Source organism: Lepidochelys olivacea (genome assembly GCF_965140295.1).
Source record: "Lepidochelys olivacea isolate rLepOli2 genome assembly, chromosome: 22".
Taxonomy (NCBI): Eukaryota; Metazoa; Chordata; order Testudines; family Cheloniidae; genus Lepidochelys; species Lepidochelys olivacea.
The window spans coordinates 9,075,683-9,219,861 of NC_140432.1; the positions used below are offsets into that span (position 1 = coordinate 9,075,683).

At 43.3% G+C, this 144,179-nt stretch overlaps 2 protein-coding genes across 10 annotated transcripts in view; one reads left to right on the plus strand and one right to left on the minus strand.

Moving 5' to 3' along the window:
• Positions 1-8,039: 8,039 nt before the first annotated feature.
• On the minus strand, positions 8,040-80,972 carry APLP2 (amyloid beta precursor like protein 2). Of its 4 annotated transcripts, XM_084611951.1 has the most exons (18): positions 80,820-80,972; positions 36,085-36,258; positions 34,695-34,824; positions 31,929-32,041; positions 28,741-28,919; positions 27,854-28,065; positions 25,877-26,044; positions 23,658-23,788; positions 23,141-23,215; positions 21,684-21,842; positions 21,117-21,245; positions 18,587-18,686; positions 15,750-15,923; positions 15,055-15,090; positions 12,229-12,311; positions 11,209-11,283; positions 10,336-10,491; positions 8,040-9,568 (listed from the first exon to the last, which is right to left on the minus strand). In XM_084611951.1, the coding sequence occupies exons 1-18, from the start codon at positions 80,901-80,903 to the stop codon at positions 9,467-9,469; spliced, it is 2,280 nt and encodes a 759-aa protein (XP_084468077.1). In that variant the 5' UTR covers positions 80,904-80,972; the 3' UTR covers positions 8,040-9,466. The 4 variants fall into 4 exon arrangements, with proteins under 4 accessions (XP_084468077.1, XP_084468079.1, XP_084468078.1 ...); XM_084611953.1 differs by lacking the exon at positions 25,877-26,044; XM_084611952.1 differs by lacking the exon at positions 15,055-15,090.
• A 28,510-nt stretch (positions 80,973-109,482) lies between these two features.
• The window catches only part of PRDM10 (PR/SET domain 10), a 75,235-nt gene continuing 40,538 nt past the window's right edge, over positions 109,483-144,179 (plus strand). The window contains exons 1-11 of one of the 6 annotated variants that reach the window (XM_084611894.1): positions 109,483-109,832; positions 126,128-126,317; positions 128,700-128,864; positions 130,750-130,809; positions 134,352-134,471; positions 135,989-136,208; positions 136,796-137,037; positions 137,983-138,186; positions 140,733-140,805; positions 141,729-141,846; positions 142,971-143,100. In XM_084611894.1, the coding sequence (XP_084468020.1) occupies positions 126,225-126,317; positions 128,700-128,864; positions 130,750-130,809; positions 134,352-134,471; positions 135,989-136,208; positions 136,796-137,037; positions 137,983-138,186; positions 140,733-140,805; positions 141,729-141,846; positions 142,971-143,100 (1,425 nt within the window). In that variant the 5' untranslated portion in view covers positions 109,483-109,832; positions 126,128-126,224. Of the gene's footprint in view, positions 109,833-109,897; positions 110,170-110,766; positions 110,788-126,127; positions 126,318-128,699; positions 128,865-130,749; positions 130,810-134,351; positions 134,472-135,988; positions 136,209-136,795; positions 137,038-137,982; positions 138,187-140,732; positions 140,806-141,728; positions 141,847-142,970; positions 143,101-144,179 lie in introns of those variants that run through there. The other 5 variants (XM_084611892.1, XM_084611897.1, XM_084611893.1 and 2 more) reach the window with 5 other exon arrangements.

A 144,179-nucleotide genomic window follows, 5' to 3' on the forward strand; every position in this document is an offset into this window, starting at 1 on the left:
ATCATCCTGGTTGTGACCCTGTTGAGCACTCTGGGGGGAGATGGAGGACATGACCGGATAAAAGTATATAAAATAATTAATGTTAGATGAATCCCCCCCTTGTCAGTCAGTCTTCACAATGGGTATTCCCCATGGCAACAAGAGGCAGGCTCGTCTTAGGAAGAACGCTCCCTGTATTCTCTGCCTCCAGGTCAGACCAGGCCAGAATCAGTGATGTGAAACCAGTGGTTGATCAGACCCCTCCCAGACATTAGCTTCCCTATTCCCACAACTTGCAGAGCTAGGGCCAAAAGTGGGGGAGGCAGTCCCGTGTCCCCACCCTCCAGTACATTATTTATTAGCTTCCAAGGGTTGGGGTTAGTGAGATTTGTACACTTCCCAATATAGGATTTCCACATTTAACTCCACTTACCCTTCACATCCTCTTTGTAACTATTTACGACTAGGTTTGACAGTTGTTGTGTGTTGCAAACAAGGGCTTCTCTCCCCATCCAGCTGCTTCCAGCATTTGATCTGCACAGTGAAATCCTAAAGCTGAATTTGTGCCAACAAAATAACGGTCATGGGTGAGATGCTGATGCCAAACACACAGGTGTGATTGCTTTGCAGACCAAAACCCAGATGCTCATTCGTTGAAACCAATGGAAGTTAGGAGCCTAAATACCTGTGAGGCTAGGTTAGGTTCTTTTCTCCAGAAAATAACATACCACTTTATTTTAACAGATTTTATTTGTGCTCTACCCACCATGGGAATGGCCGGACGGGGACCAGACGGATGATGGAAACATCATGCTCAGCACCAGGTGCGTCTGCTGGCACTATGTGGCTACTCTCCTCATTGTTAAAAGCAAAGGAGGACTTGTGGCACCTTAGAGACTAACCAATTTATTTGAGCATAAGCTTTCGTGAAAAAGCTTATGCTCAAATAAATTGGTTAGTCTCTAAGATGCCACAAGTACTCCTTTTCTTTTTGCGAATACAGACTAACACGGCTGTTACTCTGAAACTCCTCATTGTTGTCTTCAATGACGCCATTGTTTTCTGGCATGAGCTGGGCAGTGGGGGCAAAGTGGGAGAATAATGTGGTGTGTACGGATTATACTAACTAGCCATGGTGCTACTCAGTGACCCACAATACACACACACACACACACACACACACACACACACACACCTAGACAGTGGGCTGGATTCACAAAAGGACTTAGGCCCTGCTGGGATTCACCAAACCTTGCTCACCTGCTCCCACGCCCTGCAGGTGCCCTTGTTTCTGAGCAAGCACCTTGCAGCCCCTCAGCAAGGATGGAGAAAGAGAGATTGCTCCTCTGACTCTTCCCTGTGGGGACTGTGCTGGTAAGCACATTCAGACCTCGTCTGCTGGATTGGGCCCCTATCGGTGAGATGACCCAAAACAGAGGAGGAATTGCTACCTCATAACTTGTAGCCCAGGTGTTTGGGTACTCATGAGGGGTGTGTGAGACACCCCCCCCCCCACCCGGCTCAAGTTCCCCTACCACCTGCAGGGCAGCAGGGATTTGAACTGGGATCTGCCACCTCTCAGGTCCGGGCTCTAACCAATGTGCTCCTCAACCAAGGCTCCGGGTGGGGTCTGCCAAGCTTGGCTGGCATTAGACTCGCTAGGCCCCAGGGCAGAAAGCCAAAGCCCTGCCACATGGAACTGTAGCCTGGGGCCCCGAGTCTCACCACCCAGGGCTGAAGCTGAAGCCTGAGCACCTTAGCTTTGCAGTTCCCCCTTTAGTTTGGGGCCCCAGGCAATTCCCCTCCTTGCTACCCTCTAACACTGGCCCTGGCGTTTATATGCAGAAAAACGGTTGTGGCACAACTGGGCTGTGGAATTTTTAAGAGCATGTTGGAGGGAGAGGGGCGGAGCTCAGAAAGGAAAAGAGTGAGAGCCCCTGGGCTATGGGGCAGTCTGAGCTGCTGAAGCTGTTCTGCTGGATCCTGGGTCTCCCATCTCCCGCATACATGCTCTAAGCAGCAGGCTAAAGCATCACTCATGGTTTTGTGCTCAGTTTCAGTTATTTCATTATTGCTCAACAGGGGAACAGCTTTGACAGGAGACTGAGGGAGACCCCTGCCTGCCCCAGGGAACTCACCAGGGATATGGCAGATCCCAGGACAAATCCCTTTTCTCCAGCAGGAAAGGGGGAAGCTTGAAGCAGGATGTCCCACATCCCAGGTAAGTACCCTGACCGTTGCACCCAGTTACAAGGAAGGTCTCCTTCCCCCTTAAGCTTCTTGCTAAAACTGCATACGTGCCGGATGCCAAGAGAGGGTTTGCAAAAAGAAAAGGAGTATGTGTGGCACGTTAGAGACTAACCAATTTATTTGAGCATGAGCTTTCGTGAGCTACAGCTCACTTCATCGGATGCATACCGTGGAAACTGCAGCAGACTTTATAGACACACAGAGATCATAAAACAATACCTCCTCCCACCCCACTGTCCTGCTGGTAATAGCTTATCTAAAGTGATCATCAAGTTGGGCCATTTCCAGCACAAATCCAGGTTTTCTCACCCTCCACCCCCCCCCCCCCACCACACACAAACTCACTCTCCTGCTGGTAATAGCCCATCCAAAGTGACAACTCTCTACACAATGTGCATGATAATCAAAGTGGGCCATTTCCTGCACAAATCCAGGTTTTCTCACCCCCCCCCACTCCCATACACACACAAACTCACTCTCCTGCTGGCAATAGCTCATCCAAACTGACCACTCTCCAAGTTTAAATCCAAGTTTAACCAGAATGTCTGGGGGTGGGGGTAGGAAAAAACAAGGGGAAATAGGCTACCTTGCATAATGACTTAGCCACTCCCAGTCTCTATTTAAGCCTAAATTAATAGTATCCAATTTGCAGTTTCCATGGTATGCATCCGATGAAGTGAGCTGTAGCTCACGAAAGCTCATGCTCAAATAAATTGGTTAGTCTCTAAGGTGCCACAAGTACTCCTTTTCTTTTTGCGAATACAGACTAACACGGCTGTTACTCTGAAACCTGTCAATTTGCAAATGAATTCCAATTCAGCAGTTTCTCGCTGGAGTCTGGATTTGAAGTTTTTTTGTTTTAAGATAGCGACCTTCATGTCTGTGATTGCGTGACCAGAGAGATTGAAGTGTTTTCCAACTGGTTTATGAATGTTATAATTCTTGACATCTGATTTGTGTCCATTTACTCTTTTATGTAGAGACTGTCCAGTTTGACCAATGTAAATGGCACAGGGGCATTGCTGGCACATGATGGCATATATCACCTTGGTGGATATACAGGTGAATGAGCCTCTGATAGTGTGGCTGATATTAGGCCCTGTGATGGTGTCCCCTGAATAGATATGTGGGCACAGTTGGCAACGGGCTTTGTGTGTGTGTTTTTTGGAGGGGGGTGAGAGAACCTGGATTTGTGCAGGAAATGGCCCACCTTGATTATCATGCACATTGTGTAGAGAGTTGTCACTTTGGATGGGCTATTACCAGCAGGAGAGTGAGTTTGTGTGTGGGGGGGGGTAGAGGGTGAGAAAACCTGGATTTGTGCTGGAAATGGCCCAACTTGATGATCACTTTAGATAAGCTATTACCAGCAGGACAGTGGGGTGGGAGGAGGTATTGTTTTATGATGTGTGTGTCTATAAAGTCTGCTGCAGTTTCCACGGTATGCATCCGATGAAGTGAGCTGTAGCTCACGAAAGCTTATGCTCAAATAAATTGGTTAGTCTCTAAGGTGCCACAAGTCCTCCTTTGCTTTTTGCGAATACAGACTAACACGGCTGTTACTCTGAAAAGAGAGGGTTTGCAGCCTAGAATAGCAAAGGGCTTGCCTTGCAGCAGCCCAATTTCAGATAGGGGTGGGGCTTAGTGCACACCCTTAGCTGGCACCTGCCATTGGCTAGCTTAGGTGAGGTACAATCTGGTGTGCTGGCTTTTGTGAATCCCTACCTGAGGTGCCGTCTTCCCATTCAGTGGGCAGGGACCTTAAGCACTGAACTCAGGCTTTGTGCATCCCAGTCATTTAACATCATGGTACTGAAGTTGGTTTGTGAATCTAGCCCGGAGGGGTCTAGCCTTGCTTTGCTACATGCCCATTGGTTTCAGGCACTGTTACACACCTGTGTCCAAAGAGGAATAAAACCTTAAAGCAGGTGCTTTAGATGCTTAATGCAAAGAGGAAGACGTACACGAATGGATCAAATGCTTCCTATTGGTTGATGTTCTAGGAGTGCAGAAAACCTTTAAATAAGAGTGGAGAACAGCCCTGACTCGCTTAACACTACCAGCAATATATAAATGCATCCCAGTTGCAAAACCACCAGTTAAACCAATCAAGTGGCAGGGGAGCACCATGCCAGCCCAAATCCACTGGAAAGGTTAATCTAGTTTGGGAGGTATTGTGCAGTGACATACCTTTCCAGCTCATGCATCAGGACAGAATATTACATTTTCCTGTACAAATGTGGTAAGATTCCAAGACATGTGTGAATGTGTGGGAGGGAATGTCCCTTGTTCACCTAGTACACAAGCTGTACTAATTGTGCCTTAATATTAATTTTACAGCTGTATTGAGTGGACACATGTTCCTATGCATCCCTCCTCCACAGATCAGAGGAGCGTATGAACAAGAAGCTCAGCTGGTTCCTCTTCTGAAAGACTAAACAGGGATTTGCTGCAGTTCTGCTCTGCAATACGACTATAAAAAGCATGCTAGGGCTCTGTCATCTCTTGAATTTCCACACCAACTATGCTCACTTCACAGGTAAGTTAGATCTAGCTGGCAGCTGTTCATTTTTAGGCTGAGACTATTATAAATAATTCTCTGTAGCTAAGGGCCCTCAGTCATTTTAGGCACTGTTCACACATGCAATAAGACAGTGCCCATCCCAAAGAATTTACAACATAGCAGAAACCAGAAGTGGAGTTAGGAGCAGAATAAAGCAAAGTGGTCTGGCAGGGCAGTAACTACACCTATGGCTAGTTTCTCCCCCACCCCAAAATCCACAAGTAACATGCAAAAGGGTGAAGAGAAATCAGTCTGGGTAGGTATTTAATATGCTTGTTATATTAAAGCATGCTGAGGTCTTCCCTTAAGCATCACCAGGGAGAAAGATACTGCAGCTCCTGTTCTGCCTGCATTGGCCCCTGTGCAACTCTGGTTATCTGAGTGGAACTTTAATGATTCTGTTGAAGGTGCATGAGAAGGGCTAGATTCCAGCCCCCTCTTCCATACCCTTGTTAGGTTAAGGGGAAGTATAAGGCAGCACATTTATTAGTCACTAAAGTGAGCAGATTGGCCTCTGGCATGTACAGGGAGCAGTTCATTTAACTACATAAAAACTAGAGCTAGTCAGAACATTGGTTTTTTCACCCAGAAAAAACCAAACCATGTTGTAGGAAAGGGTTGAGATGAATTTTTCAACTAGAGCTGTAAATCGTGAAAAATTTGGTTCAAAATGACTTTGAAATTTAAAGTTTCAGCTAATTATAGCAAAAAATTAAAATGGTCAAAGTTAAACAATTTTTTGACCTGAAGTGAATTTGGGGGATTTTCGGTTGGCAAAAATTTGAATTTTCATCCTAATTTGGGTCAAGAAAATGGATATGAAAGTCACAGGATTGGAAAACCCTTTCCTACCCAACTCAAGTGTAAAAAAAACAAAACTCTTCAACTTCATACATTGCAGAGAACCACATTTTGAGTGCTCAGAGACCATGCTGAATATGGTATAAATGCCAAGGTAAAGTACTTTGATACTCCCAAGGGAAAGCTCCTTCAATTGTCCTATTAGATGTAGTCTTACAAAAAAAAGTTACTTCTAAATACCAAATTCTTGATTGTGCTGTGATAGGTGGCTCTGGGATATGTTCTGATTCTGCTATATTTGATTAGCACAGCAAGGTCAGGATGGATGCCATCTTCTACTTTGCTGTGTCTCATGGTGTTGGCTAGGAGCGAGCACATAACACCCAAGACCGGTGTTAGGACAAAAGTTCTCTTCCAGCTGTAGTCCTTGCTCCTACAGTCAAGAGTGCAAAGTTGTTGTTCTGTCTTTTGTGCAGTCTAGTTCAAGATGGAGCTTTCACAACTGCACTTGGGAGATAAGGAAATTTAAGCCATAGCCTAAACAGAAATCAGTTAGGATAATTTATGCTTGGGTCAGTTGTAGATGGCTTACCAATGATCTTAATAAAAAAAGTTTAAATACAGTATTAGCTTTGACAGTGCACTGAAACTAAATCATAAGCAATTCATTTTGAGTATGGGACAGACATAAGACCTGGATTCAAGTCTGATGCATAATATTTTATGACTTGGAGGTGAAGCCTAAGCCCTAACTCTAGATCCAGATGTCAACACCCATCATTTGGGGGTGTTTCAGACCATTATAGTGAAGGTCCAGCTGTCAAACAAGGTTTGGATGAGGAGCTACAATGTTATTTAAGTGAAACTCACCATTTAAATGAGTTGTGACAAGCCAAGAGGAGGAGTTTTAGGACAGCAGCTGCTCTTTCCTATAGACTGAATAATTCATTCACAACATGGCACTTCTGAGTGACTAGCCTCTCTGTCATATTAGCCCCTGTATTTTAACCTTTGCATCATCTCTTCTCCCTCACCCTGACCCCCACTGAAACCTATTGGACTCAGAGCACACCAGCTTCAAGAAAGATTAACTCTTAAAATCCTACCTTGGAACCAGATGTGGGAATGGCAATGACTCCACAAGCTATTTTAGCATGATGCAGGAGAGGTAGAGTTCATGCATGGAGGTCACAATTCAGAGAGGGAAGGGTGAGAGCAGCAACATACAAAACTCAAGGAAAGCTGAGAGCCCTGTAGGCCATTCATTTAAACACATTTTGGAAGGGAGAGGCATGCAGAAAATGCCTGTCACATTCTTAAAACAGAGGGTGGCTGCTATATAGATTTAAAGGCACTTTTACTTAGCACCTTTTAAATGTCTTCAGAATGCCACAAACAATGCAAAGTCAAAGGTTTGACACCAAGACAGGAGGTTTAATGGCTTGTCAGTCTTTGTATCCCAGAATGAATTCAGAGAGTGGAGGCTCCAGCTCCCTTCACTTCCACGCCATAGCCTTCCTACAATAGCTCTTGTATGCAATATAACCTGCTGGCATGCATTTAAACCAAACATTAGAACTAAGCTCTCCTGGGGCAGAGGTTAGAGCTAGATCATTGTACTATAAAAATCCCTGATTGTATCTGTCATTGCCAGTTAGAGGGGTGGGTGGAGAGCTGGCAGCCAGAATGGCTTGGCCAGCTTGCTTTAGAAGACTTATCTTTTCCATAACTGCTGTTTGAGATATGGAATAGACATGAGCAACACATTAGTGAGCATACTTGCCCCATGCACCGCTGCTGGAAGTTTTTCCCCTTAGCAGTGTCTCTAGGGGACCAGCTCCGGCACCCTCTGGAGTGGTGCCATTGGTTCCCCCCTACCCCTGTTACTTCTTGCTGGAAACTGACAGTGGGGAAGGAGGCTGAACCCCCATGGATTCCAGGTGCACACACCCCTAATATGGAATGGACATAAGCAAGCCCTCCAAGAACACCACTAGTCCTGACACTTCTAAGGGAGCATACCAGCATCAACCTGTACCCAGGGAATAAATTTGGCATCAGAACTAGCTAACTTGGAATGCATTTTGGAAACAATCTGAACATGAACAGAAGCCATGGCTCAGACATTGGAGTACCTGGTTTGTTTGACAGCTGCAGCCTGAAGAGAGACAGCTATAAAGTAGTCCTCACGGTTGGTTTACATCACTATTGTCCCCTTCTCTTCACAAAGGTTAGCAGAGCTGAGTGCACTATGAATGTTCCTTGTGCTGGTGCAGGGAGAATACTTCCCCCTCAGTAACAGTGAGCAGCAGTCCTTTCATTCAAGGACTAACTATGAACTGGAGTTGTAGGTGTGCAAAAAAGGGAAAAACTCCCCTGGGCTTTGACAAGGGCAAGGAGGGAAGACAAGATCCCGAACACCCATGAAGAAAGAAAGAAATCGATCTGGAAGTTAAAGTGTTTATTGATGTGTTTAAACTTTGTACATTCCCCACAGACCACATTAAGGAGTTTGCAGGTTAAGTTAAATCTGTGCATAGTGGGAAGAGACACGGAAGGGGGGGGAGGGGAAACAAAGTCACAGGAAAATAGAAAAAATACACCACAGGTTACCAGAACCTCCAGATTTAAAAAAGCCATGAGCATGAACATCAACTATACAAGCATTACAAAGACATGATGGTAAATGGAACACCGTGCCCCCCCCGGCCCCTGCTCTCCTCAGGGTCTGTGCATCCAGTTTTCTGTAAAATAGGCAGTATCCATTTCCTATCTCTCTCCCACATCCCCAACTTGAAGTAAAATCCCATGTTATTCAGTTCCCCAAATGCTTGATTATTGCAAGGCTTGGGCATTCTGACCATGCACACAACTCCAGAACAGCCCAGCCTCATTAGAAAGAGATGCAGAGCTCCAAAACCTCCATTTGGAGACTACTTACCATGTGGTAGGGGGAGGGTGGACTGGAGAAAGTTACAAAGTAGTAGCAACAGGGCACAGCTAATGCCAGATGGGCACTGAAGGAGGCTGGTTAGAGGATCAGAAGGCGGGATTTAAATTCAATATCAAAGACTTCCAACTGTAGAGCAAGACTGAATTGAGAAGATCAGGGGAATGTGCAGACTCCAGAACAACCATGTTCTAACATTCCACTAGAATGGCTATAAACAAAGATGCTAGAAGCCTTTTAACTCCTTGCCTCCAGGGAGTCTAGATTCCTAGAAACCACACCACTATGCTGCAGAAGTGCACAGATCACTGGCAGGCAGCAGGGGATTTTTATAAAGCTGTTCGTTAATCTTTTTGAATTGCACCCTTAGTTATGTTCTCTCAGCTCCTAACCCTATTTAATCTCTTTGCAACTTCTGGCAAAATTCACTTAAAAAAAGAATACTGCTTTATATATAAAAGCCAAAATGACCAAAGAGCCACAAGTGTCTTCTTTATACAATGTGGCTGGTACAAATGACCTTCAATATACAAGTGGTCTATCAGAAATAAAAATCAACATTTCCCATTTATATATATAGCGCTTGTATCAGACGACAACACAACAGAACTGGGATTTTCAGATTAATTTTTTAAAAAAGAAAAACTACATCTCAGTCAAATATCTGCAATAGATCCATTTGTCCCATTTAAGAAGATTTATATATCATATATTGTTATATTATCATTTCTTCACCCATTTAAAAGAATGGAAATTGCATCTCTACAGTAGTAATTATAGTCTTAATGATCCAGGAGTTCTGAATGTAAGATGAAGTCCCCTTGAAGCAACTGTTGGTCAGGAGTCTATCCAAAACACTGGACCATTTTGGCCCTCCCTGCCCTGCCCCTTTGCCGGTCAGGGCTGCTGCATTTTCAGATCCTTTAAATCTGCATCTGCTCCAGGTATTTGTAAGTTGGGTTCTCATAGCCATGGTTCTGCATCTTGTTCAGATGCCGCTCCTCTGGGGTAAGCATTGGGTCAACCTTAAAAAGAGACCAGACAGTTACCAAACTCAATGGAGTCCCCACAGCAATTTGCAGGTCTAACTTCTTCACAACTATGGTTGTTGGGAAGGCGCTAGACCTACAGGTGGCAAGATACAACAAATACCATCAGCCACTGGAGGCAGCTGCTTGTTTATTCCCTGGCAAGTGGTGAAAAATTCAGAAGCTGTCTGGCTCCGAAGGCCTTCTCTTGCCTGCCCTCTGCCCCACATAGACGGAGCAGTGGATAGAGAAGAATGTTTCTTTAGGACACTTAAACAGCATGGTACAAATATGAATGTGAAACAGATCATGTCTCTTTACATGCTGGAGGAAGAGGTAAAGCAGCCCAGCTGCACTAAGTCACCATTACAGCTAGGATAAAGATCAAGTTGCTGCTGCCTCCCAGCTCCATGCACTTTAATAGCTGCTACATTATGTGGAGGGTGAATTACTATCCATCAGACCTGCTTATTCCCTTGCTCAAGATTTAGGCTTGAAAGCTCATTTAATGCCAAATCCCATCTTCAGACAGACACGGATGCCTAACTCAATTCTTTGTGATTAGTGAAGACCACTGTTAAGTGGTAGATCCCAGCATGAGACACTAATGAAAAAATACCTGCATGCTAATACATAAGCCAGAACCCTGTAGGAGCTGAGATGCTTAAATCTGAGGATACTGCACAAAGGGGTGTCAGCATCATAAACTAACTCAATGCTAACAATTACCCTGCTCAGTTAGTATAGCAGAAGCTGTGTCTCACCTCCACAATCCCATGGCTGATGGTCCCATACTGCCTCTTCCTTAGCATCACCAAGCTGATTACTATAACTGTGGCTATGGCAACTGCAATCACCAAGAGACCGATGAGGGCACTGCTGCTCAAACTGAAGTCCTCACGAAGGGAGCTATCATTATCCTGCAGAGAAGGGGGGGAGGGGGTGAGAAGGAGATACTTAAATGCAACCCTAGGAGGTAGCCACCAATAAGGTCTTAAACCATCTGTGATATGAAGACATGAGCGATTATGCTTGGCACCCTGAATATTTAAGGAGTACTTGTGGCACCTTAGAGACTAATCAATTTGAGCATAAGTTTTCATGAGCTACAGCTCACTTCATCGGATGCATGCTGTTGAAACTCACTTCATCGGATGTGTACTGTGGAAACAATTTCCACAGTATGCATCCGATGAAGTGAGCTGTAGCTCACGAAAGCTCACGCTCAAATAAATTGGTTAGTCTCTAAGGTGCCACAAGTACTCCTTTTCTTTTTGCGAATACAGACTAACCCGGCTGTTACTCTGAAACCTGAATATTTAACATCTCCCTGCCTTGCAAAAAGGGAATCTAACAAATGGTTTCCCACAAGATGCTGACCCATGCTGCTTATGGGTCCCACAAGGCATTTTTAAGCAAGTCAGTGTCATTCTCTTTATTGGTAGCTACGTAGAACTGTAGTTCTAGGGAAGAAATCAGAGCAATGCCACTCCCTGCAAGGTATCAGCAGGGTTCCGCCATTCCCAAAACTTTAGAGACATCTCAGAGTAAGTGGACACACAGAAACACCAGACGCTGAAATTGATTTTAGGATTCACTAACTGCTAAGTCCCTTTTTTGGGTGGCCACATACATACCGGCTCATCCACCAGTCCACCGACTCGCTCTGCATTGAAAATCATTTCCTTCACATCAAGGGTTTCATCAATTACCTGAAAACAGTCACGAAGGCATTTTATACAAGGAGCCAGGAACAACAGGCACAGGATCTCATGGCTGGAGAAGAGACCTTTCCTGCACAATGCAGCAGAGTGCTTTGGCTGGGTCAACAGCCACTCAACTCTGCTAGATGCCCACCACCTTCTCACCCTCTCATAAGAAGGGGATAGCCATCAGCCATTTACAGCCACTGTGCCAGCATCACAACATGCAGGAATAATTAAACTGAGGCCAAGCTGAGACTATCTCAAGGACCTTGGTTCAACTGCAGACATTTGCTTTGGGCACTTCAGCTGTGTTACATAAATCGATCCTCTTGGCTTTAAAATGAATTTAGAAGTCAAACCCCAGTGTTGATTTTACCCAAGAAGGAGGGCAAGGAGGCAGCAACTAGAATTCAACTCATTCATGCCACTGAAGATCGAACCAATACCAACAGTAAACAGTGTATGCACCGTGTCACTGGCTTTCAGTTTCAGTGGCCAGCAAAGCTTGTTAAACCACTGAAAAACATCGCCAAAACCATCAGCTGCTTAGTAGATGTGGTCTTATTGTAGAGGTGGAGCAGAACAGCACTCAGTACATTTGATGTGATCTGAAGACAGGCAGCTGCCTAACAAAGGTGGGTTTTCAGCAGGTTTCATTGTCTATCAAAGAGCTCTGCTTTCTATCTAGGGAAGCCATTTCTAAACCAGACACTTCAACAAGTCATTCTACAACTGGGGGCTCTGGATCTCCCCCTTCCCTTGTCCTCCCACACTTGCAGCACTAAACAGTATTAGGAAATTATGTTAGTCAGAAAACCAACTCCCCTGCACCATATGGATAATGAAAACACTGACATTCCATGAGCAGGAAAAAGGCATGGAAATAAGCCACCAATGTTCATTAGTCTCCAAGTCAGGCTGTGCTTTAGAAAATACAGGCAGAGGGCTTACCACATTCTCATCCACTTTGTTCTTGCTGTTAATCACTTTCTCTTCAGCCCCAATCAGTCCATCCAGATCAGCCATGCCAGAACCTACACCAAAAAGGTTAAGTGTTACATTAGATGTAGGCAGACACCATTCATCATACCTTAGCAGCAACTAGGAAAGATTGCCTACTCTCCGGAGTGCTGTCACTGCGAGTGAGATTCAGAGTGCAGGCTGCCAATTACTAGCCCCTCTTCATGCTATGCTTCAGGAGGGGGAGCTGGTGCTAAGCTACAGTGAAACGATTTGGGGGTTTCCTGGTGGATGAAGACAAATGCAGTGGGTATGACTGGAGAGGAGAGGATACACAAAAAGGTGTTGAGTGTAAATCCACAACTATTCTGCTACAAAAACCCTGTTATGGCAACAAATAAAGGGAGCGGAGAAGAACACTGCTGGATCACCATGACTCCAGGAAGGTAGAACATACCCTCCTCTCCCTTAACAGTGCACAGGGAGCACTTTACACAACAGCACGGTCAGCACCATCTCTGTCAGGATCAAGCACATCAGCAAGTGCCTCAGGAACAGGAGTTGCAAGGTCACCCAGCACAGCTCTGTAATGAGCTGTTGTCCCATCACTGGCACAGGCCCAAAAGCAATCAATCCCAGAGAAAGGTGGGAGAAAATAAGCTAGTCCTTGAATCAGAGTATCACTCATCCATGACTAGGCTGAAATCTAGTGTGGGCTGCAAAGGAGAACATCAACTAACAACAGGCTGCTCTGCATAAACAGTTTGATCTGGAGCTTTTATAAATAGATCAGAACAGAAAAGGCTGATGCAACACAACTTAGGTCTACAGCTAACAACTTGGGAGATGGCGAGCATCAAATATCAGGGTATGCAAAACAAGTGTCCTTCACAACACCTATGACAAAGCAAAGGGGACAATGGGGCTGCAATCCAAACTCAGCTGAGCCTCCAGCTTCAGAGTGGGGCATTTGGGGAAAATATTACATACAGCACTTAATACAGTACTTCTAAATGATTGAACACACCTCTGGGCACTTGCTGAGCTTGCAGCCTGGCTAATGCATTATATTAGCTGCTGATGGAGTTGTTGCAAGTTCTCTGATGAGGGGGAGGAAAGGAGAGTTGGCTCCAGGGCAAGCCTTCACCATGACAGCTTTTATTGCCTGAAAATGCCAAGGAAACGAATGTCTCACTCCAGCTCCGCCAGGAAGGAGCTGCTGGGGTTTTATTGCATCCCCTTCCCCATATGCTTCTTTGGAGACATTCAGTTTCTAGGCACAACCACAGCTGCCTGTCACTTTCCAGGGCTGCACAGGTGGGTCACTTTACTGTGAAAGTGAATAGTTCAGAGTTTCTGGAGATATTAACCGAAAGTGTTTCTAGAGAACCATCTTGTCAACCCTGGCCTGAGGCTGTTTGCCCAGTTCTAAGGAGCCAACATAGCTGTCTCTAAGCTGGGAATTCAGCTGCTGTGACAAGTATTGCCATTTGGTATAGTGCTGTGCACTGTTCAATACCCCAAGCTTCTTGGAGCTCAGAGATACAGCTGATTAGATTATATACATCCCTGGAAAACAGCAGCTTTTTATGGAATATCCTGAAAGAGGGAGAATGTAGGGCCTGATCCTCTGCCCCTGAAGTCAGTGGGAGCTTTGCTATTTACTTAAACGGGAAAAGATCAGCCTGTTCCTCACTTCTTGAATTCAATGTGAAAGTACAGTGTCCACATTCAGTCAGCTGCCAATTGTTCCAGACCACAAATGGAGCTCACTTCAGTTGCAGTTAAACAAATATTCAAAAGTGAAACGAGTTGCAGGCTATCCAACCTCTGGACTACAACAGTGACTTGTGTCGTTATTAAACGGTTATAAAAAAAAGTTCACCTTGGGAAATTTTGGAGCAAATTTAGAATCAAAAGCAGGTTGAAGCAAATGGGATCCCTTCCAGCATGCTACATGAGCACGACTAAATAGCAAGGGTCTTCATACACAAACGTTACTACAAGACTTGCCTTCTCCTAGAGAAGGCACACTCAGACTAGTAGACAAGCTAGGTCTGATTCTACAGTATTTAACAAAGGATTTGACAAATTAAAGCAATTTGTTTACTGTCAGTTCTCCACCTCCCAGTCAATCCCCCTTCAGCCAGAGTCCTTTGCTGCATGAATTAAGCAAGAGCTAGCAATGTTGGTATACCTAAAAGCAGAAATAGATGAACACTGAGAACTAGTACAGTACAAAGACATTCTAGATGTTAAAAAGGGAAGATGCAAAGGATACTATAAAGCAGAGTGAATGAATGAATGAATCATTTGCCTGCATGATACTAGGTCCCACTAGATACATGCCCTGTTGGGTACTGTCTGAGTGCCAGAGCGAATCCTCACCCTCTCTCCAGAGTTGCTCACTCCTGTGTTAGTGCGGTCACCAGAACAGACACTACAGTACATGAAACTGTATTTGGAGTTACCTTCCATGCTGTCAAATTTCTTTGAACCAGTGCTAAACATCTCTCAAAATAAGATGGTGAGAACTGCTACACAATTCCCAAGGGGACTGCTGAACCTAAATTGCTTTTGGGGGCAAACTAATTATGCATTCCTAGAATTCCTGTGATAGACTGGAAAAAGGTCACTGATGCAATCAAACTAACCTGTTTCTTTAGCAAAACAGGGCATGGCTAAGTCAGCCCTGGTCATCTACACAGAGCAGGAAGGTGAAAAGAAGGTGAGATTGAGAAACTAAAAATGAAGCTACCAAACACTGTAAAGGTAGGGGAGTGATGGGAGACACTGAGGGAGCAGCTTAGAACCAACCTTTCTTCATTGGATGGTACAAATCCGGCTGAGGATCTAGCAGGAGGGAAAACAAAAACAAAAATAGCAGAAAAAGGAGATTAAGAGAGAAAGGGAAAAAGGCTTCTGCGTGATTTCTGACTGACCCTGCATAAAGCTTTTATTTTACAGCTTTGTTATAGCTTAGTCTGTTCAGGCATTTTAAAAAATATATTAAAAAGCCACACAAATGCCAGCTGTCAACACCCTTTGATTAAAAAGACTCCCCCACAGCAGTTTTTGGTAACAAAGTTCAATGTTACACTGGAGCATTTTGGTTAGACAAAGAATTCCAGAATCAAGCAGCACCAAAAAAAAAAAAAAAAAAAAAAAAAATTAGCATACCCTGCAAAGGGAAATTAATAAAATTCCGGAAATGGCCAACAGCATCAAAATCAAGGACAAACTAAGATGGCTATTAGGGACTGCAGATTACTAGCTGCACTGGCTCTGTCCCAAACCAGTAGAGCATCTTCTGATGAGATGGACAGCTTAGGTTTTATATCATACAGGCAGCTTTGACAGTAGTGCTCTCATGGGAAATTCTGCAGCAAATGCTTCAGCCCTGAAAGTCCACAGAGGGATAGAGCACACTGTATTGCATGGGCTTTGATGTCCATTTCAGCTGAATGTGTTCAGGTTCCCTAAAACAAATGCACACTTTTGGCTCTACGTACCTTCGTTTCCAGGCAAGGCTGGGAAGGTCTTCACCTGGAATGGACGGAAGGGTTTGCCCTCCTGGAGGGGTATCTCTTCACTTTCCTCAGAGCTCACTCGGACATCTACCTGGGACTCTGAGATGGAAGATGTGAACTGGTCCATGTCAGTACGCTGCTCCTGAAGCAGTTCATCTGTAACAGTGAACAAGCAGCCAGGGAGAAGAGTAAGAGGAGGAAGAAATTGTTCCCTATACTGAATGCAGTTGCTAGAACTCCTCATTGCTTCAAGAACAACAATTTTTGCTCCTCAGAATGCAGTTGTGCCATCTGGTTGTCTTTTATAGGGACAGGGACACACAGAGACACTAGTTTGAAGAGGCTGCAACATGAACGTCTGCAGGGGGAAACGAATGCTTTGTAGCCTCTCTCAAAGAATGTTCAAATCATCATCTTCTGTATGGTCAGGGTTTTAGAAAGGCAATAACTTACTCCTTGCCCTATAGAAAACTCCTGCTATTTTGGTAATGTGCTGTGTAACAGCAGCATGCAGCTGGTCCTTGAAGCTACAATACACCAGAACTAGGATTATAGCTCAGCCAGCTAATGATTTGTTCTTTAGACCATGCCAATTTGTGTCCCTTTGTTTCAACACCTTGCACTGTTTAAGGATTAGAATTTTCCTACAATGTCTATCTAAATTCTCATATTGGTACCCATCAGTATAGTAGCCGAGTGCTTACGGAAGAGTGGTAGACTTTGAATAAAAGGGATCAAATATAGACAGACTGAGTCGGCTGGGGGAGAAAGTGGGGTGCATGATCCTTTAAATGTAGTTGGTGTGGGGCAGCGGGGGAAGCTGGTCTTCCTGTGGGTTGCCAGACTTAAGACCTGTGTTAAGTCTGAAGGAGGATCTCCATCCTGGGCCGTCAATAAAGACACTGGCTAGAGGAGGTGGTACAATCTGAACCAAGAGACATTTGTGACAAGGGGTGTATGGTGGGGGTGAATGAGACAGTGACATTCCAATTATAGGGCAGGGATCTGCTTGTACTCACTGATCTCCTTTTTACCCCAGGGCAGGGAAGAAAGGAGGCTTGAGAGTTACTGTGAAATTGTTGTAGCCTTTTATAGCTTCACAGTTTAAAGCCAAAAGGGACCTTTACAAGAGCTAGTCTCCTATATAGCACAGGCCAGAGAATTTTTACCATTCAATGCTGGCATCAGCCAAATCATTTGTAGTTGAACTAGAGCCTAGAATCGGAACTGGAAGGGACCTCGAGAGCTCATCTAGTCCAGACCCCTGCACTCTTGGCAGGACTAAGTATTATCTAGACCATCCCTGACAGGTGTTTGTTCAACCTGCTCTTAAAAATCCCCAGTGATGGAGATTCCACCACCACCTCCCTAGACAATTTATTCCAGTGCTTAATCACCCTGACAGGAAGTTTTTCCTAATGCCCAATCTAAACCACCCTTGCTGCCATTTAAGTCCATTGCTTCTTGTCCTAGCCTCAGAGGTTAACAATAATTTTTCTCTGTCCTCCTTGTAACAACCTTTTATGTACTTGAAAAAGGTATGTCCCCTCTCAGTCTTCTTCAGACTAAAAACAAACCCAGTTTTTTCAATCTTCCCTCATAGGTCATGTCTTCTAGACCTTTCATCATTTTTGTTGCTCTTCTCCGGACTTTCTCCAATTTGTCCACATCTTTCCTGGAATGTGGTGCCCAGCACCGGACACAATACTCCAGTTGAGGCCTAATCAGTGCAGAGTAGGGCAGAAGAATTACTTGTAGTGTCTTGCTTACAATACTCCTGCTAATGCATCCCAGAACGATGTTTGCTTTTTTTGCAACAGCATTACACTGTTGACTCATTTAGCTTGTGATCCACTCTGACACCCAGATCCCCTTTCTGCAGTACTCCTTCCTAGGCGGTCATTTCCCACTTTGTATGTGTGCAACTGATTGTTCCTTCCCAAGTAGAGTACTTCGCATTTGTCCTTATTCAATTGCATCCTATTTACTTCAGACTATTTCTCCAGATCATTTTGAATTTTAATCCTACCCTCCAAAGCACTTGCAACCCCTCCATCTTGGTATCGTCTGCAAACTTTAAGTGTACTCTCTATGCCATTATCTAAATCATTGAAGATATTGAACAGAACAGGACCCAGAACTGATCCCTGCGGGACCCTACTTGTTATGCCCTTCCAACATGACTGAACCACTGATAGCTATTCTCTCTCTGGGAACGATTTTCCAACCAGTTATGTACCCACCTTGTAGTAGCTCTAGATTCTATTTCCGAGTTTGCTTATGAGGAGGTCATGTGAGACCGTAAGAAAAGCCTTACTGAAGTCAAGATATACCACATCTACCGCTTCCCCCCAATACGTCCACAAAGCTTTTTACCCTGTCAAAGAAAGCTATCAGGTTGGTTTGACAGGATTTGTTTTTGACAAATCCATGCTGACTGTTACTTATCACCTTATCACCTAGGTGTTTGCAAATTGATTGCTTAATTATTTGCTCCATTATCTTTCTGGGTACAGAAGGTAAGCTGACTGGTCTGTAATTCCCCGGGTTGTCCTTATTTCCCTTTGTATAGGTGGGCACTATATTTACCCTTTTCCAGTCTTCTGGAATGTCTCCCATCTTCCATGACTTTTCAAAGATAATTGCTAATGGCTCAGATATGTCCTCAGTCAGCTCCTTGAGTATTCTAGGATGCATTTCATCAGGCCCTGGTGATTTGAATCTCAGACAATCTCACTTTGCCCTGAGAAATGTGGCCTTGGTGGGGTTTTTTTTGGAGCTGTCCTAGTTTATCAGCACCAGCATAGAGAAGTACTAACCGATCTCATCCTGGATTTCTTCAGCCACGTATGGTACCTTGTAGAGCAGAGATAGGCTTTGATTCATCCTCTCCTCAATCACATGGAGATGTGTCATCACCTGACAACACAAAAGGGCCAATTTAAGAACCACAGAAGGTAATGCATCTGTAGTATCATCATCTTTCAGAAACAGGACCACAGAGTTTGCCCTAGGATCAGACAGTTCACTGGTACATCAAGTCAGATATCCCAACTGTGGCACTGGCTTATATCATGCTCCACAGGAAGGCAGCCTCCACATAAAGCAACAAGCCATTTGCACATTGCAGCAGGGGCCAGGGAGGAATCCTACTTCCTACAGCAATCAGTTTTTTCTCAGAAGCATACAAATTGATGCTGACAGACATTAACTATGGTCAATATTAAATACTGTTTCATGTAACTGCAGACAAGTAGTAAACTGAAAATCCTGCCTCCCTTTGGCAGTGGAGACCTCCAAGTGTGCCAAGGTGTACAGGGCAGGGCCCCTGGTCTAACAGACTGCACGTGAGTGAAGACCCAAAGGATGGCAAGAATGTTTACAAGCCAAACAAAAAGCATGGTTTTGGCAATACAATGCTGAGTCTACACAGAACTTCTGGGCAAAACAGGGTCTTAGTCATGCTGCTGCTTTACAAGCCACAAAACTACCATGGTGTATACTTTGTTCTAGTGGAATTCTGGGCTCCCCCCATCACCCACATAATAGATCTATTAGTAAGTGTAAGTTCGGAGACAGCACATGTTGCTCAGTAAGCCCAATTTTCAAACAAGGACATCTAAACTAGGACACAGGGCATTTTATGCACTTCTCAACCCAATACACCACATGCCTATATGCAGCAGTTCGCTGCCCTCATTTGAAAATTGGGTCACATTGTACATAGCCTCAATTCACCCATTAGGCTCATGTTAAATTTAACATTAACTCCACACTTCACCCACAGAGGGTGCTACATGATCAGGGATCACGTGGACTAGAGAGACCATTAATATGGATGGCCAAATGTTGAAGAAAATTAATGAGTTGAATGGACCTGCTTTTATAGTCAGAAGTGACTCTGACCTTTAAAAGCTGGGATGAAAGCAATTTAATTTTACATGTGGCCACCTGTCAATCAAGCAAATCGACTGAGAAGCTGAAAGTGCATTGAAAAGTAAAGCGAATTCAAATTGAATTGTACTACCACATTCCTCACATGTCAATTTGTTGACACTGAAGCTTCAGAATGAATTAAGGGCTGTTTAGGTCTTAGCTTAAGCTTACAGTTCACATACCCCACTGTGGGGTTTTGGCAGCACAAGAACAAAGGAGTCGGGGGAGAGGGGGGTGTATTTGATATACGGGCTGTCTCCGACGAGAGTATTGGATATTCTTCATTAGGAGACAGCTCCCAGTCACTGAGCGTTGTATTTACTACAGAACCCTGTCTAATGTGTGTAAACCAATGGACAGGGAACAGTTTGACGCAGAAAGTTCTAAAGACAAAAGTTCAGAGTCCATCACCAGCACCTCAAGTCAACCTGAAGTTTGTGAAACCAGATACCTAAAGAACTCCTGCAAATGGAAACAGGATACTTCGATTAACTTCTGAATACTAACAGTAGTGCTGTGCACTGCAGTGGGGGAGATCTAGGGATAAGCCCCTGTCCTAGTCTCACTCCCAAAGCCCACAATTCTCTCTGAAATTTTGCCTTGCATTATTACAAGTAAAGCCTCAGGTTACTATTAGAGACACTAATGAAAGATACTGGTTTCTTTATTTTGTGCCTTTGAGAGCATACTGCATCACCAGTATCACCATCTCCCCAATGCAGCCTGTTCCCTTTCATTTGTGTGGGCGTTTCACACAGCATCGGGGGAAAGAAGCCTTTTTTAGCAAGAGGAACAGCAGCCTGGTCCAGTGGCTAGGGCACAGGACTGGGGCTCACGAAGCCTGGATTCCATTTTCAGTTCTATCGCTGACCTTTGGCAAGTCAGTTTCTCTCTGTGCTCGTTTCCCCCTCCCACACGTGTCTCATCTAAGCTTGTGTAAGCCTTTTGGAGCAGGGACAGTCTTACTTTATGCACTTACAGGATCTAGCACAATAGGGTTCTGATCTTGGTTGGGCCTTCAGTGTTACTCTAAGAAATTTTAGAATGTAAAACCACAGAAGTTAACTAAGGGCTTAAGGGCAGATATTGCATCTGAAACTACTTAATGATTGAACTGGCCAGATATTATGCATAATGCATGGCTAAACTGTAGACTATTCCAGGGTACTATCTGAACAGTAAGTATTTAACATTCGGGTAGGTGCTAAGGAGAGCGTCTTTAGCAACAACCAGCATGCATTCAAAATGGGAAATGAGAGTTCCTCTTCAGTGCACAAAGATGTCAAGCTCCTAAGGTACTCCGCCATTTAGCACGGAGGTGGGATAGATTCCGTGAAAGGCTTTTCTAGAGACTGTCTCCATGAACCACTCCTGGAGTAACAATGTTCCCTTGACAGAAACATTCTTTTGTACCTGAGATTTCATCTGTGCAGCCTTTTCTGGGTCAACTGCCAGGACATGCTGATAATGGCGGACAGTGTGCAGACGGTCCTTGTTCTCAGCACGGACATAACGCTTCAAGGCTTGGAGGATACGGTGGGGCTGCAGAATTTAAGAAGAGTTAAAATTCAATTGGTGGCACAAAGTACAGGATCCCATTCAACAATTACACTGATAGATATATATATATATATATATATATATATATCTATATCTAAAATTGTCTACTCCGTTTTAGTACTGACAGAACATCTAATCTCCTTTTACAGTACATGTATTGGATACAAACAGCTATGCCTGAAGTATGAAGGTAGAGAGAACTAAGTACAGTTTTCTAGACAATAAGCAGAGCACTTAATGAGTTCAGATGCTCTGCCGATAGGTCTTTGGTACCACTTACCATGATTTGACACAGCTTTCTAAGAGTCTGCTTTCACAGCATGCTAACCCATGCCCCCACAAGGCTCATTCCAGTCTTCCCCCACCTCAGCCCATGTGGTCACCGTTCATGCCACTCTCAAATGCTCCAACACAACTCACTCGTGGTGGGTCAGCTTGTAGGGCAGCCAAGTAGTTCTCCAAGGCAATCCGACGGCGGTCATTCAACATAGCTTCCACTCGAGCCAGGTGAGTCTCCACAAGCTGCTGCTTCTCACTGGCTGCCTCTTTCTCTAGAGATTTAACCATTGCCTGGAAGTGCTGGAAAGGAGAGAAACAGAACTTATGTAAGTTTGCTATAGCACTGGAGCAACAGAGGGGAATGAACCTAGCTAGAACACCTACTCTTGCTAATCTAATTCCTTAGAGTGTACCGAGATGGTCGCATCCCACACTCCCTGCCCAAGGCATCCAACAGTAAGGAAAGAAGGACACAGAAGACGGATTTTGACTTCAAATGTGCCGTTTAAAATGATAGTCCAATATGCCTTTCAAATGTACTTCACAACAATTTAAACTGTTTGTGGAGAAGGCAGGGTCTTGCAGCTAGAGCAACTGGTTTGGAATCAGATGATCCAGATCATATTTCAGCTCTAGTACGGACTCGATTTAAGAATCCACCTATCGCTCATTTGTATAAAATGGGGATAATACCATCTCCTTCCCTCGCAGGGCTATTAATTTAGTTTTATGAAAGGCACTAGATCTAGCATCTGTTCACCTATAGGTACTCAAAGTATTAGAGAGTGAGCTCCCTGGCAGTAGTAAACCATTGTCAACGCTGTGTATATTACCACCACGATGGACCAGAGTAGAAACACCATGTTAAGTTTCGGTATGTGCCATTAAAAACCAAGAAAAACTATTTCCCAAACTAGGAATAAAATTGGTAGAGAGAAGATATAGGCTTCAGAGAGGATTTACAAAACCATGTGAACAGACCACACTAGAGAAAGAGGCCTTAGCCTACTGTAAGAGAAAATGTAACAGCTGTCCTTAGCCTAGTGTGAGTTTACAACAGTCAACTGTCAGAAGATTCTATACCCATCACAAACCCTAGGTCTCCACTGAGATTTCATTCCTGCAAAGCAGGAGTTCAGCAGTTTGCAAGGAAGCCATTTATTTTCAGCCTCATGGGTTTTCACTAGATCTGCACAAATAGGAAGCCTGTGTCCACAGAGAACATCAGAGCCAGACTGAATAGGGCTGTGGGTTCATTTGCAAGCACAGCTGAGCAAAACAAATGCAGGAGGTTTAGAGTTCCCTTTTGGCAGGGCTGCTGACATGCCTGATGGTCCTGCTACTTTCCTGCTAGGAGAGGGGGGGGGGAACTGGTAGTACGTAGCACCATTTCCAGTTTTCAGACCAAAAGATGCAATTGAGTCAAGTCTCCCTCTACTAGGCGTTCATCCAAGTAAGGGACGGACTGCTTTTCACTCACAGTGCTTTGGCTTTGAACACTGACAAGCTATCTAGCTTACTCAGGCGAGGATAGATGTCAAGCACTGAACCTCTGGGAACAGAATCAGCTCCCCCTTTTAAGGTGTCTCAACTCTTACCTGAATGAGAGTTTGCCTCTCTGCCTTAGGAAGATTCTTGGCTTGATATTCTGCTTCCTCCCATTCCTTTTTCACCTAAGCAGGCAGAGAGGAGCACAGTTCAGCAAGGCACAGAAACTTATTTCATGTACGTATTTCTGGACTAGCTCATTTTTACATGCACACATGGTGAGATTAATACCTAGCAATGCTGTACTAGAATCAGAGGCCTAACTAGACAGCTGTATCAGAACACCCATAATCACCGACAGCTGTTTCTAACCAACCCAGGGTCTAATCTTAGCATTTAACCCCAAAAGGGCAGCCAGTTTGTTACTCCTGCTGACTTCTGTCCCAACACCTAGGAGGGATACTAAAAACAAAACAAAACCCGCAAACCACAAAGCTGCATGGTCATGTTACAAAAGCAACACAGAAGGTAATTGTAAAGGGAAGTGTGGCTAGCCACTGATCTGTATAGTAGAAGACAGGCAGCAATCGTGCAGCTCAGATGAATGAGAGGTTGTGAGACACTCACCCGGTCCATGCGGTTGTGGTGTCGCACTTCCAGCTGCTCCTTTGCTTTCTGGAAGCGGGCATGCTCGTTATCATCAGCTGGGGTTTCAAAGTACACATCCACATCATCAGTGGGTACAGGAGGAGGGGGAACTGGAAAGAGAAAGTGAGTGGCTCAGACAATTTCTACAGTCCTGGGTTAGCCTATTGTGATAATGGTTGCAAGGAGTGGGGAAGGAGAGGCACCTTCACATCTGCAGAGTTCACCCTCTGTCAAACTGTGTTGAACCACTACCTACCAGGACTTCATTTTGGTATAATTAAATTGCCAATTTGCTGCACAACAACATCAGTAAGTTACAACATTCTGAACACACACAGTAATGCACTGGGGCCACCAGCATCTGTCCAGCTTTCACATTAATTCTGAGGCAAGTGTTACGCAGCAACGGAGCTACGGTAGGACTGCAGAACACAGAACTTTCTCTTCCTTGCCATGCCAGTTTGTCTCTGCCTGAATAGGACATTTTCTGCATTAGCTGCTCACTGACAAACAGGCTCAACACAGCATCAGCAAACTCCATGATCACAACAGGGAATCCCCCACAGAATATTAAAGGAGCAACCCATTCCCATGGAGCAAGGGCTTTTACACCTCAATCCTACTTGCCCTATCAGATGCACCAAGCAGGACTAACAGGCAATGGAATGAGACAAGACAGCAACAGGAGGAGGTTCAGCAAGACGACCTCAACTTGTCCAATCAATTGGAAAGCAAGGAAGTCTCCCATCTTCTTGAAGCATTCAAATTTGGCAAGAGGAGCAATTACATGGAGAATCCGGATATGAAGTCGTACACCACAAAGCCCTTTCCAAAAGGACCATACCAAGCATGGCAGCTACTGCATATTCAGTCACACTCAACCTTGGATATTAGATCTTGCAGGGTGAAATGGGGGTGTGGAGGGGGGGGAATGACAAGAATACTGGGTTAGCCCTTATTTTTAAATGGGACCAAATATCTCAAATCAAACTAGCCTGCCTTAAAATACAGGCAGGCAGGACCTCTGCTTAACATCAAATGTGAGACTGCAAACCTCGAACAGCACAGGCCTCATTTCATCCTGCACTTGAGCATCAGCATTGGATAGGTGATTTAGTCCCAGTGTGCACCTGAACACAGAATCTCCCAGTCCAATAGGGAAAATTATTAGGTGAAACATTGGCAAGACTGTAAAACAGGCATTATTTCTGCATGTAAGTGTCATGGCCAGATACATGTTGTATCCTGGGCCTGCTCATAGCATCTCGAAATGAAGACCTCAATTTCCATTCCCAAATCCCTCTGGGACAGGACAAACTTTTGTACAAAAAAGCTCCTGACAGCCGCAGCTTTTATGTCACCACTTCAGTCAGATCAGCCCAATCTAATGCACTTGCATGAAGCTCATTTTGTAAACAGGATTATGGCTGTATAGACGGACTGCCAAGCCCCAGATAAAACAAAAAGCCTTTCAAAGGGCTTTTACAGCAGCTGAAGTGGAAGTGCTGGAGGAGTTCAACAATAAGATTAATAAGGAGGTTAAAATGTTTTTGGTAGTTTTATCATCTGCCATAAAAGCCAGCAGAAACTGATGCCAACAACCTCAAGCTATCAAATGCAAAGGATTAAATCATGTTTCATTTTTCTAGTGGAGCAGAAGGTGGGAACCAGAATTCTGCATTACTTTAGTGAGGATTTTCCAAAGTGCACCAGTAAGAAAAACTTCCTACCAGAAGAATTTTGACTAAGTTCACATTGCCAGAGTGATTGGTTGAACAGATACACGATACTCTGACTAGGGAAGGCAGCTGGGTGAATGAACAAATGAAGTAATTTTATAACAAGAATAGAGATTAAAAACGTTTCCCAGTCCCTGCTACAAATCTAGAAGAGGATAATTGAGCCCTGTGTTCATTAAGTTTGCAGGCCAAGTGTGGGCTTAGGTTGGAGAGATACTTTGCATGTTGAGAAGCCAGTTTTCCCTAGCTGTAGGAAGGAACTTAAACCTAAAAAGCTAGAGAAGCACAGAGACAAGAGGAGATTGCTGCTAAAGGACAGACAGAACTGCTGCAAACACCAGAACCAACAGGACGGGCTACACATGTATCCTCACTTGACCTAGACAAGGAGGAGGAAACACCAAATGCCAGACAGGACAGTGGCTTGCTGCAAAAGGGCCAGTGGCAGGCAGGACTTACTCATCTTTTTACACACAGCCATACAATATTCCTCTGACTCAAAATTGTTCCTGTTGCCTCCGCAGCCTCCATATATAAAGCGAATGCATTTTCTCTTGTATAGGTCGAAGTACCAACGAGGCATCACAGCCCGGCAGGGACCTGTCATCGCCTCCTGGGAGCAGACAGCTGTGTGGAGACGGGTTAGAACATCAGCTAGTGAGGAGTACAGGCTTTGCTAAGCGATTTACAAGTCACTGCTGGCTTGAGGTGAGAAATCCTGCTGCGGCATTGCTCCTCGCCTCACTCCACAACATGCTCGTTAGGGGCACTTTTGAAAGTGCCCCTCAGAGCAGGCTACCGGACCAGTGCTGCAACTGCTTTAGAGCACGAGCAATGCACAGTCTGGAACACTGGAGCAGTTGGCCCAACATGGAGCCTTCATCTGCAAGAGCTATTCTCTTTCAACCAAATAGGTGGAGCAGAGCACTGAATTGGGATACAGATAAATTTCAGAGGTTGTGGGGCTACACCCCATGTGCCCTAAGGACAGAGCTGCCACTGTTTAAAATGCTTAAGATACGACGGAAAGAAAGCCTTTCAGTGCTGCGTGAGGTATTTGACAAGGAAGACATATTCCATTGCAGTTTATTTGGATAGAAGCTTGAATTCAGAGCTGCACAGGTATAAAAACAAGTGGAAAATGCAGGCTATGCACATGGAACATGTCACTGGAGGCTAGCAGCAGCTGGATTTTAGAGTTTTAAAAAGCCTGGAGACTAAAGCAGGAGAATTCAAGACAACTATTACAGCTACAGCATTTTATACAGAAATGGACATCTCTGCAGTAAGCAGTCAGCACAAGTGGCTCTGTTTAGCTGCAGGATTGCAGCTCTGCTGTATAGGTGAGGAACAATTTAACCATTCTGAAGAGAACTGGACTACCATTATAGCAGGCAACCTTGTTTCTTAGAAGCACTGTAGAGGGAAATAAATTGGGCATCCCTGGAAGAGACACCTTTCAGAAGCTAGCCAGCTACACAGCTCACCCTGTTCCAAGCCTATTTTAACATCAGCAGATCTCCGATAATCCCACATATACAATCAGAGTACTGTTTCAGTGAAATCATCTGCAGCACACTGGCACACTACCAGCAAGAGTTTTACCCACAAGACACGAACTGGTAGCAGGGACTCAGTCATCAGTAGTTAATTGAATTTCACTCTTGCCCCCTCCCTCTGCAGATAGACACTCAAAATATAAGAATTTACAGCATGGAATCAACAGTTGGCAGATGCTCTGCTGCAATAGCACCTGCTCCTGACAAGAGCTACAGCAAATATTTAGATAAAGAGGTGTGCTTGGTTGGACTGGGTTGTTTCTCAAGGAAGAGAAGGATTTCATGCAGCGGCTGGGTTGCTTAAAATAGAGCAGGAAAGGAAGCATCTACTGGAAACATCTTGTTTCAGGTACAAGGGGCCAGATTCTGAGCTAGTGTAAATCAGTGTAGCTCCATTATACTCAAAGTTTACACCAGGTGAGAACCTGGCCCAACAGTCTGAGTTTTCTGGAATCCATGTTAGAGAAAAGACAAATCAGAGTTGGCTACTCAAACCTAGGGAGATATTCCAGTCAGCCAAGTGCCCCAAGTTGGTCTATAGCCTCTCCTAAAATTAGGCTATGCAAGTACTGTTTCCTGACTCAACACTGCACCTGGGTGGAGGTACTTGTTTATGTGCCAGCCACCGGGCTTTCTGCCAACAAGACTACTAACAACTGGCAACGTATGTGCCATGCTCTGGAGAGTTAGAGTCACCTTCAACATATCAAAGAAAAGCTGATGCTTGTGTTTCATCATAGATTTGGCAATTAAGGCCTCCGCAGTGGAATCTGTTGGATGGATCGAAAGCACCATCACCGATGCAGTGGTTACAAGATCACCTGGACAGCCAGCCTGAGGGAGCCAGGAGTCAGGTACACTGTGGAGTATGACTTACCTTTCATATCACTGATTATTTCCTTTTCAGACAGAGACCTGTCATTGCTGGACTCAGTAGGGGTCTCTTCATTGTAATCATCTACTTTATAGTTATCATAATAGTAATCCCGGTCTTTCACCACTTCCTCTTCTTCCTCATCCTCTTCCTCCTCATCCTCTTCCACAGCTGTTCCTGTGAAGTCTTCCACATCTGGCTCTGTCGGGAACTCACTAGAGGGATATAATTAAAAGGGAAAGTTTATGCTAATCACTTTGCAGCCAGCCTTTGATGTATAAGAATAAGGATTCTCTTTTCATCTTAGAAGCACAAGAGACAGGAGTATAAACATACTGACTGGTGATCACCCAATCAGCAGCAGGTACAGAAGTTCTCTCATTACAGCTACACTGAGTACAGCCATAGCTTCTTTAAGCCTCTAGCTCAAAGGGGTTTTAAAAAAACGTTATCCCCAATTACCCTTACTTACCTAAACTAAAGGCTACAGCATTTGGAGCCAAGCATCTGGTAGAGCAGCCAGCCATTTTTGAGTGGCTATGGATGGAGGTGCTCCACTCATTTCAGAGAAGTGCTGTGAATTCGTTTTTCCGCCTGTGCACTGCAAGACCTCTCCACTTCCATCATACTTCTCTTCCTCTGAATCCAGGAGCAGAACAAGTATTCTTTGCCATCCCCACCCATGAGGGAATCGCCACTGGTAACAACGAGGCAGTGGCCTCATCATTACTTGCATTACTGTAGCACCTAGTGGCCCTAGTCACAGACCGGAACCCATTGTGCTAGGCGCTGTACAAACAGAAAAAAGGTTTGTCCCTGCCCCAAGGGACTTACAATCTACATAAGAAAAGACATTAACCCAGACTCTACGGAGTGATCAGAAGCTCTACCTTTTATAAAGGTCGTAGTCATCTTCATCCTCATCATCGTCCTCTTCCTCTTTGGAAAGAGCTTCATCCACAATTTTTGTCTGAGGGCAGCATACATACTCTGTGCCATGGAACTGGTCCACCCCACAGGGAAGCAGCATGCCATAACTGTGCAGGATCATCCCCTCTGTCAAACAAGCCTGAGAGGGAAGCCAGGGGTGAAGTTAAAGTCGTATCTTAAAGCAGCACATTAAATTGCTCCCCCCTCATGCTGCAGGTTTAAATAGCCTTTGCCACTCAGGCAGTGCCAGTGGTAATTCCAATGGCGTAAGCTGTATTGGAGACAGGTCACGGGCATTTTTATTTTTTTTGCATCTAATATTCCTTGCTGTTGATAATCCAAAGCACTTATAATAATTGGGCCTACAAATTTACCCTAATTGTAAGCTCAGTTGTGGAAACAGTGAGTACAAACATTTGTGAAGTGTTCTAATCACTTAAATGCTGATGGGGAAAAGGTGCAAAGGAGGACAAAGACCTACATAAAGGCTTCCTGATACAATTCAAGGACTGTTTATCAGGCATGATCTTAACAAGAGAAGTGTGGGACCAGAAATCAATGAATCAAAATTCAGTATGTTGGAAGTTAGGCAGCATTGTTGGACAATACAATGAAGCGATAGGTTACTAAGCCCTTTTGGGGGTCCTCAGAAAGACTGGGGGGGAAGAACACTGGCTACCACAACACTGCTGACTGGAGAAAAGGAAGGAGCAAGTTTCACCATCATGGCTGCCACCCCTAGTGTCTCCTGGGACCCCAGGATCCAGCATGACCCCTTTGTACCTTCATCATTCTGAGCCACAGAGATGTCCCAACTAGACCAGGCCAGAAAGAGACCTCACCGCCACCACCTCCACAATCCCAAATACCATCTGGGAAGTCAGACACTGTTCCCCCCTTGGCTCAACCTTGTGTCCTTTTCCTTCCCCACTTCATTTCTTCGCTTTCCTCTCCCCGCTTTTGTTTTCTGTCTAATAAGAGCCTGGTTTAGCTGGCCAATACTGTATATTACTGCTCTAAGTCTGACCAGAGATGTAACTAAAAGCAGTCCCCTAAGCAGCCTGATGCTGGTTCAAGTTTGCCAGGTCTCAGAGTGGCTAATAAGACCAGCCAATGCCTGTTTATTTCTGACAATAAGGTGTTCAATTATAGGTAATTAACCAGGCTCTAGGGTAAACGAGACAGACTCGCTGTTGTGGCTTTTTTGTTTTGCAGAGTCCAGGTCAACTAACTCAGGCTTGTGCTATGGGCTAGAAACAGCAGAGCAAATGTTCCCACTTGGACTGGACCCCAGGCTCAGACCCACCTCTCACTGGGTTTCAGAGACCAGGCTCCAGCTTAAGCAGGGACATCTACACTATTTTTAGCTCCATGGTGCAAGCTCAAGTCAGTTGACCTGGGCCCTGAGGCTTGCTGCCGTGTTCGTTTTTGTAGTTTAGATGTACCCTTAGTGGCAAAGAACAGAAAGTTTCACGTCAGGAAGGCAACACTTCAGAGCTACAGCTGCATTTTCCCCTCCTTTTTTGCTGACTATTTCATTACTCATTCTAAAAAGAAGTTAAAGGCATAAAAATTGACTACTGTATATACATGTTCATAAGCCAAATATTTTTGGTAAGAAAGTGATGCATCAAAGAGCAGGGTCGGCTTATAAATGGGTCTACACCAAAATTTGATGATTTTAAAACTATGAAATCACTGAATTGAATACTTAACACACTGTTTTGTTTATCTGGAGCATCTGCAGGCATGGAGCCAGTCACTTTTGGCAGCTCCCATTGGCTGGGAATGGCAAACCACAGCCACTGGGAGCTGAGGGGCCATGCCTGCAAACACTCCAGGTAAACAAAATGTCCCGACCTGCCAGCGGCTTACCCGACAGGCCAGGAGCAGAAGTTTGCCAATTCCTGAAATATAGGGTCGGCTTATGAAAGGGTCATACAGTTTTTACTATTTTTACCTATCCATCTGGGGGAGTTGGCTTATAAATGAATAGGCTAATGAACGAGTATATACGGTAATTTATTTTAACATGCTCTGGCTGGAAATTGGACAATTCAGTACAAAGCTAAATATGAACAGCACGCAGATGCTTTAATTGCACGTTTATTTGAAAATGCGTATGCATATGGTTTTATGGCCTGACCAATGAGTGAAATAACAAAAAGCTTTATTGGGTACATTGGAGCTCTTTTGTATTTCCCTTTGCTTTCCAGAGTATAGAAAAAAAAGAACGACCCAAGCTTGTAAACTGGATGATGCTGTCAACTCCATGTTGAAGGCAAATGACTGAACTCGCTGGAAACAACCACTTAGAAGTTGGCACGATGGCCCTTAATTAATAGGTGGTCTACTGGTAGAGATTTCTTAAAATAGCTTTGCTTCCTGAAAGCTTTGAAAAAAAGGGAATAATCTTTACTGCTCCAAAGCTGATACATTTCAATCTTCACTAAAACCAAGTGGTTTAGTCTCATACAAGTACATGCTCTATATTGTAAATCTAGATATTTCCATCCAATCACCACCAGCTGAGCGTGCATGGAATTTACGTAATTCTTGCCAAATCAAATCAGCCAAAGAGAAAGATGGGGCTCTATTCATTCTGGCAAAGTGGGACATGCTTGTAAAATGGAGACTCATACAGGAGCTAGTCTGTCTCTCACTACTCCAAAATGGGCACTCAATTCCATGCTCCAACCACCATAATGTAAAATCTGACCTTCCATTTAGGGAAATGGAGTGCTACATCTATGAAATAATGTCTCACCGTCACTCTGATCCTCATCCCTGGGAGGAAGGATAGTTCAGTAGTTAGGGTGCTAAACTGGGAGACCAGAGTTCAATTCCCAGCTCTGTCACAGACTAGGATTGTGAACTTGGGCAAGTGACTTAGGGTAAAAACCTTCAAGTGACTTGGCTTTCAATGAGACGTAGGCTCCTACATGTCAAGGAGACTTAAGAGTCTCGAGTTCTGAAATATTTAACGGAGTGCCTACGTTCCAGATCCATACAGTGAGGATAATAGCACTTTCCTACTTCCCAGGAGCTGCTGAGAGGAGAACACTGATTGTTCAGATGTAACAATAAAGGAGACCCTGTAAGTACATCTCGTATCTGGATCCAATGACAGTCATGTTAATCCCATTACCTCTTTGGCCACAGTGTGCCAGTGCTGATGACTTTCACACACATCCATCCGTTCCTTGTGGAAGAATCTGCACTTCTCTGGAACCAGCAGGACATCACTTACAAACTCACCCACTGGAAAACAAGATGTTTCTATCAAACAACAGTTCTTGTCCCGTCAGATACATGTTTGACCTTCAAACTCAAGAGATGACTAGCACTAAAATCTTCAACAGTGAACTTCATTATTGACCCCATTAAGAATCTATGTTGCTATACAAATCTTAATGACCCAGTTCAGACTAACAGCTAAGAGACCTGCTCTAATACAAAGCTTCTAGTTCTATTCTTGGCACTCAGAACAAAAAGTAGGAGAAGCTGAACAATGAAATACGCAAGCCAAAACCTGCAGGTTACGCTGAATGCACGTTTATAAAGCATGTCAATGAACAGCTGCTCATGGAATCTGCGGAGTAGACTGAACAAGTTTCTCACAAAGAAAGGATTGCATATATTTAAACCATTTTAATCAACCAATTCCTAAACTGGCTAGTGTCACATGGAAGAAGCTATTCCTGGTTGCCAAAAGCTTCAGAAGCCTGGCTATTTGCAGCCAGGAGCATTTTCCATGATTACAGGGTTCCCTAGCCATTTTCTGCTTATGCCAGAGGAGATGACAGTGAACTCACTGCACTGTGTCAGCTCTGTTGAGGCAGTTTCAGAGTTTAGATTAAAATCTATGTGCTCGGTACCAAGCATTTGAAACTAGGTTCAGGGCAACTCAGCCACAGCTATAACGATTTTCCGATTTGGATATTCCAGCCAAAATGCTAAGAGCAGGAAAATAAAAGCCGTGAAGTCCACACAACCCGGTAAAGCTCAGGGCAAACTGATTATGTTGTGTTCTGATGTACACCTAACCACCAACTCTGTATTGGTGTTTTTGGCAAAAACCTTAGCTACAGACTTCCAACTTGGAACAGTTTGCCCTGTGGTATTTTTTGTAACTTCTGCATTAGCAAGGATTATAGAAAGTTAAACCTAAACCACCACTACAGTTTGAGTTAATCATCATATGCCAGACTAGATCCAGCATAACCACTTCCTAGATCATTAGGCAGAAAGTTCACCTTGGCAGACCTTATGACTGGGAAGGTTTAACATTCTAGGCTCCAGGTGAGATTCTAGTCAAACAAATTTAGATGCATCTTCCAGTAATTTTACCCAAACATGCCCAAATCTCCTAGTCTGCTTAGAAAAAAAACCCTTAAAACCCAGGTGTTTGGGAGCAAACCCATGAGAAATAAAATGAACACCCACACATGAGACTTACAGTCTAACAAAAATGGCTGCATTAGCTCATGTCGGACATTTACATGATGGTCAAAAACTTAACAGTATGCTCTGATTAGTTTAAAAACTGAACTCAAGTCCACCAGTTCCAAGGGGAAGAGTCTTTCAACTTGATCTAGACAGTTGAAATATTTAGCCAAGTAACCTTGAACGTGTCCTTTGCAAAAGGAATCTCGATGGCTGGGTATGCACAAATTTGCAGCAATCCCATACCACTCATCAGCACCAACTTTCTAATGGGGGTAGTGGGGTATTTCCTCCTGATTTTGCCCCAGGCCTCACCCCTACTCCACCCCTTACAAGGCCCCACCCCTGCCCTGGCCCTTTCCACCTCTGCTCCCCATTCCTCCTGCATACCACAAAAGAGCTCATCACAGAGGGTGGGAGCTAAGCACCCACCATTTTTTCCCTGTAGGTGCTCCAGGGGAGTACCCATGGAGTCAGTACCTATGCTACCTCATGATACCAACAACTTCAGAACCCTAAGAAACATTTCTTCCGCACAGGGATGTGTGCAAGTCAAAACACTCAATCTGAAAACAGGTGCCAAGTAATGAAGGCCACATCCATTCTTCAGTTTCTCAAACAACTAGAGAGTTGCTGGTCTCCATCTCCTGCCAGTTCTCCCCTCTACTGAAGGATGGGCACAGTTTAAGAACAGAACATATCCAGTCTACATTATGGAATATTTGCCCCAGTGCTTGTAAATCTCTCCTCTTTCATGGTACATCTCCACTAGATTAAGTCCTGCAGCATGATCATGGATAGCCTGGGTCAGCTGGCTTAGGCTCACGGGGCTCAGGCTGCAGGGTTAAAAATTGCTGGGCAGACATTAGGGCCTGAGCTGGAGTCCAGGCTCCGAGATCCTCTCCCCTCATGGGGTTCCAGAGACCAGGCTCCAGCCTGAGCTCAAATATCTACACAGCAATTCTAGATAAAGAGGAACCATTTGAAACCGCTAGATATAAATAGCCTAAAAAAAATAAAGATGTCTTGCCAAGACCAAAGCAGGGAATATGAACACACCTGAGTGTTTGAGTCTCCAAGGAAACAAAATATTAAAAGCTTCACAGAAATAGTATCAGAATATAAGCGCCCAGCATTTGTGATACTCTAATACAATAGCCTTTGGGTTTATGCCCATGGCAGAGACAAGGGAGGGGAGGGGGATTTCTTTTCCATGCCAGGCACTATTATCACAACACAGGAGTCATCCAGTTGTTGATCTGGTGAAAAGCGTGTAGAATTTCATCTTATAAAAAATAATTTTTAGAGAAACCTCAACACAAAAGTAGGGATCTGATGCGAAAGGTCAGTTTAGAAGGCTGGTTTCCTCTCTGAGCAAATCAGGTCAGTGACCTCTGATCCCTAAGGGAAAAAATGTTTGAACAAGTTACTTCCCTCATTAGAGGCCTGCTCCACATTAAGTACTTACCCAGACACTTGTAGGGCACAACAATGTGGGTGTGGCCCTTGCACTGCTTCTTGCCTTTCTTACACCAGTTGTCAATGCTGACTGGTTGGTTGGCTTCTACCACATTTGTAATCTGAAGCTCTGGATAGATCTGTTCAAAAAACCCATATGCTAAAAACAGACCAAGATACATACATGCTAAAACACTGGCAAAAACACAAAGGGGCATAATAAAAGGACTCTTTATAAGGAATCCGGGGGGGAGAAGAGACATGAAGCAAACTGGTTCTCTAAGCTAAAACAAGCTCACTCAGTTTAATTGGGTTAAGGAAACCAAAGGTGTAGAACGTATTAATATGACTGCTATGTCTTGTTGAAGTTCTCCACAAGTCTAGACACTTAGCTTATATATTTAGTTAGTGCTATGTAAATGAGATGCAGTACTAGTTGCATCAGGTTTGTTAAATAGTCATGAAAGTTCGCCAGCCCAGCCACAGTCTGTTCTACTCCCTGCATCATGCTTCCCAAAAGAAATAAAGTAAAATTTAAAAAAATTATGAGTTATTTGCTGGTCACTTAATCTCAGATGAAGTGGATAAATAGATTTTGCAAGGCTGAGTTTCTAGAGCATACTGGAGAGGGAATGGGAGTCTGTAAAAAAGAATAAAAAGCTTTCAAACACTAACAACGTTTTCATAAAGACTTTTCCTGATATTTAGCAGCTTTGTGTCAGCTTGAATGTAATGCCAAGGATAACAAGACTGAACTTCAAATATTTAGAGTCGATATGAAACGCTGTCTTGGAATCGTGAGAGTGGTGACACTATTTTGCACATATTATTCCAATTCAAGTGTACATATTGTTTTTTGGTCATAAAGCTTAAGGCAAGAATGGTCAAAGGAGCCCAGTGGAATTAGGCACCCAAGTCCCATTGAATTTTAATGAGACTTAACTACCTAGCTCACTTCAGCTCCTTTGGAAATCCCAGCCGGGAGGGATAGCTCAGTGGTTTGAGCATTGGCCTGCTAAACCCAGGGTTGTGAGTTCAATCCTTGAGGGAGCCATTCGGGGATCTGGGGCAAAAATTGGGGATCGGTCCTGCTTTGAGGAGAGGGTTGGACTAGATGACCTGCTGAGGTCCCTTCCAGCCCTGATATTCTATGATTCGAACACGTGGCTAATACCCGGATAGTCTCTGAGGAAAGGATCTCAGAATTTTTTTTTGGTCTTCAACTATACACTGAAGTTCAAATTATGGAAACAGAGTGCCATGCAGTGGTACAATAAGTCTTCTGTTTGAGCTTTCACCCAGCAAACATACTAGGTGGGGAATTCAAGTGACTGTTTACCAGAAGAAATGTGTAATCTGGAAAGCAGTTAAAGCTCCGCTCCAGAGCGGACTCTCCTCACCTCCTCACAGTATTGTAGGATTTCTTCCTTTCTTCCAAAGCAGCTCTTGGTCCCAGAAGTATCAGGCTCCCATTTCCCAGTCTGGATATTCACATGCATATTTAGCTTCCCACAGAACATTGCAATCTGAGGCTCAGCCACAGCAAACCCTGTTCCAGCATTTGCTGCAAGTGCCTGTGAAGAGAGAGATGAAGATACATTTATTCATATGAAGCAGTCAGTTTCATGTGCTTCAGAGAACTAGAATTGTTTTAGTCATCTTTAAAAGGGGTAAAAGTTTTCTTCTCTAAAGCCTAGCCACCCTTCCTCTATCATTTCACAGCATTAGATAGTTTACTAAAGACCAGTACAGTACAAGTCATTTGTAGATTCCAGAACAAACTTTGGGGCACAGGACTTGTGGGGAGATTCAGGAGCTCACCTCCAAACACCAACACATAGGAAAAGTGACATTAACAGTTAACATGGGAAAGTCCTCAGAAGTACCCAACAAGAGTCCTTGAAACCCACCCAACAGCAACACCATTCCTGTGTATCCCAACAGAAAGACCACCCACTGGCTCAGGCCTGCTCTGAGTTTTAAACAATGTTTCTCAAGATGGATGTTGCTGAGAAATGGAATGGGCGTTGGGGGTGGGGGGAGGGGGGAGGAGTTGAGACTCTGAATCAGTGTTTTTTTTGAAGCTGAAGAGAGTCAGCCCCCATAAGTACATGGTACAAGAGCCAAGTAGCTGCTAAATTGAACTCTGCAAAGCCTGCCATCCCCGCCCTCCTTTAGTGCATTCCTATGGATATTTGTATTGGCACAACCTTGATGCCAATTGTCCACTCCATCCACCACCAATTGAGATTGGAGTCATACGATACGAAACTTGCAGCACATATCAGTACAAACCCATCTTCTGGGCACACAGCAAGTGTATCAATGAAATGGAAGCTCAGGCTGCTGCTTCTGAAATCTTGCTCGCTGCCCAAGAGGAGGGGATTAGGCAGACTCATCATGCAACTGAGTTTTGATCAGGCCAGAGTTATACTGGAAATTCAACATCCTGCGTATTTTTTTAATAGTCCTTGTAAAGCGATGAAGCTAAAGCAGGTGGACCACAAAATCCACTCCCAATTCTCAAGCAATTCAAGCATTGAACATGGAGATTTGTAAGCGTTTCAGTCAAGGGGACTAGCAGCAATTAGAGAAGCAGCATTATTGCCTCAGGGCTCCTTTTCCGTAGCCGACACTGTGGCTTTAGGCCACTAACCTTCCCTGCATGTTTAACCTTCCAAGCATACACATACACACTGTACTGTTCACATTCCATTGCCTGCAGGTCCCCATTAACCTGTGTCAACAAGAGTAAATTTAAAGCAGGCAATTGAACGATCAAGTGAAGAATTCAACTGGACGATGCTGCAGGCACCCACCAATTGCTATATATGAAATTGGAGAAACTAGCCTGCATGACTAGTCTCCCTCACACACACCGCCCTTCTGAATCACTACCAGAGAAGATATTGCAACACACCTTGAGGCAAGAATTGTATAGCACCAAGCATACTGTTGGCATTTAGGAGATAAGGTCAACTCAATATTTACACATTTCTTGAGAGTTCGGCTGCTCTCAAGTAGACAGATAAGGGACTGGCTGCTATTTACTCAAATCGCTTAGCCCACTGGGGTATATCTTCACTGCAGTTAGTTAACCCAGACTTTTTTTTTCCCCAACTAACCACAACCCCACATCCATGCAAATAACCCTGACTTGGTTTGGAGGTGCTTTAAGCCCACACTAGCTTATACAGCTGGGATTCAGGTTAAAACTGGGGCTCTGATTTAACTGTCTGGAACCTGACCACTTACCAGCTAGGATGCAAGCCAGAGGAAGAAAACATTTGAGTGCTGATAGTCCTATGTTCTTCCTATAATCCCCCCCAGAAGACAGTCAAATTATTCCACAACTGATAGGGAAAGAACCCTGGAGCGTCTCCAGGCACGTCTACACTGTAAACTATTGCCAACACAAGGTACATTACTATAAAAAACTGCCACAGGTACCATATTGCTTGTGCACGTGCATACGTCGCTCCTTGCGTCAGTGCTGTGTGTATTCAGTAGGAGTGAATCTTTTGATGGACAGTGCAGTGCACCCTGGGTACCATGCAACTCCCCAGCATCCAATGCATAGTCTTTTGGGAAGTTCTGGCAATGCATGATAGGGAAGAAATGAATCATGCAGGCGTGACTGAGACTGCGGGGTCAAGTTCCCATCATGCCATTTTCTCCAGCCCATAACACCATCTCTAACCCATAATTTTCCACACATTTTCAAAATCCCACAAACCCACTCAGAACCGGTCACTGTCCCCCATCTCTGACAGAAGCAGGGAGCCTGCAGAGCTCTGCACCATTGTCATGAGTGTGACATGTCTGACCCTCCGGTACTCGCAGATGCACAAGAAAAGCTGCAAGGAACATGGTTTCCTGGAGGTCAGATTGCTGTGGGACATAGCAAGGAACAGTTCAGGATTGTTGGTGGCGTTCATGGAGCAGCTGCAAACGGTGGAGCACTGCTTCTGGGTGGGAGAAGCCAGCAGTGAGTGGTGGGAGTTGCACTGTAATGGAGGCTTGAGATGAGGAGCAGTGGCTGCCAAACTTTCGGGTGTGCCAGGCCACATCCCTTGATCTGTATGCTGAGCTCATCCCAGCGCTCCAGCACATGGACATCAGAATAAGAGCTGCACTGACAGCAGAGAAACGATCGCATTGTGGAAACTTGCAACACTATTGCTACCGGCCAGACAGAAGTCATTTTGGAGTTGAAAAATCCACTGTGGTGCGCTACTGTCATGAAAGTGTGCAGGGCCATTCATCAGTGCCTGCTCTGCAGGACTGTCTCGGCAATGGGCAAGGTGTTAGGAATGGATTTGCAGCAATGGGTTCCCAAACGGCAGCGGGGAGAGACTGTTGGCATGCACATCCCTATTTTGACACCACGCCACTTTACCAGAGTACATCAACAGAAAAGGCTATTTTAGTATGGTTATTCAAGCGATGGGGGGGATCACTGGGGATGCTTCAGCATCAATGTTGGCTGGTCAGGGAAGGTGGGTGACGCTCACAACTTTAAGAGCATAGGACTGTTCATAAAGCTACAAACAAATATTCTTTCTGACTGGCAGATTACCACTGGCGATGTTGAAATGCCAGCAGTGATCCTGGGGGAGCCAGCCTACCTCTTGCTCATAAGCAGTACTGTACACCATTCACCTCAACAGCAGCAAGGAAAGATTTAGCTACCGGTTCAGCAGGTGCAGAAGGACAGTTGAATGTGCTTTTGGTAGACTGAAGGGGCACTGCTGTTTACTCACAAGACTGGATCTCAGTGAAAAAATATCACAATGGCTATAGCTGCCTGCTGTGCCCTGCACAGTATCTGTGATGCACGGGGGGAGAAAAGTCAATGGGATAGAAGGAGGTGGAGGAGCAGCTGTCTGCTGAGTTGTAACCATCAGATACAAGTGCTATCAGAAGAGCTCAGTGTGGAGCTACACAGCTCAGAAGCTTTGAAAGAGCACTTTATCAGCGAGCCACAGTAATGCCTTGTGGTATGCTGTGCTCCTGCAATTTGGGGGCCTGATACAAATTGTGTGGTGCTTGGTGAACATCTATGAATGTAACACTAACAAGGCACCTATTAATTTTGTTGTGCCTGCCACACATTTATGTTCATTACACTGTGTCACTGATCTTACGAGTTTATCAAAGCGTATAATCAAGCAAGCGGGTGCTTTCAATATCACTAACCATGCTGCAGCACTGGATCAACTGTTGGCCTCCCTGGCCTTCTGGTATGTCTGCCACAGTTCCTTTACTTTCACACGGCACTGCAGCTGATCCCTGTTGTACCCCCTCTCCTGCATCCCCCTTGCCATCTGCTCATAGATGACCATGTTTCTACAGCTGGTCTATAGTTGGACTTGCACAGCCTCTTCTCCTCACAGGCCCAGGAGATCTAATATCTGTGTACTCCAAGCCAGAGCGTGCCTGGATTGTGTAGCTAGGATGATTGGCTGGGCAGTTGTGCACAACAATAGAGAGCTACTAGGCGTGCTCCCCAAGCTGGACAATCAGAAAAAGGCATTAAAAGACTTTGCAAGGCTTTAAGAAGGAGGGAGCCTTCTGGTCCCCATTACCCCCAGGCAGCAGAGTTCCTAATCGCAACCAGAGCAGTCAGTGTCAAGCATTGTGGGACAACTGCTGGAGGACTGTTAGGGTCAACATAGTTAATAGCTTCCACATTCACGCTGTGTCAACTTCAAGAGATCAATCATGGCTCAACACTCTTGGGAAGGCGGTGGTGTTGTGTCAGCATAATGGAGAGCTTACATCAGTGAATACAAGTTTAAGTGTAGACACATGCACAGCTAGGTCAATGCAAGGCAGCTTATTCAACCTAACTTTGTAGTGTAGACCTATGGGATATACCCCCAAACAGACAGGTGAATGCAGAAACACTGAAGACACAGTAACTGAGGTAGGCCTTTGCAGTGGGGCTGCTCGCACCTGAGCTAGGCTAAATTGGGTGCCAATCACTCAGATTAATTTAGCAGCATAGCACAGACAAGGGTCTGGGGGACTCATGTCTGTGGACTCCATGTTTCCAAGTCCGTGCTTCAGCAACTACACAACAGGCTAACATGGAAGCCAAGTTTTGGCTAAGATCTTTTCAGAAGACCAGATGACTGGCGATGGGAGGGAAGACCGCACCAGGTTCCACTCCATACAAACCCTGTTAATATCCATATTCCAGGAACAGAACACTGCTAACACAAAAACATTTCAGATCTTGCTATAGCTCAACATTAGCCCTGTTCAACAATCTCTAAAAACTGTTTTAATTTACATACTGGCAACAGATAAGCATCCATTCTATCAACAAATCAAGCTGGCACAAATGAACTGCTATTCAGAGCAGATCTTATTTTCCGTCTCACAAGAGAGACCACACATCCAAAATTTAACTAAATATGTAGAAGGGAAAGAGCTCAAAATTATAGCTTAGCCACTGTCTCAAAAGAAAGCAGAAGGTTTAAATGACTTGGTTGTGTTTCTTTCATGGAAGGCAGAGATGGAGCAAGGCCCCAAGAATGACCCCTCCCGGGACCATCCTGTACACTTAGGGTATGTCTACACTGCAATAAAACACTCACAGCTGGCCTGTGTCAGGCAACTCAGGCTCTCTGGGATCAGGCTGTGGGCTATAAAACTGTAGGGTAGATGTCTGTGCCTGTTAGTTACCTTATGGGCCTGTGCTGTGGCAGATGGCAAATAAGATCTGCTCTATATAATTCATTGGTTTGTTCCAGCTTCTTTTGTTGCCAGAACAGATGCTTGTCAGTTTCCTGAGACTGGATGTCCAAATTGCAATTTTAAAACCCCAAAGCCCAAGCCCTGTATGCTTGAGTCAGCTGACATGGTCAGCCATAGGTGTTTTATTGCAGCGTTGATACCCTTAGAGGTGTAAGGGAAGGCAGTAGTTGAGAAGCTTCAATTGCTATTCTATTCTGGGGTCACAATTCCAGAGCACTAAGTAACCACCCTAGAAAATGCAACCTCCTCCAGAGGGACAGGGGCCTAGCAATACCTGCCAAGCACTCCACAGGGCAGTTACACCGATTGGTTGACAGGGCCAGTAGCCGGGGCGGATTAGCCAATTGGGGCCCCCAGAAAAATGGGTGCTTCACCCCCAGCACACAAGCACTAGGTGGGGTGGGGCACACAGCAGCACCTGGACCCTGGCTGTGACCTTGGACTGGGGGAGCTGTCTGGCTCCCTGCCACAGCCTCAGGGCTGGAGGAGCTCTCACTCCCCACTGCAGCCCTGGGGGACTGAGCTTCTCTGGTCTTGAAAGCTCAGTGGTGGTGGTGGGGGGGGGGGGCGGCGCAGAGCCTCACAAAACTTGGCTCCGCCTCTGGCCAGTAGCATATATGCTATTAGGTACTGAACAGCAGATTTTTCCTCACATCCCAATGGGGAGTAGGTAGGTAAGAACCACAAGCCTAGGAGTTATGACTTCGCCAAATGACACATAGACAGGACAGAAGTTGGCCCAGGAAAGTCAGCCTTCTCAGGGAGCAAAGCTCCAGTCTAGCTCGCTTATCAGGTTACTGCTAAATGATGCATGACCACAAGAGCTCTGCTTTTCTACTGCACTCGTCGCTGCAATGCCTGAGCATCTGTCTTTCCAGGAAAACGCACAGCACTTAGCCTTCAATTGGTTGCACCCAAGATCAACTCCTCTTCCATGTTTCAGAGTGGCAGTCTGTATCAGCAAAAACAACGAGGAGCCCTCGTGGCACCTTAGAGACTAAGGAATTTATTTGGGCATAAGCTTTCATGGGCTAAAACCCACTTCATCAGATGCATGGAGTAGAAAATACAGTAGAGAGGTATAAATACACAGCATATGAAAAGATGGGAGTTGCCTTACCAAGTGGGGGGGGGGTCAGTGCTAACGAGCCAATTAAATTAAGGTGGAAGTGAGCTATTCTCAACAGTTGACAAGAAGGGAGAGGAAAAAATCCAGTTGTAGTGCTAATGAGTTCAGTGTAATCTAGGTTATCCCAGAAGGGACCCCCACTGTGGGTACCAGAGTGGATGTTTCATCTGATCATATGGAGCATTTGAACACAATGGCCAAAATACCATACATCACTCAAAAAACGGAATATCAGAGTGCTGAGTCCAAAGACCAGCATGGGAATTTCTGCTACTACTAAGCAAACTCTGGAAAGTCCTGGCCTTCCTTACTGTGGTAGGATCCTCTTCCATTTAAACCAGGGCACTTCTACACTTTGATTTAGCCTTTCCTCTGGGCTCCTTTATTGTACAAAATACATGATCAGACAAAACAAAGCCATGAACTGATCCTCCCTCCCATCTACCTCACAGGTATGATCTCTGTTTTAGAGAGGTGACGGCTGGCATTTTCAAGACAAGCATAAAGGGACTTAGGTACCCAAATCCCATTGAACTGACAAAAACCACAGCTGTAAATGACTTACTACATCCCAACTACATATCCAGGAAAACACTCAGGAACACCAAGATGAACAAACGATCGCAAAAGGAGGGAATGGCTTATTATCCTATGGGAATACACCAATTAGGTTCCCCTGCTGACAAGACCATTGTTGACCAGTGAAGGAGGAATTCAATAATGAGATATAAAGTGAAGAGAGAGTGTCCCTTATCCATATAAAGAGAGAAGTTTGATACAAGCTCTAAGCTTCTTTTGGGCTGAAAAGGGAGATGTGGCAGAAGTCCAAGGCAGCTGTATGACTGTTCCTATACCTCTCTCTTCTCCCACTCTCTATCACTACTGTTGCTATGCATTTGTATGAACCGAGAGGCTTGGATACAGAATTCTGTAAGTGTGAATCCCCTATCTGCTCATGGGGCTAGCCTGTCAGACCCCATCAGTTCCACAGTGGCGTACTGTAGGATAAACCAATTAGCAGGGGAAAATACTATTTAGTCAACTTACGACATGACTGGTTCCTCTCGCACACAGTTCTGGCAAAGTACAAAAACCTAAAATAAAACCAGCAAATCTACTCCATGCCCCTGACGTATCATGTTTACCACAAGCAACCAATGATTTATTGGACCCCACTTACAGTTAAGACTCACAGCTTATGTCTGAGACACCATACTATGCAACAAGATGCACTGCCTTCTGGTTTATAAGCGCATGACACGACCCCACCTGCTCCCATCCTGGCTCGAATGCTTTCTTTAGTGCACAAGACTTACTGTGTTGCAGGAACTGAAACTTATGTTTGGCTTTCCATAGGTGCCTAATTAAAGCTCGTTATTTGGTGACCATGCTAGCCAATGGATCCAACAATTCACAAAAAGATGAACAATAGCATATATAGCCAACAGAAATTAGAGATGGGGTGTGTCTGGAATTTTAACCATAGTGCTAACACCATAGCACCAGAATAGAATGTAGTATTTAAGTTGTGCATGGACTAGATACATTTGACGGAACTGGAAGTCACATGGATCAGTACCAGGATACTGTATTTGAAAGAGGTTTCCTCAGAACAAGTATAGCAAATGCGAGTAGGCACCTGTATGTGAGGGGATGCCCTGATACCACCTTGATAGGCAGAAAGATGTAGGAGACTATATCCATCCACACTAATTTCTGTATGCAAATACACCTTGTTCAAATACAGATATCTACAAATCAAGACCACCCTGTCTTCGAACCCTGATGCTATGCATTTATATTTGCTATCTTTCCAGATTACCACCTTGGTACTATGGCAAAGATCTTTCCTCCTCAGATTGTTTAAATAGCTTGCTTATCAGTGGAGTGCTGTTACCATAGTTACTTGGAATATTTAAACCTTAATTCACAGCCAAATACACTAGTCACTTGCTCAAGATGCTGATTGCATCACTTTTAACTACATGGAAGGTTTTCATGGATTGCACAGTTGCTCCAACAAGTTAATGAACTTGTATGGTACACAAGAAGTTGTCTTCAACAGTCTTCAATCCCAGGCAGAATCTCTGTGGATAAGATTTAGAGATGAGAGTCAACCAACCAACCACCCTCCACTCCCAGCAATCACAGAAGTTTAACTAATTTTCACATTTGTATCTTGTCCTACTTCTGAGAGAACACAGTATGTACTGAAGTAGAGGCCACACATTTGAAAGCACTCTGTTGACAAAACTGAGCAAAAATTAAAAAAAAAAAACCAAACACACACACAAAAGAACCATCTCCACACTGTTATTTGGCCTCAGGTAGTTTTATAACAATCCACTAGAGCCTGCCAGCACTGAGCTCTCCATTTCATGGAAAGTTTTGAAGATAGTCTGAAGGGAGTTCAACTAGGTTATAAGGCCAGGTAGCTTCTGTAGCCCATAGGATTATTTTGTTAGCTATTATATCCTACTAATCCAGCCAGCTATATCAAATCATGTTTCTCTTTCTGAATTAATCCATTTCGTACAAGATTCTTATATTTTATCAGTATTAATTCCTATAAAATTAGGATGTGTTGAAGCATAGGATACATATGTGCTTCCTAATAATTATACATAGAGTAAGTTTTGCTGAAATGCAAGAAGCCTACTGGCCTGTATCCAGTAAGATCCGCTGAATAGCTAAACGTATAATCAGTTAAGAGTAAACCAGCATAAAAGCTGGCAACCTTTGGCACAGATAGGAATGGTCCCTGAACTTTGGGCAACCAAAGGGAGGAACTACACACAACACTGAATAGGGTTATCTGGCGTCTGCAACCGGTTTGGGTGTAGTAAGTTGGGCCTGAATTCCACAGCATCAGAATCCGATAAAATACCTTGTAAAGATATCTGAGGGAGCTTTAGAGTTTTTTTTTTGTTCTCCTATTTTCTGTCATGCTATCAGCTCAGCTTGTGTAGTATAGTACAACTACTCACCATTCCTAGCTATTGGGGAAGCAAGAACCATCGTGTTATCGGGCAAGCCAGGAGTAAGGCTGGTCCTTCACCTCTTATTACCAGGTCCTCAAGAAAGGCTGTGAGTATGTCAGGTTAAGGTACTTATAATATGAATGTTACCACCAGGAGTTTTAGAATTTTTACTGTTTTGCAGTCATAAGTTTCATAGCATTTATTTGTCTTTTGTTAATCTCAATGAAGCTTTTATCAATTTGGTATTGTCTTCTGTGTGTTTCTGCCAAGCACCCCAAGAGTCCTCGCCCAATACAGAAAGCTTGAGTTCTCAGACCCTGCAGTCTGAAAATGGACAAGAATCTATAAAACTTAGGTATGCGATCAGTGGTGAGCCATACAACTAACCCATAAAATTCAGGTCAACACTTCCTGGGATCTATTTTAGAAAAAAGAAGAGCTTGTGAGAGGGAGTGAGCTGAGGGGAGTAACTTCTTCCCTAGCCATACGCTTTGGCACTTGTGTAGGAGAATTACCAGTTCCACGTTGCATAGTGGACAGCAAGTTGAAGGCATGCATTTTTCTCATAGGTTTTGTTCTCCTCTGTTAAACAGCAACATCCGTTTTTATTAGTGGTGGTCCCGACTGGGTAGACCTTTTAGGTGCATTTGAGTTGACTCTGGGACAGGGAAGTAGTACAGATATTCAGCTGTGGGACTGCAGCCACAGAGAGGATCATTACAAAGTAGGCGGCCAACCTTCAAAATGAAGAAGCAACCAGGCACACTGGAGATGGGCCAGTCTTGCACATCCATTGTAAAAAAAGCCATTAAATGCTATTCTCCCATTCGGAAGATAGGATAAACATCCATAACAGGATTCTTAACCCCAGGTTATTTGGGGGTGTTTGTGTAGTAGCTATGAAGGCATCCTCAGCTTGCTCTCTAGGTTACTAGATGACTTTGATTTCCCTCCCTCCTCCCCGTTTTGTGTAATTTTGTAACCTAGTTTTAGAAAGGTTTCAAGCGCACTTTCCAAGGTTGTGTTTAATACATAAACTTATTTTTTCCCTCTAAAAACACATCTCCGGTCAGAGGATTTGGGTTCAATTAGCTAACTAAGTTCCTTGACCTGCCTATGAGTTAAGCTTGGGAAACCGGTAGAGCAATCGTGTATAGGAGTGCCCAACCAACCTCCAGGTGGAATGGTCTTAATTGTTATAGGCATAGAAAAGCTTCTGAGAGTAGAGCCATCTGTTGTTCTTTGGGCCCTTTCCATTTCTGCCAACACTTGTGATGTACTGGCCAGAAATTAACAAGGCATTCACAGTCTCACTCACAGGGACAAGCAATTTAAATACCTATATTGCTTTTTAGTGAAAAACTCATCTTCATTACCGTTGAGCTGCTTTCTGTCATGCTGCTGTACAACGGTCAAACTTGCTTAGGTTCCAGAAACCTGAAGGCCTACTTTCCAACAGCTTCTGTTTTAGCCCTAAAATGGAAGGACCTTGGAATTGTACTTTGGATTCAGAGCGGTATTAGAACTCCCCCTTACCTAGTAAAGCATACATAGATAGGTGGGATGGAGCAGACATCAACTCAGGTGATGCGAGCTCTTCCGAAGGATTGGAGCAAGACCCTTGAACTTGATCTTTTCAAAATAATTGTTGACATTCTCCACGTCATTTCCAAGCCTTATCAATTACTAAATGTGTCAGCAGACGCCACTTCCTCTTCCTCGGCTATACAGTACTGTAGCAAGACTGACCAGGTAGTTGTTACTGCATATGCAGCATGGCTCTAAGTAGAGCTTTTTGGTGTTCAGCTTCAAAAGAGTCTGTCATACACTTCCCTCTGAGCATCCTGTTCTTTAAAGAGACAATTATAATCAATCTTCAAATAGCATTATTTAATAAAATTAAATTGAGGCTTATAATATACCACTGAGACCTAAATGGTGATTTCAAGCTGGCGTGGCCAGATTTCACCGTTAATATTCACAGGCAGCATGCCGGCAGGAAGGGAAAGATTTTACAGATTGAAGTTAGCCTTGCCAACAGTGCTTAGCTACAGGAAGTAATTTTGATTGACAGAGCCAGAAAATGGTGGGAGAAGCAACTGCTTAGGGAGAGAACTCCAGGTGGGCCTGATGCCCATTTCAGTGAGCTCTAACTTGTGGATTTTTTTTTTTTTAAATACCCTCACTGGATCAATTCCAGCCTCTAACAGCAAATGCAACACCAGAGCTCCAATATGCACCACTCCACCTGGTGCAGACAACTACCAAGTCCTTTCTCCAACTGTACCACGTGCAAAATGGGGCATGAAGTTCCAATTCCAGACACCACTCAAGGACTGAAATATCTAGTAATGTGTTGCACTGCAGAGTCTAGCAGACCTGACAGGACTCCCCCTGAAAGCTTTTCCTTTACTCATTTCAGCCTATTCTGTACGTAGTGTCTCCATTGGTTTGAAGTCACTTGCCGAGGTAGTAGTAATTCAACATCAGACTGGACTGATCCTACTAGCTAAATAATGCCGTAGGGTGCCATTTGCACTAGCATTTGCACAGATATCATGTGCATTTAAGGGAAGTAAACAGGAAGTGCACACATTTATTTTGGTACAGAATCTATTTTCCTGGCACTTGGTAGATATTGAGTTTCATGGCAATAAAGCAGAGTTGGTTAGCTGTCCAACCTGGGACTAGCGAGATTCTAAACTCATCATGGATATCACTTCTCTGGTAACACTGCCTCTGTTGGTAGCATGCAACAGGCCCCAAAGCATGTTCTTTAAAGGGCTATTACATAATGCTATTATGGTCAACCCTTTAGCGTACTAGTAAAAGTCAATTTATATACACATACTTAGGCCACTGAAATCCTTCATTCTCCAGACACCTCCAGATTTCTGAGAAAGTGAGGGGTGGACAGAGTCCAAGTGTAATTAGAATAATACACTCTTTTTGATAAAGCTGGTAAAATCCTACACCTGCAAAATTGCAGTTTGGATCCCAAACAAGGGGACTCAGCATGTGGAATGCAAACCTCTGTTCTTGCCAGTTCTGAAGGAGCTCTCAGCCATTTCAGAAACTACGGTCTGGTCTACACTTAATTTAGGCTGACACAGCTCTGTCCATCAGGGGTGTAAAAAAAATCCATACCTGGGATTGACACAGCTATGCCAACCTAGTCTCCAGCGTAACAGCAGCTATTGTCATTTGGGGAGATGGCGTTCAGACGGAAAACCCCTTTTGTCAGTGTGGTTTAGGCAGCATGTAAAACAGGATTATGCTGACATAGCTATAGCAACATAGCTATGCTGGTATCGTTTCTGTAGTGTGAACATACCCTCAATTCAGATAATTGTGTCAGTGGGAACTACAAACCGGTTTCTGTCTCAATTCTTCAGCAGGCTTCAACTTTTTGTTTTGAGAAAGTGGGGAAAGCAGAGGAATTATCTTCTACTTTGCAAACGTAGAAACCTATGGGCGGTCCAGGGGATTTTTTTAATCAAAGTAGAAGTGTGGCTGAGTTTCCCCTTTGTGAAAGGAAAGTCATTATGCCTTGTTTGTTGAAATAGGAACTGCGAGTTCCTCTACCAGCAGCAAGATTTCTGCAGAAAATCAAATTCAACTCCATTCTGACTTTTCAAAGATTAATGTTACAGGTGGTTGTCCAATCATCCTCATCTGATAGATTAGTCAGCACGTCCCAGACTACAGTCCCACAAAACCAGAGCAAAAAGGAGCTCTTGGATTTTTTTGACTTGAACAAGATCTATTGATGCAGCATACTGCTTTCAAAGAGTTTATCTGGAGCATTTGTTCTTGAAAACTGTTGGCTCTTGATTACACTTTTCAAACAGCACTTGGATTCAAATTCAGCATCAAGGTACTAAAGTTACATCAAGTGTTACATTCTGTATTTGCAGTGTGCCCCAACTGGAAGTCAGACCCATTGTCAGGTCTATTATATAGTGGACAAGATTTGCATGCACAGGTTCTCATTCGGGTAAATTAAGTTACTACTTGAACCAGTAAGTTGGAAAATGGTTTAATTTCTAATTAATTTTTAATGTAACAGTAAGTTGCCGTACTTTCAGACGGTTTAGCATTTGAATGAATAAGGTGACAAATTTAGTTTTATGAAGATTTTAGTACCAAGAAAAACTGATTTCACAATAGAAACCTCCAATTTGGATACCAGAGTAGTCCACTGCTCCATCCAGCCCAATATTAGGCCTTTAGGTGGCCAATAACCAACAGTTCAAAAGGGAAGAAACACCTCCACACAGCTGATTTTGCAGTTCTGTACATGGAGGAAAGATTCTTTCCTCGTTGACAGATGATCAGCTGACACCCCGAGGCAAAAGATCCCGTTACTTCATATCTTAGAACTGAACTACACTATTGTTCAAATTTATCCACCCCTTTTAAACGTACAGCGAGTAGGAAAACTAAAGTACAGCTTTGTTTCAAGTTTACCTATTAACTGAGCAACACCCTCTCTCATTAGATGAACACAGATTTTGCCATATTGGATCAGACCAGTGGAGATTTTTCTAGTCGAAGGAAGTTGCTCTAAAAACTCCAGCCTCTAACATTTGTATACTACTAAGGAAAGCCCTGGTCATAAATTAGGACTAGGGCCATACCAAATTCAAAGCCATGAAAAACGTGTCACAGACCATGAAACCCAGTCTCTCTCCTCCCCTTGTGAAATCTGGTCTTTTGTGTGCTTTTACCCTATACTATACAGATTTCACAGGGGAGACAAGCATTTCTCAAACTGTGTATTCTAACCCAAAAGGGAGTTGGGCGGGGGGGGGAAAAAGGGTTGCAAAGTTATTTTAGGGAGTCACAGTATTGCCACCCTTACTTCTGTACTGCCTTCAGAGCTGGGCGGACGGAGAGCGGTGGCTGCTGGCCAGGTGCCCAGCTCTGAAGACAGTGACTCGCTAGCAGCAGCATAGAAGCGTGGCAATACCATACCATGCCATGCCATCCTTACTTCTGCGTTGCTGCCTTCAGAACTGGATGGTCAGAGAGTAGCGGTTGCTGACTGGGGGCCCAGTTCTGCAGGCAGCAGCACAGAAGTAAGGGTGCATTGCTGGCCACAGCCGTGCAGAAGTAAGGGTAGCAATACTGCACGCCCACCCCACACCCCCTCCCTTTTTGGGTCAGGATCCCTACAACTACACCACCATGAAATTTCAGATTTAAATAGCTAAAATCATAAAGTTTACAATTTTAAACAATCTTATGATCGTGAAACTGACCAAAATGGACCAAAAATTGGTAGGGCCCTAATAATGAGGGCTTGAGTAGCCACAGATCATATACAGACTAACAGCTACTGAGGGTACTCAGCACCTCAGAGGGAAGTGTATAGCCCTGGCTTGTATGGTCAACAGACTGGGTTTCCTATAGGGAATGGCAGCATTGAGGCACCAGAACCAATTACTGTTACGGTGATACAAAACAGCATCAGATATTAAGAGTCTGGAAATTTCAGGTTGCGTGTGATACATCTTCATTTAGCTTCAGGGTATTGGAATCCATCACTGTAGTTTCTCTTTAATTAAGCTAGAGCATAACCCAAAGGCAGTAACACTGCTGATAAGTCAGAGTGTACACGCAATGGAGCTTGACTCATACTTCAGAGTATGCAGCACAATGTGGTAACTTCTCCAGCACGTTGCTGCATAGACCTGGTGTAATAATTGGGCCTACAAATTGTTTTACAGGTAAGCACACAAGGTAAAAGTAAGTGAAAGTTTATAAAGTGTCACAATAAACTACAAGGTAAGTGTTAACAGAAAAACTGCAAAAGGGAGACAGTGAATTAGTACAAACAAAAACTACTACAGATATAAGCCAAGGACTATATCAATAACTAATTTCATGCCTGGTAAACAGGACAGTGAGAGAAGACAGACTGTCAGAAACTAGGCCTAATTGGTGGACAAAATAGTGAGAGAACGAGCTATTCCACCCATCACTCCCTTAGAGAAAGGCTGGGGAGAAAAAATTAGCTACTGGAGCAAGCTTCAGTATCATGACTGCGACCTCCATCATTCCCCTGGGACCTTCTTCATCCTTATCATGAAAAGTGTCCTGATCAGACCAGACCAGAGAGAGGAAGCCGGAGGACATCACCCACCTCTGCTGACTCCAGCTAAATCCCAACCACCACCTGGGACGTGAGATTGTCTAGCCTCTATGTATTCTTTTCCTTCCCCATTTTATTTCTTCTTTCCTCTCTCCCATTTTTTCCTTCTAAGAGTTTGGCTCGGCCAGACAAGACTACTTATTATGCAACACTGCTGTCAGCCTGTTACTTGAGAAGCAGTTAAAAGCAATGCCTTAAAACAGCTAGAGGCTTGTACAAGTTTGCCAGGTCTCAGAGTGACTGATTAGTCTGTGTTGGGCCTGTGTTTCCCCAGCAATGATGTTGCAAGTGAAAGTCAGCATCAGAGAAGTGGCATTTTCTATCTTTACTGTTTTTTTCTTCCTTGTGTTTGTCTGATGTTTTAGAAGGAAAAATTTTCTTGTTGGACATTCTTTTGGATGGTATCAGACATGGTGATAACTGTCCTTTCTAGGGAAAAGAGAAGTTAATTGAGAGGGGCTGGAGCTGTTTCATCTTTTAGAAAACTTTTCTCCAGCCAAAGGAAAGTGAACAAGGACTGCTGTTAAAGTGAAAGCCTCATAGAATACTTAACATTTAAAATGCTTTGTTTTTACTTCTTTTCTGCATCTTTAATAAGAGATCAGGATTTGTAGTGGTGTTTGCGCCATGGTACTCAACAGGCTGAGCTCTGTTTACCACTGTGATGCTCTCTACCCTGGTGCCAGCTCAGGACAGGGCTGCAGGTTAATTCACTCATATGCCAATAGAGATCAAAAGGAATGTCAAAAGGTATTGTAGCATAATCAGACCAGTTCATTAGTGCGTTAGTTTCGTTCAAAGGAAATGTCAGTGGCATTGTCTTCACTTATCTATAACCTGTTGATTGCTATTGCATTACCTTATGTATATCCCTGTAATTAGTTAAGCCTAGATCAAAAGGGTGTGTTAGTGTTAAGATGAGAACATACTTGATGTGTGAGCTTCATGAAAACTAAGGAAGGGTGGTTGTTTGCTACTATATTGTCTTTTATATTGTGTATATCCCTGTAGTTAAATTGCCCAAACGCAATTGGAGGCTTGGAAAAGTAAAAAAAGAAGAGCGCTAACTTCAAAGCAAGGGCCATTGTGTTTGACAATGGAAATTCACTGGCCCATGTGGGTGAAGTCTGTTCAGACTGTTGTCTGGAGAAGCAACTAAAGTAGTGATTCAAAGGAAGATCCTTTATCTGATTGTTTGGACTCTTACAAGGAAGGTACCAAATGTAAAGTGGAGATCACCAGAAACATCTGGGCTCCTGGAAAGACTTTTGGGAAAACAGACTACTACATCTCTGCTATAATTTTGGACCTACAAACTGACTCACCTGTTAATCTTTACCTGCTTTAACCCCTCAATAACTCGTTTATTTTTCTTAGCTAACAGTTCTCTAGTAAACTAACTGAAGGTTTGTCAGCATTGTCTTTGGTGTGAGATCCAAAGTACCAACTGATCTGGATAAGTGACTGATCCTTTGGGATTGAAGAAACCTGATGTGGTGTGAATTTTGGTTTTAATATCCTTTTATTTATCACAAAGCTCAGTTTGTCTGGGTGGCAAGATAGGCTGGAGGGTCTAAAGGGCAGTCTGTGACTCCATGGTAAGACTGGTATAGTGATCCAGGAGTTAACATTTGTTACTCGCTTGGTGAAATCTAATAAAAGAATATGCCACCAGTTTGGGGTGCCTGCCCTTGTTCTTTGACAGTCTGCCTTGAGATTGGCTCACAATCTTTCCCCAGCAGCATGACAACACCCCAAACCTTGTTTAAAATGAACACTGATAGTGACTGGGTTATGTTAACATCTTTGACTGTTGGGGCCTATTTATTCAATCAAAATACAACAGACCTTATATTAAGTAAGCCACAAATCCCACATTTATAGTAGTTTTTTTAAATTGTATTTCCTATTCTAGTCTAGAGTCTAACAAGGGAGTTGTCACAACTGCAGCCCTTCCTATGGTGATGTAATATCCATTAATTGGGAGGATACAAGATGAACTCACTTAAATGCACTGGGGAATTCCAGCAATTCCTTTGAAGCAAAGATGAAATTCACTGCTCAGCAGAATTGAAAACATTGCTTTCTTAACAAAAAAATTTAAGGCTCACGTATTCATCTCTTTTTATACCAAATATTTTACCCCCTTCCTTTGTAGCACCAATATATCAACTGTTTGTACATGGATTCATCTGGTTTTTGGCACAGTTACAACTGGCATGTTTCTGCCACCCATATGGCTGGAGTGCATGTGATTGATTCCCTGCTCTCCAGGAGGATGGTCCTTGATAAGATTATGAACAAAACTGGACAGATGCCTCTATTGGGTACAGCTTCAACTGTTTCAGTCCGATTTGAGGCTTTAATCTGAAGCTTTTAGAAAAAAACAGAACACCAGGGTTGATGATTAGGATTGAACCCTTCCAGAGCACAATGTATACAGCAGGGTCCAAAAGAGCCCTGGAGCATTCAACATGGCTGCAAAATGCAATTGCATTTAATGTCACCTGTGAAATGATTGTTTAGGGCAGGCTAGCATTCAGTAAGCCAACTTTGTAATGGGAAATCTGGAGAAAGCAGAGGGCTTTTATACTTGACTGTGTGAATATAATACTTGAATTTCACCAATTTTAGTGGGATTTATAACTTCTTGTTAACAGAGAACTTGTTCTGTGCTTCCAATTGTGTTTCGTGCTTTGTTTTTCCTAGTTGTTCTTCCTGCCTTTATTTAGCAGGCTTCGTGGCTGGAACCAAGGAAGACCAATGCCTGAAGCAGCAGGCAGTAAATCTACCAGCTAGCAGCTCATCCTAGCTTTATTGCTTTATTTTTTTTGAATTGCTGATAATTATAATAATGCACATGGGCAGGGGTCCAAGACAGGAAGAATTACTGTCTGCAGGCAGATCTGGTGTGAGCTGATAATACTGGCCTGTGTTTGCTTGTGAATTTAGATGGTAGCAAAGTAATCTTTGGCTTACTTTAACTTGCTGGAAGAGGTGGAGATTTTCATCTGCTTGTCCCTTTATTGACTTTTGTGATGGGGAATACAGTACAAACAGCTAATTGGAGCTGAATGCAGGAGCTGCAGTTGAAACTAAAATTCCCTCTCAGCTTTATCATCAATATACAGGCTTGATACGGTGTTTGAAGACACTAACTCGCTTTATATTTTCATATGCTGCAGTTATAGTGCATAATATATGAGGAGTACTCAGGACTTGCTACATTATTTGCTGCTTCTGCATCCTGCTTTGCCTTTCTAGAGAGGCAGAGATTTGTCAGCCTGTGACCTTTCACTCTAGTTTAGAAGGGTAATTGGGGGCTTTGGAAAACTATTTCCCCACCTACTCGATTTATTGAGCATAATAAACTAAAGCATTTATGAGTCATTGGGCAGATGAACTGCAAAGTGCAGATAAGCAAACTGGTACTGTAAGTGGCCGAGTAAGTTGGTCTCAGCCAGTGGCGACTGAGCCACACCCATGGTTGAGCATAGCCTTCGCTGCATGCTGAAGGCTGCACAACAAAGTTCCTTCAGCATCCTCGACAATTCCCCTAGAGAGGCAGAGTCCAGATTCCCGGAACAAATATTGCCCAACTCAGAACTGCTGTCTGTAACTCGATTCAGTGGCAAAAATTGCAGGCTTTCAGAGCTGAAGAGTAACCAGGAGGACAGTGAAGATTACATCAGATCTACCCTAAAGGACACAGTGTGAAGTGTGCTGTGTGGAGAGGTGGCAAACGCTACTCCAACCCTGGGAGATCCTATACAACTTACTGATAAGGCCACCATCTTCCTCACACTCACAACTGCAGAAGTTTTCTTCATATTGTACTGCCACAATACAAGCAAGCAGTGAACCATCTCCCTTTTTAAATAACCTTACTGGCTTGTGCTGCTGAAGTGCTTTTTACCTACAAGAAAAAAAAGTCATATGCAGCACGTACATAAAGAGGACCTATTTTACTGCTGAACTACAGTAAAAATTCAAGTGACCTGCCCAAGGTCACAACCAATGGCTCAGCCTGGATTAGTCCCCAGCCCCTCATCTCACCAATCTGTGTAATTAGTCTATTATTGCTTTCCCACAGGAATTATCTGTTAGAGAGAAGCCAACCATGTGGTCTTATTCTGACCGGTGCACTTGGAGAGAATAGGTTACATTTGTTTTATAAACCAAAGCCCTATTAAAGCAGAAATCAGAGACTACTCCAAGGAAAGGGGGTGTGTGTGTGTGTGTTCAAGCCTTTTAGCAGTATCCCTTTTCACAGAATCACAGAATATCAGGGTTGGAAGGGACCTCAGGAGGTCATCTAGCCCAACCCCTTGCTCAAAGCAGGACCAATCCCCAATTTTTGCCCCAGATCCCTAAATGGCCCCCTCAAGGATTGAACTCACAACCCTGGGTTTAGCAGGCCAATGCTCAAACCACTGAGCTATCCCTCCTCCTCTCCCAACACTGCAGAAGGAGATGGAGATTGCAGAATTATCATCATCACTTTATGTATAATTTTATCTTGAAAAGGAAAGTGATCTAGAGCAGTTTTAGATCTTTGGACATCCATCTTACTCAGTGACTACAGATGCCCCACAAAATCTAGAAGGTCCCTGGCGCACAACTGACTTAATGCCATCTTATTACATTTAGCAAGTGTGTTCTGGGGTAAAGCAGCTTCTGAAAGGTGAAGCCATTTGCTTTTCCATTACTAACCAAGCTGAAAGTTAAGATGACTTACTATTTCCTTAGGGTACAGGCTTCACTGATAGCAGCACAAATCTGGGAATAGCATTAATGGCTGCTAAACCACCTGCTGAAGCTCTCTTTGGGATTAACTGATGATTCACTAGCTTAAAATGTCTCTGCTAGATAAGGCTGCATTGAATGTCTTCACTGGTGCATAACTTACCCTCCCTGTTCTAAAATGAGAGCTCTCTACCACCTCAGGAACAGATATAAAATAAACCATAATGTATAAATCTTATTCCAAAGCAAAAAACTACTCCCCAAAACCACACACCAATACAAACCTCAAAAGATAATTTGTGGGAAAGTCTTCACACCTTTTACCAGTAAATGTAAATACCCAAATCTAAAATACCCAAATCTAAAGCATCAGAATGTGGAGGTATCAAACAGGCAGCAATAGGTTTTTAAAGCATCAGCTTTTCATACTATGCTAATGACATTCTCCTGATGTAGAAAGGCCCACTGCTTAAGAACAGGGATACTTTATTCTTTGCTCTCAGCCCTTAGGCTCTGCCAAGTGTATGCTTGATCCAGACTAAAATTAAACATGTTACCCCCCCCCCCCAAAAAGAGACTGAAAAAGCAAGGCTGTCTTCTAGTCTCCAAACTGCTGCTGTCTTTATACTGCAATCTTGAAAATGCTATTAAAAGCATAGGTTAATTGTATAAATTACAGGCCTATGAAAATAGCCAGCAGCTGGTAGATGTCACTGAGAGGGATAGTCTTTTATAGTGCTTATTCTCTACCGAGTTTGGAGATGGTGCTAATTAGAATTAAATCTAAATGCAGAACCCCACCCCTGCTATTTATTCCAGCCAGTGTCTAATCTTGATGTAAACTGTCATTTTAGACAGCACCTCATGTTGTTTACACAGAAAACCCTTTGACTTCAGGCACCTTGAGTAGATGCTATCATGATAAGAGCTTTAGAAATGCATGCATCTGCTATTTCTAGGTTGCCATAATAAAGGATTCAGTGTGATTCATGCCTGAATTTATTAAGCCACAGCAAGTAACGATTTTTATTTCTCATTGTGAAACAGGGCTTGGGGGAAAACCCACTTGACCTATTCCAGTGACAAATCAGGAGAGAGAGAGACTTTCCTCTTGTAAGTGAGGATCGGGGGGGGGGGGGCCAGCAGCTTCATTCAAAGCTACTGTTTCAATAAAAAAGGTTCCTAGCACTTTGGTTGCTATGGTGACATTACAAATATGACCCCACTCAGTGCAGCCTTCCTAAATCCTCAGACAACTCCAGTGCCTTCGTTGCTGCTCAAAGTTTTAGCAATCTGCAACAGAGTAAAAACAGCTATTTTCAACACACTAGGCTGCAGTGAAGCAGGCACGTAATTTCCCTCCACCGTCATTCAGAAGACCTATGAGCAAGAGGAAGGATTCAAGGGTGAAGATGGTCTTATAGGGCTGGGGAGTAACAATTTTATTCTCCTACCAAGCAGGAACCACAGGCTGAGGAGCGGAAAGACTAACACTCCTTATTTAAGTATTCAGAAAGTATGGTGTGGGAGAATTGGGACAATGTTTGTCATCCTTTCCAGTAAACACAGTGGTGCAATGTTTGACATTTCAGATGTCTAGAAGACAGAATTTAGCGTGAAAGAAAGAATCGTCAGCAGAGTCGAAGTACAGCACCGGAAATGGAATCCAAGCACTTCCTCCCTTCCCTCAGATAGGTTCTAACCAGCGCCTTTCTGCTTGCCAGGGTGCCCTTTCCCATCCATCTTTTGGATCAGCCTCTAGGTGTCTGGTAAGATTTTCAAGCCCAGATTTAAACCAGTTTCTGAAATGCTTCTGCATGCTCGGAGACCCCTAAAGGTGCCCTAGGAATGTCAATTCCGCCATCGTCACAGACAACTGGACATGTTCCTCTTAATCAGATAAGCATTAGCATTGCAATAGGAGGCACTCTGGTATCTCAGGCACTGGAGACAAACATGATGCTTCCACCACATGTAATGAATGGCTAGAGGAGTGAGACCAACAGGTTCACACAGATGTGAAGCACTACCACTAGAGCTGTTTCAGGTGTGCTTAGAAATGTATAAATCACAAGACTATTTGCTTTTCCCCCTGAATGGAGACAGCTACTAAATCTCATCTTGGTGCAAAAATTCCCCGCTCCAGTTTGACTTGCACAGCTCAGGAGAGGCAGACGAACGCTGAACTAAGGCTTGCTTTCTAATTGAACACTGAGTGGTGATCTGCGATTATGTTGTCAACACTCAGTAAGAATGACATCTTGTACTTGGCCAGTGCTATGTCAATATGAAAGGGGCACATACCTTTTGTGCAAGTGTGCAAGACCCACTGTCTGTTGAGCCACCTGGGAGACAGTCCAGTGTTTGTTGCCAATATTGCCTCCGCATCACTGGAGAACTGAATTCCTAAAGAACTGTAATTGCCTTGGGCTTTAAAAGTTATTTAGCACAGCAACACTATTTATTGGTGTGCCAGTTATTAAACTAAGATCAGCGGGCGGTGATCCATTAATTTTTTTAGTGAGTAAATAGCTCCAAGTCAGATTATTCCCTATCAGGGTGAGTGTGTGTATACACACACGAAAGTTACTTATATTTCCATCTAATTTGGATGTGTTCATTAACATTTTTCCAGAGTTGTGAAATCTAATTGGCTGCCTTTCATTTGCCAGTCCTACTGCACAATAATGTGCTTCTTATGGCAAATAAGTGTGTGCACGGAGCATGGGAGGAGAGAAAAGCGACAGTAAGGCTTCTTTTGACACAGGTTAGCATTATTCTGTAAAGATTAAATATAGAATCAGTAATGTAGGGCTGGAAGGAACCTCAGGAGGTCAACTGGTCCAGCCCCTCACACTGAGGCAGGACCACCTATACCTGTACCATTGCAAACAGTTGCTTGTCTAACTTGTTCTTAGAAGTCTCCAATTACAGGGAAATTCCACAACCTCCCCTAGTAATCTATCCTAGTATTTAACTATCCAGTTTAGTATGTTGACTGGAACTTGCTAGTGAAAAATAGCTATGTTCAGACCTAGTTAAACTAGTCTTAAAACCATTACCTTCTCAGACTGTAAGCTCTCTGAGGCAAGGATTTCATCTTTGCATGTGTACGTACAATGTCTAGTTTGGAGCTTCTGGCCTTGCTGTAATATAAAACACTAAGTGATCTACGAATTGAAGGGAGAACTAAATCATAAAGACCTACTAGTTAGTCGCTAAATGTAAACAGATAAGACAAGATTATGTAGCCAAACACCACAATAACTGAAGTCTCTCCCACCCTCTCCATTTTCGTTGAGGGAAAAAAACAAACAAACAAACCCACAAAAACTTACAATTTAGGTAGCTCAAACTTTCACTAAGCAACGGGGACTAATTTAGCAACAGCTTACTTCTGAAACACTAATTTGTCTGTATTTTTGTTCAGTTATTAAATTGCCATGTTGTGGTTAGACCAGCATTCTGAAATTTGTTGATTGCTGTGAATAGTTTCTCTAAAAGGAGCTGCAGATCTCTATTTAGAACAGTTTAATGCTATTAGAAAATTAAGTAATTTATAGCATTTAAGTAAAGGGGATTGGATCCTAGCCAGTTTAACTGGTTTTACTACGTCCAAAAAGCCAAATTACCTGAACTGACTTTAGCAAGTGCTCTCGTAATTATTGCAGCACTACTGAAGTGTAAATCTGATCTAAGTAAATTATTCAACTTTTGCATTTTGTAAATACACATCTGCTTTTTAAATGCACCGGGGTTTAATAGCTCAAGTGTATTGAACTAGGTTGGACTGTGGTGTTGCCAAGTGAAATCAAAAACTAAATGACAGGTTTCAGAGTAACACCCGTGTTAGTCTGTATTTGCAAAAAGAAAAGGAGTACCTGTGGCACCTTAGAGACTAACCAATTTGAGCATAAGCTTTTGTGAGCTACAGCTCACTTCATGCATCCGATGAAGTGAGCTGTAGCTCACGAAAGCTTATGCTCAAATAAATTGGTTAGTCTCTAAGGTGCCACAAGTACTCCTTTTCTTTTTGCAAAAACTAAATGGGAGAATTGCCTTTAATCTTTGTCAATGAGCTTTCTAGCAGTTTTCAACTCTTGCATTCAACTTCTTGTTTCAAGAGGAAGGAAACCAATATATGTACAGATACACAATAGCCTTGAGGTTCCTTTGAAGGATTTCCCCCCAGGTTCTAACTCAGTCTTTACTACTAGGTTAGTGGTTAGTTACTTCAGCTCCTTATGGCTGGTAGTCCAAGTCTTTGGTAAAGGGATTCTAATAAACACGAAGCTTTGTAAAGCCCTTAAAGCTTTAGAGTTGGACTATTATTGGTCTGAAGTTTTACTATAAAGCAGGAAGTCAGCTAGTTTTTGCAAAAAGTGGTTGAAGTAATGCAAGCATGAACACTTTCCAAGACTGTATGCAACTAGCTTGTTTCAGGCTAATCCAGAGTGACCTCTAGAACTCGGTCCAAAGTATCTAAACCCCAAAGAACTTTTATCCCTAGACAGAACTTCCTTTTGAAGTTGCTTAGCTGATTTTAAACCCAAGGCTCAGGTACCAGCAAGCCACAGAAACACAAGTCTCAACATGAAGATACTGGTGGAGTTTATTCACTCTTTTGAATGAGAGGATTGTGGGTAACTGCCTCCAGTAGTTTTGTGGAATCAATCCTAAAAAAGGCCAACATAGGGTTTCGTTTTCCTGTGTAGATTTTTCTGGGTGCTCAGATGCTTCTTGCTAGAGGTAATGTGGGTATGAGGTTGCTGAGAAAACAATTGGGGCACTTCTTGTAAGAAGTGTGCACTTGAATGAGCTTGCCTTGATCAAGAAGCGGTAAAACAAGCTGGGTCCTGGACAACTGAACAAGCTTGAACTTCCTTGCATTTAAAAAAAACTCAGACCCCAGAAGTGCTGACTTAACACACAAATCCCATCAATACCGTGCCGATTTGAGGATTGATTGATTCTAGTATTGATTCAATAGGTCATTTCAACCTGTGGGTAGGAAACCGGTGAGCAATATCAGAGATTTTTTTCCTAAGTCAAAGTACGGAAACATTGCACAAGTCAATTTCTAATCATGGCTCCAGGGGAGGCTTTTTTGATTAGCTGCCTCTAGACATGGTCCACTGAGGCCTTTTATGTTTCAGACACATTTATGAATATGTCTGTGTCTCAGCCATAGAGATTAATCTCACTGAAATCAAGTGCAATACTGCAGTGGATTAGCCCCATGAAACATAATATGCTTTTCACAGGCAACCAATCTGCCACTCAAGATGATTCCACACAAATTACAGCAGCCCACAAGATAGAAATCACCACACTGGTGCCCTGCATGCTTCAATAACCTTCTATTTAAGCAGGCAAAAGCAAGGTCCTATGCCCAACATTTAAGGCCCTTAGCAGACCATAATTCAGCTACTTTTGAGTAGCTCCATTCATGGCCCCAACCTGATATGCTCAATAGGAACACAGATTTACCTTTGACTGAACTATATGGGATTGGAGGCAGGGAATGTTCAGAGGGCCCAAGATTATAGAAATCCATAACATGTTAGACTGAGTCCATACCAAACTATCTTAAGATCACCATGTAAACATGCTGACCTCCCCACACAAAGGAGACTCAAATTACAAAGTAGCCTCAAATTACAAAGTAGCATGGAGATGGAGAGGAAAGTAAACTAATCAAGTAACAGCTGCTGAATAGGCAGAAGAGAACAGGGTCCTTCAGAGGTTAACCTACACTGCAATTCTAGACAGGATCTCAAGTCTAGATACCAGTGTTGCACTCAACAGAAGTATCTGTACACATAAGTTTTCTATAAATCAGCTACCTTCATGTAGGAGTTGCTTAAAAAACACCCAAAAACACAAATAAAACCCATGAGACAATTCTGACCCAGATCTCCTACATACTGAATTGCTGACAGTTTTGAGGTTACACAGCCCCCTATCCATCCCCACCTCCACAACTTGTGTTGAGGCGGGAAGCTCCTTCAAGTAGTCAGAATAAGATCTCTAGTCAATGGGAATAGTCAAGCAGCCTGAAGATCAATACCTATTGTCTGGAACCACAAGTCCAAATCACGGCAAGATCAATTCAGCCCTTCATCTTTCCCTCCTTTTTCCTTTGTACAGGTGTTTTGGAGGTGACCTTAGTGTACATACATAGCACATAATCCTCCACTTCAAAGTATCTGCTTAGAGTAGGAGTTGGTCCCAATGGACCCTGAACAAGAGCTTTTCCTCCCACAATTGTTGTGTGGTGTGCTCTGCATCATTTGATCATATTTCAGTGGTGTTTGAAGTCATTTAGGATTCTTTAGGATGAAAGATGCTGTGTCCATGCACTTGTTTTCCTATAACTGAAGTTTTCCAGTAGACTGAATGTACTGTAGTCGTCCAGTCTCTATGTTCTGTGATTTGCCTCTTAAAGAGAGAGTCTTAATAAATGCTATTTTTATCCTCTGCCTCACATATGAGGATGTATTCCGCAATGAGAGAAGTACATTATTGGAGGGATGCCAGTCTAACCTTATTAATGACAAATATTTTCCCAAAGCACAGAAATCCTCATCTCATTCCAAAGCAACTATCACAAGGCAAACCTCTGAAAAAGCCTGAAATACTCCAATACAGTAAAAGCACGAAGTGCTTAGAACACTGAGCTACCAGCCCACTAGAGAAGTTTTCAACACTCACCAAAAGCGAAGGGCCCAAATTCAGGAGTTTGGGGGGCGGGGGAGAGGAAGGCAGTGTTCAGGAGTATCATCAGCCCATAGGCAAATCAATACCTACAAGTTCAAGTTGTAGCTATGAATGTTATTAAACAAGGCCTGCCTAAGTGCATACAGTCCATGGGTGTTCAAACTTTAGCTATAAACAGCTGCATGCATTAAACTTGTCTCAGTTAAATATACAGTTAGCTCCAGCTGGCAGCTATGTCCTCACTGTTATGCGATCAAGCAAGATTTAATAATCACAAGTCTACCATTACACCCAATAGCAGAAAAGCATGAATAAAATAAGCCACTTTTTTTAAAAATGGAGTTAAACTCCAAGAGATTCCTCAAAATTAGTTACAGGCAAGGTGAAAAATCCAGCTGCAGTCAGGACACCAGGCCTACTAAACAGTAAAAGCCACTAAGTAGCTTTGTATCAACTGGTCTTCCGCTACCGCTGTTTACTGAAATAGATGCAATCCAAGGACCAAAGATTTAGGGGTTGTTTTCACAACGTCTCTCTAAAGGAAGTGATTTAGTTGCTGTTTGCATTCTCTCTGCTAACCAAAATCATGTTCTCCAAATCTGTATTCCAGTGCCCTTGAGGTCAATTATACTAACACTGCAAGCAATATACATGAACAATTTGTGCTGTGTGGACATGCATTACTGTCCTGTACTCCTTATTTGAAATGAACAAGTGAATTAACAGGATGCAACTGCCATATGGAAGGTATGGGGTGGAGGTTTGAGCTGCTTGGGGCCTATTCTGTTTCTCTTAACCTGAGAAAATGTTCTGAGGCAAGACAGATGTTTAAGGGAACTTTGTCAAGATATAAAGAATCTAAAGTTAATGCACACAAGGAAATAGCACTAATGAAACCAAGCATTGCAGATAGCGGCTGCTCAGAAGAATCCAAGTGTGAAGTTATTACTTACTGCCTGGAGTATATTCTGAACTATGGAGTACAATTGGCTATGTATAATGGAAAAGCTAGATAAATGCTAGGCGAGAGCATGTAGCCAAAGGCTGGAGATCTTAAGCAAACTAGGCTGAGATTTAGAAAGCTAGAACTCTGTAAGGTCAGATATGGGTCTCTGAGCTAGAGCGATGCAGGATGCAATACTGCATCAGGGCTATGCTCCAGCACCACATCCACCTTCTGCCTTGGCTATTTGTAGATTGCATGCGTGAAGGTGGCTGTCACCCTAAGCAGAAGAGTCGCTTACTGACCAGCTTTGGTACTGAGCAAGGACTAATGCCATTTGAACAAAGCAACAGGGATCAAGGGGGAGGGAAGAGAGGACATCAAGTCACACTAGCAGCAGCTAAAAGGTTAGAGTAACTTACCTCTAGGTACAGATCAGCAGTAGGAGAGGGTCATTCATCCACATAGCCACTAAGGTACAAACACAAAGCCCGTAACTTTCAGGGCTTGAAAAGCTGAACACCTAAGACAGAGGTTAACACAAAAGGTGGGGCTCTGGTAAGAAGCTCTACTGCTAATTCCAAGCAGGGTGCTGTTGCTGGATCACACTCAGGACACCCATCTGTCATATGCTATGGCAAGGAGATGATATACATGCAAAGGACTCCTCCAAACCTCCTTCATTGCTGGAAAAGAGAAGCAGTCATATACACATCCCATTCATTGCTTCTTGTTACTACCACTTGCCTCTTACTTCCATTGTAACAGCTGAGTTTGATACTCTATGCCCTTCCCCTCAAATCCATCCTGAAGCATCTGCACCCTCCACCCCCAAGTGAAATGGATGAGGTTTTGGCCAGCTTTGCCGGTGCCTGTGGGGTTCAGATTTGAAATAATGAAATGGACCAGAGTCTTAGTCCCTCTTGCTACCCTATCCATCTAGAGGGTTGCACATTTTGTTCTGAAGGCAGCAAGGATCTTGGTCACATTGGTCTCTTCCAGGAGCAGGTTCCACAGTGCTGGGTCATCTTTGAGAAAACAGCCTCCATGACTTGCTAGTGGTTGACAGTTCCATTACTGGAGGATAGAACTCCATTTGCAGACTTGGAAAGACAGCATTGGGAATACATGTGCGAGATCATCTTCACAATGAGGGCTAGGAACTCATTACTTTTAAAATAAAAGCTTAAGCCATCAGTTTCCCAGAACTGAAGTCCCTCTAATCTCAAGGGAATGTTTTCTACTCACCACTATTGACACAAAATGCAGCTTGTTAGCAGCCTGTTCAGACTAAGATGGCCCTTAATTATTCCAGTTATTTACATTGGGGGGGGGGGGGAGGAGAAGAGGGTGTCCATTCCAGAGCCAATTCTTTATGAATCATACCCTTAATGCAGCACTAGTAACCAGCTAGCCATCAACCTCCAGTTATAGTCAGTTAAATTAATCTGCACAAATTAATGTGCCAAAAAAGTACTCCTAAAGTGATCTTTTCCCATTCACATTGGTGCTACTAAGTCCAGATAAAAAGCTTATTCTTTAATTCAGATCTGGCAACAAAGCATGCCGAGTCCAAAACCAAAACAGAATTTGGTGATTAAGGGCTTTTCTAGTTGCTGCCATACATCAAAGCAGAGACTAGCTTCTGTTGCGAAATATACAGTTCAAATCCGCTTGAAATCTCTGATGAATGCATAATGTTTATTGTAAGAGATAGTATCGTTAAGGTTTCTCTTTTTGCTGCTGTCACTGTATAGCGTGACGTGACAATTAGTGGGATTCATCCACTAGAGCACTGAAACAGAAATGGGACAAAGCTTTGACAGGGAGCTGGATCTAAACAATAATGCAAGAGAATATAAGGAAGAGCCTAAAGACTATTTTAAAAGGCACAAATTTGGCTTCTTTGATTTAGGCATCAAGGTTCTGAATTTAATGTAGGACAGATCTTAAAATGTTTTACATCTAACTCACTTCAATGTAAGAGTAGGTATTTTCTGAATGGTGTAGCAAAAATTGTTACAGAACATAGTTTTATAGGTTTCATGCTCTAGCTATACTCATGAGCAAGTAACAAGTTAAATACCAGCAATGGGAGTAGCTATCTAGGTATTAGTGTGCTCAGTAAGCAACTTCTTGAATATCAGATCTTGCTCTATTGTACAATACGGTAACTGAAGGAAAAAGTAGGCCCAATCATAAGTCAGAAACAGAAGTCGTCACTTTTTTTGGTGGGAGGGAAAGAGGGGGAAGAGAGTTTGACTTAATCAGAGGTTTTGTATAAAAACTTCCTTGTTCGGTTGCCCCTTTTCACCTATCCTGCCTAAGCTACAGGCCAGTGACCTTACTGTACTGGACAAGATGGCCAGTTGCTTCCAAATAAAGACTCCTACAATTGCCATGGTGGAAATCAGCCGCAGTGGAAATCAACTGCTTCAAGAATAAAGAAGATGAACTATGACTCCAGCCTTGTCAGAAAGTGTAACCAAGGCAGCAGAGTCACAAAATGTTGCCCCCTCAAAGTTGGTAGCATGGGAGGGACTTACATGTGTTGCTGTAACTGAGCCAATGCCTAGGGCAAACCAACACTGAAGACTGGTTGGGTCCCATCCACACTATACATTTTAACTGTACCGTAAGTGTGTTAGGCCTTGTCGACACCATCAGGTTTCTGCGCAGTAAAGCAGCTTTCTGCGTTGTAACTCCCGAGGTGTACGCACTAAGCCAAGCCACTTAGCGTGCAGAAACTGCACAGTCGCGGTGCGGTTTTAAAAAAAAAACCAACACAACACCACCCACCCTGACAAGAGGGGTACAGCTTTCCGTGCTGGGGCTACAGCGCCGCGTTGCCAGTAGAGACACCCTGGTCGATTACAGCGCTGCGACTGGCCTCCAGGAGGTGTCCCACAATGCAAGTTCTCACCTCTCTGGTCATTGGTTTGAACTCTACTGCCCTGCCCTCAGGTGACCGACCATGAGCCCCACCCCTTAAATTCCTCGGGAATTTTGAAGTCTCCTTCCTGTTCGCTCTGCAGTGGTCTCAGTGCATCTTTCCAGGTGACCATGACTGCTCAATGCACCAGGGGATCCCCCACTTGGAGCAATGCCGAGCTGCTGGACCTCATCAGCATTTAGGGAGAGGAGGCTGTCCAGTCCCAGCTGCGCTTCAGCCATAGGAATCGTGATACCTATGGACAGATTTCACGATGCATGACAAAGAGGTCATGACTGGGACACACTGTAGTGGAGGGTCAAAGTGAAGGAGCTGCGGAATGCCTACCACAAGGCGTGGGAGGCAAACCCCCGCTCCGGTGCTGTGCCCAGAAGCTGCCGATTCTACAAAGAGCTGGATGGGATACTTGGTGGTGACCCCACCTCCGATGCGGATTCTTCGGTTGCTTGCATGCCAGCCGAGAGTGGACGGAGTCAGGGGGAGAAAATCTTGGACGAGGATATGGAGGGAGAAGGGGACCCAGAGGCAGAGGACGACCTGGAGGTCAGAGATGCAAGCAGCCAGGAGCTCTTCTCTACCCCGGAGGAGGCGGCTAGCTAGTCACAGCTGTCAGAGCTTGGCGAAGCGCAAACAGGAGAGGCCGCCTCTGGTAAGTGGCTTTGATTTTGGGAATTGCTGAAGCAAGTTTTGGGGGCAGGAAGGTTGCCGAAAGCAGGCGTGTGTCTCTATGATGCTTGTACCACCACATGCTTAGTTTGAGCAGCAGAACAGAGCATGGATTGACTCCCTCACTTCACAGGAATCTGCCTCAGATCTCCAAGAAACTCAGATATATTGAGCAAATCAGCTGCCACCGGTTCTTTGGCAGAGCTGCTTTGTTGCTTGCCCCATTAAGGGTAATTTTCCCACACCACTCTGTTGTCACGGGGGGGGGGGGGGGAAGAGATGGGACGGACCATGCAGCACACAGGGGAGCTGCATAAGGACCAGGTGGAAGCTGAAGTCTTAGAGAAGACCTTCTCTTGATTCCCTGCTCACCCTCAGCAGTGAGATATCTTCCATAATGAACAAAGCCTATGGAAAATGTGGGGACAGGAATGATTATAAGGCCCCCCTCATACAGTGCTGGCTCTCCTAAAGAGCTATGTGTCCAGTACGGTCCTGGAAAACTGATTTCCCGTGCCCCTGTGATTACTGACCATTTTGGGAGTCTTGTGGCTCTTGTGCTCGCCTGGGGTCAACCAGTTAGTGATAGGTATGTGAATAGTGGCTGTGTTTTAAACCACTGAATCAGTGGTCTCTGTGTTGCAAACAATACTGCTTCTGTAAAATGTTGCATTTTGGCTTCACAGGTATGACCTTGGGAGCCCAGCCTCCCCCTTTGTTATCGCTGGCTGAACAGTGGTGCAGAATTAGAAAGTGGTCATACAGAATTAAGGATGACTTTCTACGTCACGTCATGATGCACTCCGTGGCCAAAAAACAAGAATTGAAGGAGTAGTGGGACAGCAAGAAGATAGACCCAAAAGGAGAACGTGGCACACCAGAACGGAGCCATGGAGTGGCTGTTAAACATTATGGAGTGCCAAGCGGACAGGCTCCAGGTGTTACTAGCACTGCCAACTGAGCAGCTCCGCGCCCACACTCCCCTGCAGCTGCTGTCACAAAACTGAAAAGGAGGACTTGTGGCACCTTAGAGACTAACCAATTTATTTGAGCATAAGCTTTCGTGAGCTACAGCTCACTTCAACTCTTTCCCATGCACCCCCCAGACACTGCCAGCACACTTAACCTCCTGGCTCCAGTCTGTACCTGCTGCATTCCACTCCTTCCCTGTCACAGTCCAGCACTGCAGACTCCTAGTACCCACTGCACTCAACACCCGTCCCTTTGCAGTTTAGCCCTGCTGAAGTACAGTACCCACTGCACTGTACTCCAAAGGAGAAAGTTGGATAGGATACCTGGACATACACAATCTTTAACTGTCCCAGGACCCCACCTCCTCCTAGGACCTTCCCTTCCCCCATCCACCTCAGTGCTGATGTGTTTTGTTTGTCTCTCTCCTCCCATTATTGGTTTAACAAGAATGGTTTGGTTTGAAAACAATCTTTATTCCATTAACTGAAAGCAAAAAACCCTGCAAAGCACCAGGCAATTTTCTTCAACCTTCACAGTGCATCATCTGCACCAATCGCAATCACCTCCTAGCATTACAAGCACTGCACTCCCGAGCATAGAAATAAATATTAGCGGCTTTCAGCTTCAAATTGCTCCATCAAAGGATCCCTGTTCCTTATGGCCCTGCACTGTGCCCCCCTAATAGCCCTGGTCTCTGGCTGTTCAAATTCAGCCTCCAGACACTGAGCCTCAGCGGTCCAGCCCCGAGTGAAGCTTTCACCCTTCCCCTCACAAATATTCTTGAGCGTACAGCATGCGGCTACAAGCATAGGAAGATTGCCACCCACCAGGTCCAGCCTCCCATGTAGGCAGCACCAGCGGGCTTTCTAAACAGCCAAAAGCACACAGTCATTCTGCACTTGCTCAGCCTGTTGTTGAACCACTCCTTGATGTGGTCAAGGTGCCCTGTGTATGGCTTCATAAGCCACAGAATTAAGGAGTAGGCAGGATCCCCCAGGATCACAATGGGCATTTTGACTTCCCCTATGGTGATCTTCTAGACTGGGAAAAAAATCCCTGCTTGCAGCTTCCTGAACAGGCCAGTGTTCCAAAAGTTATGCACCTTTCCAGACCAGCCCGAGAAGCATACAGAAATACCCCTTCCGATTAACATACTGGGTGGTTAGGTGGTCTGGTGCCAGAATTGGAATATGCATGCCATCTATTTCCCCCCGCAGTTAGGGAAGCCCATTAGTGCAAAGCCATCCACAACGTCATGCATGTTGTACAGAGTCAGTGTCTTTCGGAGCAGGATGCGATTAATGGCCCTGCACACTTCCATCAACTTGAGTCCAACAATTGACTTTTCCACACTGAACCGGTTAGCAACAGATTGGTAGCAGTCTGGAGCGGTCAGCTTCTACAGTGTAATCGCCAAGCGCTTCTCCAACAGCAGAGCAGCTCACATGCTCGTGTCCTTGCGCCACAGGGCTGGCGTGAGCTCATCACACAGTCCCCTGTATGTGGGTTTCCTCATCCAGAAATTCTGCAGCCACCGCTCATGATCCCAGACGTGCAGCATGATGTGATCCCACCACTCAGTGGGTGTTTCCTGAGCCCAGAAGCAGTGTTCCACTGTGGTCAGCACCTCCGTGAATGTCACAAGCAATCTCATGTCGTAGTTACTACACGTGGCGAGATCAATGTTGAACTACTCTTGCCTTTGTAGTTTAAGGAATAACTCCACTGCCACTCGTGATGTGTTAGTAAGAATGAGCAGCATATTGGTCAACAGGGAGGGATCCATTCCTGGAGACCAAAGAGGCAGAGCAGAGCGTGCAGTACATAAACTGTTGAAAGATGGTGCCTAATGCTGATGGAAGCATAGGGATTGCTAGGATTGCATCATGGGGCATTGCGACAGGACCCAGGATGCCCCACAGCCCCCTCTGCCTTCCTGTAACTCTTAGCAGCAGAAGAGGAAGAGATTATCTGTGGGATAGCTGCTTAGAGTACACCGCTCCGAATACTGCTGCAAGTGTCACAAGTGTGAACACACTATTGTGCAGGCAGTTGACAGTGTGAACACACAACAGTGGTTTCCCTTCAGCACTCTGAGCGGCGCTATCACTGCCAGTGTAGACATACCCGTAGCATTGTAACTGGGCATAGATGAATCCTAAAGCTCCCGTCAGCAAGGATCTATCAGAATCCCAACTTCTTTACTCCAGAGGTCAGTAGGAATAAGTAAGTTTGTATCAGACTATAAAATGAAAAAACTCAAAGTGAAGGTGTCTCCTAAGTGTCCACTTATTCACAAGGCAGGCTAAGATTGTGTCATGGTTATTTTTAGTAAAAGACATAGATAGGTCACGGGCAATGAACAAAATTCACGGAAGGCATGACCTGTCTGTGACATTTGCTGCTGCAGCTCCATGGTTCCCCCTCCGCCCACAGCAGCTGGGAGCTGCAGGGGCAGCTATTTCCCCCAAAGAGAAAACGGGACATCCCCAGCCACTCACCCGAGGCACTCCCGTCCCCACCCCTCCACGAAAGGCTGTTGCCAGAACCCTGCCACAGCCCTGCTGGCTGCCAGCTCCAAAGTCCCGCAGCCCCTGGGGCTGAAGCAGAAAATGTCTGAGATCTCTGCAAGTCACACATTCTGTGACTTCCATGACATAAATGTAGCTTTATTCATAAGAAATGAGCACTTTTATGACTGAGGAAGCTGATCACGTGAAAACCCCCCCCACCCCTCTAATTTTTTTTATTGCTATTGCATTTTATTTACTCAGATTGTTTTCTTCAGTTCATTATTTCCAGCCATTAACACACAGGGCAGGGAGTTTTATTGAACTGCCTTTCTACAGTCACTTTTCAAACTAGAACCAAACAAGGAAGAGACCATCTGACCAAAAGTTATGAAATGTAGAGTTACCAAATATTTTGTACACTTATCTCCTGTTTTATGCTCAGTTCATACACTGCTCAATTATCTACTCCAGAACTGCCCTCCACGAGCTAAAGCATTTACCAAACAAAATCTTATCACATCACTTGTTTAACACTGAATCACTAACATGCTGCAACAGCAGTTTGGAGATAATTTCCTATCCAGTCTTTGAACCTTTGCAAGTTACACTAGTTGTTCAAACAAGTTTAGTTTGCTTTCATTTTTCATCTATATATTAGTTTTAGAGACTGCTGCAAAATGTAAGACTACAAACGTGAATATTTCTTTTTTCCTGTTCCCACCCAAAAGATGCTCTCAAGACTTTCTGGCTTCTAATAGAAAAGCATTTTATAAGGAAAAATTTTATTCAAATTGTAAGGCAGTTATACTCTGTCAACACACCCAGTTCCTGGTAGCTGAACAAAAAAAATTCTAAGTAGTCTATTTTTGCTACTTTGCCAGCAGAGATCAGTATCTGATCTCACTCCTGGGATGGGCAAAAGAAATTCATCTTCAGGTACTAGGCTTGGCTTCGGTCTTACCCATGTAAGCAGAGTCAGGATGAGCTCCACCCTGATATCTGGTAGTGAGGTGCGGCAAGTTGTGGAAAAGAACTTCAGGGGCTGATCTCATTTGCACAGGCACACCCACCCGCCTCGAATGAGGCCATAACTGCCCAAATGGTCACTTCGGCTGTTGTGGAATCTCCAGTGTCTGTTATTGGGGTGGGAAGAATAAATTGTTGTTATTACCCTGATTATGGGAACTGTGCTTTGAACTGTACTTGGCCTTTTGTTATGATTGAGGGACTCACCATCAACTAAGTAGCACTCGCTAGGCAAGGGACATGGGTTCCAAAACTCTGAATTGAGAGAGGCTTGAGACAGGTATTAGTACCTGGTGGTGTGGGCCCCTTTGTGAGGGCCTGAAACACCAACTGCACCTCTGTCTCTCTCCACTGTGGAATGTCAGAGCTAATTTTGGGTCTATTAACAGTCTTGTTACAGGTACTGTGCTGAATTCACTTTGGCCTTATGGTGCACCAGCACTAAGGCTCCCACTACTATGAGCTGAAATCACCGAGCACTGTGTCAAGTAGTGGGGAGCCGGAAGATCTAGAGTGCAGTAGTGCTGTTTGTGGATAGGCTGGTGGAGTGTTTGTGAGACGGTGAGGTGAGCTGTGCAGAGCAGAGCTGTTCGTGAGATGGCGGAGTTTTCGTGAGACAGCGGAGCAGAACAGAGCCCTGTGGGGCAGTCAGCTTCAGGACACGTAAGGTGCCCCTTACCTCTTTCCCCCCAACACAGGCACATTTTAGTCAGACTGGGGAGTAACACTCTGCAGATGAACTTTTGAACTCTGGGGCTGGACTTTTTGGACTTCGGGTGATTTGTGGATTGCTGGACTCAAGAGACGTTTGGGTTCTGGGACTCAAGAACCAGAGGGAAAGGATGTGGCCCAATTTGCTGGGGTGGGTCTTTGCTCATGGTTTGGTTAATGAACACTAGTTGCGGTGTTTCCCCAATTTAATGCTGATGTCGTTTACTTCATGTTATTAAAGATTCTTTGCTACACCGAGAGACTGTGCTTGCTTGCGAGAGGGGAAGTATTGCCTCTTTGAGGTGCCCAGGGGTGTGTAAGATTTTCCCAGGTCACTGGGTGGGGGCTCGAGCCAGTTTCGCATTTGCTTTGGTGAGAGGGAACCCCTGTGTACTGAACCCCACCCTTGCTGCTATCAACTTGGCCTGGCAGAAGGGTTACACACGCAATACCTAGGAGTAGGTTCAACTACAAGAGAAGTTTCAAGGTCACTTGCCTTCCTCAAGGCACTCAAGTTAGAGTCACACAATGCTGTTGGATTTCCTTTATCACCATCAGAGGTGAAAAGGGAAATATGTTGCCCCAGTGTTCAGGTGCTGTATTACATAACATTTTAACATTTGCACCTAAATATAAACAAGCAGCATGCAGATGAGTAAACTAAAAGGAGAGAACTCCTGTTTGAGTTACTTCAGTTTAAACAAAAATATTTTACCACTGACAGCATGAAAATTGATTGCAAGTAAATGTGCTCTTGACAGGCAAAGGGTGCAACTATGCTTTTTTACACAGAAAGCATACACCGGTCCACGTCTCCAAATGGGTGTTTATTTTTCCTCCAACTAAACAGATCTAAAAGGTCCAATGTAATGCTTCAAACTGAGGTGCTGGTAAGCAGCTTAGTTGTATGAAGAAAAGGAGTACTTGTGGCACCTTAGAGACTAACCAATTTATTTGAGCATAAGCTTTCGTAGAGCTGTAGCTCATGAAAGCTTATGCTCAAATAAATTGGTTAGTCTCTAAGGTGCCACAAGTCCTCCTTTTCATTTTGCAAATACAGACTAATACGGCTGCTACTCTGAAACCTGTTAGTTGCATGAGTTTCTGATCTTGTGGATACCTGATTACATAAAACTCTCTAGAGTATTTTTTGCTGCTACCAAAGTTAGTTTAGCTTCATTTACAGAACCATTAGTATTTTGGTCACCCATCTAAAGTCAAAACTTAACACTTTCTTTTGGAATGCAATTCTGAAGGTTTGAATTCTTTGAACTCAAATATTAGCTCAACTAGCTAAGCTGCCATTTTATATCAACTACAGGAGTCAGACAATGTGAAGTTAAAATGACTCCAGCCTAGTTTCTTTTGAAAAAAAGATTGATTTTCACCATGTACTTGTGTGAGGTTGGACTACAGCTGAAGCACTTGAATAGTTAGGTATATAAATCATATTCAATCAATAGCAAAACAGCCTATTATGCAGTCCCATGGCAGACACTATTAAGTCTCACAACAGGAATTAGTCATTTAGTGCCAGATCCTACAAACAAACACTCACTGCATAAGTGATACTTACACATGTAACTGCTTGGAGGATATCAAGCACTTAGGTTTCATGTTACATGTTATACTTGCATGGAGTAGTAAATTAAAAAGGTTAAATTTTTAAAGCTTGTAGGGGTGGCAATGTGGGATCAACTGAAATTTTTAAAAAGGGCAAAATACCAGAAAACTGTCTAACAGATCCAGATTCTCTTGGAAGTCATGAAAACCCTTTCACTTAAGACAGAGGCACAGTAGATATCCCCCTACAAAACAATCCAAGGAGAGAATGACTGAGCTTAAAATCTTTTCCACCTCTAACAGCTTGATTAACAAATTTTAAAAATACTTCTTGAGTCTAGTTTTAAAGTCCATTAAGACACTGAGTTCACCTCTACCTTTGTGAGAAAGTACAAATCTCTTTTTAAAAACACCCCTTATATCCTAGTTTAGACAAGCCCTAAGTCAATGAACATCATTCAGGTCCCTTGCACTGTAGGAAGAACTGCAAGTGTCCAGTCCCACGACAAGCCTGCTTTAGTCCATTATTAATGGGACATTCCGAACTGACACCCTCTTGTTTCTTCCCCCCTTTACTATTGGATAACCAAAGCAGTCACAGTCAGTGAAAATAATTTCTCATTTTCAGTTTTACTTCATCAATTTTTACTTTTGGTTATTTTCCCAGATTATTTGGGACTATGCCACAACTAGATATCAAGTTCGCAGTATCCCTTGAAGATAATCCAATTATAACATTCATGCTTTGCCTATGATCAATTTGTCACTACTGGCTGATAAATGAGTCATCACATACATACATGGAAATTCAACAATATGTATTTCAGAAGGAAACAACTCAGGATCCTTCAGGTACAGAACCAGATGTGAAATTTTACCAGAATCATTTATAGAACACTACAGGCATATGAAGCATCCCAACTACAAGCTATATATCACTATAGATTAAATGCCATGCTTTCTTCTAGAGAGTATTAATTGAAATCTTTAGTAAAAGTTAGTTTTCCCTCACAAAAGAATAATAAAGGTGAACAGGCCAAAGACTACTTTAATGTTCAGAGAGTTTAGCAGTTCGTGATGAGGATAGTTTAAAATGTTTCAGTCTAGCATTAGAGTTAATGGCTCAGTTTTTATAGAATTGATGTGAAACTGGAAAGTGTTATGCTCCTTTTGCATTTTCAAGTTACATGTATCTAGGATCAAAGTCTGGACCTTTAATAAAACATTTGTTGAAGATGCTGCAGGCAAAATAAGTTCTGCCTGTAAGATATTTTGCCCATAAACCTTACAGAACACTGCATATAGATTACATTAGACAGGTTTACAAAAGTAAAAGATTAAGACACCAAACTTTCCTTGGACTACTGGGTGTTGAGCATGACAGAGGCAACATACAGCAATAGACGCTTTGGCCCTATTACGTATGTTTAGAAGCAAGGAATTAAGCATTACTATTACAATCTGTATTTTTAAAAAGTGAATAAATCCATAACCTACGAAATTACACAACAATCAATGATCAAATGTGTGAAGACACTGATTCAGAATTCTTTACACAACGCACACTGAAAGTAAGGTTTCAAAACTACACCTTAAATTCCAGGAAAGCTGAAAACTTTCTCCAAAGAATGGGGTTTACCTCTCTCCAGCATTTTAACTTGCAATAAGAGTAACAGCACCTCCCTGCAGTATTTTATGCATGTTTTCTATTGGTCTTTCTTCCTTATATGTAAAATACATATCAGAGGGACCTTACGTTTAAGACCTGGCAAAGTCTTTAGATATGCTCATATTGTTTGCATATGGAGATTGATAAAATGCAGCATGAAACTTAACTACAAAACTAGCTTGCTTTCAGTTCCCAAAATTTAACAGACCCATGCTTACAACTGTTATTTCACAGAACTGACATTTCTTGTAACTAATGTGGGGGTGGTAATTTTGAGTCAAAAGAACAAGTCACTGAGGCTGGCAGCAATGGTACAAGACAGCTATATTTGAAAATGCAGAAGTGTACCAAAAAATAATGACATTGACTAAACAATTTTGCCTCAAGGTGATCTGGTTTATACCTCACCCAAAATCCTAGTAGTTGTTCAAGACTGCTTATCTAGGGGCCATACCATCCACAATAGCTATCTAAAAAGGCCATTAAAAATAAACCTATATTTTTCAAATCTTATTACATTTGTATTACTTCAGACTCAATACATAAAAGGTCAAGTGAATAAAGCAGAAACTTCATGTCTTTAAAGAGCTTGAGAAGAGAAATGAAGGAGTTGATAGTTGGAATAAAGATTAAGTTAGAATGGTTTTTAAGATTGACGTCCAGTGTCTTTTTGAAGCTCTCCAAGCAAACTTGCAAACAAGAGGCAGGAAGCATGTGAGTTCAAGTAATTTAAGGTTCCAGAGGAGCAGCCGTGTTACTCTGTATCCGCAAAAAGAAAAGGAGGACTTGTGGCACCTGAGAGACTAACAAATTTGTTAGTCTCTCAGGTGCCATAAGTCCTCCTTTTCTTTTTTCAAGTAATTTAAGTCATCTGGAAACACATCACTATGCAAGAGAAACCATTAGATAGTTTCCACCACCAATGGATCAGCATTTCTGTTGTGTGTTCATATTCCAATTTATTTGGAAGGGACCTTGCACAAGCTGGACCTTTCATCAACACATGATAGAGTGCAGGGGAGAACGTCTGACTGTCACCAGTTGACAGGTCTTTGCAGAATGCACCGTCCAGTATGAAGTTGCATATACAGATACTTCCCAACAAAACACACACTGAAATAAGGAAAGAAAATAATTTGTTTGCAGATTATTGGACATACAACAGACAGGGAATGGCATCTGAGATATTGAAGTGACAGAAAATTCAACTAATGGGAACATGCCAAAGCACCTAAACTAAGAAGCACACACACTATCATGCATTTTCCTACTGCAAGTAACCAATTTTAAACTTAAATTATACACTATCAAAACCATGATGTTCTGCAAATTCTAGAAATGACCTGGCACCCATACTACAGCATTGAGAACAATATAAAAATGCAGACTAGTGTTGAGTTCACCACCAGGGTCTCAAAAACAGTTTTAATTCTCGTCTACACTAACATTTCACAGCTCCAATTCTCCATGGGTAATCACAACAGTAGAAGCGGGAGTATCAATTGGATTCAAACTGAGTTGTTTAACCCTACTCAGAGTACATTTAAATAACAGTGGTAAAAATGCACAAGCTATAGCCTCCACCATTCATACTCCCCAATTCTATATCCTAATTTTTCTAGTGTAAATAAGGCCTTGAAATAAAATTGAAGCTATTTTTGCTTTCCAACAAAGCAGTTGGCATTTACCACATGTAGTGCAAGCTCATAAACAAATCTTTCACCAGGGATGCATATAAGCAGCTGAGCTAGCCTAGGATATGACGGAGGAAGTGGCCTACAAAGTTGGCAGAGGTTTTAACAGGTGCAGGATACAGGATATTAATCCAACTATCAGAGAAATACTAAAAATTCTTCACTGGCAAGTCAGTGCCAAGTAATCTCATCTGGGCTTTAGTTGAAATTCCTCAGGCCAGTCTTAGTTATCTCCCTGGCAAAACACCACCAAGGCAGATTTTTCGATCATGTCCTGTCATCAGACTACCACCTTGTCACATCAGACCTGTAGTAATTTTTAACAGAGAACTATAACTTGCGCAAAATAAATAGGTGAAATGCCATTCTTTAAGTGATAGCTGTGCAGGAAGGGGAAAAAAATCACTGACGACATTAGTTCTGCAGAACATCTGTGAGGAACATTTAAAGAAATCTTATTGTCAGTTGGTAATTACAGAACGCTCAGGGCTTCAGATTTTTGTACAGTGCTCCTGTGGCTGTTTTGCTTAATCAAGGCTGCTACAGTCTTACAGTAAACTAAGTGTGTCAAATCAGGCCATTCAGAAATATCCATAACATGTCTGTCCCTCTCTAAAACACTATCAATGCAAGATGGATGTAGCAATTTAATGTATGTATTACTAAATTAGAACCTTTGTGATGATCAGCATGTGCTTAACTACCTATTTTGAAAGTTCACCCTGGTAGACAGATTATGTCGAAAACAGAGTCCTAAACTACCATGAGATCTTAGTTAGATTAGAGAAGTTTGGTGTTTAAGGAGAAGGAAGGAAGCCTTAAAAAAAACCCAACACTTCGTATTCTACTCAATTTGGGGGGAAAAAAAAAGACATGTAAATATTTCCTAGTCATCAGATGCAAACCCACTGCACTTGCATAAAGCTTTAATCTGAAAGACAATGCAATGGATAGTTGAAATTTTTAGATTTATTCAGAATCTATTAAGAGATAATGAAGCCTTGACCAAATGGATGCATTTAACTGAGGCTTTTCCCTATGAAGTTGCCCTCTAATAGTCTAAGCTTCTAGACCAATCTGAGAACCTCACATTACTTGTTACAGTGCCAAGAATGCAGAGGTCAGTTCTCATGGGGGGGAGGAGGAGGTGGAGTAGAGGAAAAAGGTACCACAGAGGGATTCAGCTAGTTAACCCTGAAATCTGCAACTAGACAGGAAAAGACATTCCCAGCCTAATGCTGCAGCACGATTGTTGAAACAAACTGAAAATAAGAATTTGTTTCCTTAGCACAGGTTTACATCAATACCCGTCCAACTCAAGATCAGAGCATCAATTCTTTTGATGCAGCAACAAGCAGCTTTATATACTCCAGAAATCCTAAATTGTCTTCACAGGCAAAGGGAAATTCCGGCCACACTTATGATTTCAAATCAGAAATTTCTGTTGCTGCTTTAGTAACAGCATGGTAAGATGGCAAAATGTCCTTTATTCTACGGAGCCGAGACCACCTTTGCTGAACAATCTCCGACCTAAAGCTACCTGACAATGAATATTTCATTGCTTTCTTTTACAAAAGTGCTGCCCTTGGATAGCATTAATCCTTTTTGTACATGTAAGAAATAAAAGGACACGGGTAACACCTTTTCCTTAAGCTCAATTTGCAGACCACCGAATTAGGAAGGCAATTACACCCAGTTGATACTGGACAGCTGTAACAAACGGGCAAACACAAGCCAAACATGCCTGCTGATATGCCAGCATTTCTATGCTATGGCCTGAGACACTGAGGCACTAAAAACGTAACACAATCTAGGCGAACAAAATTATCAGAAGCAAATCAGGTTGCGAAACTGGAAATGGCAAGTTCAGCTCCTATGTATGAGGAACATGACACCAGCTGCCCCCCCATCCCACCCCCAGAGGACTTTTATCAGCAAGAGGGCGATGGGTTAACTTCCTTTCCCAGTCTCGTTTTACCCTGAGCTGTTATCCCGGAGCTGGGCATTGGTGGGTGGGGGCAAAGTCACCCAAAGCTCTAGATATGAAGTCAAGAGGGAAAACATGCTGAGAAACCAGTGACAGCGTTTGGATCCCAGAGAGCAACCCCCCCCCCACGGGGTCGGAAAGTGGGGGGCTCTCCCCACCCCCGCCACCCTGGGAAAGGGCCTCCCCTCCCTCCCAGGGTCGGAAAGTGGGGGCCTCCCGCCGCCGCCCTGGGAAAGGCCCCCCCTCCCCCGGGGTCGGAAAGTGGGGGGCTCTCCGCCCCCCGCCGCCCTGGGAAAGGCCCCCCCTCCCCCGGGGTCGGAAAGTGAGGGGGGCTCTCCCCCCCCGCCGCCCTGGGAAAGGCCCCCCCTCCCCCGGGGTCGGAAAGTGAGGGGGGCTCTCCCCCCCCGCCGCCCTGGGAAAGGCCCCCCCCTCCCCCGGGGTCGGAAAGTGAGGGGGGCTCTCCCCCCCCCGCCGCCCTGGGAAAGGCCCCCCTCCCCCGGGGTCGGAAAGTGAGGGGGACTCTCCCCCCCCCGCCGCCCTGGGAAAGGCCCCCCTCCCCCGGGGTCGGAAAGTGAGGGGGGCTCTCCCCCCCCCGCCGCCCTGGGAAAGGCCCCCCTCCCCCGGGGTCGGAAAGTGAGGGGGGCTCTCCCCCCCCCGCCGCCCTGGGAAAGGCCCCCCTCCCCCGGGGTCGGAAAGTGAGGGGGGCTCACCCCCCCCGCCGCCCTGGGACAGACCCCCCCTCCCCCGGGGGTCAGAACAGGCAGCCTGAGGGGAGCAGGCGGTGGGCTGGTAAATCCCCCTTCCCACCCCGCCCTCGGTGCCTTTCACGCGGCCTCTGCGGCGGCCGGGCTCCGCCACTGCGCCAAGGCGGGAGGGGGCTCTGCGGCGGGAGCACCCCCGCCCCACCCACGCAGAAATCCCCCGCCGCGCCGGGCCGCACCTCGATGTAGCCGGCCAGCGTGGCCGCGGGGCCCGTGAGCGCCAGCAGGAGCAGCCCCAGCCCCAGCCCTGCGCCCGCCGCCATCCCGCCCGTCTCCGCCGCCGCCCAGCAGCTTCTGCGGCCTCAGCGCCCGGAGTCCGGCGACAGCGGGGAGCCGCCTCACAAAGCCACGCCCACGCTCACGCCCACGCCAATCGCGGAGAGAGGAGCCGGGAAACCACGCCTCTGTCCCCGCTCCGGCCAATCACAGCGACGTGGCGACGACACGGCCACGCCCCAGCTGCAGCCGCGACCAGAGAAAGACCCTGCGAGGGAGGGAGCCGCGCCCATCACTCCGAGTCGCCGCCAATCAGAGCAAGCGTGACCGGGGAGCGCCCCACCCTCCGTGCAGCACCACGCCCCCAAGCGCCAGCCAATCACGGGGAGTGGCCCCAGGCTGCCGGCCCCACCAGCTGCCACCAGGCACTGCTACCCAGGCGTGGGCTGGGGCTTGGCGCGGGGACTCGGGAGACGGGAGAAGGGCTCCGCTAGTCTCTGACTCCCAGGCCCAAGCACGATGTCCGGTGAGCAACCGCTTTCCCAAGCCCTGCAAGAAATTGCCACCTGTGGTACTGCCTTACTCAAGAGCATCAGAGGGGCAGAGTTAAGGCTGGATGGGCAGCCTTCCTGGCCTCCGAATGCTTTTGCAACCTTAGTGTTCTGTTTTCAACGTTTTTGGTTTGGACTTCCTAGGGCTTTTTAAAAATGAAGAACAAAAAGATATAACAAAAAGCATAAAAAGGAACCTCTCTCTAGAAGAGACAGAAGGAAGCTACAGTGGTTTGCAAATAAAACAACCAAAGAGCAATCCCACAATCCATTTGTTAATTAGTAAATTTCATAAAACGGAACAATTGGTGTGCCTTATTGCAATGCCCCTGTAAGGAAGGAGAGGGCCACAAAATCCACTCAGACCCTTTTGGACCATGTTATTTATTTTTAGAGACTAAATGTTGCATAACTCTGAAATGTTTGCTACAACACTGCTCTATACAGTTTTACATTAACAGCAGGTTTGGAATGCTACACTCTGCAATTACAGATTCAAATCCCAGCATGGTGAAATCAGCTCTCCATGTTTTTGAGAGACAAAAATTTAATAGTAATTGTAACAGGATTGCGGTAAAGCCCTACTCCAAATCCGAGCTCCCTCGTGTTAGGTGCTGTGTAAACAAAATGAAAGCACTAAGCTCCAAATCCTCAAAAGTATTTAGGCAGCAAACGCCCATTGAAATCAATGAGAGTTAGGTGCCTAAATATCACTGAGGATCTGGGTCTAACTGTGAGTGGAAAAGATGACAATATAATAAACTGCTTTGGGGGTCTGTTTGTTTTTTTGTTTTTAAGGGAATAATATCTACATTAAAGATCTCAGAGCAATTTTTGTAAAATAATATGTTTGCCCCTCAGATGTCACCTGTCCCCACTTTTGTGTAGTATGCTGCAGACCCGTTTTTTTTTTTTTTTTTGCACTTCACCCAGGAAATGGTTTGATTGCAAATGACAAAAGAGCACACTGTCAACTCAAAAATAATCAGTGTAAACAGACATATTTCTCTACCTATGCCACTTAATACAGATGATTAAAACTGAACAAATTTTAAAAATCCTATTTACTTGTCACATTTGTAGCACTTTTTTAATTTTTGCTTTTCTCAGTTTAAAAAAAAAGTCAGTCAAATCAGTTGTATTGCTGTTGATTGTTTCACTTTTAGAGCTTCTGTGGTGTTATGTTTGAGTTGCAACATTTCAGGAAATGTTTAAAATCAGTTGTAGCAAATTGGAGTTGATGTGATTCCACTATGTATATAATTTGTAAAACACTTGAGTCCTTCAGAAAGAAAAACACTGTATAGAATAGATGTAAGCCATTTATTATTTATTTATTATTTGTCGTTTGGCTTTCACAATGATGGAGAAGATAGTTAAGCAAAATGTAGTGGGTGAAATCCTAGTCTCACTGAAATCAATGGTTAGTCATTAATTTCAATGGGGCTAAGATTTCACCCCCAAAATCTAAAAGATGCCACTACCTAAAGCAGAAATATTTTCTGTAATGTAATTAAAAAATAGATATCATTTAATATACATCAGAATAACTTCAGAAGCAATTTCTACATTTGAAAGAACAAACATTATTTAAAACATGTATAAAACCCATCAGAATTATTTCATGGAATAAATTAGGAAATATCTGCTATAATTTACACATTTTATTCTCCATAATTTTCATAGCCAGATGTGCAAGAGTGCTTACATCAAAAAACAAAGCAAACAGAAAAATCCTGAGATTTTCGGACAATTAGATAAAATTACAAACTGTTTATATTCTTTAACTTTTACATTCTTTACATACAATCACAAGTGATTTTTTTTTCTGAAATGGATGCAAGGAAGATTGCTGAAGTGTTGTAAATGGGGACAATCTGTAATACAGATCAATAAGCAGCCCAGTTTTAATTAAAATGGCCAGCTGGTCCACTAGTCACTTATTACAGTCTCATTTTTTTTACAGTACTTGAAAACCTTTAAATCTCTTTTACTGCAGTCCTCTGGCATCTGTAATCTTCTTTTAAACTTACCCAAACCCAGCTGGAATATTAATTGACTCCTTTAAAATAATACATTTTAATGTATATACATTTTAATGTACAATATGGGTGTATTTGATTCAATTGAATATATTTTGAGTTCCATTTTTCCCTTTTACAAAGTTATCATTCAGATATTTTTCATTCTCCCCAGCTTTATATATATCATTGGGTACAGCACATTTTGTTTATATATCATTGGGTACAGCCTCTCATAGCAAAGCTATCTTGAAGTGCTATATAAATTAACAAACTAGTAATACTTAGCGTTCATATTTATATAACACTTTATGAGCATTAATTAATCCTCACCACTCCCCTTTGAGGTAAGTAATTTTGCAGATGATGAAAAGAAGGCAAGGAGAAATTCAGGTGTCAGTTTTCAAGTGTCCACTAATTTTGGGTCCCCAACTTGGGATCTGATAGAGCTTGATTTTCAGAGCTGCTGCAGAGATTTAAGTCAACTGGAGTGTGGATACTCAGCACCTTTGAAAATCACCCTGCAGGTGTTTCCAGTTGGGCATCCAAAGGCTGAGGGGCCTAAAATTTGTGGACCCTTCTGAAAATTTAGGCTTAAGGGACTTGTGCAGGTCACATGGAGTCAGTATCAGAGATGAGAACAGAACTCAGGTATTCCTACTTCCCAGGCCCATACTCTGTCCATTGGATCATCCACACTGCTGCTACAAAATTATAGCAGTGTAGCAGCTGTACACGTAAAGACGGCAGCATCTGTTCATCCAGTTGTAACTCACCCACAGTCTTATACATCTTGAATATGGTTATTGAGAGAGGGACTCTTAGCTAGGACAGTGAGGTTATCCTACCCTTCCGGAAAGCACCTTAGTTCTATAATTTCCACCAGGAAGGTCACCAGAGGGGAGCAAAGGGACTGTATTTTAGCGTCTTACCTCTTCTAGTACAGCATCCTCCTACCATTGAGCTGCAGAGTTAGCAGTAGGTATCAGGTGAAGTCCTGGTGTGGGACTTGAACTCTCAATCCCCTAGCTCAGAAACCAAAGTAGCCAGATGGCCATATTGTCACATTTACACAGGGAAACAAAAGATAAGTCACATTTTGGGGCTTCTGACCCATGACATATTTCCCATTGAAACAGAGATACAACAAAAACAAAATGTGCTGTAACAGGCAAATTTTGCTTTTCCCAGGCAGGCACAGAGGACTCCAGAAGCAACAGAACTAGTGCAGTTCTGCTGCACAGGGACTAGATTTAAGGGCCAACATGCGTAGGACCTTTTTACATGTCCAGGACACGAGTAGTTCAGGGAAGGAGCAGCCGAGGGCCAACACATCTGCTACTACAACGATCCATCAGCCACTGCCTCTTGTGGAATGGGCGGGTATAAATTGGGAGGTCTAGAAAGGGCCATAATAGTGTTTCCCATTTGACTACCTGTCCAGCGCCCGGTGCAGAGGATTACTTTCCCTTCAGCAGCTGCAGAATCTCTTTGCACCAAGCCTAGCTAGAAGGGGGAGAATATATTAGCCCAAAATGCATTAAAAAGTATAGCATGGTGGTTTGACAGTAGGTATGATAAACTGATATTTCAGTATCACAAGACCAGATATCCATCTGGCAGCCTAATTAAAAAGGAATGGAGTGTAACAGTTTGCAAATGACATGTGGTGCAAAAAGCTGTGTTTGGAACTCCTAGGAGAGAAGGAATTTTTTAAAATAAAGCTTTTGCTTAAAAACCCACCCAGTTGAAGTAGTTTGGGGACAGAGTTTCCAAATCGCTTGTGATAAAATTAATAGATGCTCTCTATAAAAATAGTCTGATGACATTATCATCTTCTGGGGTTACTTTGCTAAAGCTCAGTTAGGTGCAGATTTCGATGATTGCCTTTGCTGAGTTTATCAAGAAATGTAAGTGTGAAGAGGATGATTATTTATAGCTCAGTATTACAGTGCTCTTGGCAAGCCCAAAATTCAAGGAGGGACAGTTGCTATTACCATGGCCCACCCATGCAAAATGTCTCCTTTATAAAGTCAAAGTTGTGAAATGGGCGGGGAAGTGGGTAAAAACAGGAAGTGAAAGGGAGTTCTGTGGAAAGTAGATGAGTGAGGCGGCATGAGATTCCGGCCAACTGTTTGTTGTATTGACAACCATATGACTGTATGGTAAGAACAAGGGTCTGAGAGGCAAGACACTTAAGTTCTAATTCTTGGCCCTGTCACTGGGTGACCTTGAGATAATCACTCAAATTCTACTTCATTTTGCCCATGAGTAATATGGAGGTAATATCTGTCTACCTCAAAGGAGTGAGTGAAGCTTTAATTAATGTTTCCAAACCTCCGATGAAAGGTTCTCTGTAAGTGAAAATATTAATTATTATATATGTTATTGCCTACAGTTTCTACAGAGTTCTTAACTCTACTTTGTTTTAGTCTAGTCATGATAGTCGCAGAAACTCTCTGTAGATCAGAGGTGAGATTCTGTGCTGTACATAGGGGTACACCACAGAACTCATAGCCCATGGACCGGTGGGGGAAAGCCACCTTTGTGCCCTGCTATTCCGGATTGTTCCAGGGGTCAGAGTGATCTCTATTGTAACGCAGACAGCCCTGGGGGCTGGGCTGCCTATAGTACCTATGGACAGTACTGCCACCCAGAACCAAAGCACTGCTATATGTAGGGTGACCAGATAGCAACTATGAAAAAACTGGGCGGGGGGGGGGGGTTATAGGCGCTGTGTGGTGGGGCGGTGCCCCACCCCCAGGCCAGATTGGGCAACAGCAGGCCAGAGTGGCTTCATGGACAGCCAGCTAATCAGGTAGGGCCTGTGGGGAGCCAATCAGGGCTGAGCAAGAGGCAGCCAATTAGGGCCAGGCTAGGCCCTATATAAAGGCTGCCCAGGCAAGCAGCAGGTAGTCTCTACTAGGTCTTTAGAGGGTGAAGATCTGTCTTCTGTGTGAGGAGACCAGCACCTGGAGAGAGTAGATGGGAACTCCAACCTGTTACTTGCCAGGCTGCAGGCCCTGAGCAAAGGGCTTAGCTGGTGCAAGGGGGCTGAAGGGGGAATGGCCCAGGGAGAGAGATGGACAAAGGGAGAGAAGGAGGGTAGGCAGGAATGCTGCTGCCAAAGGGTCCCTGGTTTGGGACCCAGAGAAGTGGGTGGACCTAGGTCCCCCCCTTGCACTTACACCTGGATGTTAGGAGGTGCCATTACAGACTGCACCAGACCCCTGCCAAAAGGGGTTAGATTTTGGGGTGTGGTTGGCCATTGTGGCTGGGGTGAAAGGGAAGAACTGCTGATAACACCCCCCCTTCCTCCTTGGAAAGGGGTGAGTGTGGACCAGGGGGCACTGCTGCAGAGCAGTGTCCTGAAGAGGACCCTGCAAGAAGGGAGCAATGCAGGTCCAGATGCTAACAAAGGGCAAGAGATGGATGGGACACCACCAGTGGAGGCTGCTCTACATGGATTGAGCTAATTCCAAGAATCCACAACAGGAGGTGCTGTGGTGGTGAGTCCCAACCCCATCACATGCTTATATAAGAAAAAGTTCCCAAAAAACAGGACTGTACCTTTAAAAAAGGACATCTGGTCACCCCAGCTATGTGCTGTGGCCCAACCCTGATATACCTCTCCTATCCCCAGCACAGTCACCTACACCAGGCCTTTGTGGAGGGGAGGGGAAGAGAGAGCCAGGGTTGGAAAACAACCTGCTATTGTATTGATTAGTTTCTGTGCCAGGGGAATTTTCTCCAATTGGATCCAGGGCTTTCAGAATCCACTTTTTTGCTGCTCTGGGCATTTTACTCAGTGTACTTGTGTCAGAGCAGCCGCTCTCACCCTGTGTCTTTAGTTAGCTTCTATTTTAAAGGAAAAATCTTTGTTTGTGTTTCTCCTGTAAATAAGGTTCTAGTGGAACCGTCTCTGTTGTTTACAACTTGTGAGTCTGCACAGCTGTTTAAAAGGAAAGCGGCTACTCCTGGCTGAAAAGATCTTCCTTAACAATTGACTTAACATGCCTTGGGGGCAGAACAGAAGAGGTTGAGGGGCCTGTGGTTTGTTCCAGTAGAGGCACTGGCAGCAGCAAGCTGTGCCAAGAGCATTTGTCAGAATCAGACTCATCCTTGCAGAATGAGTCTGAGAATCGGAAAGCCCTTGAATATTCCCTCTGCTCTCCTCAACTCTGCAATTGAAAGGTTGTAATTGAACTAGCCTTCAAATAGTAGTATTATGGGGATTTTAATTAAAATCTTGATGGAAGATTTAAATGGGATTATGTCATAGCTCCATGCAAGCTAGAAATTGCAGAGGTAGAACTGAGCCAAATCTGATTTTTAGGAGCTAAAATACCACCCAAACAAGGAAAATTAGCAGGTGTAAAGATGCTTGCAGCTGTCAGTCCTCTAAGCAGCTTTGCAAAGACACCATGTAAAAATACTTTGTATATAACTTTCTTCCAACAAAGGCAACTACAGTAGATGTTAGAATGAGTGAAAAGCCTTTTTGCCTTTCACCTTTGGTCCCATCCAGGCTTCAAACTCTGTTAACAGAGTTCATGATGCTCAGCTGATCCAATTACAAGAAACATGGCCAAGCTGTGTTCAAACACAGCAGCTTTTTTCAAAAGGCAACTACCAATCAAATGCATGCATCTGGGCACACCTATTCTGCTGCTCCTGTTTGTGTGTGTTTCTGGAAAATCTGGGCAGCTATCCCATAATGCCTCAGCAGGGGATAGTGTTTTGAGGACATGAAAGCAGAGCAGCACCAGAAGCAGGTGGGGTAACGCACTCTGGGAGGAAGGACTGGCCAAACTGGTTATACAGGCACACAGTGGGGGTCCTACCATGTGGCAATTATAACCTTACACCTTGCTTTCAGAGGAAACCATGTGCCACCCAAACCATCTGACAAGGCTCAAATACACTTAGGTCCAGATTTTTAAAGGTATGTAGTTGCTGTGCTCAGCATTGCAATGCCATGCCTAAATCTCATTTTCAGAAGGGATTTAGGCACTTAGAAGCCAAAATTCCATTGACAGTAGATGGGATTTAGATTAAGTGTCTAAATTACTGTTGAAAATGAGATTTAGGCTACTAATCAATTAGGCATTGCAATGCTGAGTGAAGCAACATCTAAATACTTTTAAAATCTGGGCCTTAGCTACCACAATTTATTAACTGTGTTGTACATGAGCAGCAGCCGTACCTAGGGTCAACCAGATTACAAGGTTGGTGAAGAGACGTGGTGTAGACATAGCCTTTACAAGTCAGCTAAGCCCAAGTGCTCAAAGGTATTTAGGCACCTATCTCCCATTTTTAAATCACTGGGAGTTAGGTGCCTAAATGTCTTTGAGGATCTGGGCCCTACAGCTTGATCCAAAGTCTAGCTACATAATAGCCTTTGGGTGGGTAGTAAACTGAAAAACAGTAGACTCCAGTAGAAAGTCACCACTCATACTTGACACTGATCACTTGAATTTGGCAATGGAACTTGCTCAGAAAAGGTCTAAGGCTCATACTGAGTCAGAACGCAAACTTGCCCTTGAGGTGATTACATTCTAAGTCACAAAGACAATACATGGGATAAAAGGTGCAAAGACTTCATTGGTAAAGACAGCAATGAAGTAAGCTTTGCTGAGGAAGTGGGTTTTAAATCACAGTTGAAGGAGAGGGCTCCTGGTGTATGGGAAACAAGGGGCTGCTCCAAGGACTGAGGGGCAGTATGAAGGATGAGGCCTTAAACTATGAAAAATGGCATAATTCTACTAGAGTAAAAAGGACAAGAACTCTTAAGAAGCCTAGGGAATGAGGGAGGAAACTCTAATAAATACATATTGTAAGTGGGGTGGAGCTGTGCTTGGAAGACAAGGATGAAGACATGAAAGATGATGCTGCTGCTGAGAAGAGGGAAGCCAATGCAGCGGTCTGAGGGGGGAAGTAATGTGGTAGAATGGAGAGAGTGCTGTATTTGTTGGTAGTGACAACTCCTTCTGTCCCTCCACACATGCCTATTGTAACAGCCCTTTTCCATGCCAGGAATCTGGGACCAGCCAGCCCTGTTTTAGTATCAAAACCCAGCTGGGAAAGGGTCAGGTACAAAGGGCTGAGAGCACAGTTGAAAGGTACTGTGCAGGGGGGAGATGGGCTCCCGCAGCAGACTCCAAAGGAGGGGGATTGATGGGAAGGGTATATCTTCCTATTAGTCCTAAGAGAGGCAAGAGGGAAAAGCCTCCGGGAGATGTAGCCCAGGATGGGCAGAGGAACTGCTTCGTTTTAATGTCTTGCCTGTTTTGTACTGGTGTTAATAAACGGTGCCCTGTGGGGAGGGCCTGACAGACTTGGATGTGGCACTGAGTTTTTCCCCTGAGCTGGTGATGCAGGCTAGTGGGCTGCAAATCTTTAAGGGGCATGGAGTCTATCTTGAGTTATCTCCAGGATCCCTAGCATCTGAGTTCTACTGCTCTGTATTCTGCACATAAACATGTACCATTAATCTGGCTTTCACATAAGGATGTTAAGCAGGTATTTTAATTAAACAATTTTTTAACATAAGCCACAATGTAAATCTTGTCTGTTATAGTGATGGATTCTAGTCAGATCCTGTCTCATATAGTAGAACACTCTTATAAAGAGACCATGTTGTTCTGATCCTTTCATAAGTAGACTCCAGAATAAACTAAAGCAAGTTGGGAAGTTTGCATCTTGGATTAGCTGAAGCATCGCCACATTGGCCCTGGCAAACGGAAGCTGGATTGTGTCTCATGCTTAAGCATCCTTTAATTAGCAGGAGCCTGGCAAACATTTCAATATGAAGAAAGGTGTTGCCCTTTTCAATAGTATGGATATACTTATTTAACATCCTGGAAATGTGGAAGGACTAGGGTTCTTCAATCATCTCCTAATTGCAGAATAAGAACAGGGATCCTGGAGACCTTGATGAGACAGTGTACTTGTTTAGGGAAGGAGGCATCCCAAGACAAAGAGGTGACTGAAAAGATACAAGGATTCCCCACTTGGACTAAATCACACTGCTCTATGGTACCGTACCCAGGGATGGAGATGGCCCCTGCACGTGACTTGAGTGAAGACGATTCCATGCTTGGAGGCCCAGAACTCCCTGCTGCAAAAGTAGTAAAGAAAGCCTGAAAGGAATTGTGCTTTCTGGGCACTGGGAGGATCAAAGTGCAGGATGAATCTTGACATGCTTTCAAAAAGCTATATGAAGTACTCTTCCTGGCATGCAGGGGACATAGCCTGACCTAGAAATGGTGCCTCTGGGATCAGTCTGCACTGCAGGTTGTATTAGCCTCCCATCCTCCCTTGTTGATCAGAGCATGGAGGAGCAGATTATGCCTGCCTGCTGTGCGGATGCACTGTGAACATATGAATGGCCACACTGGGTCAGATCAATGGTCCATCTAGCCCAATATCCTGTCTTCCGATAGTGGCTGTACTGGATACTTCAGAGGGAATGAGCAGAACAGGGCAATTATTGGGTGAGCCATCCGCTGTTATCCAGTCCCAGCTTCTGGCAGTTGGAGGTTTAGAGACATCCAGAGTATGGGGCTGCATCCCTGCCCATTCTGACTTAGAGCCACTGATGGACCTATCCTCCATGAACTTATCTAATTTTTTGAACCCAGTTATTCTTCTTGCCTTCACAACATCCTTTGGCAATGAATTCCACAGGATGACTGTGTTGTGTGACGCAATACTTCCTTTTGTTTGAGGTTTTTTTTCAACCTGCCTATTAACTTCATTGGGTGACTCCGGTTCGTCTTGCGTGAAAGGGCAACACTTCCCTATTAATTTTTTTCTCCACACCATTCATAACTTCATAGGTCTCTCTCATATATCCCTGCTTAACTGTCTTTTTTTAGAAGCTGAAGAGTCCCAGGCTTCTTTATCTCTCCTCCGATGGAAGCTGTTCCATACCCCAAATCACTTTCGTTACCCTCCTCCAATTCCAACATATCTTTTCTGAGATGTGGGTGACCAGAACTGCACACAGTATTCCACATGTTGGTGTACCATGGATTTATATAGCAGCATTGTGATATTTTCGGTCTTATTATCTATCCCTTTCCTAATGGTTCCTAACATTCCATTAACTTTTTAAACTGCAGCTGCACGATAAGCGGCTGTGGCTGTTATCTGAGAATATAACAACAATGACTGTTGGACCCTTTCTCTCTTCTAGTTCACCTGTGAAGAGCAGGCATCATTAGCCCCTAGACTACTTGGAACAAACTGTCTAGATATCAGAAGGGTCAATTGAACTGTTTGTCTTTCCAAGCTAGATAAATTGAATAGCAAGAAGTTTATTGTATAGGGGTCTTTCCTATGAGACTTTAAAAACCAAGTCCAGTCTATTTTCTATGGATATTAAAGATCTCATGGACACTTACACAGAAAGCATTTTCTATGGTGTCCTTGGACATAATTGCTCATCCTCTTTGCACTTCTGCCTGTCAGTTTCCACCCAAAAGAAGATGGTATTTCAGTAGTGATGAATGCCATTACTGTATTCTGCATGAAAGGGCTAAATTCAGACTTGGTATAAGCGGGGGTAACTCCACAGAAGTCTGTGAAATTGCACCTATTTATCCCAGATCAGAATTTGGCCCAAATATTCTATATAAATGTAAAATATTACAGTTGGATTGTTAATGACTTGACACATGATGGGAAGGTGAGCACTGATGTAGAAGTTACTTTATGGGAGAGATTTGAACTTTATTAATGTACATTTATTTGCCTTCTGCAGTAAAATAAACCTGAAAATGAAAATGGCTTGGACTACTTACAAGCAAAGGCAGTGATCTGATTCATAATAGAGTTCAGTTTTCACTCGTAGATTAAAACTGAAATCACCTAAACAAATGACATGGCAAATAAGCAACATGGAATGTGAAAAACCTCAACTTGTCCTGTTGGTAAAGATGTCAGATCATCTGCAGCACAATAAAAACTAAGTTGTTGTTTTTCTCCCCCCACCCTACCTTTTCTTTTGGCGGGGGGGGAGGGGAAATCAGGTGTGATTCAGTGCATATTCAGTCAGCCATTATGGAACTAACTTACGCTAAAAAGCTCTTTTACAGCACCCTGAGGTTGCCCTTTCATTCTTCATCATTTGTTGGTGTGGTTACTCGGTTCATAAGCAGCAAGTTGTGTTAAGTGGTAATATGACACATAAGAACAAGTAAAGTCCAGTAGACATAACATCATGATACTGTAAAGCTTTTCTGTTAACAGATCTTGTTCTCTGCATCAGTTGCACCTATACCTGATACTTAAGGCTAATTTTTCTCTCATTCTGTTTTTATACCAATGTACCTCCATCAATGGAATTATTCCTGATTTACAGTGGTTTGAGATCTGAATCAGTGACTACATCTCTGACTGTCCCATTCTGATGGTCATCATCAAGCTGTTTATCCTGTTAAAATCATTAAATTGGCAGCCTTGATGGGAGTATGGAGCTTCCTCATTCAAATTCATTCATACTGTAGCCATATTAATACTTCTCACAATTCCTCTCATGGGGAATCTGCACTGTTATGTGATTTGCACAAGGTATACTGTGAGTTAGTGGCAGTGCAAAGAACAGAACCCACACGTCCTGGCTTTGTCCTTTGTGCTAGCAATGGTATCACATTTCTGGCAGGAGCCAAGCAGTTTTGTACTGCGTTAGGCCCCTGTCTTGCAACTGGATCACTAGCATAGAGCCCCTGTTAATATAGTCACGTCCTAGAAAATATGAATCTCCTGTGTGGGTTTCTTCCACCTGTTGTACAGTGGCTTTCCAAATGACAACCTAAAAGTAGCTACACTTTAGCATTCTTTAAGCCCTAAAGGCTGAAAAGAAGAACAAATGCTCTTAGTAATCACATGAAATGCAGGTGTTCTGAGTTTCAGTTGAATATGACACCCAATGAGAAGGTGCTTCATGCTGAAGAAGTAAGGCCGGCCAGGAGAGACTGAGACAGCTGACCAGGAAATGGACCCTGGCATCTCCATCAGAAGAAGTGGTTCTCCTGCAGCTTACATCCACAAACTTAGAGCCTTAAAGGGAAATCAGATGACTTCATTTCTTTCCTGAAGTATTCTGATGTCGCAGAAGAGGGGTCACCCCCATGGAGGTCTCTGCTTCTCCAAAGCCCAAGCCGCTTCTCCGATAGCTTGCTTATTATTGCACCTGCCTTGACATGAACTGAATTTAAAATGTATCTAGTTTAGGTGGCCAGGTTCTTTGCTGAAGTGTTTTACAATTTCCTATTACCGTGTTCCTCTGTGTATGAGATATAGCAGCCCTATGCCTCCAACCTCCTCGATTCACTTGAGACTGGGGGCCCTGTTTTCTGAGCAGTAAAAGAATACCATTGCACAAAGACAAGCTATAGTGGAAGCTGGCATTTTTAACACAGATATCAATAACACCTGCAGTTTTAAAACAGACTTACAAGGATTATTCTGATTCTAAATTTTCCTCACTTGTCTCAGTCATTAGTTTGAATCCTTACAGACTACGCTGAGATGTAGTATCTGGTAAGTTACACAAAGGAAGTCTTAAGTAGAGCCCTACGGGGGTTTGGCTTTCCCTTTAAAATGCAAATAGCTGATAGTTAATTCCCCATTTGGGATCTAACAGCTGAATTTAAAATATATTTCAGAAAGCCCTGTAGTGTGGATGAAGAAACATGGTTACATGAGTACAGATACTTCTAGTTAGTTATCTTTATTCAGCTGGATTTTAAGCACCTTCACCAACAGGTGCCAGTATATTGAAAAACAGTTACTCATAACTCATTGCTTTAGTCCAAATTCTGCCCCAACATCCACCTTGGTGAAACCTCACTGACGTGTAGACATACACATGACGTCTGTATGAAGGTGAAATTTGACCCTGTTGTCTGCTCTGTAAAAATTATACATCAGCACATTTAAATATATTAGTGCAATAATCTCCCTCTCATTAAAGACAGGTTTCAGAGTAACAGCCGTGTTAGTCTGTATTCGGAAAAAGAAAAGGAGTACTTGGGGCACCTTAGAGCCTAACCGATTTATTTGAGCATAAGCTTTCGTGAGCTACAGCTCAAATAAACTAGTTAGTTTCTAAGGTGCCACAAGTATTCCTCTCATTAAAAGAAGTCATACTTAAATATTCTGCTTTTTTTGAGAACTTAAAAATTCAGCATGTATATCCTGAAAATAAGACTAGCTACCAGAGTTGTTTGCCTCCTTTACCTACTATACACACACTCAATCTCAGCTTCAAAGATGACAGGCTCTCCAAAACAGGTATCTATCCAACAATGAAGTGACAGTGAGATTTCCTTAATTTTTTCTGAAGGGAAATTTGCCATCTTATTCTTCCATTTCACTTTCAGTAATTGCTAGCTTTTCAAGTATAAAACATAAGAGAACTCAATACTAATAAGCCAGAAAACACTTATGCCCTTGAACCAGATTATGTTTAAAAAAAAAATCTGCACCCTTGTAAAGACACTTTAGGTCCAGCTCTCTGCGTGCTAAATGACACTGTCTTCTACTGAAGTCATTGGGCCTTCAGAATGTTCACATGATCAGTCTCTAAGTAGTTAAATTAGAGTCCTTGTATCTGCTATTTGTTCCATCTCCTGGAAAATATATTTGATTCTCACATTTTAATACAACCCCTTTCAAAAAGATACGTTTGTACACATACAACAGTTTTAATCCCATTCATGCCTCCAAAAATGGATTTATTTGGCAGAAGGTGAATGAAATTTTTTTCTAAAAAGGAATGACCAAGCTAAATGTCCATTGCAGTCTAATATTAACAAATAATATCGAGTGACGAAAGTATACAGTATTTGGATAGCCCCAAGATGGTGCTTTATAGACAGGGCACAGATCCTGAGCTGTGGCTGGAGAACATTTGCACAGCTCAGGAAGGACATCAGGCTGCTCTGCAGCATAAACCAGGGGCGTCTATAGGCTATTTTAATCATGGTGGCTGCTGCCAATGGGCAAGGGGCCACTGTGGCAGCTGGGGGTTGCCAGGATGCCATTGCCATGTCCCCACACTGGCATCTGAGAGTGGTGGGTGGTAGTATAAGCTACTGCAGTAACACGCCACCCAAGGATTCCACTGTACTGGAGGATAGCAAGGGAAGCCAGTTTTAAGACTAATTTGTATAAGACCCTGACTCAAAAACACCCTAAAGCAGGGCAGGATCTGGGCCAAAGTTGCCACTCGTATCTAAGGCCCTCATCTGGCAATGGGTTCTGCTAGCATGGACCCTTGTGCACATGCAGAGCGCCGTTCACTTCAATGGGAAAAACGTTAAATCCCATAACGGATCCCTTGGCAGAGTCAGACTAAATAATACCTGCAGATCCCAAAACCTGAACAATTAGTTAATAGTGAAAAGAAAAGGAGGACTTGTGGCACCTTAGAGACTAACCAATTTATTTGAGCATAAGCTTTCGTGAGCTCACGAAAGCTTATGCTCAAATAAAATGGTTAGTCTCTAAGGTGCCACAAGTACTCCTTTTCTTTTTGCGAATACAGACTAACACGGCTGTTACTCTGAAACCCGTCACTTAATAGCGAAAGTATTCCCCAAAGAGGTACTTACATTCTATTTGTTTAGTATCTAAGCTATTGAGGTTCTCTTCTCTCTTTAGTGCTAGAAACTGGCTTGAATCAAAGCATTAAATCTTAAAAAAGCCCCAACTCTGAGGTATTTGAAATCCACACTTGGATCTAAAATTTATAGTTTGAGTGCATTTCTAGTTTCTATGTGTTTAACTCCCACTGACAATGAGCTGCAAGATCTTGCTCTCTTCCAGCCAATTCTCTCGTATCTGATTTTTGCAGTGAAGCCTGAAGTAGGTTTGTCTAATGCATCAAGCATCCCCTATTCCCAGTCAGACTGTTCCTGCCAGGAGTGGGAATAATTGACATGGAACGCAGGCTGAATGGGTCTGAGTCAGGGCATATACATGCTAAGATCTGTGGATCCTGCCCCCCTAATTCTTGCTGAGGGCCCCCCAGAGCATCCTCTCTGCAGGTTTCTGGGGTTCCAGAACCAGGACATGACACTTGCACCTCTTCTGGCTGTGGCTTTTCAGGCATATGCTTACAGAGAAGGTTTCAGCTCATAATGGTGAATTTGAGAAGTCATAATAAGTAAGTAAATCCATTTATCCATTAGCTGAATATCAGTGACCTCAAAGCAGAATTTTTGGAAGCCTTCTTGATCCATCGCTAACTTTGAGCACTCAGCAGCTGACTTCCCAGTGATCTGCCACAAACCATCCATCCATCTCCTCACAGGTTGTCCCTTGGCTATGTCTACACTAGCACTTTTGTCGGCATAACTTATATCGTTCAGGGGTGTGGAGAAAAAACCCACCCCTGAGGGAATAAGTTACGCCGACAAAAGCGCTGGTGTGGACAACACTATGTCAGTAGGAAACAATCTCTTGCCAACACAGCTACCGCCACTTGTTGGGGGTGGTTTGATAATGTCGACGTCTGCAAAGAATGGCTACATGGGAGATCTTCCAGCGGCGCAGCTGCATCACTACAGCTGAGCTACTCTAAGGTCACTAGTGTAGACATGGCATAATGACCAAGTTAGTTTATTTTTTGTATAAACGGTTTCTCTTTCATTCAAGCTTGTTCCAGTCTGAAATTTCTTCTTTAAATACAGATGAAGAAATCAGACGTGCACGCTAAATTGTCCTATTTACTGTGTCTCAAATATTTGCCTATGGGTTTTCAATAATTATATGACTCACTGGTTGGTAATGCATAGTCACAGCACCTCACCTTCTGTGTGGTAGAGGGCTCTTTTATTGCAGATCAATCAAGCAGCCAGATGTTGAAAAATCTGATAAAAGAGCATGAAGCTATTATAATTTCAAGGTGAATAAAGCCATTTAGTGTATGTTAAAGGACTGCTGTAAAGTTGTTTAGGCCTAAATTATGCTGTTGATATGCTTTTACCATGGTGGAGTTTTTTTATTTCAATGAAAAGAGCATTTTGTTGAAGTATTAAATTTCCCTGCAGTGTATGCAAGCTAGACATGGTAGCACAAAGTGCCAGAGAATCGGAAAATTAACTAGAAACAAAACCAAAGCTCATGCTTATTTTTATTTTTCAAAGCTAAGTAAAATGTAAACATCAAAACAAAACCCCAAAGGGTGAAAAGTAAATCAAATTCTTAAAAAAAAAAAATCAGTTTTAATAATCATGAATTATTAGTAACAATGGTAAAAGCATTTTAAATATATATAGCCGAGTGAAAGTGGAACTTGGGCTCTGACCCACCCACCGCTGCCACACCAGCTAGCCTGGATTGAAGGCACCACCAAACTCAAGTGAGAGGTTTGCGTATATAGATGGGAGGGATGCTTATGGGCAACATCCTGGCTAAGTTTGCATTGAAGACACATTCTCTGTGATATTTTTCCAATATGATCCAATACAATGTGACCATCCGGCCCAATTTTAATTCTTGTGTAGGACGGAAGCTCAACATTTCTTGTTTGTTTAAATGGAATTAGAACCTAAAGAGTGCACTGCTTGCCATGTTACACAGTGTACATATAGGACTACAGGAAAATAGAAATTGTTTTTCAAAATCTGGCTAGGTAATACAGCTATTAAGACTATATTTTGTCTCCGCCTTTCAGATATATAACACTGTAGGTTAACAAACCAATAAGCCAAACAAACAAAAACACAGGGCCAGTTTGCCCTGTTCCCTTCTCAGGAACAATTGTATACATCAAGCAAAGAATAAGAATTACCAAAACATTCTCTAGTTCAGGATTTCTACCCTAGACCTGCAGTCTTGGGTTCAAAGTCCATTTGCTCCTGGAGCAGCTTCTTTTATGGCACTATCCACAGAGCACCTATATTAGAATAATCTGTTACTAAATCCTCATTTGCCCCTAAACCCTGCCATAAGCTTTTTATTTTACAAGCTTTCCAAAGCAATGAATTGTATAGCTGCAGTGTAGAGACAATGCAGGCAAATGAATCAGTCAGGGCCTTTTAAAAAGTAGATATCAGAATATTTTGACTACTTACAATGCATTTCTTTTATTATTAGTTATGAAATATTTACCTTCCACCTGACAAGTCAGTGGCACAGAGAAATAAAAAAAAATCAATCAGAAAAATTGCAGCCAGGCAGAGAAATGGCTTTTGTTTAGAATCTCCAGATTGCCTCATCCTTATTCCCAACCCAGGGACTGAACTGACATTACTAAATATAACATAATTCACTTCCCAAAATTTTCTTTAAGAGTTAATGGTGTGTGCCTCCTGTCCTTCCAAAACATTGAATACACCAATACTTAAACCACTGGAAACCAGGAAATACAGAGTCACAGTACACAGCCTTAACTCTGTCCCTGGAGCTGGCGAGATCCACTGAGGGTATGTTTCAGTCAGGGCTGCCCTACAATAGGCAGAAATACGTAAGTGTGCCATTTTATATGGAGTGTTGTGTCCCACAGAACTGTACTTTCTCATTCATCTGCATGCACCCCAAACTCTTGACCACAGGACTCCGAATGTCCAAAAAAACCCAGTCCTGTACCTGTTGTGGCATACCAATATTCAAGATAAATTCATTATACACATCAGATAGATTTTAAACACTTAAAAGAGCACATAGTATCAGGGGATGACTATTGGGAAGCAAAAGATCAAGTGACCCCAAATTTGCACCCCAAACTCAACACCAGCACCTGTTGTAACACACCAGTTTTCAAGATAATGTCCCAATGCATGTGGATTATAGAGCACTTTGAAATGCCAGATATTAAACCAGCAGCTTTGGGTTCAGGGCAAAACTTCCAGGAGCCATGCTGAATACAGGCAGAGAGCACCTAATCTGCGTGACACATATTCTCAGAAGCTACCTAGGAAAGGACTCAAGTTCATAGTATATAGGTGCTGCTTAGGTTCAATGGACACAGTATATCCCATACAGACACTCACTTACTCTGACATCAGGCTGCCTGCAAACCCTCTGACTTGCAAGAAAACCAGTAGGAGAACACTTCAATCTCTCTGGTCACTCAATAACAGACCTACAAGTGGCAATTCTTCAACAAAAAAACTTCAAAACCAGACTCCAACGTGAAGCTGCAGAACTGGAATTAATTTGCAAACTGGATACCATCAGATTAGGCCTGAATAGAGACTGAGAGTGGCTGGGTCATTACAAAACCTAAACTTAATTTCCCCAATACTGATTTCTCCCTACTGTTACTCTCACCTTCTTGTCAACTGTCTGTAAGGGGCCATTCTCTTACCATTTCAAAAGTTATTTTTCCTCCCTTGCTATCCTGCTGTTAACTGATTTATCTTGTTCGACTGACCTCACACTTGGTAAAGCAACCCCCATCCTTTCAAGTATTTATACCTGCTCCTGTATTTTCACTCCATACATCTGATGAAGTGGGTTCTAGCCCATGAAAGCTTGTGCCCAAATAAATTTGTTAGTCTCAAAGGTGCCACAAGGATTCCTCGTTGTTTTTGCTGATACAGACTAACACGGTTATTACCACTCTGAAACTTCTCTGGCCTGTTAACTTGACTCAAGACCCATAGTAGATCCAACTTTTAACCTGAATATTTTTTTTAATGTTGGGCTCCAGATATTAGCTGAAATCCATCCCAAACAGGTGCCATAAGTTTGGGGAGGGTTAGAGCCATAGTTTAAGCTTCAGCTGTGCACAAAAGAAGTTGTAAGAACCAAAAAATGTTGATGTCATATGATTTTAGGGGGAGTGCTATCTCTCAAGAACCCCTTGCTCAAATTACCTCAAATTAAGACCACTAACCCTACCCCAGATCTGCGTGAGGAACAGCAATTTTTAAAACAATCTGACTAGGCATGTGGATTTTTGAGCACTTAGAAAAACTGGTTGTTCAACAGTAAGTGAGTCTTAACCTTGAATTCAGTGTTGCTATTGCCCAACTATACGTAAGAAAAGTCTAAGCAATACAGTATTAGGAATGTAATTAGGAACTTATTGGAGGATTAATTGTTATGCATGATCCAAAGTGTAAAGCATCTGGCTTCATTTGACAGAAACTATAAAATGGGTTAGGGTGATGGTTCCTTCCAGTATGCCCAAAAATGTGAATCACCCTGTTACTCCCCCTGCTTCAGCGAGAGAGGACACTTTTTCTGGTGTGGGTGTCAAGCTCCCCGCCACCCTCAGTCTATCTGTCAGCAACCCAGACAATCTTCTCGAATCTCTGCCAGCCCTTACTTTACTTTACAGGCTAATAATAGGTGCAACCCAATCCCTGAGCCCCTCTGAAAGCTCCTGTAATTACCAGGTTTACTGTTCCTAAGAGAACAGTGTACACACAGCTTGATTGGTACAATTCAGAATCAGGTCCTTTTTAACATAACAGCATAGAGATATATTTACAGAGAAATAATCATAAATTTACGATCAAAGATTCAGCTATAAGAGATACTAAAGATAATGGAAACAGAAATGGCTACATAGAAAACAAAAAGTATAACATGCTCCTTAGAGTTTAAACTTAACTGTAACAGGCTACAATCCTTGTCTAAAGTAGTTTCTCACCTAAAACAATCTCCCAGTGTTCTCAATCTACATGCCCAGGAACTACCATTCATGGATGCATAAAGTGCTGTCCTTTTTCCTCCCTCAGTGTTGGACAACAGGGTGCTTTCCCAATTCCCTGTCCTCCAGTTATAGTCTAAGAAACTTCTAAAGTGCACCTCTAGACAAAGCTCTTCACCTCTGCTGCAGTTCTCTTCCTGTTGACTTCCCATCTCCCTGCATATAAATGGGGTTCCAATGCTTAATCTACACATGAACCTAGGCAGACGTGAATCTACTTCCCTTTGTCTGGCAAAACCTGTCTGTCCACCCAGCTTTCAGTACATATACACAGCTCCTTAAATTTCATCCATACATATATCTTGCAATGATTATGAGGATCAATCTGACATAAGCTTTGATTAGATACCTTATGTGATTTTCTTTATGGATAGATACTATGAAAATGGTGTGGTAGATGTAGTGACTTTGTCAGGACTGTTAGGAGTTGCTGACATAAAGCAGTGAACCCTTTGCCAACTGGCACCAATAGGCCTTTGTGTCATAGTTAGAGATAGGGGCAATCAGCTCCATTGAGATGTCAAAAATATTCATAAAATCCATGATCCAATATTCATAAAATCCATGTTCTGTGCTGCAGGATACATAAGCACTTTCAGCTGGAACTGCAGCACATTGTTGGTTGTAAGTTTGAACATCCGTGAACTATAAACTCAGGCTTGTATAAGCAAATCCTAATAAGAACAGCCATACTGGGTCAGACCAGTGGTCCAGCTAGCACAGTATCCTGTCTTCCGACAGTGGCCGGTGCGAGATGCTTTAGAGGGAATAAACAGAACAGGGCAATTATTGAGTGATCCATCCCCTGTCATCCAGTCCCAGCTTCTGGCAGTGAGAGGCTTACGGACACCCAGAGCATAGGATTGCGTTCCTGACCGTCTTGGCTAACAGCCATTGATGGACCTATCCTCCATGCACTTATCTAATAAATCCTGAATTGTTCCAGTGATTGCAAACTGGGATTACAAAAGTTCAAAGCAACAATTTACAATTCCATAATTGTGGAGAAATGCTGAGCTCTAGCACACTTGAGGTTGCAAGAAGGGATAATTACTTGCATTCTAAATCTGCGTCCTTGAAGACAACATCTGACCTTAGGGTCTCCAGCCTCCAGTGCAAGACTGGCCTGAACTCTGGGCATGCCTACATCATATAGCACTTGGATGCATCTGAGTGACATGAAATGAACTCTGATGACAACAGAATGTCCACATTTTCTAAAAATATAATATTGATAAACTAATCCAAAAAGCAAAGAAAAAAAGGGAAGGATGAGATCAGGAACCAGATTAACACATTTTAATCTTTAGTATAATTAGCTGCTAGGGTCTGAATTTGAAACGTTCCTCTGCCATCAAACATTGCTTCGAACAAGGGTCCACCAGCCCTGTCTATCCTGGGCTGCTCTTTGCATCTCCTCTGTGTTAAATCCCATACATTCTTCCTCTCCAAGTAGTTTTCGAAGGAGGGAGTCTTTCAGTCAGACACTTCTGCATGTTCTTCTGGTTGCACACCTGTCATGGCAGACACTTTTGCTTCATTCTTAACACATGCCCCAAATATTCCCATCTTCTTTCCTGGACATCTTCAGAGACACGGGGTTGCTGAACTCAGACGGATCTTGGCATTTGTTATAAATTCATTCCATTTAATAGCGACTATTTTTTTTTAAGGCATTTGCTTTGGAACACATTTCGGTGTCTGTCTGTACGTAGGGTGGAATATATTCATTTCCCAAACTCAGTTTTGTTGCAAAATATCTCATTCCCTTAAACTACTCACCAAGATCAGATTCTCTTCTACGAAGACAAGTATCTTTTAGAGGATATAGCCAAACACGTTTAAGTGCAAAGAATAAATCAGTAAAAGTGTTTTGACAATAATCCATAAGGCGGCCTAAATCAGTAGGGCTCTGTGCGAATGCAGGTGTTTGCCGCTGTTGAGTTCATTGCAGGATCAGTTAATTCACACAGGAAGCTGCAGTCTGGATACTGTGAGATGTAGATGACATATGCGGTGCTGCCAACTTTTGCAATAATTAGTTTGTTTTTTTAAAACCCCAGCACCTAGGTTGAGAATCTCAGCTTTCATTAAAAAATAATACATTTCGAGCCCTCATCAATGTGGAGAAAATCATGAAAACTTGATCCCTAAAGCCTCAGAAACCAAAAGGTAAATAAAGGGAACCCCGTTTTTATTTTTTGTCTCATGATCTTTAAATCAACCTCATGATTTTTAGGGGCCTGACTCATGATGTTTGAATGCTTGGTGATGGCAGTCACACCCGTGGTCAAATTCTGAGATCTTTTACACGGACAACCATTGCCTCAAAATGGGACTTTTGTGTGAATAAAGCCTTGTCTACAGTGTTTTTTTTAGCCATCAATGTAGCTACACTGGTGCATGGTTTACACTGGTCTGAAGCTGGGATGTGCTGCAGCAGTACAAATTATATCTATACTAGGGGTTTGCACCAGTGCAAACGCACTGATACAACTATATTAAGGTCTGACCTGGTGAGGTGCCAAGCATCTGCAGCTCCCACTCAAGTTAATGGGCATTAAAGGTGCTATGCTTCTCAGAGGATCAGCTCCTTGGTGGATACAAATTAGAGCTGGCCAAAAAATTTCCACGGGAAATCATCAATTCTTGAAAAGAAGAGGAAAAGGAAAAGAAATTCTGAAGCACCACTCCAAAATGAAACATTTCACTTTGAATCAACATTTCAGTTTCCAGTATAAAAATATTACATTTCAATTGAGAAATGTCATATTTTTCATTTCTAAATTGAAATGTTTCAGAACTTATCATTCTGCAAATTTTTTCAATATTTCTACTTGTTTGATTCAGGATGAAAACAAATGTCAAAATGTGGGAGTTTTCCCTACTGTTATTCTGGGAAGAACTTAAAAATTGACATTTCTCATTGACAAGACTGTTCACAATCATGGAAATATCAAAATAGTCAGAGGGACTTCTAAAAAGTTGGCAGAAAATTAATTTAACAGATATTCTTACAGAATAAATCTAAATACTACAATGATGGACACACTAAAAGTACTTCAATATAGTAAATATTTAACTAAGGTAGTATAATACTAAGGTTTTCCTTGTTAATTCAACTTGTTTATATGTAACATATTCAGAAACTTCAAAATGTTTCATTGCTGAGGTTTTGATTCACCCAGCCCTGTCTTTCTAATGGAGCTGAAAGTAACATGACTTTTATTTCCTTCGTCGTTTGTACACAACTGCTCTCATTGGGAACAATATTAATCTACTGCTTCTGCAGAACAAACATCACAACAGATTTTTGTGGCTCCTACAAAGATAGCCGCTATCAACACTGAAGGAATGTAATCAGATCTGCTGATATAAAAATCGGCCAACAGGGTTCCAAACATTTTAAATAGAAGAGTTTCCTAGGCAAGGGACAACTATGCTCTAAACTGATAAATAATCCCAGACAAAAGAATTTAGTTAAATTGGAATTAAAAGCTGAATCGTTCACTGTAGTTTTCTGGAAAAAGTTCCAGTTATTAAAAAATCTTGAAATACAAACACCAATACTTCACTACTCTTTTATTCACCCTACCCTGCGTGCCCTCCATGTAATGTATTATTATTTAAATTGGGGTAGCACCCAGGAACCCCAATCATGGACTAGGACCCACTGTATTGGGCGCTGTACAGACTCTAAACAAAAAAATGGTCCCTGCCATGCAAGAGCTTACAATTTAAGATGGCGTCTATCAGAAGTATCAAAACAAGATAACACACAAAACCCACTTGGCAATTTTGTCTGGTCCTGAGCCCCAGGCGGACTTCGTAAATGCCACCTTAGGCAGCAGGCTTTATAATTTTATATTGGAGCCACAGAAATATTGGCAGGCTAGTGGCAAGGCATTTTCCATGAGGGGATGCTTGACTGAACACATTCCTCCAGTTGGTACACCAGAGCTTGGCTTTGTTAATGCAGACCTTCAGGGGAAACTGTAAAACTCACCTTTTTCCCTACACCTTTGATATATTGTTTATTAAGCATGCAATGGAGATTTTTGAAAGGATTATGTAGCCAGATCCGCAGTTGGCGTAAATCAGCATAGCTCCACTGAAGTGATTTACATGAGCTGAAGATCTGGCCCATTGCCTTAGAGTGTATTAATTTATGTCAGAGTTCTATACATTCTCATAGGGTGATGTGCTTGACTGGAATATTTTTTGTGAATGATCTGTCTGATGTTCTGAAGTGTGCTGATTATATGATGGTGTCTATAAGCGTGGAGTCTCCAAGCTTGTATTGGTTTGATACTGTCTAGAAATTAACATGCATTTTTGGCGTAAGTAATGTTGCAACTTTTGTACTGAAAATGGATCCCTTGAATGGGAACTGGACTTTCTTGCTCATTTCTTATTTTGACCTTTGCACACGTTTTTGCAAATATTAGAGGGCAAAATTATGGCTGTGTGTGGAGTACACCAGGTGAAGTGGCCATCAGCAGTAATAAAGATGGGAGTGGGGAACTGGTTTGCTCATCTGAAAACTGTCTAGATGTGCAGGTTTTTTAAAAAAAAAAGTACAAGTCTTCTGTAAAACAAAGTGTAGAAGTTTTGTGGGCATTAAGTGGACACTATTATAGCACACATCTGCATAACTCTAAGTTTTCTAATAGAGAATGACAAATATGACTAACTTGGTTTGTGACGATGAGAGATTGAACTGGTTTGGAAAAAACAAAGAACCAATAAAGGAGAAAAGCTTTGTTTATTTGTATGGTCTTTTGATGCAATGATCCCCTTAATCTAAATTTATGATGGCTTCTTTCTAAATTATTAATCTTATACCAACACCTCCACTATATCTAGTATTCCACCCTTACGGTATAAAACAGTGCAGTGTATTCAAACAGTTCAGAGGTGGTCAGTCATATGTAAATAATTCAGATAGAGTTGAAATTTTCCAATCTTCCAATTATTTAGGTTATAGACAGACACAGAGGGGCAGCAGGGGAGTGACAAACTAGTGATGGAATATACAATCCGATTTATGGTTCAATTTGCAAACCCTGACTCATGTAAGTAATCATCATGCATATGAGTAGTCCCAGTGACGTCAATGAGGCTACTAATGTAAAGACTACTTACGTAACAAATCACAAGGATTTACAAGATTAGATCAATGTTCTCCATACAGATTATATAATCTGTAACCCACAATACTTTACAGAATTAGACAGTATCACAAAAAAGAATCAAATACATAATAGCAAAGAAGGGAATTCAGAGATATAGGCAGGGGAGAATAGAGGTATCTTTAACTTAGATTTGAAATGAGGTGGAGTGTTGATGAACTGGAGGCATTAGGAAAAGGCTGCTCTGGAGTTGCAGAGGAGAAGGTTCTTGTACTGACAGCGGCTTTGTGTGAGCGGTATGCCAATAAGCAAGCGGGGTTCAGCCACACAAGTTTTGTGAAGTAGGCTGATACATGGCAATGGGCCAAAAAGAAGCCACAAGATCACTTTCTAACTGGATTTTGAAATGAAAAAGAAGAAAGCAGAATTGCTAGAAGGATGTGGGTGTATTGTACATCTGAGAAGGCAGAGAGCACCACTCTCCAGGCATCTGAGAGACTTGCAGAGGCCACAGGGAAGGGAATTGCAATAGATCAGACAGGAGAAGATGAAGGAATGGATAAGAAATTCAGCTGAAGTACTATTGAGGCAGCAGTATACCAAGGTGATAATGCAGAGATGTGGGGAAAAGTTCAGGATCAAGGATTACACCAATATTCCACACAGTTAAGGAAAATGGGGAATTAATTAATGTAGTTTATTCTGGGTGCCTAGAAAAATACATTGGTTTGACAATGAAGGCCTTTCTTTCTGGGATCTGTGTGTGAACATGAGGACACTAGATAAATGGGCTCTTCATCAAAACACCAGAAACAAAAAGGATTAAAAGAAAGGAAATGTAGGCTTTACCTCTGATTTCAAACACAAGAGTTGATGACTCATGGTTTTCTGCATTTGGCAGCCCATTATATCATATGATGTACTGTATGCTTAGGCCCAATAGTTCTCTTCCACTAGAAAGGGAAGCAAATACCCATAAATAACCCTTGGATTGTGGCCAGTGCAGGAGGAAGGGAAAGAATGGAGCCAATGCTGCATATTCTTATGTGCCAAGTTATAACCCAAGACATGTCTGCATGAAAATATAACACAGTAGCATATGTGTATTTAAGTAACAACTTTCCTATTCTCCAGTCCAGAACACTAAAAAGGCACTATCAGGAACCATAGGCCTAAAATGCAGATGTGCTTAAAATATTTGTTTTCTTTACAAAACTAGTATGATTAAAATGTTTTCATGAAATTAAAATAAAATGAAAAATGAACCTGTTTTTCTTTGTTCTTAAACATTCCCTTCCTGTGTTTGCCACTCAAACATTTCAGCATCATGTCAGTGTGAAAGTATGAAACTGACTATAATAATAATAATAAAGGAAAAAGAGATGACCTTTTTAATTGTCTAAGCAAGCACACAGTATAAGTGGAGAAAAGCAAAACAGACCAAATCTTGCTCCCTTTACTCATGCAAGTAATCCTACTGTCTTCAATTTTTAAAACTACTTTAGTTTTAATAATCTCAGGTGAAATTATTGACACAGGGTAGGCAATGTGCATATATGATTTTTAAATTGACAGTGTCCCTGTAGGTTTTAACTTTAAATAATCTAGTGAACATTCAACATTTGAGGAGACTACTTCAGTATATACCCATTAGCCCTTCCCGCATAGAAAAACTGAGTATCATACATCTTAAAAATAGAGGTTCTGGACTAGATCCACACCTGAAGATCAGTTCTATTGAGTCAATAATGCTACATCAATTTATGTCTGATGAGGATCCAGTCCTCTGTGTGCTCTCCTAAGATATTGCGTTTCTGTGGCACTTTTTGTAAGAGTAATGCTTTGCCTTTGCATCCTTGATCAAAATTTCCCCTTCCCCCACTGCCCTGCTCTGTCAGTTGGCTGCCATACTCCACTGAGGATATAACTGCTCACAAGGCGGCAGCATTTCAGTGGCGCTTTAAATATATCATTTGTAAAGCAATTTGGAAGATTATGAGAATGAAAGCTGCTAGGAAGTATTCTTTTTAAAAAAAGAACTTGCCAAATAGAAAACTTCCTGGGTATGTGGTAAATAAACACTAAGATAATTAGCAAAAAGAGTATTTTTCTGTCCCATAACCAATACAAAGTCTTTTTCCCCCCTTAGAAAGAACAGTGGTAACCCCAAAAGAAACTGGAATATCAAATGGGTAGGTCAAGTTTCTCAACGATGTCAATTATTATCCTTGATTTCTTTTAGATTACATTTAAAACTCAAATTTCTTATATAACACATGAACAGAAAGTAGCAGTAAATGAGACAAACAATGCAGGAGTTTCCAGAGTATATCAGGGCATTATCTAATAGTCAGGTAGGATCACCCCCAATTGAATATGCATTTCCTTGTGTACTGAAGTTACCCCAATCACATTTTATAGTTTTCACTTTAGAATACCAATTCTAAGTGAGTCTATGAAGAAACAAACCAAATTGCTGTTTCTTTTATAATTTGCAAATATCCTTTCCCAAAGAATCTTGAGAGAGTGCAGATAGTGGTAATGTTTTAAAAAACCCACCTTTTTCAGCCAGGCTAGACAAAACTCAGAGTAAAATGTGCATTAGATTAATAATTTTGTATTTACATTTTTTTTATAAACACCTGTGAAGCATTTTGTGTTCACATCAGTGCTAAAGATGCTATACAAAAATATAAAGTGTCAATGGACTAGGATCAATGTCCTTATACAACAGAAGCCAACTGACCACCCCCACAAAAAACAACAACAAAAAGAAAACCAACATTCTCAAACAAAAAGTGAGTTTAGGTTAGATTTTAAATTTATTTTTTCCCCTACAGAATAATACAGTGAAGATGAAAGGATCAATTATGTCATCTAGTTCCTCCCTCCATAAAGCATCCCTAGCATCCCATGTGCACCAGTGCTTTATTCTGTCTATAATATAATAATTCCTTACATTTATACAGCACCCTTCATCTCAAAGGGTCTAAAAACCCATTACATATGATGCAGGCACAAGAATGCCTTTGACTCAAAAGTGCAGCCACCTCTCAATGGCAGGGGGCTGCACCCCAGTGCGCAGCGGGAAGGGTGGGGAAATGTAGACCAAGAGTACCAGGCAGAAGCCCCCTCTTACAAGAAATGTCCCCTGGGCAGAGCAGATGGAGACACAGGATGGAAGGTCCCATCCCTGAAACGCGCGCACGCAGCAAATGATACTGAACTCAGTTTACCTGGAGGATGAAGGGCTGGCTGAGTCCTGGAGTGGGGGGCCTAGAGAAGAGAGAATAGGCTGAGGGGCTGGGTGTCAGGACCCCTGGGTTCCATGCCCTGCTCTGTCACTGCCGAGCTAGCCAGCCCAACTCTCCCTGTACCCATCTATTTGCTCCCCTTACCCCTTGGGTCATTCCCCCCACCAGCAGGGGGCGCTGCTGGGCTTCCCTTCTCCCCATCTAGCCAACAGGGGGCACTGCTCTACTCCCCTCCCCTCCTCCCACAGCAAGAGGGCGGAGCACCACGCTGAGAGGAACACTGTGATTGGCGAGCAGGCCCCCGGCGGAGCTGCGGTTGGATGAGAGCGGCGCTGTGATTGGTGGGTGGGGTGGAAGCCCTGGCAAGGGTTCCCCCTTTCCTGTGGACTGGGGGGAGGGGGGGCTTTGCTTCACCTTCCCCCTGGGGACCCGGCCGCTTTGTGCTTTTTTGGGAGGGGGGTGCGTTTGCCCAGTCTCCCCGGGCTCGGGATTCCTGGCCAATCAGCATGCGGCACTGATAGCTGTTGCCAGGCAGATTATGGTAATGAGCTCCGGGCGGCCGCCCCCCCTCCTGGTCTGCAGCTACCATTGTGAGGTGAGGACAGGTGGGGGGGTTTGGGGCAGCGGCGGCGCCTGCGGCGGCGGCCGGGGCGCGGCATCCGCATGGGACCCCTTCAGGTAACGCGATGGGACGGTCCGGGAGGGGAGTCTGGCCCAGGGGCACCGCGGAGACATGCCAGGGATTTGGGCTTGTTGTTTTAGTCGCACCCAAGATGGCGCCGGAGCCGGCGGCTCCTTAGCGCTGGGGCCGGGACAAACCGTTCGCTCCCGCGGGTGGGGGGGAATAGGGCGCTGTCATTTCCCCCCCACTTGCAGGAGAGGTACAGTCCGCTTCTTCCCCCCCTCCCCGATCGGGATCCCCCACCCGCCCCGGACAGGGGGGTAAGGGGCTGCCCCCACCCGACTTCCCCCCCTCCCGGATGGTACAGTCCGGACCCCGGCACCTCATTAACGGGGGGGGGGTGTCGGAGCCATTTTACCCCCCCCCCAACACGCTGGGCATTTTGCCCCTGTATGGCCCGTTCATCTTCCCCTGCCCCCATAGTTGGATCATTCCCCTTCCCCTCGGCTTCGGTCTTCTTCCTCTCCCAGCCCATGCGGCGCAACCTCTCAGCCTCTTCCCCCCTCCCAGTCCCAGAGTGGTTGGGGCTGAGTGACCGTTGGGTGCCAGGCCAGCTCTGGGGGCTGTTGCGCCTCACGCTTTGTCGAGGGGAGAGGAGTCTGTGCGGTGGAGAGGTCCTTGTTCTGATTGGCCAGAGACTTCGCACCCCTGTCTCCCTTGCATCCGGGGGCGGGGGGGGGAGGAGGGTCGCGCCCCCTCCTCTGATTGGCTGGTGCCGGGGGTGTCTTTGTGTGTATGTTGGGGAGACCGTTCGGCTCCAGGGCGGGGGAGAGGTTCTGCCCCGGACTCTGATTGGCTGGGGTGTGTCTTGTCCCCCTTCTCCGATGGGGGAGGGGAGGAGTGGGGGAGACCATGGGGCTGCAAGAGCCCAGTTCTATTGGTGGGGCTGTTTTTCTGCCCAGGCCCCCCCCCCTGGTGATTGGCTGTCCAGGGCGGGCTTGGCTGGCGCCTGCTCCTGGTGTGCTGGGGACTGAGGCCCAGTGGGTTCCTCCCCACGCCCGCCCGGCAGGAGCCTGGAGGGTTGCCCGGCCTGCAGGTTGAGGGAAGAAGCCGGGGCGTGGGCAGGCATCTTGTGGGTGCTTGGGAGGTGCCACTGCAGCACGCGGGGCCTCTCCGGGTCGAAATGCGAATGGCTTGCCATGCAGCCACCTGTGCGGGACCCGGATTTGACTTCGGGGGACGGGAACGTTTCAGGATTTCTCCATTTGAGCGATCGCTGTCCTCGAAATACTATGGCAGGGCTACCTTACTGAGACGACCAAGCCCAGCATTGTTGGCACTGTGCGGTTTTTTGTTGGGGGGTGATCCTTCCTCCCTAGCTCATGGGACACGACTGTGGCCTTAAATCACCGGGGGCGGGGAGCTGTGGAAATGGGACTATATTGAGGTACGCTGACAATTTGGGATCTCTGTCATAGAGCCAGCTTTTGTCTTCCAAATCTTTTGAGAAGTTTAAAATGGCATGATACTTTAATCTAGACATTTAGCAAAAAGATAGAAACACTAGTAGAGGAAAGCAGAAAGAAATACAGAATTGGAGCAATTAGGAGATAAAACTTTGGGATGAGTGTGGTGAGCAAGAGGAGGAATACAACAAAATGACCGATGTAGGCTGGGGCGAACCCAAGCAGTATTGTAGTGTTGATATGTTTCTGTCACCTCCCTTTATGGAAATCTAAGAATGCTCTGTACCTGGATGTTCTGTACATAGACTCATAGAATATCAGGGTTGGAAGGGACCTCAGGAGGTCATCTAGTCCAACCCCCTGCTCAAAGCAGGACCAATCCCCAATTTTTGCCCCAGATCCCTAAATGGCCCCCTCAAGAATTGAACTCACAACCCGACATGTCAGCTTGTGGCACATGTACTTTGATAAAGCCCCTTATTTTGCTTTTATCTTTTCCAGTTTCTGAGGCCTCTGTATTTTTTTTTTCATTAGGTAGCTTTATTTTACTACTGCACATATTGCTTACATAACACTGTAAGGGTATGTTGCTGTTTCCCGAACAATTTAACAGGCAAGGGCCCTGACTCAAATTCCTTAGAATCTAATAGGCTATGTCTACACTACAGCTTATGTCGGCAGAACTTAAGTCACCGGGGGGTGTGAACCCCCTGAGCAATGTAAGTTACACCTACATAAGCGCCAGTGTGGATAGCGCTATGTTGTCAGGAGTGCTTCTCCTGCCCACGTAGCTTCTGCTGCTTGCTGAGGTGCTTTAATTATGCCACCAGGAAAGCTCTTTTCTGTCAGCATAGAGCGTGTTCACCAGAAGCGCTGTTGAAGCACTGTACAGGTAGACATGCCCTAAGTCTGAGTAGTTTGATGTGTGGGAGATCAGTCTTAGCACCAGAAGGCAAAGCAGTATCTTAATAAGATTAGAGCAAGAAATCTTTGTGAAAGAAGGAAGTTTGAAGGAGACTGTGCCAAATTTAGTGGGCAGCATAAAGACTAGAAGGCCAGGAATGGGAGAAAGACAAAGGGAGTAGTTAGAGAAGCTGATGTGTAGCAGCTTAGTTAACAAGAGGAGGTGGAGGATGAAATGAGGACACAGATTTAGGTAGGAGTTTGATGAAGTCGTTGTAGTCCAGTCAAAAAGACTAGGACTGTTTCTTTGATAGACAGATCTGGGTGCAAATTACAGTCGGGAGTTTGTAAAAGGAATCACATTTCTCTTAGTAGAAGATTCCTGTTATAATAACCTGGATTTGTGCAGGAAATAGCCCAACTTGATTGTCATGCACATTGTGTAAAGAGTTGTCACTTTGGATGGGCTATCACCAGCAGGAGAGTGAATTTGTGTGGGGGGGTGGAGGGTGAGAAAACCTGGATTTGTGCTGGAAGTGGCCCACCTGATGATCACTTTAGATAAGCTATTACCAGCAGGACAGTGGGGTGGGAGTAGGTATTGTTTCATATTCTCTGTGTATATATAAAGCCTGCTGCAGTTTCCACGATATGCATCTGAGTAAGTGAGCTGTAGCTCACGAAAGCTTATGCTCTAATAAATTGGTTAGTCTCTAAGGTGCCACAAGTACTCCTTTTCTTTTTGCGAATACGGACTAACACGGCTGTTACTCTGAAACCTGTTATAATTTGCAAACCACGGCCAGTTGGTATGATTGCGTTTTGAAAAAATTCAAGCATCAGAATGTTACACTGTCCTGGGATTCATTCAGAATGGTTGATTCCCTGTTATACTCCATGGTTAAAATAAATAGATTTTTAGCAGCTAAATCTAATAAACTGTGGGAAACGATTTAGGAACATCATAATGAGATTTTAGATGATCAGCTAATATGATGATGGACATGATATAAGAACTAGATAGATCCATTCCACACAATTTGAGTAAAGATTTGTTTGTGTTTGGCCAAATTATTCTCTCTATTATATGGTTAAATAAATTGCAACCATTACTCCTGTCCTGGAAATAAATAGACTTTTGTGTCCTAGCTGTAAGTGTGATTTCCATCTCTATTCCACCAGTGAAATATAAATCTTGTGGTCCTACTTTACCTGATTACTAACATCCAACCAGAATGCACTAGAGCCAGAGTTCCTTGAAATAAATACGTTTTTGATGAATGAAAATTCAGAAAAAAGACAGCAGTCATGACTCAGTAGTCAGTGAGGTTAAACATATTGCACCTTCCAGCCTTCTTGCTGCCATGAGAGCAAATTCTTCCAAAGGTTCTCAGAAAATTTACTGACTTACCTCCCATGTGTGCTGGGATAATTAAGTTAAGTGTAGGATACAGCTTGTTACAGACACATGGGTTCCTACTTTTGAGCATAATAAACCATTTTGATATTAAAAGCTGGATGACAATTCACAGCATAATTTAGTATAAAACCCACCTTGCATGATGATCTTGCTGTCCTTGTATATGATTAGTGGTGAAAGAGAGTATTCAATGCTCAGCACCAATAGCATTCAGCTAATAGCCATTCCTGTTTTTGCTGTAAGGAACCTTAGCATGCAAACCTCTTCTGTAGCATTGAGTAAATCAAAGCAACTGTTTTATGCAGCCAATATTGTAAAGGGATTCTCATTTGAGATATTGCCATGGTTTTGTGATTTTCTGAGCTGAGAGGTGGACCATTACACTTGCGTAGCTCCAGTCTTCTTCCATCTTAATCCTATCAGATCAGGGGCAACAAAGAATGTTTGGAAACCCCTTGATTTTGGTTTCTCTGTGGGATCTCCCTAGCTGGGCTCAGCGGGGGCACTGCTTTAACTCCAAGGGTCCTGCTGCAGAATCTGTCCTCTCCATTTGTCAGAGTCTTCTGCATATTCTCACCATTGAGGAAAGGTGCCCTTTCCCCAACAGCAGGAATATAAAAGGGCAACACCCTTGAAATACATATACTGTTTAGTATTTTGTATGTGTGTCCACTTCAGGAACCCCCATATCAAAAATCCCTATGGAAGAAGAACCAAAATATATTGAGCCCAGCTATTCCCAGGAGAAAAATGCTACCTCCAGCCACGGTTTCCAGCTGAGCGACTCTGATCTGAGAATGTCTACACTACAGCTTATGTTGGTATAACTTATGTCACTCAAGGGGGTAAATAAATCACCCCCAAGCAACATAAGTTACACCAATATAAGCGCCAATGTGGACAACACTGTCAGTGGGAGACCTGTGGGAGACCTTCTCCCACCGACATAGCTTCTGTTGCTCACGGGGGCTGGAGTAATTAAGTCAACAGGAGAGCTTAGCGTGGCGACATTAGAGAGCTTACAGGGGTGCTGCGCCACTGTAAATTCTCTAGTGTAGCCATGCCCTGAGTCTCCTCATAAGGAGATGAAAGAAATCACTCTCCTTCTTTGCTTCCCTGAAAAAAAGGTGGAGAAAGAATTACTGTCGTGGCCAGAAGATATTGGTATGGTGGAAGCTGTTAATGGATGCCATCAGGCAGGTCTTTGATCTATAGACCAGGGGTTCTCAACCTTTTTCTTGCTGAGGCCCCCCCCATCAATATGCTATAAAAATGCCAGGGCCTGGCAGAGGGTGAGGGGGAGAGCGTGAGCCTCTGGGCCGGGATGACCCTTGGGCATAGTTTTACTTCTATGCGGGGGGGGGGAGGCAAGGGCTGGCGAGGCTTGAGCCAACTCCACACAGCAGGGTGTAGGGAGGGAGCGCCACCTCCATCCCTTGACTCAGGAGGCCACCCAGCCTGTCTGGGCTGTACGGGGACGCAACCAAAAATATAACTCCGGGGAGGGGGCTGGTGTCAGTTCAAAAAGTTTGAAAATAGCTCAGGGTGCAGGCAGAGGGTAGCTAGGGACTCTGTGAAGTGAGGGGAGTAGCTCAGGGTGCAGGGAGGGGGACAGCTAGGGGCTGTGTGCGGGCAGGGGTGTAGCTCAGGGTGCAGGCAGGTGATAGCTATGTGCTGTGTGCGGGCAGGGGGTAGCTAGGGGATGTTTGCAAGCAGGGGGTAGCTCAGGGGGCAGCTTGGGCCTGTGTACGGGTCGGGGGGGCTCCCAGTGCGGCTCCCAGCTTCAGCGGGGAGGGGGGCGCTGGGGTTCCCTGCTTCAGCCATCCACTGTTCCTGGCTTGGGGGGAGCATCAGTTTCAGCCCTGCACCACTCCTGGGCTGGGAGGGTGAGGGGGTGCCGGCTTCAGCCCGGCACCGCTCCTGGCTTCAGTGCTGGGGCTCAGGGAAATTGGGTTTCAGTAATGAGGCTCCGCAGCCCTCCCCGAAAGAGCTCACAGACCACCAGTTGAGAACTGCTGCTATAGACAATCACAGACCTGGTTAAAATCATGGGTGTGCTAAACATCCTTCTTTCTGGCTAGCTGGAAGGAGCAATTAAATGTTCCTTTATGAAGCGAGATAACTGAAAACTATAGAAGCTTCTGGCCAAGGCAGTGGGCTACATGACAAGGCTTGAGAAAAAACTAACCCTGGGAGAATAAGAGGGTTTCCCTGGTACTGGTTGTAAATGCAGGGCTAGAAGATTGTTTTGACAGGCTCTTTGTGAGAGGCAGAGAGCCAGCAGACAACCAGCGAAGCAGTCATGAGCATGACCCAGAAAAGGATCAGAGTGACAGCTCCTTGAGCATAGAACTGACTGGAGGAGCAGACTTGGAAATAGTGAGCAAGGAAACTGCCTGCTGTTTTTTTTGTTTCTACTGTATTCAGGGATGCAAGACTTTGTGTATATTCTTTGTAAATAAATAGGATTGAACCAAAGAAAGTAGCTGAGTGTTTCATCAGTTTCTCTGCCTAATGGAAACAACACTGCAAGGTCCTATGTATTGGCTAACCATTCAGACCAAACGAGCAACACTATCTGTGCCCCAAAAAATGTGAAGCGAATGTTCTGTGCTCAAACACCATAGCAATTATTGTAATGTAAGAACCTAAATAGAAGAGAAAAGAAATGGAATCATATGAGAGGAGGAAAGCTCTTTGGAGAGCCTCTCAAGAAAACAGTTATATAGGCAGTGGACAAGGAGCAGATGTCTTTTCCCTCTAAGCAGATGGAAATATATACATCATTTCATAGAAATAAGCCCTACTTGTGGGGCTTCTCTGCCTCCATATTCATTGGACCAGAAAACAGGTACTTACCGTAAGATGACCTCGGAACTGACTCAGAATCAACTTATTTCAGAGCACTTTGCTGTAACATGACCTCAGCATGATTCACCACCTTGCCTGCCTAAAGATCTGTGTCCCATGGGGAAGACTCCTCAACTTTGCAACTCCTGGGGCTTCTGCTTTGAACAGGTAGTAAGGAGTATGCAACAGAATCTCTTAGCACCCTCCCTCCCTTCAACCTCTTCTTAATCAATTCTTCCCTCTTCTCAGTTTGTCCATTTTCCCCAAGAATTCCAGATTCAGGAAGTTAGTTCAGACTGGAGTAATAGAAGTTGTTCTAAGGAAAGAGAGGTACCAGGAAGTCAACTCTTCCTTCTTGGTTTTCAAACAGTTTGATGGAGTTGGGAATTCTGGATTTATATCTTTCTCCAGAATTTCTGAGTCATCCCCAGTTCAATATTACTGTTCCCCAATCAATAATCTGCTTAGTTTACTGGACTGAGAAGCACAGGGTCAAAGCAGTTCATCCTAAATCGAATTGACCAGATCCACATCAATGGATACCAGTCTTTTCAGCTGGGGAGGCCATTCAAACAATCAGTTAATGCAGGGGCCAACTCTTGCAGCATCAGCTTTCCAGAACTAAGGTATGTCATTAGCTCTCATAAGGTAAAATTATCAGCATGTCTTCATTATAGCCAATACTATGACCATGGCCATTGCTTGCCAGCTGGGGGACACCAAACCTCATTCTTTGTACAAGAAAGTGATGTACTTTCTCAGGTATTCAGAGATAAATATAGCCTCTCTGAAAGTCTTTGATACTGAAAGGAAACTCTTTGCCACTGTCTTCTAGCTCAGTCGGAAGTGAGCGGATTCATCATTATGGAGTTTTCAAACCTTCCTTCTCAAAAAGTTAGGAAACCCCAGTAATAGTATCAAGCAGGGAAAACCAGTGCTTTGGCTAGACCCATAGTTCATGTATTTTCTGAGGCTGCCAGCAAGAATGCAAGCTGCAGTTTTGGTGATATGGATACTTGTCCACCGGAACTTGAACTGAGAATCCCATTAAAGCCAATAGCAAAACTCCCATTGACTTTGGTGGGGCTGGATTTCACCTCCCATCCGCAACTCACTTCACAATGATCTGATGATACAGGGGCTGATGTAGACTTCTGATTCAATGAGTACTGGAGGGTGGGGAACTGGGGGGGGAGGGGTAAGAGAGGGCCCAGGCCTTTGGGGTTGCTGTCTTCCCTGTGGAGATGGGGGGCTCTGCCCTGCGTGCAGCTGGGGGTCTGCTTCCAGTTCTATCTTTCCCTGAGCTCCAGACCCACTGCTGATGGGAGCGGTATCCCCGAATCTGCGCCTACCGCTGAGCTCTTGCCCTGGCAGGTTGACTTGAGCCCAGCATGATGATGCCAGTGGTGGTGATAGTGGGATCTGGGACAAGCAAGTTGCTCCCTACACTACCTATGGCAGGTGCCAGACCTGATTGGTGCTGAAACTGCATACGCCAGTTTGCAACTCCGTTCACTCAAATTTGGCCTGGTTGTCCCTCCATCAGACCAGGACAAACAGACCCTTCGTTGGAGGGGTGGCCAGGCTGAATTTGAGTGAATGGCATTGCAACCTGGCACAAGGGGTCACAGTGCCACTCTGTCAAATTTGGCCTGGCAGCGCCTGCATCGTGATGGGGGGACAGCTAGGCCAAGCTTGAGATGGGGGTCCTGTGAAAATGCACTGAGTGCATATTGGTTGGTCTGGGCCTGATTTCTGTGAGTGCAGTTGCACCCGTGGACCTCGACTAGAGCTGCCCTGGGGTGCTAATAAGTTAGTCGCTACTGTTGTAAACTGGATTCAAACTGGTGGTCTAGAAATGAAGAGCACGGTTCTCTTCTGTCCGCATCTGAAGCCTTCCAAGTGTTTAAAAAGGTTTGTGTGTGTGTTTGTTTTTTCATTATTAATTTGGTTAAAGACATTTTGTGTTATGGAAGATATTTACCAAATAGAAACATCAATTTTCGTATAAATGACAGACATTGCTGCTGGAATTCACTCTGAGGTGAGGTTACACTGGTGCCATGAGTACAAAAGTAGAGGGTATTTATTATTCTGTATTTGTTATAAAGGTGCCACTGTCCCTGTGCAAATGACTTTTTTAGCTGAACGGTTATTTTCTGCAAGTAAAAGGTTAGACCCCTGTTATTCAGAGAATAAATTGAGACAAATTAAGAATTTTATTTTTGTAAAATTTAGTAACCAGTATACGAAACAGCTCCTGGCCCTGACACTGCAGTAACAGAAATACCAAGTGACAGATTATTTGTCATTCTCTAATTCAAAATCCATCATATCAGTAAATGGTTGAGCAGCTTTATTTTCTAGTGAACATTTCTCAGACTAAGGGCATGACTGAATCAATGTAAGTGCAGCTGCTTGTGCATAGTGCTTCCTCCAGAGCTGCATGCTGTAAATGTGAGAGCTAAATACAAATTGGTTAGGGGAGGGGGCAGAACAGGGAGGAGGTGGGGACAGCCATAGAAGGTGAGGGGAGGAGGAAGGAGGAGGGAATTGCTCCTTCCCTTCCTTGTCCTTGCCCCTGCTGAGTCCAGTTACCCCTAGTTTCTTTTTCCCATGTAATTGGTGAGTTTTAACCACCCTGTGGTGTGGGTCAAGCCCCTTCACTTGAGAATTCCTGAATTAAGCTCATTATTTTGTACCTTTCCAGTTTTCCAAGTTGCTGCTGAGGTGCACACCTGCATTTTGTCTTGCCCCAATCTTCCCTCCAATTTTGGGGAATCTCAATGGAATAATATATTATTTTGTGTATGATTGTTTCAAAGAATTTGAAGAATTAATAATAGCGTTGCAGTTAGGGACAATATATGACAAGGGGAAGAAGTGAGACATGAGAAGGTATCAAAGGAATAAAGGCAGGTTTACACATGGGCTTGGAAAGAGATGGAGAATTGTAGAGGCAAGAGACTGGAGCAACACTGAAATTTTGGAAAGGTCAAAGAGGAAGCAAGTGCTGGAAGAGAAGAGGGACAGAGTCTGTGAGGTTTGCAGGACTCCCCAGAGGATTTTAACAAAAGTAGGGCAATTTTAAACTGTATCCTGAAATGAATGAGGAGCTAGTAGGATCGTCTGAGGAGTTTGCTGATGGGGTTGCACTTTATAGATTTGAGAAGACAGACAGCTGCATTCTACATGTGCTGGCATCTGGAGGGCGGGACCTAATAAAGGGAAATGTGTGGGTTTCACCTCACACCATATCCTGCTGTGTTGTTTATGCTGCATTCTATTGGTATCCTGTTTCTTTCACACTCAGGGATGATGATATGATGTATTTCTACCCATTAGCATTGCAGCCCTTGTGTCATCACCTGATTCCATACTGAGTGAGGCATGGCTTCTATTTTGAGGAGGAAAATGCTCTCTTCAGGGGTGCTGTAAATGGTTTAGCATATTGCACATTGGCATACTGCTTAACATGCTGCTTATGCTCTATATAGGTCTCAGGGATGCTATAGAAATGCAAGTAATTGAGTTACATCAGGTTCACACTGCACCTGCATGCATCCCTTCTGACGCAGCAAAATCCCCCATTGGCATATTTGCACGGATATTCCTGTATTCCTAAGATGTCAAACTTCTACACGTGGTGTGGAAAAGCCCCCAAAATATTTGGAAAGAGAAATGTATACATGTAGAGAATGATCCATAGACAGGTAGCATGGATAGAAGAGAGTATTCCCTCATTATGCCAGAAGTTTGGGTATCCCAGGCAAAGGACAAGGCCCATGCAAGTCACCTTCTAAAATATGCAGAAGCCCAAGAAAAGATCTTTCATCTATAATTTAACGGAGGCACCAGTAAGAATGATGGACTAGCACAGATTCGACAAACTTTCCGTATAATTAAAATTAATTGCAATCTTGTGCATAGGGCTATATTTGAAGAAACTAGGTTGTAATTAAGCTAAATATTAATGAGAATTGTGTCTTGTTTTTATGGTTTTATAGCAGGGGTGGTCAAACTTATTGGCCCTCTGAGCCACATATGACAATCTTCAGAAGTTTGAGAGCCAGGGCACACCTGCCTGGAGCCGGGGGTTGGAGCTTTAGCCCCGCTATTGCTGAAGCCCTGAGCCTTGGCAGGAGTGCCCCTCAGGGCTGAAGCCCCAAGACCCCCCTCCTCGCTGGGCAGAAGCCCCTACCACACCATGCTGCTGCAAGGCAGAGGTCCTGAGCTTCCCCCACCCAAGTCTGGTAGGTGGAGAATGGTGGGGTGGGTGGGTGGGGGTGGGATTGGATGGGACTGGGGTGCTCAGCGTGACACACTTTAATGGTAAAAGAGCCTCATGTGGCCCGCGAGCCACAGTTTGGCCACTCCTGTTATATAGGCTACAGACAGTAAAGTAAACAGTTCATGTAACCCTTAAGTTGGGCCACTGTGAAGTCACTGTCAACTCACTCAATTACCACCCTTTCTCAACAGCTAATCTAAACGCAACATTTCTGTTGGGTGTAATGAGTCAGGGGGAGACTGGACACATGTCAAGAATTTTCCTTGGTAGATGACTTGACCCAACTGTCACTGCCTTTTAAAAGTTCCATAGCCACATGCCAGCTTGGGTATCTGTTACTCCACTGTGCACTGAGCCAGTACTGCTGGGAGAACTGAGAAAAGATCATAGGGGAGCCCTGAAGTGCAGAGACGTTAGCACTTATTCCTTATAGGTCAGAAAGCTGGAGTGGATCTTGAGGATGCATTTGGAGGGAAGAATAGCAACCTCCCAGATTAATTCAAGGAGGATCACCTATGCATAAGGTTCAGCAAGGAAACTTCTTCCAGCCTGTCCCCTTAGCATCCTTCTATGAGCTCAGTTTTAAAACTTATTCAGGTCTGGTCTGCACCTCAAACTTAAGTTGACCAAGGTACATTGCTCAGGGCTGTGAAAACTTGCATGCCCATGCAATTGCAATCTATAGTTAGGTTGACCTAACTCCCAGTGTAGACACAGCTAGGCTGACAGAAGGATTCTTCTGTTTACCTAGCTACCACCTCTCAGAAAGGTAGGTTACCTATATCAGTAGGAAAACCCCTTTTGTTGATGTAGGAAGTGTCTACACCATGGCGCTATAATGGCAAAGCTACAGCGCCATAGCTGTGCTGCTGTAATGTAGACACCCTCAGGTATTTACATTTCCTGGCATTCTCGCCTTCAATGTCTCAGGGTGGAAAGTGACTTCTAACTAAACCATTTTCAAACTTTCTGAAGTCGTGGACTCTTTTTCAAAGGCCTTGTCTCCACTGGAAGTCTTTTGCTCCAATTTAGCAGCACTGGCGCAAATGCACTGCAATGATTACAAAGAGACTTGCAAATTCCCTTGTGCCTTGTTCCAGGGAAAGGTGTTTTGCTGTATATTCTGATTATTAAAATGGAAGGATGAAAAGACGAATGAAGAACCAATTTTTGATAGCCATGTATTGCAGCTATATAGCCATTCAAATCGAACAATAACTTACCAGATTTCTTTTTACACTAATTGAATCAAAGGCATGAACAAGTTCTGCAGCTTCTCAAAAGAAGGTGGTTTTCAGAACCAACGTGGTCTAGTAGTTACAACAAGTGACTGGGATCGAGTATTCCTGGGTTCTATATGTGGCTTTGGACAAATCACTTAACTTCTCTGCCTCAGTTCAGCTATGGTGTAAGCAAAATTTCCTCATCTGTAAGCAGTGAAATCTTCACTGTTCTCTGAACAGAATCTAAATACATCAGGCCAGATCTTCAGCCACTGTATAACAGCATAGCTCCATTGGACTGGAGCTATAATGGAACTATGCCAGGCGATAGAAGCTGAATCTTTGACCCACTGAATGTAGACCAAACTTCCTCTCTTCCTGAGATTTGGTTTTATCAGTAACTCAGAGCCACAGCAAACATTTAAACTACACCCTATGCTTTCTCCCTAAGCTTGGTTGTTCCTGGTGTTTTCCTGCTGTGATTATATTGTAAAGTTCAGTTTGGGGCCAAAGAGTCATCCCAGCCTCCCTTATATTCAACATAGAAGAGTTATTCCTACCACCGTGAGCCAGCAGGAATGAATCAGCATCTGCCTTCAAGATTTCAACACCTGTTTAAAGGGGGAGTCAGTCAAAAAACTCTGCCACCCTGTTATACCATCTGTTAATTGGTTATATACATGCCTTCCACTTAATTCAATGCTTGGTTTACTTGATCAGATTCTTAGTAACCAAATCTCTCTCTCTTTCTCTCGTGTGTGTGTGTAAATAGAATAAATAAACCAAACAATAAAACTTCAGCATTTATTTTGATCCATTTTGATTGTTTTAGGCAGGTAGTTATTTGGATAATTGATTAAAATACTGGGTATGCAATTAATTAATACCGATGGCCAAAAACTTAGAATAAATTGATAGAAAAGGAACGCAAGAAAGATTGTTACGATATTAAGATAAATTCAGCTAAACGCTGTCTTGTTCAGACTTTGTTATTAATATTATGAACACTATCATGCGCTACACAATCCATTATATACACCCTGGTGATCATAGGGCTAACAAAATCACTGAATTATTTCAGTTAAAGGAAGGATTTGATAAGAATAAGAAGAAAGTCTTATAATACTTACCTACATTACAAAGCACTTTGAGGTGTTTGGATGAAAGATGCTATAGAAGGTCAAAATACTATGTATTATTATTTATTATAGTAAACTCTTTCTTTAACACCTTATAATGTAGCCTCTTGGACAGCAGTGTTAGATGATTCTCAGCACTGACCATTGTTCAATGCAGCTAATAGTGTTTTTTTCTTACTAGTAAGATCCCTGACTAAAGCGTCACTCATTGATTTGACATTGCATTTTTTCTTACCTCTTCATCTCTTTGCCCAGATTTTAGGGTTATATTTTAGGATATATATACCATCACTCATGAATGTAACATTTCTGTTTTCTTTTCCCCAGAGTCTAACAGCATGAGTGTTTATGAAGTCACATGACATATCCTACTTTCTTCCGTCACCCCTTGGGTTGAGCAAAACATGCATGCGATGTGTTTCTTAGCATGAGGGAGTCAGTGGGAGGTTGTTACCAGTGATGATAGCATGACATACTGTCTAATAAAGCACAAAAGCCTCTTTCCTCCGTTTGTTGTTTTTCAGTGTGGCGATGGTGTTAATTTTTCCATCACTCCACGGAGTGACGTTATAGTAAAGCTTTCCTGAATTATTGCTTTGTGCATTGCAGGGAAGGCCTGTGTAGGATGTATGTGCTCAGGTCCTGCAAGGCTCCTTCATTGTTTGCGAGATTAACAGAAGGCAGAAAATGCCTTCTTTTTTCCCTTTTCTTTTTCTAGCTTGTCAGTGACAAACCGAATGTCAGAATTTATGGGAATAAATTATGACTATAATAATTTGCCTTTAAAATGTAAATCAAGGATAGCATCAGTGAGGGACTGTCAAGGTTCCTTCTCCACTCTGAACTCTAGGGTACAGATGTGGGGACCTGCATGAAAGACCCCCTAAGCTTATTCTTACCAGCTTAGGTTAAAAACTTCCCCAAGGTACAAACTTTGCCTTGTCCTTGAACTGTATGCTGCCACCACAAAGCGTTTTAAACAAAGAACAGGGAAAGAGCCCACTTGGAGATGTCTTCCCCCAGAATATCCCCCCCAAGCCCTACACCGCCTTTCCTGGGGAAGGCTTGTTAAGAATCCTCACCAATTTGTACAGGTGAACACAGACCCAAGCCCTTGGATCTTAAGAACAATGAAAAAATCGGGTTCTTAAAAGAAGAATTTTAATTAAAGAAAAGGTAAAAGAATCACCTCTGTAAAATCAGGGTGGTAAATACAGGGTAATCAGATTCAAAACATAGAGAATCCCTCTAGGCAAAACCTTAAGTTACAAAAAGACACAAAAACAGGAATATACATTCCATCCAGCACAGCTTATTTTACCAGCCATTAAACAAGAGGAAATCTAACGCATTTCTAGCTAGATTACTTACTAACTTAACAGGAGTCGTAAGTCTGCATTCCTGATCTGTTCCCGCAAAAGCATCACACAGACAGACCAACCCTTTATTCCCCCCCACACACCTCCAGATTTCAAAGTATCTTGTCCTCTCATTGGTCATTTTGAGTTAGGTGCCAGCTAAGTTACCTTAGCTTCTTAACCCTTTACTGTTGAAAGGATTTTGCCTCTGGCCAGGAGGGATTTTATAGCACTGTATACAGAAAGGTGGTTACCCTTCCCTTTATATTTATGACAGGGACCTTCTGCTTTCTTCCTGTTGCACAGGCAGGTGCTGGCATCAGATCAGCCCAACTAGACAGCCAGTATAAAATAAAGTTAATTGGACTTACTGAAAAATCAGATGGGCTCAGCCTCATGCTAATTCCTCAGTCTATGATTTAATATGACATTGGAGATGAAGGACTGGGAAGGTGCTGAAGGACTGACTAACCCAATCAGCAGAGCTGTAAATTACACTTCTGAGATTCCCGATGGCAGCTTGAGAGGCTCTGATAAAATCGCAAGGGGTGAATAAAACCTAGCATGGAAGCAATTTGTCAGGATTTCCAGGCTTACATCGATTAGAATTTAAGCTTCATTGTTCTTCTCTTTCTCTGTTTAAAAAAATGTCTAGTTTAATAGTATGTGAAATGCCAGCTGGGATTGCAGACCTGTGCATGTGGAGAGTTGCCTCTAAACTCAGGATCAGTTGCACTAAAAATTAAACAAATACATTGAGAAAACAGTGGCTGCCTCTGAACATAATGATTATTTTTGTGAAAGACTGAGGTTCAATTCCCAGCACTGTCTCTTGATCCGTAGGCCATTAGAGGCTGCAAAAGTTGTAGACGGAACACCTTGTTGCCAGGAAGAAACAAACCCCTTCTGACCAGTGCAGGAGCAGTAGTGATGGGATTCAAAGGGAATCTAGTCTAACCCTAAGCTGATGGATGGTCTCTGTAATGTGATGACTTTGAGGGAAGGGAAATGGATCTTTTTTAAACTCCTCTCTCTGCTCTGCAATGATTATCACATTCAGTGCTGCAGGATGGGAGGGTTGCTCCATGAGTATCTGTTTCTCCCAGGCCTCCTCAGAAGCTCTGCTGTTTGCAGTTGTTGGCCTGTTTCCTCATCTACTGTAGATAGAAAATACTGTATAGCAGGATTTGGGAAAGAGAACTGAGAAAAAATATGTTCATAAAATTAAGACTTCTTCTGCCATAGAAGCACATCCCTGCATGTGGTAGATAGTAACACCTTTCAGCTGCCTTTCTGTTACAATTGAAATTGATTGCAATGTACTCGGCTGTTTAATATCTTGGGTCTCTTTTCTCTCGTTATAGCCATGTTACAGAAGATCATCTTGTCTTGTGTGAGTAGAGACATAGCGAACAGATGAATCTATTCAGCCAAACACTGCTCCTGTAATTAGCTATCACCATGGAGCACCACAGCAGGGACGAGATGGACTCAAAAGAGGAAAGTCCACAGGTGTGGTCTGAATCTACTGAGCAGGAACAGAATACTGCTCAGGTGACTAGTGGCTCCTAGAAATTTCTCTAATTATTTCTTAGAGTGAGGGATTGAGTTGGGCTTGCTTGCAGCAGGTCAACAAGCTCGTACTTTTTTTCCAGAGCCTGCCATCTTGTGCTCCAGAAGCTAAGCTTGAAAAGAAATCGAAGCCTAGCCCCTATGTTTCCAAAGTAAAGCTTTAGCAATTGAACTGAGTGTAAGCCAATGCTGTGAAGTGTGTCTGAGTTTGCAGACAGCCTGAAACAATAGCTCTGAGAGATATTAACTATCGCTATTCATTTTGAGGGGTGTGATCTCTGGAGCCTATCAATGGTCATTTAAATGTCAACATTGTTCACAATTTCACTGCTAGTATAAGCACTCAGGGCGGGGGGACAACAATCCATAAGAAGCTTTGCACAATCTGCTGGTACAGGCATCAGAAGTGGACATAGCTGGGCTTGGAAGCATGGGTGGAAGCTTGGGAAAGAACCACAGTTTCTTCCTTTCTAATTGGACCTCTGGTTAAAGTTTTGTGGTAGTGTAGGAGGGAGTGATGCCAGAAGGAAATATGTAGTTTCCAGTGACTGCTACAGCCAAATCCTTCTTTTATGTGTAAGGATTCATCAAATTAGTCCAACTGATGTCAGTAGGATTAGTCACATGACTAAGACAAGACCATAATACATACGTAGTAGATTCCTACTGCCATTTTTTCATTGTAAGCATAACAGAAAGTCACATCACACATCCTCTTTTCTTTAATTTTCTAGCACCAATGTGGATCAGTTCAAAGCATCACTGTCAAGAGTAATATCGTATATACAGATTTTTTTTTAAACCATGGTTATTATTGGGCCTTAGATTTATGAAAAATCTCATTTACTTTACATTGCTTCTCTTTCACTCTTTGCATTTCACTCAGTTTGGACAGCAAAACTGAGATTGATTAGTTTCACATTAGTTTCAAATCAGTTTCATGTTTACTTCTCAAATATTAGTAAGATACCATTTCTCAGAGTCTCAGCAGTGCAGAGGAATGATTTAAAATATACATTAAAAACAATTATTCAATTTTTGTTGAGCCGAATTTGCACAGGATTGTGAGTAAGGCCTTGGAATCCTGGCTGTCCCAATAACTTGCTCTCTGGACTTTGCAAGAAACTGCATTTCTCTGTACCTCAGCTCCTCCAGCTGTAAAATAGAAATAACAATACTTACTACCTCTGGCTATTGCACAGGGGTGTTGTGAGGGTTCATTAGTATTTTCACAGCATCCTGGAAATGAAAGGCACTGTATGCATACCATGTATTAGTCTCATCATTGTTATTAGTTTTGAAATGGCATTTTATTTTACAAGATCTACAGTAGTGCCTAAACTAAGATGCTTATGTTTTTTCTTAGAAAAATATCCCAAAAGATCAAGCAAAATCAATTATTTTATAACAAGTTTTAATAAAATAAGATTAATTTTATTTCAAACTCTGTGAAAGTGCAGTACCTGCGTATACTTTGGCTAAGATACTTTGGAAATGGAGATCTAAAGTTAGGTTCCTCACTCCATATTCAGGTGTCTAAATAAATGGCCCAGTTTTCAAAAATGCTGAGCACTTCAGCTCAAAGTTGTCAAGAAGAGAACACTTGCCTACTGGCAACAAGATTGAGAACAACTCATTTCAGACAGGCCACCGTGGACAACAATTTCCAGTCACTACCTGGGTAGATATGAACTGCTGGCCTGGAGGTGCAGTCTCTATATCCCATTAGCAGCTTTAGGAGCATCAAATAGTTTTTGCGATTATATTTTTTTCCCATTCAAATAGCTTTATGAATGTACATCTTACAGGGAAACAGTCCCACATATCACATTCTAATATCACAGATATAGTAGTATCATTTGCAGCAGCATCAGTAAGTTAATGAACTATTTTAGCTGTTCAAATAAGAACTAAATAATTACCATCCAAATACAAAACTGAGTGAATGAAATAATATAAATCCACAAGATTGCATTAAAATAAATTAAAAAAGTATGTAAACAATTAACAAGGCTTGTCCTGTATCATATCTACTTCTTTTTGCAAAAATCAGAAGGGAGAAGAATGATCCAAGAACTAAGTGTTAGGGATGGCTGTGTATAAATATTTATGTCTCTAGTTAAAATGCAGAGTAAAAAGGAAAAGTTGTAGTGATTTTTATGTCCAGGTTTCTACCTCACTGGCATTTAGATTAGGCTTCTCAGTTCAAATTATACAATGATTTTTGTGTTATGTCCATAACAATTGGCTATGTGGAATGGACTCAGGAGGCCTTTACATGATGAATTTGGCTATTCTGAGTGTGTTTGTGGACACTTTCACAGAGACATTTATTTAAGGATATCATCTTCATTTCTTCTCCAGGTGCACTTTGTCCCTGAAGGTGGAACAGTGGCACAAATTGTGTACAGTGATGATCAGGACCGTCCCCCGCAGCAGGTGGTCTACACAGCAGATGGCACCTCTTACACCTCAGTGGACACCTCGGAGCACACGTTGGTTTACATCCATCCTGTGGAGGCTACGCAGGCACGTGTAGTTCCACATCCGTCCCCTTTCTGCCCCCTCTGGGCCTTACAGAGTAATAATTTAATTCAGGATTAAAGCCAGCTACCTGCAAAGTTATATGGTTTGTATTAATGGCCATCAGCTGTGCATAGCCACCTCTCTAACCATTGGTGAAGAGGGAGTATGTACTATTCATTCCAGTCAACTCTGCATATGTGGTAATCAAGGGATGTCGGGGCTATTAACCACAAAGTACTGGCTATTGCACTTCAGTTAGACTGGACTGTAATTAAATCAAAGGTGTTTTTAATCACTGGAGAAATTCTGCCTGCACTATATATATATAAAATGCTAAAAGCTGTAGGCTGTGAATACTTAGGAGAGGGAAGAGGTGCTGCTTAATCCATGCTTTTCTTGGAAACAGTCTCCTTATTTTGCACAGCACAGTTCTGGTAATTAATAATAATAGAGTCTGCACTTGCACAGCACTTCTTGTCATAGGATCTGAAAGCATTGGCTCTAACCCAATAATCCTTATTTAGGCAAAAGAATTGATTTCAGAGGCCTGATTTTTGTCCTGCATAATTATTAGATTAAATAAATATCTAATAACTGCTGTTCCTGATAGTATATAGTTTATGTGATATATATATGTATGTATCTAAATCTCCATGTGTATATATAATATATTTAAAGGGAGAGAGTCCTTGTCAAGAGCATTTAATCCCTTTGCTGATATGGCAGCATTCATATTAACATTGTAAAGGAACTGTATTTGGTATATGGGGCAACACCAGAGTTGCCTTTTGCCTCATTTTCCACCTATGTCATACAGCTCTGAGCTAGTATATACAGAGTTTCTCATACTATGGTGCATAGGCTGCCAGCAGTCTTCAAGTCCCATCCAGTTTGAGAACAAAGTAGTGAGGGACTGAGGTGTTGAGAGGAGATGGCTCACAAGTGGAAATTGCCTAGAAAGTTACTAATCATGGACCTCAAAAGGCCCTCAGACTTAGATGCTGTAGTTTGTAAATAGGACAGTAACTTAAATCTGAGCACAGTGCATTATAAAGCACGGATTGAGTTTTTACCGTATTGTGTTTATTCAACCTACAGCCAGACCCCTTCAAGCTGTGATATTTTTAAATCTCAGAAGCCAAGTAGAGTTGACCTTGGTCAGTACCTAGTTTTCCTAGGGTTTTCTCTTCCCAGATGCTGTGAAAAGCAGTGACTGTGGTTCACTGGGTGGCACTCCTTCTAGTTATCAAAACAATGCTGGAGGTGTCATTTCTCACATGAAACTAAAACCCAACTTCCTGACCACTTGTCGCCATTAAAGATTGTTTAAATATAGGAGCTATTTGATACATCTTCTCCCACACTTGCAGAATGATGGAATTAGTAGTCTCCAACTTCTTTGATCCTGGCTCAATTCCATTTTACCTCTCTAAATCCCCCTGTAATTTCAGTTGAATCCAATATGTCTAAATTCTTGCCCTAAATTGTTCTGTAGTGTTGCTGTGTACTGTTAAACAGCTGTTGTATTTCATCCTAGAGGTTGTTACCCTTTAGCAATGGAGAAAAATATTATTCCATATATACGATCAGTAAAGTCTATAAACACCTGTTGGGTATCTGAATGAAAGGTGCTATATTAATGTGAAATTATTATCCTTTTATGGAGCTGCCACTAGTCTATATGGAGGCCACTGGTTTCAGTTTAATTTCTACATACATAGGGTTACTGGTATAAATTGAATACAGCTGCCACAGTAATATGCACTTTAGAACTTCAATAAAATAAATAATTCTTACATAGGTTGCGTCTTAACAGGACAGTAATTCTCCTTGTGTGATTTGGTAGTAAATTGAGGCCTGATTGGTAAGCCTTTTTCGCTTTGTTTAGACTCTGTTTACAGACCCGTCCCAAGTGGCTTATGTCCAGCAGGATGCCACAACACAGCAGGTGAGAAGCACTTTTTTCTATTGGATCCTGAATACTACAGTGAAGGAATTCTCAGGGAATGCAAAGGGGCACTGTGTATTCTACTGTGGATTTTGTATTAGACTGTGATACTTTGAGTTATGTCCAAAACAAAACGTGTTCTCTTTCAGTCATTCAGTACCAGCTTCTTGGTGATCACGAGCAACCAACCTTACAATAACAAGCCAGTGCTATCTTGACCAATGTGTGTGTAAATGAGTAGAAAAATTGTAGCAGAATTCAATTTTAAGCTTTAAAGGAGTTATATTACTACTACTCTGATTTGTTTCTCCTTAATATTATGAAAAATCCCTCGACAGTGTCCCTTTAAATGGGAGAATCGATCTGTGTGATTTTTTTGTTTTGTTTTGTTACTTCTTTTGGTTTTTAGTGTAGTCACAGGTAGCCAGGGCTTCTAAGTTTCCTCATACAGGGTCTGATCCAAAGACCATTAAAGTCAATGGAGTCTTTCTACTGATGTCAATGGACTATGGATCCAGTTCTTAATTTGCCAAACATTTCTCAGGTGTTTCTTAGGAAAGTGATTGTAAGGGCTAAATAGTTAAATTACTTGGTCCATGTCTGATATGTGTATTCCAGGCTTTCTGCTTGATGTGCTCACCAGTTTGAAATTGACTGGGAGCAGCATGAAATTGAGAACTGTGGTTGTGAAGGCTGGATGACGTAAGATTTTTTTTTCTGGGTGGGTGGGGAAGGATTGTTTTTCATTGTATCTAATATATATCTAGGGACTGGATAGTTCAAGGAAATGGTAATAAGATATGGATACTTTCACTTCTAAGTTATTGGTTCAAAGTCAGCCCTAGTCATTACTGATTTAAAAATCATTACCATTTGATAGCTGTTTCGTAATCTGTATGAAGTGAAATGGTAGCTCTCAATCAGTTCCACAGTATAAAAGCTACCACTACAATTGACTCTATCCTGCAACCTTGTTGACAGCCTCAGCAGAGACTCGAAGGAATGAACGGAGACAGAGAACAAGGTCCTTTCTCACTGCTAGAAAGAGACCCTCCAAATCAGGGTTGAGGCACATTGGTAGAATTGTGAAGAAAGCTTTCAGTGCTGTTGTCTGTGCTCCACCTATTCTGTGAATAGAGGATTGCAGTCCATAGTTGCCAGTCTGGCATTTTTTATTAGATTGGATTCACATTTAAAAATAACAAACATCCCCCACCCTTATTATTGTCTGTTTAATCTGTGTTTTTTCAGCAGGCTTTTAGCTGTAAATGTATGATCAAACTTAAAATCAGAAACCTTATGTACACAATGCAAGTTATACACTTAAAACACAGCAAAGATACTGGCTCCCATCCCCATACATACGGTATCTCCTGATAATGACAGGATATGCCACGTGAGTACTAAGCACTTTATCTCTATATCCCCAACCCTCCCACCAAGTTCCCGCCCCTACACCAACATCTTTTAATATCATAATTTTCCCAGGATAGGACTTCCATGTTTTTTGTGAACCATTATCATATCATTAGAGCAGCTGCTGCTTCTGCGAGTGTTATACATACACATTTCCTGTGTGAAATCTGAGCTAATCATAGCAGTTAAAATGATAGTGAAGGCTCCTCCTGTCTTTCAAAAGAACTTGGTATGAAAGGGCCATTCCAAGTTTTTTTTTAAAAGTAATGTTGATTCCTTACAATGCGTGTAATGGAGATGAGAGTAACAATGTGTTTGAAGTGTGATATATATGGAGGTGCTAATATGATATATGCACAGACACAAGCTTTGTGTGAACGCCTCATTGCTGGCAGGTCTGGAGGCATGCCACTGAATAATGATGCCTATTGCATTGCCATTTGGCATCAGGAAATGTCAATACCCGACAGTTAATTTCAGCTGTCTTCTTGGCTGAATCCTGGTCATTTTCACACTGTTCTCTGCAGCCCTAATTTGAAAGCAATTTTATAAATTAGACCAATTAAAACAACAACAAACTCAAAGGAACTAGGAACTTAAGTATCCATGTATTTTGGGTGGTTTTTTTTTTTTTTTGTCTGTTCCCTGAGAGAATACTTTTTAGCCTTTTGGGGAATTGCACTAATTTACAGCTCTCTAAAGCCTGGTCTACACTAAGTGGGGGGAGATCGATCTAAGTTATGCAACTTCAGCTACGTGAATAATGTAGCTAAAGTCAACGAACTTAGACCTACTCACCGCGGTGTCTTCACTGCGTTGAGTCGACAGCTGATGCTCCCCGTCAACTCTGCCTGCACCTCTCGCTCCGGTGAAGTACCAGAGTTGACAGGAGAGTGCACAGCGGTTGATTTATTGCATCTAGACTAGATGCGATAAATCGACCCAGCTGGATCGATCGCTGCCTGTTGATCCTGCGTGTAATGTAGACAAGCCCTAATATACTAGCCAATGCATCCGTTCTGTTGTGCCCACTCTAGCCCATAGGGAAGCCTGGGCTGTTCTAATATTATCTCTTTTAGAGCAGAACTAGAATTAGAAAACATATACCACCTCCATGTATATATCTATAAGAGGGACTTCCTCCCTCTCTGCTCTTGACTGCACACCTTTAGTCTGGTTTTTGATCATCATTTAGTTCTCTCAAGGCCTCTCTATAGATGGACAAGGGTTTGTGTCTCAGTTGAAAGACTGCTTATATAATTATATACAACACAAGCGCCAGTGCAGTGGTAATGGTTAAGAAAGGTGAAAGTTCAGACAGGACAGTGATGAAGATCATGTAAAATACCTGCACGGATAAGTAGAAAGCAGCACTCAGAAGTCAGGAAAGGTCATTCCTGTAATGTTAATTCAGCAGTTTTACACAGCTAAATTGTTCTATGGGAGAAGAAAATTAATACACTCAATAATACTGTAAATTAAGATGTGCGTTACTATAACAAGGAAAAAAGAATAGAAAAATACTGCACGTGCCATGTGGCCAACTAAGGGGGGCAGTAGATAATGCTAACTTTTGGAATCCCAAGTTTTGAGGGCTTCATCTCTCAACTTATTCTCATTATTACTAGTTTCTTTAATGTATTGTCCCTTGGCTTGTTAAAGGAAAAGAAACAGAGAAGAAATTAGGGAGCTATAGTCTTTGTTGCAAGGGAAAGGAAAAGGGAGGGAAAAGTGTGTATATGGGAAGAATAAAAGAAAAAATAAAGTCCCTGGTGCACTAGTTCTAGCAGGAGCCAGCTAGCTAAAGGGCATTTAAGCACACTTGCACCTAGCATGGTTTTAATCCCAGACTGGAAAGGACCTTAAATTAAAGCTGAAAGCTGGAGATGGACTATTCCAAAGCTGCAAAATTCAGATCTGGATTCAAAACCCTTTCCCTCAAATTCAGGAATGCTTGGGTCCAGGTGCTTTGTTCAGGCCCATCATCTCCACCAAAAACACCTTTAGAACTCTGCATTTTTTTCATCTTGTGAAGAGCTCCAAGAAGCTTTGTATGCAGGGCATTGCCCATATGTAAGTGACTGATGGAAATGCTGCAGTGCTAAAATGAGTGCCTATGATTTTAGGTAACTGTGCTCTTGCCTGCTGCTGCTCAGAGCATGAATTCCACCAACCTCTCTGTGCTTGGCAACGTTGCCGAATCCCCGCAGCAAATGGCTCTGGAGCAGGGTCCACAAGCAGACAGAGTAAGTTGCCAGGACCCCATTTCTTTTAAATGTAAAGGTACTCTGATTTCACTGCTCCATGGAAACAGATGATTAAATATGTCCTGATGCAGGAAGCGATGCAAAAAGAGTTTTAGTGAAGGCTTCTACAGCTTTCCACTGTCTTGTCATGCAATGTGGGACTTTTTTGAGGGGGTGAGGGATATTTGTTTAATGTATAGTGAAACATGTTCTAGGGACTGTTCTATCTGAAGCAATCACTTTAAAGCAGCGGTTCTCAAACTGTGGGTCGGGAACCCAAAGTGGGTCTGGACCCCCTTTGAATGGGGTCACCAGGGCTGGGTTAAACTTTGGCTGAAGTCCAAGCCCCACTGCTCAGGGTTGAAGCCAAAACTTGAGGGCTTCAGCCCTGGGCGCCAGGACTCAGATTGCAGGCTCCCTGCCTGGGACTGAAGCCCTTGAGCTTCAGCTTTGGCCCCCCTGTCCGGAGTGGTGGGACTCGGGCAGGCTTAGGCTTCAGTCCCACTTCCTGGGGTCAGGAAGTAATTTTTGTTGTCAGAAGTGGGTTGCGTTGCAATAAAGTTTGAGAACCCCGCTTTAAAGTATTCTCCAAAGGCTTTGAGTATCAAATTTAGTAATCCCTACTATTATATGTGACCAGTGACTGTTGGTCTCTTTTTGGTAGTCTGTTAAGACCGGTTTTACAATATATAATCTTTCTTATTCTCTGTCTGAGATACCTGTTTTGGAGGTTGGATATTTTTGTACATTGTGTAGAATTTACCTCTGCTTTTTTGTGTGGGTGAAGAGAAAGTAAATCTTCATTAAAATCGGAGCTAAAACCAAATACCCTTTAGCTATTAAGAATCAGCCTCATTATCTTATGTTGTTAGGGTTTTAGATCTTAATTATCTACTGCCTTATTGAACTCTGCCTCTGTGTGTATGTGTGTGTACACATGTGCATGTGAGATAAAGTGTGTGTGTGTGAGAGAGAGAGAGAGTGTGTGAACTCTGCCTCTGTGTGTATGTCAGGTGTTGTTTTCATTTGCTTTCGTGATAGGAGGGAGAAGATCATATGCCAGAGCATTGAATAATTGCATTTTATAAATCAAAATAAATTAAACTAGCCCATGGAGACCCAAGGTACTTTCTTCAAGCACAGATAGGGAGTGGGATTTGTTTAGTTGCTAAGACCCTCTGTGAAGATTCAAAATTCCTCTCATTTGATGCATCCTCCCCACATGTCACTCTTTTATGGGGTTAGGTAGATATTTTCACAACGCGCCTACTGGGCAAGGTTCACAGTACTGTGAACAGTGAAGCATTACAGGGCACATAGCCTCAGCAGTGATATACACATGATTTCACTTTCTCTCCTTCTCTGTTTGGTTACCAAAGGAAACAAACAGGTGAAGAGTAGATTGTCAATAATTTTGTTTTCTTGCCTTTGTGTTAAAGGTGATGATCTAATTGTGAGCTTTGATCCCCTCTGGATAGGAGAGCCATCTAACTCTGTGTTGTGAATTTTTTCCTCAGGCATCATTACCAGTGCATAACCAGGTATTACCTCCTATGGAGGCAGTGGATAGTTCTGATCCTTTAGCACCTCTCCAGAACCCAATGGGGAGGATGGAAACGAAAGAGGAAGAGGATGACGATGACGAGGATGATGAAGATGAAGACGAAGACGGGGAAGACACCGACTTGGATGAATGGGACCCAGATCCACCTCGACCCTTTGACCCCCATGATCTGTGTAAGCATAAGAGGAAGCATTTAGTTTATTGCCCTCTTCCCCCAAAGGTAGTTGGTTCTTTTCTCTTTCCTCCTTCTCTGTGGCTGTTGTTTTAAAAAGAGGCAGCTAACTTTATAACCCATTATAGTGGTTCCAATCCTTCGGGCAAAAATTCAAATAGGAATCTTACCTTTCTCAACCATTTGGTAAGTGGAGTCGAAGACCATGTAGGGCTTTAGAGGTCATAGCCAACACCTCAGATTGCACCTAGAAGCATATATACTCACACCAGCCTATCTGACTTTGAGAGTATGCAGCTGCATTCTCCATGAGCTGGGGCCTCTGAGAAGCTTTCAAGGAGTGAGTGCACTGTTTGCTTATAAGTAAAACGGGAGGCTTCTCTTCTATGTTTCGCTTTAAGATGACAACCTTCTTAAAGCATAAAGAGACCATTGGCCTGAGTGCTGTGGTACCTGCATCAGTTTCTGGCAAGTATTCAGGTCAGAGGCGGTTAAAGGGAAATCATATCTTATGTGTAAGGGCCTTTCTTTATGCCAGTGCATGGGAATTCATGTCAGTTATTCATTTCCTCTCTGACTGTGTTGCAGGGTGTGAAGAGTGTAATAACTCACATCCCTCGGTGTGTCCGAAACATGGACCCTTGCACCCAATCCCAAACCGGCCAGTGCTGACCAGAGCAAGAGCCAGCCTCCCCCTGGTGCTCTATATAGACAGGTTCCTGGGGGGAGTGTTCTCCAAAAGACGCATTCCCAAACGCACACAGTTTGGCCCCGTGGAGGGACCTCTGGTCAGACAAACTGAACTGAAAGACTGCTACATCCATTTAAAGGTAACACTCTGAGGGTGTGTGTGTGTGTGTGTCTGAGAGAGAGAGAGAGAAAGAGAGACACCTTACACCTACTTGTTTTTCATGCCCTAGAATCTGTTGTTCTGACTTTATCAGAGGTGTTCTCCTGACACCTTCAGCTTACTGCAGTGCAACTGTTCCCAACCATGTACAGCCAGAGAGCTACTTAGTCATCCAAGGTAGTTGCAGGGAGCCATAAAATAGTCAAGGTCCACATCCTGATTCTATTGTGCTGTGACACACATGATTCACTGTTAGTAGACTTAAAGCAGAGTGTCAACACAAACGTTGCAACTCCGTCTCAGGACATTTTGCAGCCATTGCTTTGTGGCATGCTGTGACTTCAGTTGCCAAATTTCTTCTTTCTGCCTCTTCCTCCCCTGACTTCTAAACAGAAGGGGGATTTTCTCCCTTTTTCAAGTCTGTTTGGATAAAAGAGGAGGGATTTGAATGGCTCTGATCTATTTGCTCACTGATTTGGATGCAGGGAGTACTCCTGTATTCAGTGGAGGTAAGGCCACAAAGAGCTTTGAGAATCTGTAGAGGCACCGACTGATGACCACTAGTCCATATAACCTAATACATTAGGTCTTTGCCATCTCCAGCTTCCATGGCCCATTTGCAGAGGTACATCAGGTATAGATGAATGAACATACTTCTTTCACTCACCATCTGAGGAAGGGACCACTGTCTTTGCATGTCCCTTATAATCATGGATCCCATCTGTGTCTATTTTTAAGCCCCTTCCTAAGTTCCATCTGTTGCCGGAGTCCTGTGGGGAAAGTGAAAATCTCAGCTCTGGCTGCATTACCTTCCTCATGGAGAAGCTGTCGTTGTCAGAACAGATTTTTAAAGGCTCAGGTTCCTTTGTTTTATGTGACCACTGTGGAATGTCGACTACTCTGTGTATTTTGGTTTTTGCCTTAGGTGTCTCTTGAGAAAGGTGACAGAAAAGACAGGGATTTACAAGAGGATCTGTGGTTTGAGCTGTCCAGTGAGGCGCTTTGTAACTGGATGATGTTTGTGCGTCCAGCCCAGAACCACCTGGAGCAGAACCTGGTGGCATACCAGTATGGCCACCATATTTATTATACAACAATTAAGAATGTGGAGCCCAAACAGGAACTGAAGGTAAGAGACTTCAGTGCTCACCCATCATGATTCCCCTTCATAGTGGGAAAGAATGTAAATTGAATTGTAGAAAATAACCCAAATACCCAATGCAGTTAAAATCCCACCTATGCTACAAATTGAAACCCTGTTATCCCTGGACTTGGTTGTTACTTTAGTGTAGACAAAGCCTTTAGCATTAGCATTTGTTGCTCTAAAATAGTCTGAGCAATTTCTTAACCTTTTTAGCTTGGTAAAGCATATGGGACCTGATCCACAGTCCACTGAAGTCAGGAGACAGATTTCAGAGTAGCAGCCGTGTTAGTCTGTATTCACAAAAAGAAAAGGAGGACTTGTGGCACCTTAGAGACTAACCAATTTATTTGAGCATAAGCTTTCGTGAGCTACAGCTCACTTCATCATCCGATCAGATCCTAAGTGAGGAAGCTTAAAATAAACGTATACAAATGATCTCTCTCTCTCTCGTAGTGTACTCTTAGCAGCCATCTTGACTTGTACTCCTCTGATTATAACCTAACTAGTACTGCAGCAGCTTTATGCTCTGTTTTCCTCTTCCCCTTCGTCCCACCCGCACATGAACATCATTGGCTGCTGGAGTACTAGTGCTCTGTAAACTAATGAGGTCTCTTACTTCACTCAACTTTCCTGTGACTTTTTAAACTTACACTCCGCACATGGAATCTAATTTTTAGGTTTCTGGTTAAGAACATGTTGAAGTTACTTTTTGTTCCAGACTGAAAACATTTTAATTCAATTGAGCTTAGTGCGGGATGGTTGGGAGAGGCTGCTTTAATTTCAAACATCTATTCTGAGAACTAATTAGAAGGCTGATTGCTGCTGTCAGGAATTTTCTTGCTTTTGTCTGTGTCCTTCTCCCCCCCGGCCCCCGCCCCCAATCGCCTGCCTTGTCTACACACAGAAGTTTCAATAGTTTAACATAAATCTGTTTTAAATCCAAGTTCTGAAATCAGTGCAAAACCCTGTGTAGAGACACTTTTATTTTGATGTAAGAGTGACATTTTTTGTTTTAAATCTGTTCCAAATCATTTTAAGCTGAATCAATATAAGCCTGGTTTATATCAGTATCAGTGTCAATGTGGCCTTTTGTTCCTGTTTAACTAAGGCTACCTCTACACTAGAAACTTCCTAGTGCTGCCGCGGGAGCGCTCCCATGGCAGCGCTTTGAAGGATGAGTGTGGTCACACGCAAGTGCTGGGAGAGAGGTCTCCCAGTGCTCCTGGTAATCCACCTTCTCAAGGGGAATAGCTCTGAGCACTGGGATTTTTCAGATCCCTGAGCCAGCAAGTGAGAGCACTATAAAATGTAAGTGTAGACAAGCCCTAAATCAATGTGAAATCGCACTGTGGATAAACCAGCGCAGATCTGCGTGTTGACAAGCCCTTAATTGTGTTTCATGGTTTAGTCGTGCCATTTGGGGGTAAAAATCAGGCTGATAACAGAGAGTTAAAATATCTCCATTGTATATTTTCCTTTCCCCAATTAGGCATTCATGAAACAATAAGTTGGGTGTAAGAAATGTACTCGGTCCTCCCAGAAGTGAAATACACAAACGTGTCCCAAGTCTTTCACTCTGAAGGCTTTGTCTACACTACAGCTTATGTTGCAGAACTTATGTCACTGAGGGGTGTGAATAACCACCCCCACCCCCTGCCCGAGAGACATAAGTTACACCAACATAAGCGCCGGTATGGACAGCACTATGTCGGCGGGAGAGCTTCTCCCACCAACATAGCTACCGCCGCTCATTGGGGGTGGATTAATTATGTCGATGGGAGAGCGCTCTCCTTTCAGCATAGAGCGGCTACACCAGAGATCTGCATCGGTACAGCTGCGCTGCTGTAAGCTCTCTAGTGTAGATATAGCTTAAAATCCTGTTTAAGAATCATCTAAACAAGCCATTTGTAAATTCAGTCTTTTTAATGAGATGGGTTGGTAACCTCTGAATCCTGACTTTGACCCTGCCTCTACTGAAATCCTTATCCAAGCTGTAGTAATTTTCTGTCTTTCTTAGGGCTCTTCCCTCTTCATTAGGCTTCCTAAATCCCTATTCTCTAAATTACAGGGAGTCCAGGTTTTTCTTTAGGAAGCTGGAGCATGATGCTCCAATCCATTATTACCTTAGACACATTTTAAATGAATCTCTGCATGCCATGCTGCATATTGTCTGTAAAGAGAAAAGCGACCATCTCTTCTGGAAGAATCCCTGCTAAATATTTATTCCATCTTTTAAGTTTAAGATTAACCTCATTTCCTTTCCAAGTAGTGGTTACCATGTGTGAGATGAAGATTCACATTAGGAAACGGTACCTGGAAATTAAATGGATACACTTTGTGAGCAATGCTGTTTTATTCCTCAGTGGGGGCACAATGAACTCAGCAGGCTTTATCGCGGGTGAGAGGAGAAATACAAGTTATTGGGTCAGATGAGAGGACTAAATGCAGTGCTTAAGAAAGCCTCCAATGAATTCCCCTCACTTCGGGGTTCATCTAAGAAGATGCCTTTTTGCCTTGTGTGTCTGCTCCAGGTGTGGTATGCAGCCTCCTATGCAGAGTTTGTGAACCAGAAGATCCATGACATATCCGAGGAGGAAAGGAAAGGTAGTTGGTTCTTTTCTCTTTCCTCCTTCTCTGTGGCTGTTGTTTTAAAAAGAGGCAGCTAAGTTTATAACCCATTATAGTGGTCCCAATCCTTCAGGCAAAAATTCAAATAGGAATCTTACCTATGCCAGAGCTCCAGTATGGGGCCCTCCGTTTGCTGTTACACATGTTGAAATCAGGATAGTTCAGCCTCGTGCTTAAGGGCTTCAGAGTATTACCAGACGGTGGGCAAGGAATTTCCCCCCATGTATATGGGTATATTACTGGGGGTTGCTTTTCTCTGAAATGTCAGGTCGCTGATGGCGGTGGAGTCCTGTACTCGAAGTACCAATGGTATGATAGATCTGTGTTGCAGTTGTTTTTCTGGGAAGTTTTGTTGGACAGTGTAAAATACAACAAAACCTAACCTAAGCTAAGGAGAACATCCTCAGTAGGCAACCTCCTGTCTTAAATAACTGCTTCAGAGTCTCAAGGAGGTTTAACCACATCTACAAAGGAATTGATTTTTGCTGGTCCAATAAGCCAAGCTTAAGTTTCTGGGTATGTTGGACTGTATTTTTGTAATTATTTATTTGAAAGACTTATCTGTTATTTAGAAATGCAACTTAATATAGGGAGTTTGTTAGGAGAGCAGTGTAAATATTTAACCTGTCTCTGGCCTTCAATATAAATATTCCTCAATCCCATTCACTACCCTCTGCATTTTTCTGCAATCAGCTGATGTCAGCCTGTAGATCAGGGGTGCTAAGAGAGAAGCTTGCAAGCCACATAGAGCTATATGGTAGAGTGATTGCAAGACACAATCTTCAGTATGGAAATGTGTCCCACAGAGACTACTGGGGACAAAAGGGCTTGGAGAAAACTTGGGACATTTAACTGTTGATGACTGAGATGCTGTCATTGATATTTCCAACTTAATATAGTTCTCCGAGACCAAGAGAAGAACTGGCCATGTTATGAATGCAATCGTCGCTTCATGAGTTCAGAACAGCTCCAACAGCACCTCAACTCCCATGATGAGAAGCTGGACTTCTTTAGCAGGTACTTATGATTTTGCAGTAACTGAGTTTCCCAACTCCCAGCACTTTACGTCCTGTATATTGATAGCACTAATGATAGGTCAATCTCAAAAGATCTGGCTTTATTATCAATTATATAGCACTGTAGATATACGAGGTGTTTTACAGAACAGGTAAAAGAAAGGGCCTCTGACACCCAGGAATTTACAGTCCCACGCAGACAAACATGGGACAATGGTTCAGGCAAAAGAATATAGGGAGATATCACTGGAGAAGTGATTGGCATAGGTGGCTTTGTTTAAGAAGTGATATGAAGGAAGGGAAGGGCACTTATTATGTGGGAAGTAGGGGTACAATCCTGTCCTATTGAATTCAGTGAAAGTTTTGCCGTTAACCTCAACAGGGCCAGGATTTTAGCCGTTTGGATGCTTATTGAAATTACCGTGACCTCTTGAGTCTACAGAGTTGGGCTAGAAATCTCAAGAGAACCAACTTTCTAATGATATTTCTGGTGCATCAGCTCCCTGTTGGGTCAGAAATCGAAAGTACAGAAATGTCCAAAAATTACAAGTGAGAAAGATATCCACAAACATTTTAAACCTCGAAAGGTTTGAATCTAGAAATGGATGGCAGATCAGCAGGAGAGAGGGAAAATATCTCTTTATTTTTTCCGAACCTGATTGCCTGTCTCTCATTATCAAGTGAGTGCTAAAACATCCATGTAAAAAATGGACCCCCTCCGATTGCTGTCTGATATCAGTAGAGCAGCGTCTTTCTTGGGACAGATGTTATGCTTTCAGGCTTTAATGTTTTCCAGGATGCCTAGAGGGCTGCTACTAGCTGTCACTGTAGAGGACTTGATAAGAGCCAGTAGCTCCACTGTTTGTCCCTACAGTCCCACATCAAGTGACATATGTTTGTTTGGCATGGGGTTTTATTTCCATTAGAGGGGTGATAGAAATATGCACCAACTAGAGACCCAATTTTTGCTCCCAAGGTTTCTTCACATTTTGTAATATACTGGAGGCCATTATTACTGAACCGTCTGGGTAGTTCAGGGGTGATTGCTTAGAAAAGGTGCAGGAAAAGAGTGGAATCCAAATCCATGTCCTCTTTCTCTAACTTGGAGCGCTGTGTGTTCTGCAGAGCAAGAGGCAGAGGTCGCGGGCGAGGAAAGAGGAGGTTTGGGCCAGGCAGACGGCCAGGGCGCCCACCGAAATTCATGCGCTTGGAAATAACCAGTGAAAATGGGGAAAAGTGTGAAGAAGGAACACAGGTATATTTGGGGGAGCGGGGGAGAAAAATGTCATCTATGATGTAATCTCTTGATTTATGCCTGTGTTACTGGGGGCAGAATTCAGCCACTAGTTTTTATTGTTCTGGCCGTGGCACCTCAGCCTGGGGAAAGCACAGTAATTTATTTCTAACTTGCATTTCTACAGCACTTTTTATCCCAAAGCAATTCACCGCTTACTGGAAAACAGCTGTGGGATGGAACCTGGCAGCTGTTTAACAATACAACAGCAGTGACAGCATTACACAGCTGTGTAGGGTGGACAGTGGAAAAGGTCAGCTCCAGTTGAAACTGCAGAGGGAATTTAGGAATTTGGCTGGGACACTAGGGCCAGGTCTACTCGAGAAACTTGCTATATAATAATGTTGGTTAGGGGTGTGATTCTTTACAATATTTTTGTACCAGCCAAAAGCCTTAGATCCAGTTATACCAGCATAAAAGGTCCTTTTTCTGGTACAGGTTATTTCATTTGGGGAACTGATATAAGCTATCCCTGCAAAAAACCCGCTCTTTTGCCAGGAAAAGATGCACCTCACCTGGGAGGTGGGGAGTGTTGCTGGTATAGCTTTGCCAGCAAACTCTTTCTAGTGACCATCAGGCCTAGAGTTAATGCCCTTTCTTTTACGAAAAGTGTCAAAAGTGATCAATGGTTCAGTTTTCTGTCTCAGATGAAAACCGACATTTGGAGCAGTGATCTGCCCTTTGGCGTGATGCTGGGGCATTGGTTCAGTACTGACTCAGAGGGAAGATTGCATACGTTGCATACAAATGACTCTATTGCATCTTTTAAAGCCACACTTAGGAAGAGGCAGGTCCACCTAATTGGGGACTCCCTAACTACGAAGAACAGATAGACATGTCACCAGAACTGATCTGGAGAACAGAAGGGAGCTAAGGTATGGGATGTGAACCTGAGGCTGAAGAGGATCCTAATGAAAGCAGGAAAGAATCCACTGATTGTCATTCATGTGGGAACAAATGATACTGCTAGATTCTCACTGGGATGTGTTAAGGAAGACTATGCCAGGCTGGAGAAGATGCTTAAAGAAATGGAGGCTCAG

What these genes read in the sequence shown, in the direction of transcription:
- APLP2 (XM_084611951.1), bottom strand. Translation starts at nt 80,903, where the DNA reads ATGGCGGCGGGCGCAGGGCTGGGGCTGGGGCTGCTCCTGCTGGCGCTC. An exon ending in TACAAGCTGACCCACCACGA is followed by an intron (nt 21,246 to 21,683) that starts GTGAGTTGTGTT and finishes TAAATTCTGCAG; the next exon opens with CCCCACCGTATCCTCCAAGC. An exon ending in ACAAAGTGGATGAGAATGTG is followed by an intron (nt 11,284 to 12,228) that starts GTAAGCCCTCTG and finishes GACTGTTTTCAG; the next exon opens with GTAATTGATGAAACCCTTGA.